General features: G+C 44.1%; 1 protein-coding gene across 9 annotated transcripts; it reads right to left on the bottom strand.

Moving 5' to 3' along the window:
* Positions 1-28,265: 28,265 nt before the first annotated feature.
* LOC147018754 (period circadian protein homolog 2-like) lies at positions 28,266-133,901 on the bottom strand. 9 transcript variants are annotated; one of them, XM_085898794.1, is made up of 29 exons: positions 133,432-133,901; positions 129,136-129,391; positions 126,214-126,380; positions 110,298-110,387; positions 100,971-102,250; positions 96,880-96,964; positions 90,622-90,912; positions 87,764-87,908; positions 86,186-86,284; positions 85,921-86,075; positions 84,604-84,725; positions 82,390-82,591; positions 79,832-79,880; positions 73,974-74,119; positions 73,695-73,773; positions 73,245-73,351; positions 71,080-71,233; positions 70,853-70,958; positions 69,735-69,875; positions 69,429-69,498; positions 69,170-69,311; positions 68,416-68,540; positions 39,004-39,255; positions 38,527-38,853; positions 35,961-36,886; positions 35,455-35,629; positions 35,129-35,294; positions 34,650-34,800; positions 28,266-34,214 (listed from the first exon to the last, which is right to left on the bottom strand). In XM_085898794.1, exons 7-29 carry the CDS (start codon positions 90,797-90,799, stop codon positions 33,888-33,890), a joined length of 4,344 nt encoding a protein of 1,447 aa, XP_085754920.1. In that variant the 5' UTR covers positions 90,800-90,912; positions 96,880-96,964; positions 100,971-102,250; positions 110,298-110,387; positions 126,214-126,380; positions 129,136-129,391; positions 133,432-133,901; the 3' UTR covers positions 28,266-33,887. The 9 variants fall into 9 exon arrangements, with proteins under 9 accessions (XP_085754920.1, XP_085754916.1, XP_085754922.1 ...); XM_085898790.1 differs by lacking the exon at positions 100,971-102,250; XM_085898796.1 differs by lacking the exon at positions 100,971-102,250 and having other exon boundaries at positions 96,880-96,960.
* Between the last annotated feature and the right edge of the window lie 9,530 nt (positions 133,902-143,431).

Below are 143,431 nucleotides of genomic sequence, written 5' to 3'. Positions count from 1 at the left end.
TTTCAATCATAACTCTGTGCCGCACATTACCAAATGTTTCAAAATGATGCAAAAACTGTTTTTGAGCCTGCAATGTGTGCAACGCACCGGGCCATATCATGAGATTTGCCTGATCGTGATATTGATGATGGAATATTGTGGGATCCTCAGTGCTATTATTCTTGTTGGACCGCCAATTTGCCGTCATTTTTTTTTCCTTTTAGTGGAATTACCTGCAACATGAACGTGGAGGGTGACACCCAACCACAACAAAGCGCAATCAGACCTGCCAGGACAGATCACCAGCGTGGGTGATATTGTTGTGGGCTGAGGTTTAGCGGCGATAAACGACCACGAGATGGAGCAGTAGAGTCGTCGGTAGAGGATAAATGGGGCTTCTGAGGAATCCATGCAAATGAATGGGGAAAAGGGTGAAAACTCTCTGAATCAACCCCAGAAAAACCCAAAACAGGAGACTGATTCCTCCCCCTCCCATACAAATGAACAGGGGAAACTCTCTGACTCGAGGCCCATCGGGTCAAAACAGGAGAATGATTTTCTCCCTCTCCCATACAAGCTCATGTGAAATTGAGACTGATTTCCCCCCTCACAAACTAATGCTAAATTGAGACTGATTCCCTTCCCTCCCATACAAACTAATGTTAAACTGAGACTTACTGATTAAAGCACTTCATTCCACTCAGAGTGATCCAATTAGTGTAGTAGATAGTATAAAAATCGTGCAAATTATGATACAAGCATCAAATTTGTCATTTCTGTTCTGCAGGGCTTTCTGATGAAATCTGCCCGATTGGCCATTTGAAAATCCAAATTTTGAAAAATTTGAAGAAAAAAAAGAAACGTCAAAAAAGTTTGAAGTCACAGCTGGCTGAATTTCTTGAAGCAAGTGAACATCCCAGACAGAGAACCAAGGGGAGATGCAGTCATCATTGATGGCTCGGCATTTATCAATGCCCTACCTTAAGAAGACATCATCCCAAAGGTGGAATCCTATGGTGCCAGTTACGAGAGGGTGGACGTAGTGTTTGATGTGCACCAGAAGTCAAGTCTGAAGTCTGAGGGAAGGTTGAAAAGGGGGCAAGGAATCAGCAGAAGAGTGACAGGAACCAGTAAGACCCCAAGTAGCTGGAGAAGCTTTCTTCGAGATGACAGCAACAAGAATGAGCTGTTTCACTTCCTTGCGGAAAAGATGTGTGAAGCACAGATGACAAGCACAGTCATTGTCACAAAAGGAGAAGATGCCATTAGCAACACAAGGAAGTCACTGGATGCTGTGTCTCCATGATGTCATGAAGAAGCTGACACTCGAATATTTGTACACGCCAGGGATGCAACGACGGATGGAAGCAAGTCCATTATTATTAAGGCTAATGACACGGACGTACGAGTCATAGCAATATCTGTACTGCCATCCTTACAGGAACTCGGTCTCGAGAACATGTGGATTGCCTTTGGCCAAGGAGCCAAGGCACGATGGATTCCAGTCCATGAGGTAGTTTCTGCAATATGGCCTGAGAAAGCTGGAGGGATCCCATACTTCCATGCGTTCACCGGATGTGACGTCGTGTCTGCCTTCCGCGGTAAAGGGAAGAAAACTGCATGGCAGACTTGGAACGTCTTTGATGATGTTTCTGAAACATTCACCAATCTCAGCGAGCATCCAACATTGATTCGTGACCTTGACTTTTTTGAAGTTTTTTTTTTTCAAATTTTTCAAAATTTGGATTTTCAAATGGCCAATCAGGCAGATTTGATTAGAATCCCCTGGAGAACAAATGTGCCAAATTTGATGCTTGGATCATCATTTGCACGATTCCTCTCAAAAATTGCTGTAATCTGCCCCACTAAATTGAGTGGATTCATCCTTTGGTTTTGTAAAATGGGGTAGAACAGTCGTGCAGCTGAAAATTTTCCAGAATTACTGAGCTGTGAAAAAACAGGAGGCTGTCCCCATTGTGTTCAAGCCCGGGTTATTTTCCAAGATTATGTAATCGCTTCCTCGAAGCAGCTTTAAAAGTCAGCTCTCAATCGAAAATCTTGTCTGATGGCTTTTTCATTTTTCTCATCTTGTCCCAATGGTAAATGACTGAAACATGAACTATCTTTCATCTGACGAAGCAGAGAACCCATCACAATATTGGTAAGTTTGTGTGTGTGAACTGTTAAGTTTGGTTTCCTCTGAGAATGACAGTGAACCAACTGATTATTAAATAAATCACAGTATGACTAATAATTATTGTTTATCTTTTCCTAACAGGTTCTCCCCAATAACATCGTTCATTACAAATGTAGAGAACGAATTATCTGATTTACATAACGAATGGATACAAATGAACGACTTTCTTGAAGAGATTCAAAATTTCAGGAATGATCTGATCGGTATCGTTGCCGACTGGAAACAAGTTCTCTCATGCCCATTGATACCGAATTCAAGGTGAGAAACACACGTGTGTGTGTGTGTGTGTGTGTGTGTGTGTGTGTGTGTGTGTGTGTGTGTGTGTGTGTGTGTGTGTGTGTGTGTGTGTGTGTGTGTGTTTGTCTCTTTTTCTCTCTGTCTGTCTCTCTATCTGCTTGTCTCTCTCTGCTTGTCTCTGTCTGACTCTCTGTTTGTCTCTCTATCTGTATCTGTCTGTCTATGTCTCTATCCATTTGTCTCTGTCTGTCTCTCTCTATCTGTCTCTCTATCTCTATCTGTTTGTCTATAGGTCTCTCTGTCCATTTGTCTCTGTCAATCGGTCTATCTGACTCTCTCTCTCTGCTTGTCTCTGTCTGCCTCTCTGTCCCTCTGTTTTGATATCTCCCTTGAGTTTTGGCTCATTATTATAGTGCAGCGTTATCGCGCTGTTATATTATTATTATTATTATTATTATTATTATTATTATTATTATTTCAGTTTAAACACCTGTCTGGTTGAACCCAACACACAAGTTTTAATCGTCTAGAGGAATCTGGCATGAAACTCAAGACATCTGAAGTCGACTGCTTGGAAATATCATCTATTTTTACAACTGAATGTTCAATATTTTTAATGTTGATAAATTATATTTGCTTTGTTTTTAATAATTTACTTCTTAATTACAAGAAAAGTGAAGTGCTCACTGGATGAAAAGTGAAGTGTTCTGAAGTGAAGGCCCGCTGGGGTGGTTACTTTGAGCGGTTGTACCAGGCTGATCCCCCAGCTGTCGAGTTGGACATCAAGGGTGTTACAATCCCTGTTGCTGACTCTCGAATCAACTGTGGTTCACCTTCGCTTGTGGAAACACAGGCTGCGGTGAACCAGTTGAAACAGGGCAAAGCTCCAGGGATCTGTGGCATCCATGCTGAACTTCTCAAGGCTGGTGGAAATGCTGCACTCGTCTCGTGGCATGCAGTTTTGTGCTCTGCCTGGAACACAGGCATCATCCCAACTGACTGGAAGAGGGGCCTTGTTGTCCCTCTCTGGAAAGGGAAGGGTGATCGCCAAGACTGCAACAACTACCGAGGGGTGACGCTGCTCTCAGTGCCTGACAAGGTCTTTGCTCGGATAATTCTTGATAGGGTTCGCCACCATCTGCTTGAGCACCAGCGTCCAGAGCAGTCAGGCTTTACACCAAAGAGGTCAACGATTGACCGTATACTTGCCTTTCGTGTCCTCACCGAACGCAGACGAGAGTTTCGGCAGGGGCTACTTGCAGCCTATGTTGATCTCTGTAAAGCGTTCGATTCAGTGAATCGGGATGTCCCCTGGAGGATTCTTGGTCTTCGTGGGGTGCCACCAAAACTGATCGATCTGATGTCTGAACTCTACTCTGGTACTGAGAGTGCTGTGAAGTGTGGTGGTACTATCTCTGACTTATTTCCAGTTGTTACTGGAGTTCGTCAGGGGTGTGTACTGGCCCCCACACTTTTTTCAGCACTTGTATGGACTGGATTTTAGGGAGGATGTCGGAGAGATCAAGCTGCGGTGCATCGTTTGGGAATGTCAAGATCTTGGACCTTGATTTTGCAGATGATGCAGTCATCTTTGCGGAGACTTTAGACATCCTTTTGGGGGCCCTCGAGGTGCTGAAAGAGGAGTCGGAGTCGCTGGGATTACGGGTTTATTGGGTCAAAACTAAGATCCAGGCTTTCGGTGACATCTTGGATGCTGCTGTCCTGTCTGTGTCTGTTTGTGGTGAGGATGTTGAGGTCGTGGAGAGATTCACTTACCTTGGCAGTGATATTCATGTCTCTGCTGGCTGTGAGTCAGAGGTCAATAGACGTTTGGGTCGGGCCTGCGGAGTCATGGATTCACTGGATCATGGGGTGTGGTGCTGCCGGTACCTGTGCGGGAGGATGAAAGTCCGAGTCTTCAGGTCCTTGGTACTTCCAGTCTTGCTCTATGGTTGCGAGACTTGGACTCTGACCAAGGATCTGAGACGGAGACTTAATTCCTTTGGTACCAGGTCTCTTGGGAGAATCCTTGGCAATCGCTGGTCGGATTTTGTGTCCAACGAGCAGTTGCTGAGAGAGACTCGGATGAGATTTGTTACCTGCATAGTCCGTGAGCGTCAGTTGCGGCTGTATGGACATGTGGCTCGTTTTCCTGATGCTGATCCTGCTCACCAGATTCTCTCAGCGAGGGAGTCTCATGAGTGGAGGAGGCCAGTGGGCCGACCACATGCCTCGTGGTTGCAGCAGGTTGACCATCATCTCAAGGAGATGGGGATGGGCCTGGCATCTGCCTGGGGGATGGCCAGACGGAGGCCCCTGGAGTACCGGCGGAAAGTGGACGCAGCGACGCGCTGTTCTGGCACATGCTCCCATACCTGACCTGACAAGAAAAGAATAGAGATGTAAAGGAGGGGTGGGGGTAGGTGCGCTCCCCCAACGACCCATCACTCCCCTCATCCCACCCCCTCCCCTCCCCGTGGGTGTGTGTGGGGAAGGGTGGGGGTGGGATGAGGGGGTGGTGGGTCAAAGGTGGGGAGCACACGGGGGGGATGAGGGGAGTGGGCTGGCTTGTGTGGGCGGGGTGTGTGTGTGTGGGGCGTGCGCGGGCGGGGCGTGCGCGGGCGGGTCGTGCGCGGGCGGGTCGTGCGCGGGCGGGTCGTGCGCGGGAGGGGCTTGCGTGGGCGGGGCTTGCGCGGGCGGGGCTTGCGCGGATGGGTGGAACAAATTTTTGAAATTAAATAAACATGTTGTGTTTGAAACTAATTCACTCATCACTAATTATGTGAATACGAGCACATGCCAAACGTGTGGACCCGTAGGTGCGTGCCGGAACGTGCAAAAAAGATTTTTTTTTTTTAATTGTGATGTCAATAGTGATGTCATAGCACCGTGTCCTGTCATTGGTTGATAAATAAATGGCCGTAACTTGGGATCCGCTTGTCCGATTATTATCAAACCTTGAAAAGGCACATCCTCGGGTCCCCAGGGATATACCTGGCAAGTTTCAATGAGATCGGACCGGGTGTTGTCGAGAAATGGCGGTCGCAGACACACACACACACAAAGATTGCTGGAATTATAGATAGACGACTACGTGCCCATAAAAAATAAATATTCAAACAACAACCACACAGGCCGTTTCTTCGCTCTCACGTGCCCGTACGTGCGTGGCTCGTAAGTTTGCATATTATTCGCAGTTATGATTATTCGCAATTTAGTTTTAATGCCCAAATATTCAATTAGCGCCAATGTATTTTACCTTTTCGCAATGTCTTGACAAGGAAAACCGAGAAGAGAAGAGAAGAGAAGAGAAGAGAAGAGAAGAGAAGCGAAGATAAGATTTTTTTACTTCCTGGTTCGGAGCACACCAGCACTCTGATGTTCCCGAAATTTATGCACCGTCTCATATGAAAACGACCATAACTTGGGGCATTGTGTTTATCTATAAATGCACATAAGAAATCGAGAAATTATGAGAATACACGGTCATCACTCTCCGGACGCCCAAACGTTGTAACCCGTAATGGGGAACGCGGCTGAGCTTCCCTTCCCCATCGGCCACGCCCACGCAACAACGTGTCTTGTCATTGGTTTGGTAAATAAATGGCCATAATTGGGAAGCACTTGTCCGATTAATATCAAACCTTGAAAAGGCACATCCTCATGTCCCTCGCAATATATCTGGCAAGTTTCAATTAGATCGGACCAGCGGTTGTAGAGAAACAGACACACACAGACACACACAGACACACACAGACACACACAGACACACTGCTGGAATTATAGATAGATGATTAATGTGGTTTTTGTGGGGGGAGCTTGTGTGGGGTGGAACTTGTGTGGGTGGGGCTTCTGTGAGTGGGGTTTCTCTGAGTGGGGTTTGTGTGGGCGGAGTCAAAAAGGGGTGGAGTTTAAAAAATTAAATTTATTTTCGTCTTTTGTAATTCCTTTGAATAAAATGAACCTAAAATCTCTTCCCCTTCTAAATCATATACCTTATAAGTCAAAGGAACTGTATCTATCACATCAATGATTTTAAAGAGCTCATTTGTCCACCGCTTTGTCTCACCTTTTTCAAAATGAGATTTCCACCAAGATATTCTTACTATATCACCAACTTTGAAGCTTTCTGATATAAATCTCTTTTACATTTTCAAATTTTCTCTGTTTCTGATGGTTTGGTATTCGTTGAGGTGTGAATCGTATAATTATAGTTATCTACATTATATCCTGAATGAAAGATGACATTGTTAAGAACCGAGTTGAGTGAATTTTTTAACGTCTCTCTTTGAAAGTGCGATTGAAGCACTAAATAACAACCGCTTTTCCTTCATTCAAGGTACTGTATAATGTAATGCTGTTATTTTATAGAAAAAATTCATAAATGACTTGTTGTAGAACTCTCTACCCTCATCAGTCCATATTTTTGGGGGTTTTCTCTTACTTTTATTAAATATCTGTTGAAAGGCTATCATGAGAGTATTACCTGTTTTGTTTTTTAAAGGGACAACCCACTCATATCTACTCCTCAAATCAATAACGGTTAAAGCATACTTCTACTCCTTATAATAATGAGTTCAATCAAATCAGCGGACCAGATATAATCAACTTCCTTGGAATAAACCTTCCTTCTATGAAACTTTGTGAATATACGTTGATGTAATTCATCAGCGAATTGTTCTTCAGTCTTGATGACATCATGAGAGCCAATAAGTTTTTTTTGAATTTCCAAGCCCAAGTTCCAATTTAGTACTGATGATCTTCTTCACGATGAACCTATCAACTTTTTCTCTCAAGGTTGGATTTTTGTATTGGAGACAAATTATACAATATTTCTCTTTCGGCTTCATGCTTTACTTCCAAAGTTGTGGAAGACCCAGAATCAATGTCGTGCCTCATGCACACTTCATCAACCCTATTGATGGGTTTACTCCATGGTTTAGGATTGTCTGCCTCATCTATCTTTTATCCAAGTTTGTTCCTGTACCACAGAAAGAATACCATGGGAGATGTAATTCCCCTGGTATTCCAGTAGTTGTAAATTTACTTCCTGATAAAATCTTTTGTATATCTCCTCCACGTTTGTGTTTTGGGAATTGACTCGTTTTTTGAGCCATACACCGAACATGCACCTTTTTGAATAACCCTATTATTTTTACTTTTAAAATATGAGATATTTTTAGTATTAGTTTTCTTTTTACATTTGAGACAGTAACTCATTTCTTTATGAGAAAAATTCCTCCAGAGTGTGAAAAATTTTTACTTTCCAACATGCACATTTGAATCTTAATTTTTAAAACATAAAGAATTCTCAGAAATGTCTTTACAATCTCCTCCATTTATTTAAGAAAAAAAATGAGAAACTTTAAAGTCAATCACACCAACATCATCAATAATATAATCTTTATCTCCACTTTATCGTTTATATCTTCTCCCTGAAAACGATGTTAAGAGCTTTGAGAAAAATATTTCTAATAGACTTGTCAATTCTTTGTTTTCCTCCTCGGTGCGCTGAGATTTATTTACTTTCTGTAATACCCCCAATCTTTTTTTAATCGAACTGGTTTCCAAATATTTTATTTTCTTATTCTCTCTTTCCTCCCTCTCCTTCTCCTCCCTCTCTCTTCTCCCTTTCCTCCTTCTCTCTCTTTTCCTTTTAATCCTCCTCTCTCTTCTCCTTTTCCTCCTTTGTCGCAGTTTCTTCAACTCCTTCCTCGTCCCTTACTATCCATGAATCACTTACACCCCATAGAATATCATACATAGATTCATCAAGATTTCTTGTTATTCCTGGATCCAAAATAATTTTCTTTACAACAGGAAACCAATAAAATTTCTTCTGATTTTCTAAAAGAGCCTTGCGTTTTCTTAACTTCATAATTTTTTTCTACATTTAACATTTTAACTAAATCCAAAGTTGTTGGTTCATTAACATCAGTATAAAACCAATCTTTTGTTGAAAATACCTCATTCTTATGTTGTAGAACATATTTATTAAAATACCAAATACCCTTTTCTTGAAGGTATGCTTGGACACAGAAATGATAATTTTCTTGAATCCTTCTTGTCGTCATTTATGTATTAGAAATATATGACAGATTAATATTATGACACGAAACACCCCCCCCCCATCTTCCCATGGTTAAATCATTTTGCATTTCCTCACTTATTATATATAATCCTGTTCTTTGTGTTTTCATGCTATAAAAAGGGCAAAATCATTATTAAATTTACCCTTATTAAATTATTTTATTTGTTGTTTACTAATCGTGCTTCCACAAAACTCATTCTCAGCACCAAGTGGATAATATTCTTCCTTACAAGACTGATTTAATTTTTCCAGGTATTCTCGGTTAATTTTGAATGACCAATTATACCCTAAATCATTCATATCATACCCCCATTGTTCTATTCTCATACAAACGATAAGAGCATCTTTATAAAAATTTATATGAATTGGAACTGTGAATTCTGTATGACCTGGAGACAAAATCAACACTTCTGTATCTTTGGAATACAGCTCATTTATGTATGAGACATATTGTGATAAATCACTTTATCTCACCAAGTCATTCGCGTCAGTCGGGCTTGGATAATTTATTCATTTATAAGCATTTTTCATATTAATATTTTTTGTTGTGGTATATTTCTGTCATTCAGCCTGTGCCTTTGTGTAATAATTTGATAAATCAATATCCAGTTATTGGGATACACCAAAGATAGAACCATCTTTTCCAACATAAGTCATTTATATTAGATTAAAAATAGTCATTAAAAAAAAAATTGTTGAGTTGAAATAACACATTGACATAATTGACCACAACACTTGGAATTTAATTATTGAACTTGAAATGTTTGATAAACACCATTCTGTAAGAATTTTATAACTTCAACAGGTGGTGGAAGACCAAAACTATCAAAATAATATCTGTCGACTATTAAAAATACAAACCCAATGAGAACCGTTCCCATTATTATCTTCTAAGTTCATAATAATATTCTTTGTGCGTTTAGACACGTTTGTTAATTCATCGCTCATACAAATAACTGTAATTGTAATCTGTAATTCTGTTTCTTCCAAAAGCAAACAGTGCATCAACTTCTTCACTCTCTTCTCTTTCAATGTATCGGGAAGTGTCCACTCGATTAGACTTTGTAGTTTCCTTTTGAGCACTCAGGTCAAATGCATAGATTGTATCCAAACTTTTAAATGCTGTCATATCCAAAATAGGTTCATTATTTCCATTGCTTTCACACACCTTTTGGTAAGACTTGTATGCTTCAGCATCATCATTTTTTTCCCAATTAATTTCCAATCTTTCTCGTGGATAAAATGTTCCATCTCGAGAAACACGAAGTTATTTCACCTCAGCATTATCACTCAATGCATTATTCTTATCAGTCGCAGTATCACTATCTGGTTTCTAAAAAATGATCCACAGATATCGTGGCTTCCCTTCGAGAACACCCAAATTCCACGTGTAAGTGGTTTGGTTCAGTTTAACGTGTTGACATCTTCTTTTGAGGTATGCTACATTGAGTAGTTCCTTTGAGTTAAGTCTTCAATTCAACAATGCTTCTGTTTTAAGATTAGGAGTATATTCACAAATTTACCAACTCATTTTATTAATTACAAATTTATTCTGATCACCAAAAGCATTACCAACACCAAAAAGTAATCTATTTTCATTATCATTCCTTTGCAGTCAAAATCTAATTTTAAGACCATACAGAACTTTATCATGATCACAAAATCCAAATATCCCTTAAAGAGGAACTGCCACAGTACAACAATAACCTGCTTTTGTATCATGATTATACATTCTTTTCCTTTGACTATATCCAGGGTCTGTGTTTGTTCCCGTTGACATATCAGGAATGAAACCTTCGACAGCCCCCTTTTCCATTCTATCACCGAATTAATATCGTGTAAATTTCATAATTTCAGATGCAGCAGAGACATAATCAACCGCTTCAACTTCTTGTGTTCCAATGAACAAACGAACACTATCAAACATTTTCCAGAAGAAATCATTTATGAATGTCGCGTTTGTGTTATTCCCAGTCTTCGTGAATGTAAATTTACACAACAAGAAACTTTCGGATGGATTCAAATAAGTTTGTTGATTATTTATTTCAAAACTTTTTGTTCCATTTGCATTCCAGTCTGTTCCAGTTATTGCATTTACCTTGAAATAATCTTTTTTGTGGAGTTTGAGATAACAATGGTATCATCCAAATCATAGATACTATCAATTGCTTCCATACTTGTATTTATTTAGGAAAAAAGATGTTAAAACTTTTGAAACCCTGACCCAAGTATTTGAATAATTTTCTGTCGTTCTTGGGGAGACAACTGAGTTTTGTCTTTCTGAATTTCATTTATTGCTTGTAATTTATGAGATTCCTTTTGGCCATCTTTTATACTCTTTATAGCACCCGATACATTTCCCACAGCAGAAGCAGTTGAACCAATTTGGTCTTTATGTTTCAGAATCGTTGAACCTTTACCCATTAGAGTATCAATTATCCCATCTCCTCTAAATTGATGTCTGACACCCCTTTGTCTCTTCGGTTTAGAGTATCTTCGACCAAGATACATACCTTCACCCTTATTGTTTGGGGAAAGGAACATCCCATCCCCTGTAATTATTTTATATTTTCCCAACTCGTGTTTCCTCGCAATAACTATCGTATTTATTTATTGGAAAACTTCACGTTGGTGAATTCTGATGGATATAATTTCTCCATTAAAAGAAATCACGTGATTATCTTGGTCGGTTATCCTAAAATTTACTCTGTATATGGTTTTTCCTGACACAGGTCGATAAACCAGATTTTTGGGTTCCATATTAAATTTATAACCAATTGGGGTTGAGTATGCGCTGAATGAAAATATTGTATTTGTTCTTATTCCATCAGTTTGAGCACCATCAATCAAATCACAGTGAATTCATCCCGAATTTATTCCTGAGGATATTTGAATGACATTATCACTGTAAAACGTCCCATTCGTTTCAATCTTTTTTGAGGAGAAACCCAATAACTCTCTAAATGAATTATATCAATTGTGAAATCAACCTTGTAGTAATTTTTAAGTTTAGTCGTTGATTTTCAAGTATGTTTTTGAATATCTCTAACAATATTTTTTGGTTCATCACCCTGTTATTTCATAAGAAGAACAATTTCAGAAGATATCAGAGAAATCGCATATGCTCCGGGTGAAACTGTTATCGTTTTGTATCCACTTCCTGGATTATAACTAAACTTGTCATTTTTCTCGGTTATATTAAATAAGGTATTATAAGTTTTCATGGACAATAAAGACGCCTCATCTTGTTTTGTTGCTTCAAGTTGTAGTGGGTATGGGAATGAAGATGTGAGGTCGCTTGTTGTGAAATTAAAACTAAGGATTATGCTTCTCATCTTATTTTATATGAGATAAAATGTCTTTGTATTGGCATTTATTAATTATTTTCATTTTCATCAACTGGTCTAAAATGCCTGATGCTTCATTAAAACAATTGTTATTTCCAGCCTTCTTTGTACCTTACAACAATAAGTCTATTAACTAATTGTGATGGGTCATTTGGAAGAAAACTAACACCTGAATCAAGTATACTTAAAGCCTGAATAATGTGTTTCTCCTTCTCATTCTTCCTACTTTTACCAGAAAGACTAACCCTATAATTAAGAGAATCCAGCAGATCAATATATACTTGATCATCATTATTTTTCATGTCCAATGGTTGATCAAAATACTTTGATTCATTCCTCACAGTTGAATCTTGTCTTCCATCTTTTATGAGAAGAAACATTAATCTGGGGGTTAATTTAATCGGGGGTTGAGCAGAACTCAAGAACTTTAATTCATCATTCATATCAATACCTTTTCTTGAATAAGGTGAAATATTGCTGGTTGTTCTGTTGGAATGAGTCCTGCTTTGGTTTTTGAATCTGTTGAATATTCAGTGTTTTGAAGAGCATTCACAACATAATCAGGGGGTTGATTAATCTCTTCCAGTTGTTGAAATAATCCTTCATCATCATATTCTAATTCTCCGATATGCTCTAATTCTTCCTCCATCATTTGACTAAAATCTTTTAACATTTGAAGTTTTTTAGGAGTATATTCTCATGTGGGAACTGTGGAAACATCTGCAATTTTTTCTTGGGAAGTTTTTAAAATTGGTTTAAAATATTTCTCTTGTTTTCTTACAAATGCTTCTTCACCTGTTAGTTTCTGTCTGAGTTTCTTCTTTATGTCTTCCTGTTGTTTTCAACTTTTGAAACCAACTCTTGATGCTCCTTCAATCTTCTTGCTCTTTCTTTCGCATCCTTTTATATATTGGAAAATATCATTTCATGAATTGTAAAGATCAACAGGGAAATTTTCCTTTTCTTCATCATTAAAGTAGATGTGTTCAAATAAATCCTTTTCTTTAAATATTTCATCAAATTCTTTTTTAACATTAATACGAGTTGTAATTTCTTCTTCACTAATACTTGTATCTCTGCTTTTCATATGTTTGCATTGAGTTTCTTCATCAACCTCAAAACCGAATGATAAAATCTGAACCCCACTCAGATGTTTAATAATTTGTCTCATTCCTTCTGGATAAGTTTCCAGTATCCCCAGACCACCAAAATTTCCTTTCTTTAACTCACTCTTACAATGTGAATATTTTGTTGTCCCAAGAGAAACCTCCTCAAATATTTGACCTTCGTTCCTCAATCGCATATGTTCCTCTACTGAAACATAGTAATAATCTTTACCTTCCACTTCTCCAGGTCTTATTGCTCTCGTTGTTGTTGATGCAATGCGTATCACGGGGTGTTTTTTCAGTAAATTTACAATATTCTCATTTGTACTACACAAAAACTGTGATTTATGAACGTTTTTTCCAGTAGCAGATTGACCCACAAGATTTATAATAATAGTTGTTATTTATATTTGTAATTGTTTATAACAAAAAAAAAAGATATATATATATATATCCCTTAATATCTCATCTTGTTTCATGACAATATATTTATATTTTTCAGTCATGGGTTTCATATAATCCCCAAATTCCTTTTTACTGAATAATGTAGAACAATTGTCTCTCCAAAAGTTGTTTACATCTATTGAATTTAACTTGAATAAAATAAAAGTATTAGCATTGTTAACCTCCGCCATCTTCGAAGACGGATGGAGGTTACTGTTTTCACCCCTTTCTGTTTGTTTGTTTGTTTGTTTGTGAACAGTATTACTGAAAAACTCCTCGACGGATTTCGACGAAACTTGGTGGGGGGGGGGGGTTAGGTATGGTCCAAGGATCATGCCATTAAATTTTGGACTTTGGTTTTTCCTGACACAGGTCGATAAACCAGATTTTTGGGTTCCATATTGAATTTATAACCTCTATTCCCCCCCCCCCAAAAAAAAAATTGTTTGAGAAAATTTCTTTTTTGCATTTTTACATGTTTTAAGTGATTTCCAACCCCCACCCCCAAAAAAGGGAAATTTTTTTTTTGCATTTCGACATGTTTGAAGTGATTTCCAACCCCCCCCCAAAAAAAATTGTTTGAGAAAAAAAAAATTTTGCAACTTTTTTTTCAACAAAATTTCGATTTTTTTTTTTTTTTTTTTTTTTGCATTTTTCATATTTGAAATGATTTCCAATCCCCCCCCCCCCAAAAAAAAAAGGTTTGAGAAAAGAACGATAACTCTGTCAGCACTGTTGACATCATATTTAATGAATAAGGTATAAGGTTCACATGAGTGACCCAGCAGTATTGGCGGCGGAGGTTTTGCACTCTCCCGAATGCTCCCCCTCTAGTTTCTGATGGAATGACGAGGGAGTTTAAAGTATGATTGACGAAGATAAATACAATTACAAGAAGAATGTCTCCTCTTGTGTAGTTGCTGTCCATTACCGTTTGGTTTCTCTCATTAACACAATCATCAAAGATAACGAGGTTCTTTTTTTATTTATCCAAATCTTGGCGAAAGGTATATAATCCGTATTATCACTAAGAAAACAAGTTATCGGTTTTGATTTCTTTTTAATCTCTGTGGATCACCAAATAGTTGTATTATATCTTCAATGTTGTAATCATTTAGTTTGTTTTGAAGTTTAAATAAACCGATTATATCTTCTTTTTGAAGACCAGCATAAAAACCTTGTGAGAGTAATTGATACTCAGGTAGAAAACTCGACTTTGTGAAAATTATTAAATTATCATAATCTAAAAAGTTGGGTGTGAGGAGCATCTTTAAAAGTAAGCAGGTTTTTCCACATCCGCTTGAACCAACTATGAGACATTTTATGAATTTGGAAGATTTTTATGGTTGTTAAATTTTATCTTATTTTACCAAATGGGTAAAAAAAAAACATTCATTTATATATTTGGAAAACAGGTTATTTAATTTATTATTGGCTTTTTAGAAACTCTATATTTTATCCGAAGTGCAGGTTTAATTTCAAGATAATCCATTATTTTATTAATACAATATCTTGTGTTGATATTTCCCTGAAAATGACAATCGTGAATAATATATAACAACAATCCTTTGAACATTTCTCTTATACGTTCAGTTTCTTCCATTGTAAGGAAAGGTGTGTTTTCACCCTCATACTTTACATTCATTTCTCTAATCAATCTTGTTGAGTAATTCATTTTTGGTGTCATTTCTGAATGAATTATTTTCCTTTTTATATTTTTTATTATCATTAATTAGAAGATAATCTCAGAATATACATTGTTTATAGGCTTTTGATTCTGTGTTTAAACCCCATCTTTCACATGCAGGACAATTCTCAAATTTGTCATTCGGAGAATCAAGGAATTCAAGCGGCTCAAAATCTTGCATATTTATAAAGTAAAACTTTACTTAAACTAAAATTCCTCTTCGGTACTTTCACAATCATCTATAAAACTACATTCATAGCTATCGTTTGAACACAAACTCTCAGTATCATAACTGTCGTTTGAACACAAACTCTCGGTATCATAACTGTCATCACTCTCATAATCTTCAAAATCTTCAGCTGAATAATGACTCGTATTTAATTAGTAGAAAAAACATTACCATCGATATCGATATACTTTTTTCATTAACCGATTCAACTGCTCCATTTTTTTATATTACAGGTAATTTTAAAAAGATCTTTAACTACTATTGAACGAAATATCATTTCACCTGATTAAAAACATCCTTTATTTCATCAGGATTTACAGCTTTAGGGTTGTTGAAAAAAAATACAAATTTCTCCTTACATATTACAGATGGCCTGATCTTTTCTTTCTAAAGCTTCATCCATAAGATATTTCTTTTTTGATACTGTTTCTTGTTTCATTGCTTTTTCTAGTTTTGAATATATTACCAGATGGAGAGGAGAAACTTTTGTTTGAGATACTTTAATTGATGTTCTTCCAGGTATATTAAAGCCCTTCCACTGAAGGAAATTGAAGAACTCATATTATTCACCATAATTGTTTTTATTCAATTGTTGTTACATTTATCTTTGTTCAATTTACATCCTTGACATATTTCTCAGAATCTTTTACAAATGAAGTGATTGATTGAAACTTGTCTTTTGTGTCTTGATACATTGTATTTATTAAGTGAAAAAAGTTGGAGGATAAAATGGTTTTAAGCACAGATTCACCTATCAATTAAACAAAATTATCATCAAGAACGTTTTATGATATAAATATGGTGAATACAACGAACTCTGATGTTTGTAATCACGAATATAAATGTTTTAAAAAAACACCTTCAAACCAACAAACACACATTAAACTTTTCAGACACATATCTCCACTTGACCAAGAACAATGAAGAAAGAGAAGCTAAATTCTCCATTGAAAACACTGATGGGGCATTTACAGGGCATATAAAAATAAGGTTGTTTCGTTTTCAAGACCCTGGACCATCGTCAATCATGGAACCTGTTGATATGGTTAAACAAACGATTGAAACTATAATTAAAAACACATTAAGTGAAATGAAAACTTTTAAGTTTTTAATATGGGAGTAAAATTGAATATGGTAAGACAAGACGATGAAACTACTCCCTATATGAGGACAAACCTCACTTTATCTCATCATTTCAGATTTTGTAAGATGTGATGTTTACGATGAACTCCAGAGACAAGAACAGGATGTTGATAACACTGTCGTAGGTGGTGGATTAACTATTAGAAAAAATAATCTTTTTCGATATACACATCTTAAAATCAGATCCTCTTCAAGCTTCTTCTTATATCGATTTACCAAAAGAGATAAAACTTAAGAAAGCGGTTGTTAATATTCAAAACAAAGATAATAAATGTTTTATATGGTCTGTTCTTGCTCACTTACATCCTCCACAATGGAATCCTGAAATGGTTGAACATTATAAGAAATACGAAAATACATTGAATGTTAAAGATTTCATGTTTCCAATGTCATTGAGAGATATTCCTAAATTTGAGAAAATGAATAATCTATCTGTAAATGTATATGGTTTGGCGGATACAAACAAAGTTCAGATATTAAAAATTTCAAACAACAACAGAAATGATGAAACGCACATTGACCGTCCCCACTTTACTTCAAAGGAAAAATCACATTATGCTTTCATCAAAAATTTCTCAAGATGAACCAAATCACAACTCTAAAAGAGAAAATGTAAAACGTATCCTTGTAAGAGATGTCTCAACTCCTTTCACACAAAAGAATGATTAAATCAACATTCAAAATATTGTTGTAATCATAAATCAACCCGAATCAATTTCCCAAAAGCAGGTTCTTTCATATCATTCAAAGATTTTAACAAATCTATAAAACATCCGTTTGTGATGTATGCTCATTTTAAAGGTATCCTTGAAAAGATAAATACTGTTTCTCAAATTCAAATAAATCGTACACAAATAAATACCAAAAACATACTCCTTGTGGTTTCTGTTATTATATCAAATTATCTGTTTGTGATGAATACAACAAGTTTTTTTTTTTTTATTTATTTTTTTTTTTTATTTTTTTTTTTTTTTTTTGTATACCTTGGTCGAGGCTCGTATGAGAGCTAACACACAACTCACAGCAAGGAGGCATGAGACAAGAGGGGCGGGAGTGGAAGGGACAAAACATTGGGGAACAGACACAGGTGAACTGTGGAAGGGAGAGGGATGGGGATGGGACGGGGAACATGGCGAGGGGAAGATGGACATTAAAGGGACTTTCAGGAAGGAAAGCAGGAGAATTGAAGGAAGTGGGCTTGGGTGGATTATCGGGGGTAGAAAAGATCGAGGATTTGGATGGGGAAGATAAGAGGTGGTGGTGAACAGCTGTTTTGAAAGCCTGGAGGGAAGAATGGGAAAGAATAGAGTGAGGAAGTTTATTCCAAAGGCGGGAAAAAAGAGGAATGAAAGAGTGAAGATGAGCAGTGATTCGTGATTTTGGTAGTTTTACCAGAAGGGGGTTGTTGGCGGACCTTGAGCGCCCTGTGGAAATGTGGTTGGGACAAATCACAGAGAGAGCAGGGGGGCAAGGCTGGAGAGGAGTCGGTAGAAGACAGAAAGACCACCGACCAACCTGCGGTGATTGAGTGAGAGGCCCAAAGACTCAGCTTCATTGCGGGAGATGCCAATGATCTTAAAAGCCCTGGTTTCGACAGCGTGAAGTCGAGAAAGGTGGGAGGCAGGAGCACCAGCCCAGAGGGGAGAGCAGTACTCCATCAGGCTACGGACAAAAGCTTTGTAAGTGGTCAGGAGCTCAAGAGGGCCGAGGAAGGACTTTGCACGACGAAGGATTCCCAGTCGGCGACTGGCTTTTGAGGCAAGGTTGGAAATGTGACTTTCCCAGGAAAGGTCATGGCAGATAGTGAGACCCAGAAGCTTGAAAGAAAAGACTTCTTCCAGAGGATTGTTGAGAAAGTGGATGGGGGTTTTGTAAACGGTCCTTTCGAAGAGACATAGTGAGAGTGTGAGATTTGTCTGGATTGAAAGACATGTTCCACGTGTTGGACCAGTTTGTGATTTTATCCAGATCTGCAGTGAGCGAAGAAGCTGCTGCTTGCCGGTCTGAGGGATGACAGATGGTACGGCAGAGGGTGGAGTCATCGGCAAAGAGAAATAGAGGATTTTCCAGAGAGTCCGAGAGATCATTGATGAAAACCAGAAAAAGAACAGGGCCCAGAACGCTACCTTGAGGAACTCCAGCCTGCACAGGAAGAGGGGATGAAAGAACTCCATTTAGGGCCACACGTTGACTGCGACAGGAGAGGAAGTCTGCAAGCCATGAGTGGAGATGGCCTTGAATACCATGGGAAGAGAGTTTGGTGAGTAGGGCAGGGTGCCAGACTGTGTCAAAAAAGTTACAACTTTATCGAGGAGAAGATGCCTTAGAGGAGTTTGTAAGACGATTGGAAAAAGACTGTATTGGACTAAGAGAAATAATGGTTAAAACCTATAAACCAATGTCATTAACAAAGGGAGAGAAAAAGGAATTCAGAAAGAACAGTATCTCATATTTGTGAGGAGGAAATTAAGGGACACGTCAAGGTTCGGGATCACTGTCACCTTACTGGTAAATATAGAAGTCCAGCTCGTTCCCGTTGTAATTTTAATTGCAAGCCTCCAAATTTTATTCCTGTCTTTCTTCACAACAACACTCAATATGACACACATCTATTTATAAATGAACTTTCAAAGACATCTGGAGATATTTCTCCCATTTCTAACATAGATAAAAAATACATCTCATTCACAAAAACAATTCATACATCCCCCATAACCCAAATCAGATTTCTTGACACATACAAGTTTATGTCAAGTCCATTATCTTATTTAGTATCAAATATAAAAAAACTTCCTGAATCTTAAATCACATTCCTCAAATCAAGAAGAGAGTGATCCCTTCTCACAAAAGGGAATATATCCGTATGACGATATGGATTCATTTGAGAAGTTGAAAGAAACACAACTTCCTTCAAGGGAAAGTTTCTATGGAAAGTTAAATAAAACTCATATTTCCGATAGAGATTAAACACAAGCTAAAAAGGTTTGGGAGAATTTTTATAAAAATAATCTTGGAGAATATCATGATTTGTATCTTAAAACTAATGTATTGTTATTGGTTGATGTGTTTGAAACTTTTTGAACAGTCTGTCATAATAAAACTTCTTATGGATTTCACTTCTTATGGAAAGACCCCTTTCACTATTACACAGCCCCGGGCTTGTCTTGGAGTTCTTTGTTAAAAATGACAAAACAAAATTTGAAATTAATCAGTGATATAGATATGCTTTTAATGATAGAGAAAGCTGAAAGAGGAGGAATATCTCAAGTATGTTCCAAGAGATATGCTAAAGCAAATAACAAATATCTTCTTGATTATAATAACAATAATGACAACTCTTACCTGATGTATTATGATGCTAACAATTTGTATGGGTGGGCTCTGTCTCAATCTTTACCTTGTGGAAAACTTAAATGGGTTAAAGAAAAACATTATGAAAACGTTTTACTTGACATTGTTATCTCCTCTCAAAAAGAGTTGGATGAAGCTGAAGTTGGATATTATTTTGAGGTTGATTTAAAATATCCAGAAGTTCATAACAAACATTAAGACCTTCCTTCTGTCCCTGATAAAGAAAGTCCAAGAAAAGAATGGTTCAGTGATTACCAACAACCATTCAATAAAAAAGATAAATCTCCAGAAAAACTACTTCCAAAATTAAATGATAAAGAAAGTTATGTTTTACATCAAAGGAACTTGAGACAATATTTATCTGCTGGGTTGAGAGTGAGAAAAATTCATCGAATTTTGAAATTTAAACAGTCATTGGTTAAAGAAATATATTGATTTTAATACAAAAAGGAGAACAGAAGCAAAAACAGATTTTGAGAAGGACTTTGATAAATTAATGAATAATGCTGTATTTGGAAAGACTATGGAAAATGTTAGGAATCGACAAAACATAAGACTCTTACCTGATGTATTATGATGCTAACAATTTGTATGGGTGGGCTCTGTCTCAATCTTTACCTTGTGGAAAACTTAAATGGGTTAAAGAAAAACATTATGAAAACGTTTTACTTGACATTGTTATCTCCTCTCAAAAAGAATTGGATGAGGCTGAAGTTGGATATTATTTTAAGGTTGATTTAAAATACCCTGAAGAACTTCATAATAAATATAAAGACCTACCATATGCCTCTGATAAAGAAAGTCCAAGAAAAGAATGGTTAAGTGATTACCAACAGTCATTTAATATAAAGGGAAAATCTTCAGAAAAACTACTTACAACATTAAATGATAAAGAAAGTTATGTTTTACATCAAAGGAACTTGAGACAATATTTATCTGCTGGGTTGAGAGCGAGGAAAATTCATAGGATTTTGAAATTTAAACAAAGTCCATGGTTAAAGGACTATATTGATTTTAATACAAAAAGTAGTAAAAACGCAGAAACACATCTTGAGAAGGACTTTTATAAATTAATGACTAATGCTGTATTTGGAAAGACTATGGAAAATGTTAGGAATCGAGAAAATATAAGACTTGCTACATCTTGGAAACAGGCTTCAAAGTTCATTAATAGACCAAGCTTTGAATGAGCGGAGGTGTTTTCAGAGACCTTTTGTGCTCTTCATTTGAAAAAAAAAAGAGAGTATTGAAATTTATATCGGAACATCAATTCTTGACTTATCAAAGTCGTTAATGTATGACTATTACTATAATAATTTAAAATTAAAGTATCAGGATCATGTGTCATTGTTATAGATGGATACAGATAGTTTTATATTAGAAATTAAGACAAGTGATGTATATGTGGATATGATTGATAATTTTGATATATATGATGCAAGTAATTGTAAGTCTGATAGTATGTTGTTTTCGTGAAAGAATAAAAAGGTTATTGGTAAGTTTAAGGATTTGGTAAGTTTAAGGATGAGTTGGGTGGAAAAGTCATGAGTGAATTTGGGGGTTTGAGATCAGTCTTATGCTTTTACATATATTGAAAATAATAACATTGAAAGGTGTGATAAGAAGATAAAGGGAATAAAGAAAAATATAATCAAGGAAACAATAAACTTTCAACATTATTACATCTGTTTATCCTAAAAGAAGGAAGAGTACAGAAAAATGAATACAATAAGAAGTTATAAATATCAATTATGTACAGAAGAGATAAATAAGGAAGCATTCGGAGCTTTTGATGATAAAAGATATATTTTAGAAAATGGAATCAAGAGGATCCCTTCTGGTTATAAGTATAAGTGTTGATTTGTGTCTTTTTACTGATTTATAAATGATCGAACCAAGCAATAACCAAACCAAAGAGTGGAAATGCAATCAACTTTGGTATTTAAATGGGAAACATAACGAATGTGAGAAATATCAAATTAGTCTTATTGAAGAAATAACCGGGGTAAAAGTAAATAAAACAAATAACCGGATAAATTTAATTGCAAATAAGTTGGAGGATGTCAACAAAAAATTAATATCCTTGAAGGGACTGAAAACTTTGATGGTTATCAATTGAACAATGGAAAAGCAATTTACAACAATCTCAAAATGATATGTGGATCATGAGGAGGTCAAACAAGAGCATTGAGAGAAGTTTATCATTTTATTTCTGCTTAACAAAGACACAAAAAACAAGAAATAAGTTCTAAAACAATATTTGTGAATATACTCGATGGTGATGAATGTAATCGGAAAATTAATTTATTTCCTCGAATGGAACATGAACAAATATTCATTGGATCAATCTTTGAGTGGAATGAAAATATAAAAGGAAATCAGGAAGTCTCAATTTTACAAGTGATCAATGGGGTAGACATCATTCTTCTCTTTTGACCTGATGGGCCAAGAATCAGAGGGGGGAGGGGGAATCATTCTCGATTTAACATGAGTTTGTATGGAGGGAAATCAGTCTCAATTTAACATGAGCTTGTATAGGGGAAATCAGTCTCGATTTAACATGAGCTTGTATGGGAAAGGGAGAAAATCATTCTCCTGTTTTGACCCGATGGGCCTCGAGTCAGAAAGTTTCCCCTATTCATTTGTATGGGAGGGGGAGGAATCTGTCTCCTGCTTTGGGTTTTTCTGGGGTTGATTCAGAGAGTTCCCCCTTTTCCCCATTCATTTGCATGGATGCCTCAGAAGCCCCATTTATCCTCTACTGTCGTCTCCCACCGAACACCCGGAATTTAGGTCGTGACTCTCGCACAACTCCAAAGGTCATGGGTCCCTTCGAGGACCGTGGTCGCCAACATTTCGATGGCGTCAGGTAGGGTCCACTTGTCCAATTCCAATTTACCTAAGTACTCACGCCGTCTAACTACCGCGAAAACCACACTCTCGGCCGACTTTGTCCGAACCGAGTCGCTATCACGGACTTGGATCCGGCGTAACCGAGCGGAAGTTACCAAAGCCGTGTCGGTCCCAATGACAACTCACCGGCCCGGACAGCCTTAGTATTTCTCAATACGCACCTTGCGAGGCCAATGAGAGAAAGTACAGAAAAACGAGCTTGTACATGTAACGGGTTTTATTTTACATTCATCGGGAGGGAGACACAGAGCAGAGTTATCCGAATAAATAAATGTAATGCACAATGAACAACACATAACAATTTCTACTTATATAGACTGACGCCACACACACCCAAAGAAATGGTGGCCGTGGCCTGTATTTGCACTTGCCCGCCTCGTGCGTTCTGCTCGAGCTTGTCCGGTGGTAGGACTCAAACCCACCGCCGACAACGCAGCACCAAGCACCCAGGACGAAGAACGGCGCCACGGACGCCAGCCAGCACGGGCATGGACCAGATGAGAACGCCAGCAGGCAAGACGAGGCTTCCTCTCTTTCTCCTTTACGACGGGGCGAACCTTCCTGCTTTCGACGAGGCAAACCTTGCTCAATTTTGACGAGGCGAACCTTGCTCGCTTTCGAGGAGGTGAACCTTTCTCGCTTTCGACGAGGCGAACCTTGCTCGCTTTTGACGAGGCGAACCTTGCTCGCTTTTGACGAGGTGAACCTTGCTCGCTTTTGTTGAGGCAAACCTTGCTCGCTTTCTCTCCACCGCTCGCCACTTCCTCTTCTCCTCCCCTTCCCCCGTGGGTCGAGGGCCCCGCTCTGAGGGACTCGCCTCCGGATTGGAGGAGGGGTTGTCGGGTGACTCGTCACCACCCTTCATTGGTCGGGCCGAACACTCCATCTGGCTGGGCGGGACCGCCCCTGAGGTGGTCAGCCCCCCTGATTGGCTGGGGTGAGCGTGCCATGCTCGCCCTTCGCTCATTGCCTGGAGGAAACGCTCTATGCCCCTCCTTGGAGCGGAGCCTCGATCCGAAGCAACGGAGGCTCCGCCCACGCCCTCGGCCAAAAACACGTGGGCAATGGCAACCGGGTTGAGTGTGGGATAGTGTCACTGTTGTTGTTGTTGTAGATGTAATAAAAACCTCACTAAAAAATAACTCTGAGCACACACGAAATTCGCATTCGCTATAGGGGATGGATTCTAACTATAAACACATACTTATCGAAATAACTGAACGACAGGGACTCTGGCTGTTTATGTGCAAAAGGCTTCCAGATTCGTAACACTACTCCCTCCCCTTTTTACAGACTCGTCCCAAATCGTGACATTTTTGTGTGCCATTCATGTGTAAGTTTTTTCCCCCAAGTACGTTTTACCAATGGATCCCTGAATGCGACATTTGTATGCATGCCTCAAAAATAAATAACCGAGTGCGCTGCGTAACTAAACTATCAGACTCACTCGCACAACTTCAATAACATTGCCGGCGCTAAGACAAACACACAGGTGGGTTGCAAAACTTATTTACATTTTCTAATATTTACACTAACCATGGCCCAGGACCTGTGGAAAGAAAAAGTCAATCGTTTGTGGCTTGAAGGAAGTCTCTGGCTCAGTGGAATGGATGGATGCAGAAAAAAACAACAATGCACGGGCTGCACAATACAGTCCCTGTGGTGTGGCTGCCTGCAGGGCAGTCCTTGCAAACACACTGGAAGATGGTCCTGGCGCACATGGTGAGATGGTGACACACGGGCTATTGCTACAAGGGCAAGCAGGCATGGGGTCAAGATAAAGGCAGGCAACAAGGCATGCCAAGCGCAGACCAGGAGATGCGGCACAAACAGGCCGGCATATGAAGCTGGCTGGCCTCTGGTCTGGCCCGTGAGGTTGTGGAGGGAGTGAGGCAGTGCCGGCTGCTCCGAAAACTGGCTCGGACCTACCCTAATGTCCCCCCCCCAACCTATCACCTTTGCCTCTTTGTCCTTACCCACTGCCTTAGTTTGCAACAAGAAAACAACTAAATTTCGCCTCTTTTTATTATTTTTATTTTATTATTATTTTTAAAATATATTTTTCTTTATAATCGCTGGTTCCTCACCCTCCAACTGTCCTTGTCCGGCTAACCTATCCTGTCCGTCAACTCACAACCCCTAAGATCCTTTTTTTGGAGGGAAATAAGGGAGAGAGAGTTGTGTCCTGCCTCAAGGCCCAGCAAAGCCTCAGAACAGCCTCCTCATAATTCAGCAATCTTTCCAAAGTGAGTCCAGCGGCCTATGGAGAGCGAAGGGGTGGATGGTGCGAAGGGGTACATTTCTTATCTATCCGAGCATTTATTAAACGTTAAACTATCTCCGGGACTCTTCAACACGCCTGTCACTTTAAACTATCAGTTCTAACAACCATGATTCCCGTTACCTGTGTTGGTGTCCATTGTCAATTTGGGCCCTGCCCACAAATTTTCTCTCGTGCCCTTGCACAATTTCGTAGCTGGGCAGCGTGGCTCAACTGGCAGGGACTTCCGTCTGCCAAACTCAAACTTCCGTACCCCTGGGCCCTGAGGCTGTCTCCGAGCCTTCCTGCTCCCAATGAAGGCGGGGGGGGGGGGATGCTCTTCCTGGCATTGCCCCTCTTCTATGCCCACATGGCATTTTGGTGCTCCGGGTCCCTTTTTGAGGGTCGATCGTGCCCACTGCACTATCCCGGTCCCTTGGACCCTTGGCCTACTCATGCCGACTACTTCGGTGCCCGGGGTACCCTCCACTCAATACTCACCATTCCACAGCCACGCTCCCAGCCGGTCAATGGACTCCTGCACCCCTCCAAAAGGTATTGTTCCTTCATACACCACCAACAACAGAACGACCTCCTTTTGTTAAATTTGACTGACCCACTAACTAACATTATACTGACCCCAGAATCACTTGGGTGGGATTCACTCCTCCCCCAATCATTCATTCGCACCATGCATTCCATATTCGCTCCATTCACACACTCGGGCCCGCTGTCCCACATTCACTCATTGTACACGTTCCTTTTGTCATTTCTCACATCACATTCTAACAACTACGTCCTCCTAACTCGCTCGTGCCCCTCGTCATCCCTTGCACTAGTGCACGTACCATTTAACTCTATCACTAAGCTACGTCCCCGTGGCACATTTCATATCTCCCAAAATCCATTTCTAAATCTCAACTAACATTCCCTCTAACTCATTCCATGGGCCCCATGAGGACTGTTCCTGCCACAGGAGGCCGGTCTATCGATTGCTAAACCATTTCCTCTTGCTCGTGCTCCTATGCCCAAGCGAGGATGCTTGCCACATCCTGGCCGGGGCCGTGTACTCTGGGCAAGGCCTTGTTTGTTTTCTTCTTGCACCGCCAGGGCGGTGGTCTGCGACTCGCTCGTTCGTCCCTTCCGTCGGATGATACCTGGGGCCTTGTCACCGCCCTGCGCATTGATACAAGCACTCGCCTTCGAGGGGTCTGCCATGCGAGCCACCACACGCCGCTCGCACGTAAGTCACACCGCGAGGTCCCCAGTGACGTCACCCACGCACCGAACCTGCGCGGTTTCCCGTGCAGGGCCGCACGAGCGCATCGTCCAGGGAACCCGCTCCACGCATTCCGCGAACAGAACACGTGGCGCAGCACGTGGAACTTCACACACGCGCCCGCATGCGGACCTGTCCGTTCCAAATTCACACAACACTCGCCATCAACATTTTAACCGTCTGCAAGATCTTCTTGACCCAAACGCGGAGAGTTTCCTCACCGGATTCCCTCCAAGCAGACGCACGCGCAAGGGCCTTTCACAAAATGCTGAACAGGCCTCGCACGCCATGTCCTGCGAAGCCGGCGCGGTTGCCAAAATAACTTTATACGGCACAGAAGGCTTGCCACACCCGTCTCCCGTCTGGATCGGTCAGCCATCCATTTCCATGCATGCACTCACGCACGCCATGTTACTCTCACCACTCGCACACCTTGACACGCACTCTGGGACAATCACATTGGGGATTCGTGTTACTACAAGGGGTCCTGAGGTCTCTACCCCCCCCCCCCAAAAAAAAAATCCGCACGGACACCTTGGCATCATACACTCGCTCGACCTCACATAGCCCGACCGGACTCACCTGGTTGCAATCCACTTCGAGGGAGCATACCGTCTCCCTCTGTTCCTGAGGGAGGCTATCCTGATGCTCACATCGGGTCACGAAACATTCCCCATTTTCCCTTCCTAATCCGACGTGTGTGTTCCTTCATTTCCCATATTCCGTTCACCTCTATCTGTTCTCTCTCCTGTGTCTCTTCTGTTTCTTTTAATTCCTGGGTTTCTGTCTCTGTTAATTTCTCCATTGCCCCCTTGTATTTATTAGTTTTATTCTCATCAATTATCGTGGGGTCGCTCGTCATCCCGACCTCACCCCTCTCCATCACGGCCCGACAAACCTCCACACTCCCCCTCGACTCACTCGTTTCCCCATGTGCAGGCGCCATTATGCCTCTTATGCCCACCTGCAGGTTCAACCCCATGTTCTCCCTCTCCCCTCTCCGGGTCTGCATATCACCCCTCACTGTTTGCGTATCTCCCCTCATCTCATCCATTTTGTACGCATTCCTCTCATTCGGCTTTCCATTCCTGCCAGCATTGTCATCAACTGGCCCATGTCAAGTGGACTCGGCGCAGCCGATGTGCGGAACCGGCCATGATCGGGGGTGGGGGGTGGGAAATTTGACGGAGGGGGGGGTGGGGAGCGTGTCATATGCCACCCCTGCCACTCCCAATACCCCTTCTGGGTTCGGCTGCGGGGAAAGTTCTTGCATGGGGGTTTCGTCCTGGGCCATCGGTTCCTCCAAATCCACCTGCTTCAGCTCATTTTGGCCCGCCATGGTGTGTATTTGAGAAAAATTTTGACGCTCGTAATTTGGAGGGAAGGGGGTTCTGCTACGTACATCCCTGATCCGAATCCCGTTAATTTCTCTACGGAGGCGGAGGGGCCGAATCGCACTCCTGATCACCAATTTGTTGTAATTGGTGTCCTGCAAATTTTCGATGGAGGTGGAGAGGTTCGTACCCCACTCCTGACAATTAATTAGTTGTGGGCCAGGGTTCGGTGGCGATAAACGACCACAAGGTCGTTTATAAACGAGGATAAACACAAGGATAAACGACCACAAGGTGGAGCAGTGGAGTCGTCTCCCACCGAACACCCGGAATTTAGGTTGTGAATCTCGGATAAGTCCGAGAGTTCACGGGTACCTTGGCAGACCGTGGTCGCCAATATTTCGACGGCGTGAGGTCGGGTCCACGTGTCTAATTCCAATTTACCTAAGTACCCACGCCATCTAACTCCCGGGGAAACCACACCCTCGGCCGACTTTGTCCGAATCGAGTCGCTATCACCAACTCGGATCTGGCGTAATCACAGCTTACCGCGCAAGTTATCAAAGCCGCGCCGGACCAAATGACAACTGACCGGCCCGAACGGCCTTACTATTTCTCAATGTGCACCTTACTCGGCCAATGAGAGAAAGCACAGAAAAACGAGCTGGTACATTTAACAGGGGTTTTATTTTACATTAATCGGGAGGGAGACACAGAGCAGAGTTGTCCGAATAAAGAAATGTAATGTACAATGAACAACACTGAACAATTTCTACTGAAACAGACTGGCACCACACACACACACACACACACACACACACACACACACACACACACACACACACACACACACACACACACACACACACACACACACACACACACACACACACACACACACACACACACACACACACAGTGGCCACAGCCTGTATTTGCACCTGTCAGCCTCGTGCGGTCTGCTCGAGCCTGTCCGGTGGCGGGAGTCGAACCCACCAGACCAAGAACCGTGCCACGGACACCAGCCAGCATGGGCACAGACCAGATTAGAATATCAGCAGGCAAGATGAGGCTTCCTCTCTTTCTCCTTTTCGACGAGGCGAACCTTGCTGGCTTTCGACGAGGTGAACCTTGCTTGCTTTTGACGAGGCGAACCTTGCTTGCTTTCGACGAGGCGAACCTTGCTTGCTTGTTCTCCACCGCTCACCACTTCCTCTTATCCTCCCCCTCCCCCACGGGTCGAGGGACTCCCCTCCGGATTGGACGAGGGGTTGTCAGGCGACTCGTCACTGTCCTTCATTGGCCAGGCCGAACACTCCATCTGGCTGGGCACCTGAGGTGGTCAGGCCCCCTGATTGGCTGGGGCGAGCGTGTGATCCTCGCCCTTCGCTCATTGGCTCGAGGAAACGCTCTATGCCGCTCCTTGGAGCGTAGCCTCGATCCGAAGCAACAGAGGCTCCGCCCACACCCTCAGCCAAAAACACATGGGCAATGGCGACCGGGTTGAATGTGGGACAATGTCGCTGTTGTTGTTGTTGTTGTTGTTGTAGATGTAATAAAAACCTAACTAACAAATAACTCGTAGCGCACACACGAAATTCCCATTCTACATAGGGGATGGATTCCAACTATAAACACATTCTTATCAAAATAATGAACTGCAGGGACTCTAGCTGTTTTTGTGCAAAAGGCTTCCAGATTCGTAACAATGTCAAGATAGAAGAAGAAAGTGAGGCTGTCCAAGCAGCGACTCGAGAGCAAGTGCAGCGGCACCGTGCACACCTCAGGTTCGGCTTGCATAGGTATGGGAGTATGCACTGGAGCAGCGTGTTGCAGCGTTCACTTTTTGTCGGTACTCCATGGGCCTCCATCTGGCCATCTCCCAGGAAGATGACTGGCTCATCCCCATCGCCTTGAGATCATTGAGATCTCCTGATCAACCTGCTTACAACCATGAGGCACATGGTCATCCAGTTGGTCTTCTTCACTCATGAGGCTCCCTCGTTGAGAGAATATGATGAGCAGGATCAGCATCAGGATAGATCTGCATGTCCATATAGACGCAGCTGATGCTCATGGACTACACGGGCAACAAATCTCATTCGAATCTCTCTCAGCAACTGCTCATTGGACACACATTCTGAACAGCAAGAGCCAACCATTCTCTGAAGAGACCTGGTTCCAACTGTGAAAGGAGTTAAGTCTTCATCTCAGAACCTTGGCCAGAGTCCAGGTCTCACATCCATAGAGCAAGACTGGAAGCACCAAGAACTTGAAGACTTGGACCTTCATCTTCCTGCATCAGTACTGACAGCACCACACCCCATGACTCCCCAGATGTCCATTGACCTCTGGCTCACAGCCAAGGAAAGTGAATCTCAACGTGACCTCAATATCCTCAACAGAAACAGGTACAAACAAGATGGCAGCATCCAAGATGTCATTGAAAGATTGGATCTTCGTTTTGAACCAGGAAACCCAGTCCTCATAGCTCAGATTCCTCATTCAGTGCATCGAGGTCCCCTACAAGGATATCCAGCATCTCCGCAAGGACAACTGCATCATCTGCGACATCAAGGTCAGAGATTGACATTTCCAAGGGAAGCACAACAGCATGATTTCTCCAACATCTTCCCCAAAATCCAGTCCAAGTAAGCGTTGATGAGTGCAGCAGCCAATAAACAAATGATAAACTACAGTAGCAACTGGAAATAAGGTGGAAGTGGAACCACCACACCTCACAGCACTCTCTGTACCAGAGTGTAGTTCAGAAATCAGATCGACCAACTTTGGTGGCACCCCACGAAGACCAAGAATCCTCCAGAGGGCATTTCGGTTCATTGAATTGAATGCTTTGAGGAGATCAAATTGGGCTGCAAGCAGCCCTCGCTGAAACTCTCTTCTGCATTTGGTGAGGACACGGAGAGCAAGGATATGGTCAACCGTTGACCTCTCTGATGTAAATCCCGACTGCTCCGGTCGCTGGTGCTCAAGCAGATGGTGGCAAGTCCTATCACAAATTATCCTGGCAAATACCTAGCACAGCGCTGAGAGAAGCTCACCCCTCAATCATTGGCTTCCTGGCAATCACTCTTCCCTTTCCAGAGAGGGACAAACAAGGCCTCTCTTCCAATCAGTTGGAATTATACCTCTGCTCCAAACAGAGCACAGAACCGCATGCAATGATACGAGAACAGTATTTCCACCAGCCTTGAGAAGTTCAGCATGGATGCCAAAGATCCCAGGAGCTTTACCCCTTTCAACTGGTTCACTGTTGCCCGTGTTTCCACAAATGAAGGCAGTTCACAGTTGATTAAAGGGTCAGCAATGGGGTAGTTATATCCCTGACATTCAACTCAACAGCTGGTGGATCAGCCTGCTACTGCTGCTCAAAGTAACCGGCACAATGAACCTTCACTTCAGATTCCTCTGTCAAGAGCCCACCACCCACTGCTCTAACTGCCGCACACTGAGGGACAAGCTGAGAGGAGCGCAAGGCATGAATTCCTTATGCAGGATGAAAATCACTCTTCCACAGGTGATGCTCTCCTCCTTCACAGATTTCTTACACATCGGCCTCCTTGTCTGCAGTCAGCGCACATGCAGTTTTATGCCTCAGTTCTCTGAACAACTCAGCTCTGCCATCAAGCCTGGCCCTGCAACTCTCATCAATGGTATCCAGTGTCCCTTGGGAGAACTCCTCAGCTCTCATATTAGAGATTGCCAACATCCAGCCAAGGCTGGGATGGTACCATCCTGCTGGATTTATGCTGCAAGAAACCTGTGGTCGGTATTGAGGAACTGGGTACTACGTAAGACCCTGCATTTCTGAATTATCTTCCAGTGACCATCAGTGAGTGCATGGTCAATCTCCTTTGCTGCACCACCAGTGTTGGAATACCTTGTCTAGCAATGAGGTTGTGGGCACTGAAACCATGAACCAGCCACCCTAAATCCACAAATTCTTGCAAAGTGAAGGAAGTTCTTGCTATTCAGGTTGACAGTTCCAGACCCATGGGGTCCAACACATGTCTCATGGCCATCCCTATCTGTGCAAGTCTTGTTTGTTTGTCTGTGCAAGATTGAAATCTCCCAAGACTAGAAGAGTATCTCTTGTGGGATACTGATCAATCATAGACTTCAGCACAGCAAAGAATGCCTCCTTCACAGAGAGATCACTTGCCTCAGATGGAGCATATACAGAGACCAGGGAAATGACATCCAAGGAGTGATGAATCCTGTCTCATATGTGCGTTGACCAGTGTTACCTCAATCATCATGGGAATCAGCTTGTTGGACACATCTGCAGAAACTCCTTGGGTATGGTAACAATAAGAGTGACCAGATCACTCGTATGTGTGCCTACTATCTGGTTTCCAAACCTCAGAATGTCAGGTTCGGCCAGATCAGATCTGTGACTTGTCACAGGTACCATGTAAACCTGTACTAACCTGTTTTATGTTTGGGTTGTCGGTGACCAAACAGTCTCCCCCACTGAGTTTCCTGGTGAGGAGGGTGTATGGACATGGAAACCCAGCAGGACTAAAAACAAAAACTGTCAAAGGGCGGAGGAGCTCCTTGTGAGCCAACGGCCGTCCATATCTGGTGCCCAACTGCGTCTGTGGATGTCCTTCTGCAGTGTGTAGCTTTACCTAAGAGGTTGGTTGGAGGATTTGCACTCCGGCCACCATAAAAACACTTCACTCCACAAAACACACTAAAAACGTGCCTCAGGGAGACACGACAAGAGGCAAGAAGAACCGAAGACGGACAACGGCATCAGCAGCACCGAGCAGAAATGAGCCGAGAGCAGAAAACAGAGAGAATGAACAGCACTGCCGAGGGGAAATGAGCCAAGAAGAGCTTCAGACATTCAAGCAGAACAGAGGGGACACCAATGTCTGAGATGGATGAATTATTCTTGGTGATGTATTTACTTGACGGCCAACTGTGACAGGTGGGGAGGTTGTTTGAAGGCTTGGAGTGGGGAGATGTTTGATGCTTTTGGGTTGAGAGGGGGTAGATGAGGACTTGGTTTTGGGGGATGGATGTTTAGGCCTTGGTGTTTGTGAGAAAGGTTTGGGGGAGTTGAGGGCTTGAAAGCACATTTTGCATTCCGTGGATTTCCACGGGTCTTGCTAGTTTGGTAGATTGTACTAACAAACATGGTATTAACGGGGTTTCCCCCTTCATTGGATTTGTAAAACATTCAAGCATTGCTAAAAATATTCCATCTCAACCAGCTGTTGTTTAAATATCATCAAAGGATTTCAGCATTGTTGATTTTTGTGCCCACGAATGTTGTCAGAAAACTTGAGAATTTTAGTCACTATTGCAAAACAAATGCATTTCAGATATGCAAAATTTGGAATTTTGTGTTCTGCTATGTTTCAATGCAAGGAATTAGATATCAAAAAAATTATAAAGGTGCAAGAAACTCAAACTCTTTCACTTTACCTCTACCTTACTTCCACTTACGAAAATCAAAATGCTTCTACCTTAAACGCCTCTTTCTTCCACCAACGACAATAGAAGGGCATTTCACTTTCTGCTGCAACATTATATATACATACAATTGATGCCAGAAACTTAAATTTCCTTTAACTTTCTTATTCCAAGTCAAGAGCCATTAATTGATGAAATTTAAACATTTTTAAATTGCGTTGGGCTCAGTGATAGCAGAATCTGGAGAACCCTTCTGCCAGCACTGGTTGTTGGTGGACATTGAAGACCTTTTTTTTTTTTGCGGAGTAGGCAAATCATCAAAAGTCGAAAATCAAGCTGAGCAAACGCATCTCAGAAATATGGCAGAATTGCTTCCTTCGGCCGACCTCTCAGGGTGGGAATGATTATGGCCGTGATGAATTGTTTCTGGCTGCTGAAAGGGTTTACCTTAAATTTCTGTCCTTTGCATCACCAAGAGCAATAATGTAATGTTTATATTAAAGTAGGAAACACTAACAATTGTACTGTGTTAAAGATATATAAAATGTATTCAACCAAATGAATGTACTCAGTAACGATAAAAAGGTTTTAAAAAAACAAAACATTCACAGTTGCCATAAAAATCTACATTTTGTCAAGGACAATAACAAAGCATCAACATGAAACCTCATTTATCTGCTCTATTTACAGGCTTAACAATTGCATTTTCATGCATGTTTTTCTTAAGGTGCAGAAATGCAGAAGGTGATTGATGTCCTGAACTTATGGAGGTGCAGGGCGCAAATGGTTTTGCTGTCCTCTCTCTCCTTATGAATGGTGCATCTCTGTGGTCAAATCAAAAGAAGTTACGTCTTCACACCGCTGCTTGGCCATGAAGGACTTTGGGCACCGATATACCTCGAGAGGTATGCAGTCGTGGAGTTTCCTCCAATCGTTGTTGTATTTCCCTGCCACGCACCACCGCTTTCTGAGAATCTCATGACAGGCATCGTGGGAAGAGCTCCAAATGATGTGGAGGAAGGAACAATCTGAATTTTAGAACCACCAGCAGCCCCCGTTAATGATACTGACTCATCTCTCAGCTCAAGCAGGCTGCCTTCCATCTCGTGCTGCTCGACATCATAGGGCGCTGGATCTCTGCCAAGCTGACTGCTTCCGCAACCCCCACAAACCTGTGAATGTGGTAAAAAAAACCGATGGTCAGGGTCAGGGGTACCAAAACTCGAACAGGATAGGAATTAGACAAGTTTCAAAACCTTTTCCTCTATGTTTTAGCAATCTTCTTCTTCTTTAACGGCCACCATTATCCCATCCTTCTTCTTGGGTCAGCCGGGAGAAGCTTGGCCCGGGTCTTCACAAATTGGTTGGCCAGGTTTGACATTCAACTAGTTAGAGGAATTTGGCCATGGTGCCGGCGATAGCTCATCTACTCTTCGCAAAGGACACGATGGGATCTTAAGTCCATCCAAGAGATGGCACACGCATTGAAGAATTTGCTTTGGGGCGAACATGCATACCTCTAGGCCATCCTGTCAGCCCCGATGTTTTAGCAATAAGGGGCTATATAAATACAGCATTGTTTGACAGCATATAGTGATGAAGCACACCTGGATATTGATGGCTTTTGGAAGACCACCCTTGTTTATCCATGGGTGGACTTCCATCAGCTGATGCTCCTGCTCATCAGATAGATGAGGCTGATGTTTCTGCATGGCCTTAAGTTTCTTGCGGTCTTCCTTCAGCACAGCGTCAATGTCCCTGAAATGAGCCAGAAACAAATGACACATACTCTATTAGACTTTGCGGAAATGCAGGCAGAGGGTAAATTTTCCGGGATATCAATTTTTTTTTTAATTTAAACCACGCATGGGATGAAAGCAATTTAACAGGTCATGGCATCCATGAGTCTACAAACAAATTACAAAACACTAAGCAAGAATAAACATGCACAGAATTTGTGCAAATATCACAGTTTGTGTTGATGCAGATTCAAAAACGTTTTCTTCTCAAATAATAATTGACAACTCTTTTTTCCTTGCAGTACTTAAGTGGTTATGAGGTGTATACATTTGAAAGCAGTTATTACCTGCTGGGCAGTTGATATTTCAACATGATGCTCTCATCTGTATTGGCCATAAGCAGCCACATTGGGTCCTGCAGCCTGCATTGTTTCAGCTTTTGTTCTCTGCACATCTGGAAAGTTTCTGACGAGTCATTACTGGCAAAGTACTGGCTTGTGTTGCTTGTACTTCCTGCAAGAGATTACAAAAGTTTGTTGTAGTGGATGTTTCTTTTGCTCTTAAATTAGTAAACACATGAAAGACCACTACTCTAAGAAGAGATTTTTGTGGAAGAAGTCCAGACAAAACAGAAAACAAAACAAAAGCGATGAGGATAAACATAGTTATTTACCCGTTCCGCTGCCAGACAAGTTGTAGCCATTAGAACCAAGCGAGCCGCACCCGGAGGACCTCGAGACGGATGTTCTTGAAGTAGCTGAATCGGTACCTGAGCATGAATCTTTTTGAAGCAGAAGATCAAGGAAGTCACTGCATGTTGAAACGACATCTTCACATGGTGCCTCATCCTGTCATGCCCCAAAAGGAAACCTCTCATGTTGGTACAATCAAACTATACTTGAAATTACTAATCCAACCAGGTTTCAACAAATTATTGTTGCCAGTTCCGATTTGTCTTTGCAAGATGGTATCTTTTCATACCTGCAATATTGCACCAATAATTCACAGGATAAAAAAAGTACAGTATTTGTTATTGCTGCAACAGAAAGCCAAACTCTGCAAACCACCTCAAGCAAAGTACAGTACAGTATTACAATTCCTTCAACAAACACCTCAGTAACCTAATAAAGCCTTCAAAAATATAGGGCCCAAAACTGTGAAGTAAAATGGTATCCTCACCCTCTGTTGTTTGCCAGACGGACCAGGCCATGGTCCAGCATTTTGTCGCTCTGGTGCTCGAGGAATCTCTTCCAGGTTGAGAAGGTTGAGTTGAAGTGGTGAACTGCAGCACGATTGATCAAACAAAGGCTGGTCACCTGGAGGGGGTGACATGATCATGGAGGGAGGAATTGAAGCTGGAGATCCTCCAAGGCCAACATCCGTAATCAAGGTTTCGTCACAGGTGGTAGATGGGACAGCAGCTTGGCTTGGAGGGATGCCAGAAAGTAAGGGTGTAGCATGAACAGGAATGGAACTTGCACCATAAAATACCATTGGTTGTGCTGAGTAGATTCCAGTGGCTTGGTGGGACCCAGGAACTGCTGCATAAGCATTTGTCCCAGTGGGCAACATAAAACTTGTTGGCACAACCATTGGGAGATGTGGAGAAAAATGTGGTTGGGACATTTGCTGGGTTCTAAGAGGAAAATGTGGTTGGGGTATTTGCTGTGGTCTAAGAGAAAAATGCAGTTGGGACATTTGCTGGGTTCTAACCCCCTTGCTATGGTTCATGCTGGGGTAACAGGCTGTCTGGAAATTTGGCAGAAAAGGCATGGGATAGGTAAGCTGGTATGGTGCAGGTTCCAAGGGTTGCATGAAGGTTCTGGGATGAGGGGTAGTCAGTGTGGTTATAGCAGCCATGCTAGGTCCATTGGTTGTGCAAGAGGTTGACCATGACTGTGTCGAACCCGAGCAGTTGCTAAGCTGAGGGCTAGGTTGAACCCATTGTGCTGATACTTTTTCTGCTGTCGGCAGAGGTGGAGGTGGTTTGCTTTCAGGTAAGGTGTGCTGCTTTGCCCGTTTTGACTTCAACTTTCCAGATTTGGTGCCACTGGCTCTCTGCCCACCTGCTTGCAAGCAGTGATGTGAAATACCTCGCATTGGACCTGGAAATGTAAATGAAAAACTTTTAGTCTGCAGGTTTATTTAAACTTCTAATTTGGGAGTAGCATTCATGGTTTATAATACCCAGATAATTCAACAGCCTCCAGGTACCCTTAAAATTCCCAAATATTAAAAAAATACAAGCAAGTTGCAATTACAGTAATATAATGTCAGCAAAACCAAGAGTACAGATTGGGTGCAACACAACTATCCATCCATAGTCCTCATCTGTAATGAATTCAACTGCCATCCTGGTATTTGGCTGGGAAATAGCTCTACAACAAGAAGTCATGGCTTGTCACAAAACTCATTGACCCTCCTCCTTATGCAGCACACAGCTGCAGGTTGCATCAAAGGCTGAGGGCGTAGCTGTGCTGCTACGCACAGTCTGGAACACTGACGGGTTCCTCCTGTGAAGCCCATTTTTATATACCAATTCCCCTAAGTGCTGCCATTACGCCATTATACAGTAGCTGTAAGTTAGAAACACGTTCAGTAAGTTCTGTGGTCATATGGAAGACGTCAATCAAATACATCAATGTGCGTTGGAGATACGTTACACATAGGTTCAAATCACGTTACTCATAGGTTAGAAATAACTTTTGGGTAAGCTCAACATTACCTCGACGTGTTTCGACTTATGAGTAACTTACAAGTAACGTGTGTCAATGATCGCGTAACGTGCCTACAACTTATGGCCAGCGTATGCGGAATGTGTGAGTCATATGCTGGCATACGTCGAAAAATTTTGAGAATGTTAAAATTTGTCGACGAGCTCGGCGTACTACGACGTATGCAAGCGTGCTTCAGCATGCTATTAACGTATACAGAACCTACCCATAACGTATTCGATGTGTTCCAGCGTTTTAGACAAATTTTTCATACATCTGCATACGCTCGCTAAATCGTCAAGGTGTGACAGCCCTTTTACTAGAGTGCTGCTGTCCTCCATAGGCTTTTGTCCTTATTTACACCTCTCTCAAATTCACAGCTCTCAGCATCTCCCAGGAATAAACAGAGGGACAGAATCTGTTTCTCCCTCATTGGAGACAGGCTCGTGATCTCTGTTTTCTGTTGCCTTAGTTCTGCGGTCTTGCTCTCAAGCTTTCTTCCGTCCATCATCAACCCCTTCAGGATGTATACGCTCTTCCAGTGACCTTTTCCTTGTTAACATCACACTATCTCGGGTCATCACTCACCTCCATTCCTTTCTTCCTCTTATCCCATATGTGGAATGGCCCGAGTCAGTTCAATCTCACACACAGTCTTCCATCCCAACCTATGATCTGCTCTACCACAATTAACCCTCTCCAGACCCACTCTTCTTCCCTGCAGAGGTTACCATCTCTCTCTCTTCTTTTCTTCTTGTTCATTGTATCCAGCTGTTTGTCTCTGGTTCTTCCCTCACCAGCTTGCCAGAAGCATACAGTCTGTATGCTTCCCTTCTCTTCTACATCACCTTGCTCTTTTACAAGCCTAAATTTTGTACAATTAACCATACCAAGAAACATTATGCAGAATAAACACAGGTATTTTAACACAACAGAAAACGTTTTTTGGTCGATTTTAGTGCAATAGACGAGGTGAGGGAGGGAGACAGAAGTGTTGGTTAAAAAGAAACACAGGCTTTGCGTTTTCTTACCTTTCACTCCAGAGTGTCCTCGGTGCTGACTGGATAGGCAAAAGCGGTGTGGAGAGCCAAATGCCCAGATGTGGCTCATGTCTTGGGACAAGAAGCGTTTGATGTAAGACTGCTCCTCTTTCAGTGTGTGTACTGACAGTGCCTCTTTGGTGAGTCCCACCCTCTTATATTTATCCTTTTTCTTATCCTTCTCTTTAGTTTCAGCCTGCAGGGTAGCAGTTACGAATGGTGCTCTGAAGGGTGCACAAGGGGGTGGGGGTGGGGGTGGTGTGCCATAATTTTTCCCCTCTGCTTCCCTGGTTGGTATTTCTTCCAGTATCATAATTTCTGCACATGGGTCAAGAGGGAATACAGTTGCATTGAAATTTGCACTGTGCTGTATATGTTGTATCGTTTTATTTTTCCAGCCATTCATCATCAAAATTCACAGTCCATAATTTCCTACTTGCAATAACCTCAATTATGTTGTAAACGCACCTGCATCTTGTGCTTGCATTTTCTTGCCACCATCACCAACGTGCACGATGGTACTACTGTAACTACATTGGCTCGTCATTGATACGACACTTTCTGCTTTGGTTATTGGTAGCGTCAGTGTGCTGATTGCGTGAGGTGCCTCAACCACAGATCCCAGTGCACCACAAAGTGGTCTGCCTGCTGTCAGGTCCAATAAGCCAGATCTGGGAACTGCAGCTGCAACACTGCTTGTAGACTCCAGCGCAGAGATGTCTGTGGATAACATGGCAGACAGGCTCAGTGGCACAACATTGAAGTAGTCATCTTGACAAATTAAAACTTCGATAAATTAAGATTTAAAAGATGATTGCTAGCCTCTATTTGGCATTTACGATGTCTCTCTGTTACTCTTCAATCATGTGTAAAGGATTGTCTCAATATCCAAACTGCTTTTACTACCTGTAACTGGAGGGCTGTGATCTGAGATCGCTGATGGTTCCCAGTATAGCCAATTGGTAGCACTTGAAATTCTGCCTCATCATGAAAACATCTTTCATATTTGTTTGTTTTCGATTGAAAACAAACATATTTAACAATTAAATAATTGGGAAACGAAATGATGGAAAACTAAATACAAAAATTTTGGGGGGTGGGGGGGATTAAATATCATAATTGAAAATTGAAAAAAATAAAAATTGAAAAAAAAAATTGACAAATAATTGAAAACAAATTAGAAAAATCAAAATTTACATTAAATAATAATAATAAAAAAATTGAAAATAGCTCAATAATTGAAAATTAAAGATATTAAATAACTGAAAACAAATTAATTGATTTGGGGACGGGGGGGGGGGGGGATAAGGCGTTTTTTTAATTAAAAAATTTAATAACTTCACAAAAACAAACAAACAAACAAACAAAAATTCTTCAAAAAGCGGGACACCATGGATTAAACAATTAATGCCTCCCTCTGGGAATCATAACAACAAACACATTCTGGAAATAATTGTTGCCCTCAGGCACTTTTTTTTCTACACGTCAAGTCTTCAACAATCAATGAGAGTGGTGTTAAATTTGAAGTGTACTTCACTGAAATATAAATGAAGACAACACTGAAGTCACTTCGAATGGAGAATGGATATCTATAATTCCAGCAGTGTGTGTGTGTGTGTGTGTGTGTGTGTGTGTGTGTGTGTGTGTGTGTGTGTGTGTGTGTGTGTGTGTGTGGGTGTGTGTGTGTGTGTGTGATGGTGTGTGTGTGTGATTGTGTGTGTGATGGTGTGTATTTGTGTGATGGTGTGTGTGTGATTGTGTGTGTGTGGTGATCGTGTGTGTGTGATCGTGTGTGTGTGTGTGTGTGTGTGATCGTGTGTGTGTGTGTGTGTGTGTGTGTGTGTGTGTGTGTGTGTGTGTGTGTGCGTGGGTGTGTGTGCGTGTGTGTGTGTGTGTGTGTGTGTGCGCGCGCGCGAGAGACCGCTGTTTCTCGACAACCACTGGTCCGATCTAATTGAAACTTGCCAGGTATATTGCTGGGGATCTGCGTATGTGCCTTTTCAAGGTTTGATATTAATCGGACAAGTGGTTCCCAAGTTATGGCCATTTATTTATCAACCAATGATAGGACACGTTGCTGTGTCGGCGTGGCCGATGGGGAAAGGGCGCCATTTAGTTAACAATGACAGAACAAGTTGCTTGGCGTTTTGCACCCACAGTATCTATCTATAATTCCAGCAATCTCTGTTTGTTTGCCTTTCAAAAGGTTTGAAATTAATCGGACAAGCGGTTCCGAAGTTATGGCCAAGTTAGAGTGTGTTCCCCATTACGGGTTACAACGAACGGACTTCCGGATAGTGATGACTCACTGTATTCTAATAATTTCTCGATTTCTTATGCGCATTTATAGATAAACACAATGCCCCAATCCAGTCGTCATTTACAAGAGCAAAAGAACGGCCTGTGTAGTTGCTTGAAAGTTTGTTTTTTTTTTCTGAGAGAAGGAACGGCCTGTGTGTTTTGTTTCTGGCACACGGTTTGAAAGTTTATTACTATTATTATTATTTTTATTTTTTTTGCATGTATGGGCACGCGAGAGAGAAGGAACGGCCTGTGTGGTTGTTGTTTCTGGCAAGCGGTTTGAAAGTTTTTTTTTTTGTACGTACGGGCACATGAGAGCGAAGGAACGGCCTGTGTGTTTGTTGTTTCTGGCATGCGGTTTGAAAGTTTTTCTTTATTTATTTATTTATTTTTGCACGTATGGCCACACGTACGGGCATGCACTAGTACTAATAAATGTTTGTGTGTGCGTCAGTGTGTCACCTCCATAACTCTATAACCATGAAACATAGCAGCCTGAAACTTTGCATGCACAGTAAGGGAACTCCAAGGAAGTACATGATTGAACTTTGGGTGTTTGGGTTAATTATAACACCCTTTTTGAAGACAATTAACGACCTAATTTAATAATATCCTTCATCAAGCAGATCCTCATCCACTTCACTTGCATCTTAAGGCGTATCCGAGTTACCTTGCTCGGGTCTTAATTCACTATTTTGTTCTGCATGCTCAACAATTCCTCGAGTTGGAACAGGCTGCAACAATTTTCTAATGATAAAGTTGTTCCCTCCCCCTGCCCCCCCCCCCCCACAGGGCAGCTCACCAGATGACAGGATTGGGGCAAAGCCTTCGAGACCCCCAATCTTTGATGATAGGAGGAAAACCAAGGGATAACCTTCCAGGGTCAGATTGCGGTCATGTGTGTCGGGGTGGTGCTGAGGTGTCGTCCACCAGAGGGTGGTCTCCTTGGGCTAACCTGAGGTGATCCCTTCAGGTGGGTGCCTGGAATGTCCGATCCCAAAGAGTGGATGATCACCTGTCTCTATCATCTGAGCTCAAGCGTTTGGACATCGGTATTGTAGCACTCTCTAAGGTTCGGAGACCAAAGAGTGGCGAGATCATGGCGGGTGTTTACATGTACTATTGATCTGGTTGCTTTGATGGTTACCATTCCCAAGGAGTTGCTGTTGCTGTGTTCAATAAGTTGACTCCAACGATAATTAAAGTAACACCAGTCAACGAGCTGATTATGAGACTAAGGATTCATCACTCCTTGGGTGTCATTTCCCTGGTCTCTGCATATGCTCCGACTAAGGCAAGTGATCTCACCGTGAAGGACACATTCGATGCTACATAGGAGTCTGTGGTTGATCAGTGCCCCAGGTGAGAAACACTTCTCGATGTCAACGCATCAACTGGAACTGATAGGGAAGGTTATGAGACGTGAGTTGACCCCCATGGATCTGGAACTGTGAACCAGAATAACACTAAGTTCCATTACTTTGCAAGAAGTCATGGACTTGGAGTGGCTGGTAAATGGTTTCAGTACCCACAGGTTCATCGCTTGACTTGGGATTCCAACGCTGGTGGTGTGGCAAAGGAGATTGACCATTTGCTCGTTGATGGTCACTGGAGTATGATCCAGAACTGCAGTGTCAACCATAGTGCTCAGTTCCTCAATACCGACCACAGGCTTGTTGTAGCAACTCTGAAATAGCAACTTAAATCCAGGAGAATGGTACCATATCAGTCTAGGCTAGGCTAGATGTTGGCAAGCTCAAGGATGAGAAGGAAGCTGAAGAGTTTGCCAACAGGCTGAGTGGGGATTTGGGGGTCTGGGTACTTTGGGGAATCCTGAAGAGTTGTGGAGTGCTTTCAAGACCACCGTGCTTGATGTTGCCGGTAGATGTCTTGGAACTCATTGTTGGGTGAAGAAGAATTTTGTGTTGCAAGGGACACTGGATAATATTGACCAGAGTCGCAAGGCCAGGCTGAATGGCAGAGCTGAGGCATAAACTGTACGTGCATTAATGGTAGACAAGGAGGCCACGGGGTGCAAGGAATCTGTGAGTGGGTAGTGCATCACCTGTGGTCAAGTGATTCTCATCCTGCTTACAGGGGAATTTGTGCATTGTGTTCCTCCAAGCCTGTACCTCGGTGTACTGCAGCTCAAGCGGAGGATGGTGGGCTCTTCACAGAGGAGTCCAAAGTGAAGGCCCGCTGGGGCAGTTACTTTGAGTGGCTGTACCAGGCTGATCCACCAGCTGTCGAGTTGGATGTCAGGGGTGTTACTATCCCTATCGCTGACACTCCAATCAACTGTGATCCACCTTTGTTTGTGGAAACACAGGCTGCGGTGAACCGGTTGAAATAGAGTAAAGCTCCTGGGATTTGTGGCATCCATGCTAAACTTCTTAAGGCTGGTGGAAATGCTGTACTCGCATCATTGCATGCAGTTCTGTGCTCTGCCTGGAACACAGGCATCATCACAACTGACTGGAAGAGGGGCCTTGTCGTCTCTCTCTGGAAAGGGAAGGGTGATTGTGAGGATGGCAACAACAACTGAGGGGTGACGCTGATTTCAGTGCCAGGTAAGGTCTTTGCTCGGATAATTCTTAATCTGGTTCACTACCATCTGCTCGAGCACCAGCACCCAGAGCAGTCAGGCTTTACACCAAAGAGATCAACGATTAACCGAATCCTTGCTCTTCAGGTCCTTACGTTTATGCGCTTGATCGCTTCTCGGCCTGATGAGTCGGCCCTGAACCGGTTGGGAATCTCCCGGTCCTACCGGAAACTGATGCGTCGGCTTTGTTGCATTGATGCTATTAGTGGATCCCGGGATATTTACATTGAGCATATGTCGGGCCATCATCAGTATGTGGAGGTCTGGGGTTGGTACTTCCCCATTTCCCTTCCTCCCTCCCCCCTTACCCCCTTTTTTTGTATGGTGCGGATGGTTTCCATGTTTGTCTAAGTGAATGGATCTTGCCAAATGGACGAGAAGTGCAAATTTCTATTTTTGGACTGGTCCCCCTTCTTTTTATGGCCTGGTGCCCTTAACTGGTCATTGGGGGTTGTGTTCTTTTTATTTTGACATTCCCCCAGGGGCCTCTTTCTATTCTTTTTCTGATTCTAACGGTGGGGAGGAATTTTATCCTCTGTTCTTATCAGTTTAATTGTTGTTTCTGTGGTTTTTGTTGTTGTTGTCTTGGGTGAATGGAGTGCAATTTTTTTTTCTTCCACTATATTTTCACGGTACGGTGTGGTGGACGTCTTATCCTTGGAACTGGTTTTTGAATTATTGTGAATTTTTTCTTTTGATTCTAACATTTTGAACACAGATTCCCAATGGAAGAGGACGGACCGAGCCGGGTCGGCGAGGTGGAGGTGCTGCTCGAGATGTGGAGACATTCCCCTGCGAGTGCTGTGGTAAAAACCTTGCGATGCTCGCGGGGTGGCGTCGACACATCGCCCGTATGCACCGGGCGGTCGCCAAGGAGGCCAACGCCCCCGTCGGCCCCCAGACCCAGGTATTTTTGTACCCGCTTCCCGACCGTTGGCCTTGTTCACTGTGCCGCGAGACTTTTTTTAATTTTCAGACCCGACAACGACACCTAAAGCGGTTTCATGCCGGGACTGCTTTTATTTCAGTTTTTAGATGCTCTCGGTGCGACCTGGAATACGATACAGCAAGGAAGGCGGCGAATCATTTCCAAATCCATCGGAAAGAGGACAGAGTTCGCCCCTCCGTTGCCGGTATCGCTGGGCCTTCGGGTTTCGATTGCCGAGACGACAGCTGGCTGAGGCAAGCACCGATTCTAGAGGGGTGCCCCAAGTTATTACAAAGTACGCACCGGGTCCGGCCGTCCCGGCCGAGAGCTATGGCTCTGACGACGGGGCGGCCGGCCCACGTGTTGTAAATATGAGTGGAATCGGTGTTTGTAAGCGGCGGTCGTTCCGGAGGTCCTGGTCACCATTTTTGGGTTACCCCTCTGGAGGGACGGCTGATCTGAATCTGGAGTCGAGCCGGGTCTCAAAGACCCCTGTGGGTGTCCCCCTCTTGGAACAACAAGTAGTTGCCTGCAGTGAGTCTCCGGTGCTGCCCATCACCGAGGGTTCCCCTGTCGGGGTCATCCCCCGATGTGATGAGGAGACATCCCGGGTTCTTGACCGCTTGGTATCGGCTATTCTCGAGGCTCCAGAGGGGCCTACTTTCGAAGAGACTTGTGACAGTTTTTTGCAGGTGGCAGGTACTGTGGCTGGGGGTGGGTTGAGCGGTAGTGTGGAGGGGGTGGGGCACCGCGATGGAGCGGGGGGGGGCTTGAACCCGCGGGTGCGGCTGAATTTGCTGCTCCGCCCGCTTCGGTTGCCGACCGGTCTTGAGCTCCCCCGCCCCGACGCGACGCTCCCCCGGCTCCACGGCCTGTCTCCCCTCCCCCAGGTGTTGATGCTGGCCCTAGCTTCCCTGAGTATTGGGTTGGTCAGCTGAGGAACACGGTGTTGTGGGAGGAGTTTGAAAAGGTCTGTGATGCATTCGCCAGTGCCCTGGTTGACCGCTGCCGACCACGGCGTGGTGGACGCAATGCAGACGCCCCCATGCACCCAAGTCGTCCTCGACCTGATCGTCCGGATATGGTGGGTGCTCCTAGGCCGGGGTATGACCCCAGGAGGCCAGTTACCTTCAGAAGCTGTGCAGGCACAGCAGAAAGCGTGCCTTTAGGGTGGTCCTCGGGAAAACTGAAGATAGATATTCTGGTGGGAGAGAATCTGTGGAGGCTTTTTTCTCCCGGGTGTTCTCCGCCAAGAATGTCGACCCAGTTGTCATTTCCCGGGAGTTCTCCAAACACGTGTCATCTACTGACGAGGCTCGTGCAGAGGGGCAGCGTTAAGTGCGCCCATTGGTCAGAGAGAGATCTCTGCCCGACTTGGGCGCATGAGTAACTCTGCCCCGGGACCAGACCGTGTTGAGTACCAGCACCTGAAGCGGACGGATGGGTCCGTGTTGCGTGATATTGGAAATTTTTAACCGATGTCTGCGCTCGCTCCGAATCCCAGCTTCATGGAAGCAGGCTACCACGGTCCTGATCCACAAGAAATGGGACACCAGAGACCCAGAGAATTTTCGGCCGATTGCCCTCCAGAGTTGCCTCTACAAACTGTTTATGGCGGTTCTGGCTGATCGGCTTCAGAGCTGGGCGCTCCGGCATTCAATGCTGAGTGAGGCCCAGAAGTGCTCTCGGCCCAGTGAAGGCTGCTTCGAACACTCCTTTTTGTTAAATACGATAATGAAGGACACCAGGCATAATCAGAAGAATATTTTTGTCGCCTGGCTGGATCTTCGTAATGCGTTTGGGAGGGTTCCACATGGAGTGCCGTACCGTTTTTGCCGCACTGGACACGATGGGCGCGTCTGCGGATCTGATCGACCTGCTTCGGGATGTCTATACTGGTGCCTCCACTACCTTAAATATGGATGATGGCCCGACTCGCGATGTCCCTATATTGTCAGGGGTGAAGCAGGGATGCCCCATATCGCCGATCCTGTTCAACCTCACGATTGAATTGATTGTGCGCGCGGTGCAGGCTTCTGCTGCGGCCAGAGGTCACGGTGTCAAAATTCATCGGCAGCCAGTGTCTATATTGGCATATGCTGATGACATGGTTGTCCTGAGTAGGACCAGGGTCGGTCCTTCGACCCTTCTTGAAGTGGTCTCTGTTAATGCTGATGTGTTGCAGCTGGAGTTTAAGCCTGCAAAGTGCGCCTCTCTGTCACTTTTCTGTCGGGAGGGGGTCAGGGTCGGTGATGTGTCATTCTCGATTCAGGGTCGAATCATGCCAGCTTTGAGTAGCGAGGAGCATTATCGCTACTTCGGGACCCCCATCGGTGTGTACAGAGATGATGAGGACGTCTGCTCATTGGTTACCAATATGATGGCGGACGTCCTCAAAATTAAACAATCATTGTTAGCACCATGGCAGAAGTTGGATACAATTCAGACCTTTGTCCAGCCCTGCCTCTCTTTCGCGTTGCGCGCGGGAAAAACGACCAAAAAACATGTAAATAGGCTGGTATCTGCGGTGGTCAGTGTGGCGAAGGAGATCTGCCAGCTTCCGGTCCGCGCGTCTAATAATTACATTTTCGTGGGCCGGGATGTTGGCGGATTAGGGCTTCAACACCCGGGGTCGGAGGCAGATATCCAAACTGCCGTTCAGACGGTGCGGATGCTGTCCTCCAGTGACCTTTCTTTACGCGGCATTGCCACGCAGCAGCTCTTGTCGGTCGTCCACCAGACGATCCACCGTGTTGCCGTTGAGTCGGACGTGGATAAGTTCCTGTCTGGCTCGATGGAAGGGCCATTGGCGAACTCTGGGTACAGCGGCCAAATTTCCACGCTCTGGTCTCGGGTGAGGTCCGCGACGCGGCGGTTGAATGTGTCTGTCCGTCGTGCCCTTTTAGGGTAGCCCTTTGTGACCCTGGGCCATTCCCATGAGTGTACCTCTAAAGACTTGTGTTCTGCACTTTGGGACTGGACCAGGGAGAAGTTTGCACAGCAGTTGCTCGGCCTCCCGGACCAGGGATAGGTTTGCCAATAGTTCCTCATGGATTCACAGTGGTTCGTTTATGCGCTTCTGTGATTAGAGGTTTGTGCATCGGGCAAGGCTGAACTGTGTCCCGACTAACGCTGTGACCCATCGGTGGAATCCCGCTGCCCCCCAAGGGTGTCGGCGGTGTTGCTATCCCTGGGAGACTCTGGCACACATTGGTGACCATTGTCCCCCGGGTATGGTACCCATTCGCCGCCGACACATCATCCAGAGTCGGCTGGTCAAGGCCATTCGTCATGGGGACGTATATGTTGACCAGCATGTCCCAGGTAATCCCTCCCCACATGACAGACCAGATATCACTGTGGTGGAGGGAAATAAAATCACAATTGTTGACATTGCTATCCCCTTTGACAATGGCCCTGATGCCCTTGCCACTTGCACAGTTGCAAAGTGGGAAAAATATGAAGGATTGCGTAAAGCATTGGTGGCAAAGGGCAAGGATATCCAGGCACTTGGGTTCATAGTGGGCACTGGGATCGTGGGTCCCTGGTAATGAGTCGGCCCTGAACCGGTTCGGAATCTCCCGGTCCTACCAGAAGCTGATGCGTCGGCTTTGTTGCATTGATGCTATTAGTGGATCCCGGGATATTTACATTGAGCATATGTCGAGCCATCGTCAGTATGTGGAGGTCTGCGGATGGTACTTCCCCATTTCCCTTCCTCCCTCCCACCCCCCCCTTCCCCCCTTTTTTTTACTTATGAAATCTAAAGATTTCGTAAGTATATTGATGCCTTCCGTTTGTTTGTTTGTTTGTTTGTTTGTTTGTAGGCACGATAACTCGAGAACGGAAGAAGCTACCAATGTCAAATTACACCACGTGATTCAGGAGGGTGATGGCTCGTGCTGATTAGATTTTGGTCAAAATCGGTCAAAGGTCAAGGTCACAGTGGGGTCAAACATAATTCCGTAAATTCATGTGGAGAAATGGAGTATTTTTGCTTCGCTCGACGTTCCGAGTTCGTTTTAACTTCGATTTTAATTTTGTCTTCGGTTTTTGCGATCGCTTAGGACGCTTAAAACTCGGTTGTCGAAATCCTGGAACAGTGATGAATAACTGATATATATAATAAATAATGTCTTTTATCAGATTCTTCTGAAAAGTAATACACCGATTATCTGGCATATCCTGCTGGTACTGAATCACTTTTTTAAAAATAAAAACAAAAAAATGGAATTTTTATAAGAAATCTAGTTTTTGTCTGGGACTCATTATCTGCAAACCACAGTGTAAAATCGTAGACCACAATGAATTCAGAATTCAAGCTCCCCTTGGGCTTCTGACTGATTCATGCTTTTATTAGACAAGGTCAGAGGTCAAGTTGACGATTTCGTAAGTACCAGTCTATGACTGCTTGTTTTTTTTTTTGTATGGTGTGGATGGTTTCCATGTTTGCGTAAGTGAATGGATCTTGCCAAATGGACGAGAAGTGCAAATTTCTATTTTTGGACTGGTCCCCCTTCTTTTTATGGCCTGGTTCCCTGAAGTGGCCCTTGGGGGTTGTGTTCTTTTTATTTTGACATTCCCCCAGGGGCTTCTTTCTATTCTTTTTCTGATTCTAACGGTGTGGAGGAATTTTATCCTCTGTTCTTATCAGTTTAATTGTTGTTTCTGTGGTTTTTGTTGTTGTTGTCTTGGGTGAATGGTGTGCAATTTTTTTTCTTCCACCATTGTTTCACGGTACGGTGTGGTGGATGTCCTATCCTTGGAACTGGTTTTTGAATTATTGTGAATTTTTTCTTTTGATTCTTTTTTTTTTTTTTTTTTTTTTTTTTTTTTTTGTATACCTTGGTCGAGGCTCGTATGAGAGCTAACACACAACTCACAGCAAGGAGGCATGAGACAAGAGGGGCGGGAGTGGAAGGGACAAAACATTGGGGAACAGAGACAGGTGAACTGTTGAAGGGAGAGGGATGGGGATGGGACGGGGAACATGGCGAGGGGAAGATGGACATTAAAGGGACTTTCAGGAAGGAAAGCAGGAGAATTGAAGGAAGTGGGCTTGGGTGGATTATCGGGGGTAGAAAAGATCGAGGATTTGGATGGGGGAAGATAAGAGGTGGTGGTGAACAGCTGTTTTGAAAGCCTGGAGGGAAGAATGGGAAAGAATAGAGTGAGGAAGTTTATTCCAAAGGCGGGAAAAAAGAGGAATGAAAGAGTGAAGATGAGCAGTGATTCGTGATTTTGGTAGTTTTACCAGAAGGGGGTTGTTGGCGGACCTTGAGCGCCCTGTGGAAATGTGGTTGGGACAAATCACAGAGAGAGCAGGGGGGGCAAGGCTGGAGAGGAGTCGGTAGAAGACAGAAAGACCACCGACCAACCTGCGGTGATTGAGTGAGAGGCCCAAAGACTCAGCTTCATTGCGGGAGATGCCAATGATCTTAAAAGCCCTGGTTTCGACAGCGTGAAGTCGAGAAAGGTGGGAGGCAGGAGCACCAGCCCAGAGGGGAGAGCAGTACTCCATCAGGCTACGGACAAAATTCTAACATTTTGAACAAAGATTCCCAATGGAAGAGGACGGACCAAGGCCGGGTCGGCGAGGTGGAGGTGCTGCTCGAGATGTGGAGACGTTCCCCTGCAAATACTGCGGTAAAAACCTTGCGATGCTCGTGGGGTGGCGTCGACACATCGCCCGTATAAACCAGGTGGTCGCCGCGGAGGCCAACGCCCCCGTCGGCCCCCAGACCCAGGTATGTTTGTACCCGCTTCCCGACCGGTGGCCTTGTTCACTGTGCGGCGAGACTTTTTTTAATTTTTAGACCCAACAATGAGATCGAATGCAGTTTCATGCCGGGACTGCTTTTATTTCAGTTTTTAGATGCTCTCGGTGCGACCTGGAATACGATACTGCAAAGAAGGCGGCGAACCATTTACAAATCCATCGCAAAGAGGACAGAGTTCGCCCCTCCGTTGCCGGTATCGCTGGGGCTTCGGGTTATCGATTGCCGAGACAGCTGGCTGAGGCTAGCGCCGATTCGAGACGGGTGCCCCAAGTTCTTACAACGGATGTACCGGGTCCGGCCGTCCCGCCCGAGAGCTATGGCTCTGAGGATGGGGCGGCCGGCCCAAGTATTGTAAATGTGAGTGGAATTGGTGTTGGTAAGCGGCGGTCGTTCCGGAGGTCCTGGTCACCATTTTTGGGTTGCACTCTGGAGGGCAGGCTGATCTGATACTGGAGTCTAGCCGGGTCTCAGAGTCCCCAGTGGGTGTCCCCCTCTTGGAACAACAAATAGTTGCCTGCAATGATTCTCCGGTGCTGCCAGTCACCGAGGGTTCCCCTGTCGGGGTCATCCCCCGATGTGATGAGGAGACATCCCGGGTTCTTGATCGCTTGGTATCGGCTATTCTCGAGGCCCCCGAGGGGCCTGCTTTTGAAGAGGCTTGTGACAGTTTTTTTGCAGGTGGCAGGTACTGTGGATGGGGGTGGGTTGAGCGGTAGTGTAGAGGGGGTGGGGCGCCGCGATGGAATGGGGGGGCTTGAACCCGTGGGTGCGGCCGAAGTTGCGGCTCCGCCCACTTCGGTTGCCGACAGGTCTTGAGCTCCCCCGCCCCGACGCGACGCTCCTCCGGCTCCACGGCCTGTCTCCTCTCCCCCATGTGTTGATGCTGGCCCGAGCTTCCCTGAGTATTGGGTTGGTCAGCTGAGGAATGCGGTGTTGTGGGAGGAGTTTGAAAAGGTCTGCGATGCATTCGCCAGTGCTCTAGTCGACCGCTGCCGACCACGGCGTGGTGGACGCAATGCAGACGCCCCCACGCACCCAAGTCGTCCTTGACCCGATCGTCCGGATATTGCGGGTGCTCCCAGGCCGGGGTATGACCGCTAGGAGGCCAGTCACCTTCAGAAGCTGTACAGACACAGCAGAAAGCGTGCCTTTAGGGTGGTCCTCGGGAAAGCTGAGGATAGATATTCTGGTGGGAGAGAATCCGTGGAGGCTTTTTTTCTCCCGGGTGTTCTCCGCCAAGAATGTCGACCCAGTTGTCATTTCCCGGGAGTTCTCCAAACATGTGTCATCTACTGACGAGGCTCGTGCGGAGGGCGGCGTTAAGTGTGCCCGTTGGTCAGAGAGAGATTTCTGCCCGACTTGGGCGCATGAGTAACTCTGCCCCGGGAACGGACCGTGTTGAGTACCAGCACCTGAAGCGGATGGATGGGGCGTGTCGCATGACATTGGAAATTTTTAACCGATGTCTGCGTTTGCTCCTTATCCCAGCTTCATGGAAGCAGGCCACCATGGTCCTGATATACAAGAAAGGGGACACCGGAGACCCAGAGAATTTTCGGCCGATTGCCCTCCAGAGTTGCCTCTACAAACTGTTTATGGCGGTTCTGGCTGATCGGCTTTGTAGCTGGGCGCTCCAGCATTCAATGCTGAGTGAGGCCCAGAAGTGCTCTCAGCCCAGTGAAGGCTGCTTCGAGCACTCCTTTTTGTTAAACGCCATAATGAAGGACGCCAGGCGCAACCAGAAGAATATTTTTGTCGCCTGGCTGGACCTTCGTAATGCGTTTGGGAGTGTTCCACATTGAGCTATTTTTGCTGCACTGGACACGATGGGCGTGTCTGCGGAGCTGATCGACCTGCTTCGGGATGTCTATACTGGTGCCTCCACTACCTTAAATACGGATGATGGCCCGACTCGCGAGGTCCCTATATTGTCAGGGGTGAAGCAGGGATGCCCCATATCGCCGATCCTGTTCAACCTCACGATTGAATTGATTGTGCGCGCGGTGCAGGCTTCTGCTGCGGCCGGAGGTCACGGTGTCAAAATTCATGGGCAGCCGGTGTCTATATTGGCATATGCTGATGACCTGGTTGTCCTGAGTAGGACCAGGGAGGGTCTTTTGACCCTTCTTGAAGCGGCCTCTGTTAATGCTGATGTGTTACAGCTGGAGTTTAAGCCTGCAAAGTGCGCCTCTCTGTCAGTTGTCTGTCGGGAGGGGGTCAGGGTCGGTGATGTGTCATTCTCGATTCAGGGTCGAATCGTGCCAGCTTTGAGTAGCGAAGAGCATTATCGCTACCTCGGGACCCCCATCGGTGTGTACAGAGATGATGAGGACATCTGATCATTGGTTACCAACATGATGGTGGACGTCCTCAAAATTAAACAATCATTGTTAGCACCATGGCAGAAGTTGGATACAATTCAGACCTTTGTCCAGCCCTGCCTCTCTTTCGCGTTGCGCGTGGGAAAAACGACCAAAAAACAAGTAAATAGGCTGGTATCTGTGGTGGTCAGTGCAGCGAAGGAGATCTGCCAGCTTCCAGGTCTGCGCTTCTAATAATTACATTTTCGTGGGCCGGGATGTTGGCGGATTAGGGCTCCAACACCCGGGGTCAGAGGCAGACATAGTCGTTCAGACGGTGTGGATGCTGTCCTCCAGTGACCTTTCTTTACCCGGCATTGCCATGCAGCAGCTCCTGTTGGTCATCCACCGGACGATCCACCATGTTCCCGTTGAGTCGGACGTGGATAAGTTCCTGTCTGGCTCGATGGAAGGGCCATTGGCGAACTCTGGGTGCAGCAGCCAAATTTCCACGCTCTGGTCTCGGGTGAGGTCCGCGACGCGGCGGTTGAATGTGACTGTCCGTCGTGCCCTTTTAGGGGAGCCCGTTGTGACCCTGGGCCATTCCCGTGAGTGTAGCTCAAAAGAAGTGTGTTCTGCACTTCGGGAATGGACCAGGGAGAGGTTTGCACAGCGGTTGCTCGGCCTCCCGGACCAGGGAAAGGTGGCCGCTGCACTGATAACGGATAGGTTTGCCAATGGTTCCTCATGGATTCGCAGTGGTTCGTTTATGCGCTTCTGTGATTGGAGGTTTGTGCATCGGGCAAGGCTGAACTGTGTCCCGACGAATGCTGTGACCCATCGGTGGAATCCCGCTGCCCCCCAGGGGTGTCTGCGGTGTTGCTATCCCCGGGAGACTCTGGCACACATTGTTGACCATTGTCCCCCGGGTATGGCACCCATTCGCCGCTGACACAACATGATCCAGAGTCGCCTGGTCAAGGCCATTCGTCATGGGGACATATATGTTGACCAGCATGTCCCAGGTGATCCCTCCCAACATGAAAGACCAGATATCACTGTGGTGGAGGGAAATAAAATCACAATTGTTGACGTTGCTGTCCCCTTTGACAATGGTCCTGATGCCCTTGCCACTTGAGCAGTTGCAAAGAGGGAAAAAGTATGAAGGATTGCGTAAAGCATTGGTGGCGAAGGGCAAGGATGTCCAGGTGCTTGGGTTCATAGTGGGGGCACTGGGATCGTGGTTCCCTGGAAATGAGTTGGCCCTGAACCAGTTGGGAAGCTGATGCGTCGGCTTTGTTGCATTGATGCTATTAGTGGATCCAGGGATATTTACATTGAGCATATGTCGGGCCATCGTCAGTCTGTGGAGGTCTGAGGTTGGTACTTCCCCATTTCCCCTCCTCCCTCCCCCCCCCCCTTTTTTTTGTATGGTGTGGATGGTTTCCATGTTTGTCGAAGTGAATGGATCTTGCCAAACGGACGAGAAGTGCAAATTTCTATTTTTGGACTGGTCCCCCTTCTTTTTATGGCCTGGTGCCCTTAACTGACCCTTGGGGGTTGTGTTCTTTTTATTTTGACATTCCCCCAGGGGCCTCTTTCTATTCTTTTTCTGATTCTAACGGTGTGGAGGATTTTTTATCCTCAGTGTCTATTCTCTTTTAACTTTTTAATTTTGGTCTTTTTAAATTTTTTAATAAATTTGTTCATTTCAGTTTAATTGTTGTTTCTGTGGTTTTTGTTGTTGTTGTTGTCTTGGGTGAATGTTGTGCAATTTTTTTTTTCAATGGTGTGGATGGTTTCGATGTGTGTCTAAGTGAATGGATCTTGCCAAACGGACGAGAAGTGAAAATTTCTATTTTTGGACTGGTCCCCCTTCTTTTTATGGCCTGGTGCCCTTAACTGGTCCTTGGGGGTTGTGTTCTTTTTATTTTGACATTCCCCTTCATTGTTCGCACCATGCTCTGTGGCTCTGTGGCTGTTCTCGAAGAACAGAGAGCTATAGCTATTATATAGTGAACAGAGAGCTCCTCTCTCATCAGAGGAGAGTTTCAGCAGGGGCTGCTTGCAGCCTATGTTGATCTCTGCAAAGCATTTGATGCAGTGAATCGGGATGTCCTCTGGAGGATTCTTGATCTTCGCTGGGTGCCACCAAAACTGATCGATCTGATGTCTGAACTACACTGTGGTACTGAGATTGCTGTGAGATGTGGTGATACCACCTCTGATTTATTTCCAGTTGTTGCTGGAGTTCATCAGGGGTGTGAACTGGCCCACACTCCTCTCCTTTCTTCCTCCCTCCCCCCTCTTTCCCTCTCCCTCCCCCCTAACCTCTCTCCACCCTAACCTCTCTCCCTCTCCCTCTTCCCCCCTACCCCTCTCTCCACCCTCTCTCCCTCTCTCTCCCCCTCCTGCTACCTCTCTCTACCTCCCTCCCCCTCCTCCCCATACCTCTCTCTCCCTCTCCCTCCTCTCTCTCCCTCTATCCCTCCCCCTCCCTCTCCATGTCTCTGTGTCTCTGTGTCTCTGTGTCTCTGTGTCTCTGTGTCTCTGTGTCTCTGTGTCTCTGTGTCTCTGTGTCTCTGTGTCTCTGTGTCTCTGTGTCTCTGTGTCTCTGTGTCTCTGTTTCTCTGTTTCTCTGTCTGTCTGAGTGTCTCTGTGTCTCTGTCTGAGTGTCTCTGTGTCTCTGTCTGAGTGTCTCAGTGTCTCTGTGTCTCTGTCTGAGTGTCTGTCTGTCTCTGTCTGAGTGTCTCTCTGTCTCTGTCTGAGTGTCTCTCTGTCTCTGTCTCTGTCTCTGTCTCTGTCTCTGTCTCTGTCTCTCTCTCCCCCCTCCCTCCCCCCTTCCACTTTGCACACTTCCACTGTTCCTCGCTTGGCACGTGCGTGCAGTCGCGAAGACCTATTGCTCAGTTCCTGGCGGTACGCGCGGAGCCTGTGTTGCTTTCTCCTTTCCCTCTTCTCATCGTCTAAATGTTTTAGTTTTCGTTTTCTCTTGACCCCCTTTCTCCTTGTTTTCTCTTTTCCATTGAGCGAGAGAGAGAAAGAGAGCGCGCACGGTAGGTGGAGTTCGGGTTTCTCAGAACCCCTCCCGGTTTTGAGACCTGGTTTCCATCCGACGTGTTTTGTTAGTTTTTGCCATCACTTTGGCTCCTTTAAACGATTCTTGGACCGCGTCCATATTATTATCATTAGTATTATTATTATTTTCCTCCATTCGCCAGCGTCGCTTGTGTATTGGTTTTTATTATTATTTTTTTGATTTTTATTTTTTAAATACCCCGAGGCATTGAGTGTTATTGCGCCTAAATCATGGCGACCGTTGAGCTGTTAGAGTCTTTAAGTCGGAAAAATGGGTTTTCGTGTACGCCACCACCCGAAATCTCAGTTGAAAAAGTTGTTTTGTGTGTCGGAAAATTAATCGGCATGCATAGTGTAATAGCTGCATCGAGAATGAATCAGCGTGTTGTTATCTTCGTCGCTAAAGAGGAAATGGTGGCGCAGCTTGTGGAGTCAGGACTGACTGTGGAGCCGGATATATTCCTCTTCATATCACCCCTCAATGTTCCATCGATGAAGGTACTCCTGTCAAATATTCCTCCCTTCATAAAAAACGAGCAGGTGAAGGCTGCTTTAGAACAGTATGGCACTGTGGTTTCAAAAATAACTTTCATTCCTGTTCGTTTTAAGGACCACAGTACAAAACATATTCTTTCCTTTCGACGTCAACTATTTATTATTCCGAAGCCAAACATTCGTGAGCTCGACGTGATGTTAAAAACTGAACATGAAAAGTTTACTTACCGCATCTTTGCCACATCTCAGACTTTAGTGTGTTACAAATGTGGACAGTATGGTCACATGAAAAATGAATGCCCAAGGGGCATTGAAAAAGAATCAAGTAAAGTTGAAAATGTAAATGAACCTGAGGTCACTGGGGTGTCTACTGAGGCAGGGGAAAACTCTGAAAATCAAACAAATGGAAAAAATGAGTCTGGTTGGGTGACACGAGGAAAACGAAGGCACCAAAGTGCAGTTTTAGTCGAACCTTCTTCATACGCGGAAGCGGTCGCTGTGAAGAGGGTTTCACTCAATCGGAAAGAGAGTAACCAAAATCCTTCAGATGTTTATGCCTGCCCTCTCACATGCGATGGCGAGGAGACTATGGAGCTTCAAAACACACCATCAGTAGATGTCCCAGGCGGAGACGAAACTTGTTCTGGACATACAGTAGGTAGTCATACACTGAAGCAGGATGTTCATGCGGAGATTGTGTCTAACACCCAAGAACCAACTGTTGAAACCATAGTCATGCCTAATACCTCAGAACCAGCAGTTCAGACTAGAGTAGAGCCTAATAACTCAGAGCCATCTGTCCAAACTATAGTTGTGCCTAACACCACAGAACAATCTCACCAAACTGTAATTGCACCGAGTACCATAGAACTGCCTGTCACATCTACAGCCACACACATTACCTCAGTGACTTTGAAGCAGACACCTGAAAAGTTAGAAGGAAATCTGCTTCCTGAGGATTCCTTTTTCATGAAACCATTTCCAATGTCTGCTATATCTGTAAAGAAAAAGGAAGCTGAATTTGAACACGAGTCGTGTGATTCCGATGATACTTGTTCAATATCAGATTCTTCTGAGTTGGATGGTGCAGCTGGAGATTCACAAGACCACAAGGGCTTAAATGCCCCTGCTCCTGCAAAGGTGATCAAGTTCCTCCACAACACCTTTTGGAAAAAAATTAAACTAACCGATTTCTTTACGGAACTCGATAAATTTATGCTTACCGCATCCCTTATTACTAAAAATCTGGCAGCCTATGGTGCCAATGAATCCCACGTACATAGATTGAGGAAATATGTAACTCTGGCAAGGAAAGAACTTCAGTAACCAGTACCCACCTATAAAATACTAAAATGGTTCTATCTCTTGCTTGTTTAAACATAAATGGGGGCCGCGCCCCTATGCGTAAAACGCATGTTCGACTGTTACTTGATCAAAAGCATATTGATGGAGCTCTTCTTCAGGATGTGCGTTGTGGACCGACTTGTTCTGCAGAGTGGCAAACCACAATAAGGGGTTCTTGGTTTTTCAGTTCCTTTGATTGCTGCAGTGCAGGAGTTGCTTTCTGGTTTCGATCAAGTTTTTCATCAGACCAAATTGTTTTTCACGAATTCATGCAAGGTCATTTGGCTTTTGTGGTTTTTTCTTGTGGAGGCTATAAAATCACACTATTAAATGCTGATGTCCCAAGTAATCCTGCAAAAAGAAACGAATATTTTTCCATTCTTGATGATTGTTTATCCCAGATTGATTTTAGTGGTCTCGTGTGCCTCGCTGGTGATTTTAATTGTACCTTGGAGCCAGCTCTTGACCGTAATGGCTCAGAACCTCACCCTGAGAGTGCAAAAGGGTTTGCGACCATTTTAGCAAAGTATAATTTGGTTGATGGTTGGAGATTGCAGCACCTCAAAGTTAAACAATATTCGTGGTGTCAAGCTTCCAATAACAGGGTATCGTTCGCTCGCTTAGATAGATTTTATGTTAATAATGATTTTCGGAAATTTATATTGTCTACGGCAATTTCTCCCTCTGGCTTTTCGGATCACCACCTAGTTTCTTTAAAATTAACTTTTCCCTATCTTCAACGTAGGAGTGCCTATTGGGCTCTAAATGTTAGTCTTTTGGAAGACATTGTTTTTTGCAATGCTTTTAGGATCTTTTGGACTTCTCTTTACGGAAGGAAAAATACTTTTCATAGCAAGCTACAATGGTGGGATATTGTAAAAATCCACATCAAAATCTTTTGTCAGCAGTATAAACTTCATCACTCTCAGGATAGTCTTTCAAGGATAACGATTCTAGAAAACGAGGTTTTAGAATTGCAAATAAATCCTCTTGAGTTGAACAGAAATCAAGGATTACGTAAAGAATTTATAACTAAAAAAGAACTTCTTCACAGTCTTGTCAACGAAAGGGCTAAAGGGGCTTTAGTGCAGCTTAAGATTAAAAATTTGAGTCTTTTTGACACTTCAAAGTTTTTCTTCTCTTTGGAGAGGAAAACTAAAGCTCAACATCAACTATTATCTGTACAATCACCTGAAGGAGAGATAGTAAGTGAACCTAAGATGATTAAAAGAATTGTAGTCGATTATTTTTCTTCTTTATTCTGTGCAAAAAAGATTGATTTGAATGTTGCAAAAGCCTTTATTGAACCTTTACCCAAGTTGTCCGAGTCACAGCGAGCCTCTTTGGAGAGTTCCATCATGCTGGAGGAGTTGGGTCTTGCTCTTTCCAGTATGGCGTCCAGGAAAGCTCCTGGTCTGGATGGAATCCCCTGTGAATTCTACAAAACCTTTTGGGACATTATCAGACCCGAACTTTTGGAAGTACTCAAGGAAATTTTTCAAGTTGGGGAGCTCCCCCTAAGTTTCCGGCGAGCCGTTGTTTCCTTGTTACCAAAGAAGGGAGACACCCAGTTACTCAGAAACTGGCGTCCTGTCTCCTTACTGAACACCGACTACAAGATTTTTTCAAAGGTCCTTGCCTCTCGCTTAAAATTGGTAGTCCAATCTTTGGTGCATCCTGATCAAACCTGTTGTGTGCCTGGCTGATCAATATATGACAATCTTGGCGCTGTTCGTGACATTGCTGATGTGTGTGATCTTCTGCATAAAAGTACTGGCTTAATCTTTGTTGATCAAGAGCATGCCTTTGATAGTATAGATCATAGTTATCTATCCTAAAGGGTTTTCGTTTTGGTCGTATTTTTGTATCATATATTTAGTTGTTGTATCACAATATTTATAGTTTATTCAAAATAAATAATGAGTTGATTCCTCCCTTTACTGTTACCAGAGGAATAAGGCAAGGGTGTCCCTTATCTGGACTCCTTTATGTTCTTTCCATTGAACCCCTTTTAGTTAAATTGCGTGAGAAACTTGTGGGATTCTCTGTCACTCCGGACATACCCGCTATAAAAGTTGTTGCTTATGCAGATGATATCTGCACTACAATTCAATGTCAAGAAGATGTATCTGAACTACTTAAAACTATGAATAATTTTACCCTTGCTTGCTCAGCCAGAGTAAACTGGACAAAGAGTTATGCCTCCTTTTTTGGATTAGCAATGCATCCACCCTCCAGTCGGCTCACTCTGAATCTGATTCAAGCATACTACACACTGGGGAAGCTGTTTTAAATAAATTTAAAACTAAATGCTCAGTCCTAAATAGTTTCTTTAACAGAGGGGTATAGGTTTGGATGAGAGGGGAGGGGTGAGGGAGTGAGAGAGAGAGAGGGAGAGAGGGGAGGGAGGGAGAGAGGGGAGGGAGGGAGAGAGGGGAGGGAGGGGGAGAGGGGGAGAGGGGGGAGGAAGAGAGGGGAGGGGGAGGAAGAGAGGGGAGGGAGGGAGGGGGAGAGAGGGGAGGGGGAGAGAGGGGAGGGGGAGAGGGGGGAGAGGGGGAGAGGGGGGAGGAAGAGAGGGGGAGGGAGGGGGAGGGAGGGGGGAGAGAGGGGAGGGGGAGAGAGGGGGAGAGAGGGGGAGGGGAGGGGAGGTGAGTGAGGGGAGAGGGAGGGGGAGGTGAGTGAGGAGGAGAGAGGGAGGGGAGGGAGGTATGGGGAGGAGTGGGAGGGGAAGGGGGAGGGAGAGAGAATGGAGAGGGGGGAGAAAGGGGGAGGGAGGGAGGTGGGGAGAGGGAATGAGGGGGATGGAATGGGGCACTCGATCGAGAGCACGTGTCTGCCAAGCTGATTAGATACATATACAGTTTGCTCTTGTTACTGATTACCATATCCATCCATCCGTTCCTGTCCGCACTCTCACTCCCAAAGTTTTTTGATTACGTTTTGTATCCTATCCTACGTTTGTTCACAAACACTAAATATGTCGTGCATAATGTCCATTTGCAAAATCCATGAAACAAATTTGACCTCAAAAACAATTGGTGGTTGAATTCAGTGACCTTGGATGCAAATCCTGTTCAAATTTGCAGTCAATTGCATTAAAATTGACAATTTTAGAATTTTGACAAAGTTGTTGACCTTTTGACCTCAAAAACAATAGGCTTCTTTCTTATGACGAACTTTACCATGTGGTGAATTTTTGTGAAGATCGGTTTGAAATTGTGACCTGTAGGCAAATGACATACAAACAGACAGACAAACAAACGTTTGTGCGTTATTCCATCAAAGACCAACCAATATACTTGAAAAATCTTCGATTCTTGCAAGTAACAAACAGTCAGACAGGGGTGAAAACATAACTTCCATCCACCTTTGGTGGCAGAGATAATTATTTTTCACCATCACAATGCAGATGTCCTTTACAGTCAATCAATTCCATACCCACTGTGCAGCCAATCTATACTATAAAAGGAACCGTGTGTCCATTCATCCGAGTTTCAGACCCCTCTATACCTTTCGACATCTTGACACCAAAAAGATCCCTCAACACTTAGACTGTTTAGAACCTTAAGACCCTGAAGACCCCCGAAAACTCCTAAGACCTCCAAGACTCCAATACCATTTAGACTTGAAGATCCCAAAGATCTCTAAAACCCTCCAAAACCATTAATACCCCTGAGACTCTAAGACCATTTGAGACCCTTAATACCCTTTAAGACCCCTAAGACCCACATTACAGTGGCAAAGAGAAAAGGGTGTCCATGACGAATTTCACGCCATCACAATCAAATGGGATATTTTTTGAGATTATAGTTTTTGTAACACCTCAGGAATTTTTCAAGATATCACACTGAAACTTGCACCGCTTATTTGTATTTGTGTGAAGTGTATGTGCATACAACCTGGTCAAAATTAGTCAAAGGTCAAGGTCAATACCATCCAAAACATCTACCAGGCCACAATTAGAAAACGTATGAACCAAATTTGTTCGGCACAACATTCCATCATGTAAAACACTTGATGGGTCAATGTTTCCAAATCACCAGATTGCTGTTCCCATTGCAATTACGGTTTATTTGGATTTTGCAAGTATCGTGCTATGCACGACATATATTTATAAATCACCAATGATAGTTCTTCTTCTGAGAAAACCACCATTGTTTACAAGGTAAACATGTACCACACTTCATGGTGCAAATAATCACTTTATGTTGAATTCCCAAAGCAAACCAATAAACACGCCAAAAAAATTTGCTTATTTGAGGTGAGACATCTATGAATGCCTCGGACACGGGTACCCTGCTAGTTGTCTGTAAATTTCAACACGCTCGAAATTTTCATATCAGAAATTTAATAGTTACTCACATATACCCGTGCTCCGCATAGAGTTGAATGGGTGGCAAAAGGTGGATGAGGCATAATAGTTAATGTTATGGGAAGCTGGGGAAGGTGTCATTAGGGATGTGATGCACTATGGTTACCTGTCCTTAGTTTTCTAAAGGACCTCCCTGGAGATGACATTTTGGGTGAGTGTCTTGTTGCTGAATAGTCCTCGTGAGGAATTATTGTCCACTTTGATCGATATTGTTACAAATTTGGGAATTCAATTGCACACAACATTCAGGTTCCTTTAGTCAGTTATGTTGATAAGTGCTTGTTCCCTAGATAGTTCACCTTCCATTGTTTAATGGGCAGAAATCGATTAAGTGCGCTGCGAGATTCAATTTAATCATTAGGGAGCGATCATAACACAATGGAGACGCCCCTCCCCCTCTTCTGCGAAGAGGAAGAAGAGCCCTCCCGTCCCGTGATTCATGACGTCGACAACTCCCTCCCACCCGTGGTTGAGCGGGGGATGGAGCACGAGGGCATGAGTCACGCCGGGGGAGGGGGCCGATAAGAATAAAGAAGAGATCCTCTGCTTTGTTTGGGCTGGTTGTTCAGTAGGCCTTCGGATTCTGCTTGGCTTGGGTTAGGGTTGAGGCTTTTTGAAGGCCTTTTGCTTCAGCTTGGCTTTTAGCAGGCCGTTGGGTTCTGCTTGGCGAGGGTTGAGACTTTTGGTTCAGTGAGCTTCGGTTCTACTTGGCGAGGTGGAGGCTTTTTGAAGAGCTTTTTGCTTCGGCTTGGCTTTTCAGCAGACCTTCGGGTTCTGCTTGGCTCGGTTCACTTTTTGGGCTCGAGCTTGGTTCGTCGAAGAGAGTCGGCTTTGTTCATCGGAAGAGAGTTGAGCTGGTTGCTCGGCTCAGAGTTCTTGGTTCGTGTTGTGAGAGGCTTTGTTCATCAGAAGAGAGTTGAGCTGGTTGCTCGGCTGGCTCTTCTTGGTTTGTGGAGCTCTTTGTTCTCCGTTTGGTTCTCGGCTTGGTGCGACTCATCAGCCTCATCTTGGAGGTGGTTCTTCAAGATAGCGACGCATCGACGGGAAGGATCGGCACCTCGTCTCACCAGCACGTGTTTGGAAGCACAAGAGGATTCGCTGGAGCTCGGGAAGGATCGCAGCTCACGGCGATTGGATCCAGCTCGCTCTCGCTGGAGCCCAGGTCTGAACAGCTTGAAGATCACACAAGGTGGAGAGGTTCGAAATAGGTTCTGGGTTTCAGCTCATCTGTTCCTCCGAGCTGGAGTCCTTTATTAAAGGCATCAGCCACCATTTATTGGGTGTGTGTGTGTGCGCACCTGTGTCCTTGGGCCCGTCTAATAAGTAGGAAACTGTTAAGTGCTTTGTGTGCTGTAAATGTTTGCATTGCATTTCGTATAGTCGGTATAGTTCTGCTCTTACATGCTTTCCTCGTTCCCCATTATTATTAATAAATACCCCGATTGTTAAATGTTTTCAGCTCGTCGCGTCGATTCTTTCATTGACTGAGCATTTCGTGTTGGGAGTTAGAAAGCCGTTGGTTTGCCGTAAAACGGAGACATTCGGACCGATGGTTCTCGGCGATTAAGCCGCTCGGAATCGCGCACAGGACAGGCTCGCTTAAGCAGCTTGTTCCGTACGAGTTCCGTCGAGGGTGAAATACCCCGGTAGTTGGATCACGTGGGTATTTAGGTAAATTGAAGATTGGTAATCGACCCTACCCCACATGGTCTGCCCATTGGCATATTTCGGTTCTTGCACAAGGACCCGTCGGCCTTGGAGTTATCCGGGTGGTGATCTATATTCCGGGCGATCGGTCGGGCCGACTCGACTTGCGGCTCCGTCAGAGCGATCGGCTCACGGCCGACCCCCCGGCACCGTAACAATATATAGGAGTAACCTCTTGCATTAAAAATGCAACATATAGTTGGTCGTGGGAGAACACAGGAGCTGGGAGGTATATTCCGAGTTTGTCAAATGTTTGGCCCTGGGATTTGTTTATGGTCATCGAGTATGCGAGTCTGACTGGAAATTGGAGGTGGTTCCTCATCCTCTGCAGTGTGACTGGAAGGTTGGCGTCTGATGGGGCAAGTTTAACATGATATGGGCCAAGCCCTAGACTAAACAGGAGCTGTTGGGGGTGACCGAGAATCAGAATGCAAATTTCAATGAACGGCACTTTTTGGCGCACATCCGATGATCGAACACCGCAGGACGCTTTAATTTCAAGATCACACACGCAAGAGACAACACAGGTAACAATGGCAGTTGAGAAACGTCAAATTATGCACAGTGGTTAAATGAAATAATATATTTTTAAAATAAATCTTTACTTTAAATACAATGTTTCTTGTTACATTTTTTGTGTCAAATTCACCTTCTGAGGTATTCAGCATGTGCAGAAGAGGGTTTTACATTGCAGACGCTTTTTGGAGGAGTGGCATTACGCCCCTCGGCGGTGACGGTCTGTCAACGACAGACGTAATGACGTCAGCGAATGACCGATGATGTCATGACGGAATTATGCCTCTCAGCGGTGACGTCATACATCGCCATGCAAACGAACGTAAAAATTAGAAAAATCGCACAAAATTCCCAAACCTGTCCATCTGGCGCAATCTCACATTGCCCATGCTGTTCATTAAACCACAGAGCACCCGCATGACGAAAGTGGCGACAATCCGTCTGGCAGTTTTGGAAGAGATACGTCAAATTACACGCAGACGTGAACAGAAACATATAATATATAGATTTGCCATTCTAGTTCCTTTAATTATATTTGCCGCTATACTGATTTTCAGCATATGCAATAAAGCCGGAAAAAGATCATTATGGGTATTAGTTATCATTGCTAGTTATAAAAAGTCCTTCAATAGTTATTCATCTATGTAATATAAGTAAAAGTCAAAGCCAAATTTGAACCACACTCATGGCTTAAGGCCCGGTCACACCTTGACGTTTTAGCCAGCGATGGCAACGTATTAAAATGTATCCAAAACGCTGGCTGACGTTGAACTTTTGATGTTTTTTTTTAAGATTCGGACGTATTCATAACGAGTTGGTCGTATGCATAACATATTAGTAATGGACACAGAACGTTTCGTTGTGTTATAGATAACTTGTACCAACGAATGCTGAACCTGTTGTCGGCCTACACAACCTATGCCCAACGATAGTCTAACTTCGGCATAGCGCGTTGCACGCATCGCCGACGATGTCGTGACGTAGCCTATTAAAAGGCTGACGCACAACGATTCGAATCATAACTGCCGTAGAAATGGAAGTGACAACATCGCGGTCACACCTTGGCGATCTTGCCAGCGTATGCCGACCTAAGAAAAATGTGTCTAAAACGTTGGGGGCACGTCAAATACGGTATGAGTAAGTTTGGTATACGTGAGTAGAACGCTAAAGTACGCTATCATACGTCGTAGTAAGTAGAGTACGTCAATAAATGTTAAACATGTTCAAAATTTTACGACGTACTCGGCGTATGACACACGTTCCGCATGCGATGGGGATAAGTTTTACACACAATATGTGGACGCTAACACACGTCCACAAAGGCTACTTATAAGTCGAAACACGTCGCGGTAATGTCTTTTTTACGCGAAACTTATTTCTAACTTACGTTTGACGTGCTTTGAACCAATTCTTTACGTAGTCCCAACACACATCGACGTATGTAGACGTATTCCAATGACGTCTTCCGGTCGACAAAAAAAAAAATGAATGTGTTTCTAGCTTACAACTGCCATATAAAGACGTGTTCCCAGCGGTTTTGGGAATTGGTATATAAAAATGCTGCTCATAAAAGGGGAACCCAACAGTGTTTTCGAGTTCCTTTTTGAGTCGATGTCCATGTCAGCAGTATCAGTATCAGTATTACTATTAGTAGTAGTTTGTTCATGTTGGCAGTAGTAGGTGGGTGTGAGGGGGAGGGTGTGGGTTATGATGGATCGTCCTTGCGTCCGCGTGTCCACGGGTAGGTTCATAGGCTGCCACTCAACGATTTAAATGGCTGCATCTCCACTATTGAAAGTAGACACTTGCGCTCAACAATTGGATTTTTTTTTTTTTTACACGGTACCACTCAGCTAGTTTCATTGTTTACAATGAACGATTTAAATTGCTGTCACTCGCCTTTGTTTTTTGACGCTGGGTTTGGAAATTTTAATCGTTTCTATTGAACGTGCTAAATCGCTCAAACCCCACTATTGAAAGTAGACGCTTGCGCTCAACAATTGGATTTTTTTTACTCAACGACTTTTAAACGGTACCACTCAGCTAGTTTCATTGTTTACAATGAACGATTTAAATTGCTGTCACTCGCCTTTGTTTTTATTTTTTATTTTTATTTTTTGACGCTTGGGTTTGGATATTTGAAGCGTTTCTTCTGAACGTGTTAAAACGCTCAAACTCGACTATTTTAAATAGACGCTGCCGATGGACAATTGGAATCATAGCCAAGCTAGACATCGAAGTGTGAACATCCTCGTCATGCCGAAGAAAAGTTTGAAGAATGCTGCAAATTAGTGTCCTGGCCATGGCCGTGGACGCTGACGCAAGGACGATCCATTATACCGACGTCTTTCAGCCTATGAGTAACTTAAAAGTAACGTCTGTCGATGTGTGGCAACGATCGCGTAACGTGCCAACAACACGTTAATCATAGGTTAGAAATAAGTTTCAGGTACGCTAAACATTACCTCGGCGTGTCTCAACTTATGATTAACTTACAAGTAGCATGTGTTGACGTCTGTCAACGATCGCAGACCGTGCATACAACTTGTGGCCAGCGTAGCGGAACGTGTGAGTCATACGCCGGCATACGTCGTGAAATTTCAAGCATGAAAAAATTTGAGGACAACCGAAAAGTACAACGACGTATGGCAGTGTTTTTCAGCGTGCTCTCAATGTTATCAAAACTTACCCATAACGTATTCAACGTGTGCCAGCATTTTAGAAAAAAAATTCAAAAATCGGCATACGTTGGCTAAAACGTCAAGGTGTGACCGGGCCTTTAGATTGACAACATCCTTTCAATTGGGCATACCAGTATTGTTTCAGGTGTTCACTTTGCTGTAAAGTCCAATTCTCAGATTTCTAATTACCTCCACCACCAAAGGTGAAGGAGGTTATGTTTTCACCTCTTTCTGTTTGTTTGTTACTTAGGAAATCTAAAGATTTAGTAAGTATATTGATGACTTCCTGCCGTGTGTGTGTGTGTGTGTGTGTGTGTGTGTGTGTGTGTGTGTGTGTGTGTGTGTGTGTGTGTGTGTGTGTGTGTGTTTGTAGGCACGATAACTTGAGAACGGAAGAAGCTACCAATGTCAAATTACACCACGTGATTCAGAAGGGTGATGGCTAGCGCCGATTAGATTTTGGTCAAAGGTCAAGGTCACAATGAGGTCGAACATCCAAAACATAACTCGAGAAAAGTTACCACAGGTATTGTTGACGGAGCGTGAGTTTGGAAGATCGATGCAAGTTCGGCAGAATTTGTGTGTCAATTCGTCGAGTTACAGCTGTTTTAAAAATTTCAGTGTTATAAAATAATATTAAATAATTCCGTAAATTCCTGTGGAGAAATGGAGTATTTTTGCTTCGGTCGCCGTTACGAGTTCGTTTAAACTTCGATTTTAATTTTGTCTTCGGTTTTTGCGATCGTTTAGGACACTTAACACTCGGTTGTTGAAATTCTGGTAAAAATCGGATGTTTTGGAGACGTTTTAAGATTGTATAAAAATATTTCACCCGCCACAACACAGCTTGTAACATGGTGCAGCGCGCTCAAGCAGACGCGTCGTTGAGTCACGTAAAGGTATTGCGTGTGCGCGTTGACGTCATCGCGCTCGCCCCGGCGTCCTTTCGAGTTGGTGGGGGGGGGGGCGTCGAGTGTCACCTTTACGTTACGTTAATCTGCGGTAACTCGAGAATGGAAGAAGTTGATGGTTTGGTACAGAATCGTCGTAGAAACTTCTGGTTTACGTCGCTACCTTCTCGAGAGACAGCTTTTATTAGACAAGGTCAGAGGTCAAGTTGACGATTTCGTAAGTACCAGTCTATGACTGCTTGTTTGTCTGTCTGTCTGTGGACAGGTTGGATGTGTGACAAGGACGAACTGATTAGATTTTGGTGATGATCCCGATCCGGATACCAGAATTCTTAAAGTGATTCTTCACCATTGAGAGATATAAATCAGTATTTCAATCCGAAAGCCAATCGAACAGTTGCAGTAACAATACAATATCAGATTCCATTTCTCCTGCTATGACCTTTCTTTGGTTTCATTATTTTTCCTCTCGACAGACTTTTTAAAATTTCAAAATGAATATATCATTATCCTGTTCATCATCATTAATTTCTTTCTCTCAGCCTCCTCTATTTCCACATTCTCTATCCTCCTTTGTTTAATAATCTCAATATTCTTGGTCACAACAGGTGAGTTTATGGCCTTGTAGTTTTTTATGCCTCTATTTACCCACAATTCCTCCTCTAGCGCTGAGATTTATCCATACATTCTTGTCCTGTTCTTCCTTTCAATCTACTTAATGGTCATTTAACCCTTTGACCAATGCTATGCTGCTCTTCCATGAGCCCTGCTACCTGCATTAAAAAAAAAATAATCTGACTCCACCTCACCACATTCCTATCATCCCCCCTCTTCAACATTTTCCCCATAATTTTAGACTCACCCATGCTTTCATCGGTGGCTTGGGTTGGACCATTCAGCTTGTCATCATCAGAGTTTGATGAGGCAGTGCAAGATGAGTTACACTTTCTTTTCCCACCTTTTGGAATGCTGCAGCTCTCCAGGTACCTGGACACAACATAGAATATACACAGGCCACTCAAGAATGCTTACAGGTGAATTCCACGAACAGGTTTGGACTTCTTAACATACTAACTATTGAGAAGTAAACTGGGCTGTCCAACATGATACAAGCACTGAGAAAAAGGGTTTCAAATTTCTTACTCCTATTTAGAATCCCATTCTACTCCCAGTGATCAAAGATCAGTATCAGCCTCAAACATTTTGCTGAAAACTGCCACCAATTCCAAAGGTAGGTCAGGTCAGTTCAGGCAGGGGGCATGCGCCGAGCAGCATGTCAAATTGGACCAACTTTGAAAGATGATACTCAATTTGGCCCTAGATATGGAATATCTTGGTTTACTTTTGCTGTATTCTTTCTAAACATAGCAGAATTTTGAAACCATCCTTTACATGTTCCTTCTCTCCCCTCCTCTTCTCTCCCAATGGGCTATTTGTATGTAACAAATAGATGGCCCCTTGCATCACTGGTACTGTGGCAGGTTTTTTTTGGATGAAATTTCATTGAATCCAAACCAAGGCTCAAAGATGAGCTGACTACTAACAAGGCTATCATACAATAGACAAGACAGTTTAAAAAAATAAAAAGATAAGTATATTGAACAACAGAGACTCACCGTATAATAGAATGTAAACAGTTGATCTGTTGATAAGATGGAATGCCTACTGCATCCTTCTCACAGAGTTCCTCATGAACGTTGAACAGATGCTGATCATTTGGCATCTGTGCAGGAGGCTCCTTGAAGATATCAGAATGTTCTTATGTGGAGAAGGGAGACACGATGGTTAGCCACTGCATTCAGACAAATAAAAAAAATGGCCAGACAAATAAAATGGTGACACTTCTTGTAAAATTTCCAGTGTGGAGATACTGACCTGCAGTTGGCTGCTGCTGCTCTGCGGTGAGATGCCGTTTGCGTGAGCAATTGCGCCGTTTCCTGGATGCCTAGCAACATGGGCAAAAAATAAAATATGATCATAAACAAAACGTCTTCCACATGAATAACGTTTCATCACAACAAGGCAATTAGAAATTTCCCATGTCCAAGGTGTTTGCGTTTGCATTCAGGTGTTCTATTGTCGAGTGCTTGTTAAATCCTCACTAACTTCATTAAAAAAATAAAATGTCCAGCAAAAAACCCCAAAAAGATGAGGACAAAACTCATTAGCACTGGGCCTCACCAGTTCACCAGCATCACTGTCATCATGATAAGCTCCAGTGCCATCACTTGACGACGCCATGCTCCTCAGGTAGTCATGTGATCCATTCCCATTGTTGCTGCTCAGACTTCCATAGCTGTTCAAGCTGCTGCTGTGCACAGGCTGGGGGTACAAAAAAAAGGAAGATGGTGGGGGGTTAATAAGGGAAAATGCAATGGGTTGTTTTGCTAAGAAAAGTGAAAAGTACAAATAACGTTACTGATCAATGGGATGTATTGTACATGTTGCAAGCACAATTGCAAGTTCCTGTGTAATCCCACATACCCTTGTGTATGTACTAAAATGAATAAACGAAGCTACATTGAACAAAAGTGACACGGAGTAACATTATGGCAATCCCCTTTTTTCTGATTCCCAAACAGACAACTCCTGTTCTCTGTCACTTTGTTGACTTGCAAGTTTTGTCCTTTTCATAGAATTGGGAAGAGCCCTGGTGTGCATGGCTTGCAAAAGAATGTCTGACTCTACTGTAGTGGTATCAAATGGCAGTGTCATTTAGTTATTGAGATAAACACTGGTGATGTTTCACAACCATCACAACAAGAGCGAAAATTGCTTTGCAATACATGTGCCCTACCGATGTGATATTTTCTAAGTCCAAAACGGGTATAACTCTGTGAAAAATTGGTGAAACTCTCTGAAACTCGAACTTTTTTCTGTAACTTATCATAATAAAGCCATTTACCAAGTTTCAGTTGAATATGTTTAAGGGTATGGGGAAAAGAACTCTGAAAAACCACAGGTGGGACAGACAGAGAGATGGAGAGCAAACCTATCGTCCCCTCTGTGAAACCAGTAGGGGACTAATAAACACTTGATGAATAACGTCAAATCAACATCTTCATATAATTTAGCATTGCTCTCTTATCTACTATCGCTGGCTGAAGGGCCGTGACTGCTTCTACCCAAGTCATCTGTAATGACTCTGCAGAGCATGAGCAGTTGTTGAGCTATAGGTGTGGAGAAGTGAACTTATAACCTGCAACATGTTTCAACATTATCTCTTGGATATATTATGGTGAACCTGAAACAAGTGAGATGTTTATTACATGTTCTAAAGAATCCAAGAGATTTGGTACCTGCAACAGTAGCTTGTGAATCTTCTCCTGTATTCTCTGCATGCTGGTGTCTGGAGTTTGAATCTCTGTACTTGGGCTGCAGAAAACGTCCTCATTTAAAGGACTCCTGCAAACAGGTATGAACTGGAGTCAAGATCTGGCACATGCTCTGGCTCACATCAGTGTCTCTCCCCAATAACAATAACAACAACAAAAAAAATGAAATCATCAGAAATACTTGTACGTACGTTCGAACCTTGTGCCTTCCAATGATGAAGGACACCTTTCGGCTCCAGGGGTTTACAAAGCAGGACCAGCTCGTGTCCAATGTGATGTAGTCGCCATTGTGAGTAAGGAATCGAAATGGTGAATGGTCAAAGGACTGCATATTGAAGTTTAGGACTATAGAAAGTGTTGGGGTGAGAAAATAGAAAGAGATAGACGTGGTTGGGGTCAATGTATTTGTCAAATAAAAATATTTGAGGACAGGTGGGAAATGTTTTAATGATGAATATAATGCAAAGGGCATTCCATCCATACTGTACATAGTATAATTTTTTCCAACAGTATTATAATACATTTATATGCATAAAAATATAATAATTAAAAAAAAATTCAAAAATTCTTTAATTTTAGCTCTAACAAGTCTTCAATGTCATTATTAAATTACAGAAGTGTTCCAAAAATTTATTTCGACTATCTGTGCCTTCTTGCTGAAGGGTTGAATCAAAAGACTGCATGCTGTACTTCACAAACATATTGCATGTCTATCTGTGAATCTCAATGATGAAGTGAAATGAAACATAGATTCTTTTAAAAGTTGTTGTCGTGGTGGCTGTAGTTGGTGTTGTTTGTGTGCTGCTTCCGAGTACTTTTACATATTTTTCTATTGGCTCGAGAAGTATAACTCCAAAATAATTTTGTGCGTTTCTTCTGTGTCCGTCAAGGTTTATTCTAAAAGGTTCCTGCTGTCCTGGAATACGATAATCAAAATGTCACCGTTGGAACCATGGCATTAACCTCAAACTCCTTCTACTTCCTCCATCGTGGAAAGACGGGCTTTTAAAACAGGAGTTTTATGAGTGAACGGACACAAGTTTTTGTTCCAACTAAATAAATTATTAGCTTTCCAGCCAACAAAATCAATTATTAGCTTTTCAAAAAGCAAATCGAATATCAACTTTCCAGCCAAGTAAATAGATTTATTAGCTTTTCAGCCAGCAAAATCGATTATCAGCTTTCCAATGGTGCCATGTTTACTTTGCTACAACAGCAGGAACTCTTTTTTTTTGTGTACCATGTCAAGGTTTGTGTCAGAACAAATACACAGAAACATATAACAAGGCGGGAGACAAGAGGAGTGGGAGAGAGAAGCACAAAATAGTGGGGAACAGAGACAACAGGAGATCTGTGAAAGGGAGAGGGGTGGGGTAGGGTACATGGGGTAAACAAGATGGTACTACAGGGACTTTTAGGAAGGAAAACAGGGAATTTGAAGGAGGTGGGTTTGGGGTGGATTAACATGTGTAGAAAAGATCATGGTTTTGGATGGGGGAAGATACGAGATGCTCATGAACAGCTGTTTTGAAGACCTGCAGGGAGGAGTGGGATTGAAGAGTGTGGGAGTTTGTTGCAGAGGCAGGAAAAAAAAAGAGGAATGAAAGAGTGTAAGTGAGCAGTGATTCTCAATCTTGTCAGTTCACCAGAAGGTGGTTTTTGTTGGACCTTGAGCGCCCTGCGGAAATATAGGGGGGATAGATCATAGACAGAGCAAGGGGGGCGAGGCCGGAGAGGAGATGGGAGAAGAAATGACACGTTGCTGCGGCCATTTATTTACCAACCAATGACACGTTGCTGTGTAGGCCGGTGCGTGGCCAGCCGACGATGACGTCACGGGCCGTGCCGGTTACATGGAAGCGAATGCCATGGCAAGCAAAGACAGGGAGGTAAACTTGATTTTAATTAACTCTGTGTGTGGAAGTGTGGCTGTCGCGAGAACGCGAGAGCAAAGGAACAGCCCTCTGTGGTTGTCGTTTCTGGCTCGCGGTTTGAAAGTTTTTTTTTTTTTGCACGTACGGCCATGCTCCTACAGGCATGCACTAGTAATAATAAAACCAATGAAGGAATTAAAACAAGAGCAAGACACAAAAAATCAAAATAAATAAATAAATAAATAAATAAATAGATAACACGAGAAGGGAAGAAAGAAAATTTATGAAAAAGAGTAAATCACGTCTCTTCCTGGTATAATATTTCAGAGTACAAGTAGCAGGTATAAATCTAACAGGCTGGGCACTACTGGTATCATTACCAAACCAAAATCATGAATGTAAACAGCAAGACTTGGTCAAATTTAACTAACGTCTGGTTATGAGTTAAAAGTGAGTGTTTTGTAGGAGAGGTGTCTACTTACTTTTGCGGTGTACGGCAATCATGAGGTGACGATCTTTGGGATGTACGTGTGGTAAGAATGGTGTGCCGATGAGATCTTGGGGTAAGTAACCCAGAAGGGGAATGGCTCTGTAAGTCATTGGAGGAAAAGACAGTACAATAAGCATGCAATACCACATTTTGAGTCATCTGTGGTTTGTCGGACAAAAAGTAAAGGAGCACAAGCTTGTTGAAAAACTATGTCGTTTTCATAATACTCAGACAAAAATCTTGATCTTTCACAAAAAAAAATCCATGATTTCTCTTAAGATCTCATAGAAATGTATTGAAAATCATCAGATTCCAGATAACTTTTGAAGGTTTCCACGGTAGTGAACATCCAAACCATGACCCAAACGGACCTGGTTGCATGAGAGTAGTGACTGTTTATTGAAGCAGCTTGTAGGGTTTTTCACCCAATTCGAAAACTCACCTTTCGTCGACATCTAGAAATATGCAGTTTGGTGTATGTGTTGTTGTAAATGTTCTCTTCTCTGGAGGAATGCGTGGAGCTGGTGGTTAAACATTGTGGTAACAAAGAAGACACAATTAAAAGTCATCCCAAATATGTATTGGTTTTACAAGTCTGCACAACAATAGAGAAAAAAAAAAAAACAGACATGTGAGCCACGTAGGTATCGGAGAAAAAAAAATGAATGGATGTCAGATACTATTAAGCAGACTTCCATCGGAGTCAAGATGAAGACCATACCTTCATAGCCAGAGTGGATGTGCTCAGCCAGTAGGAGGCAGCAGGGTTGTCCACCCTCCTCACCAACCTCAGCATTCTGAACTTTGAGCAAATATGGAGTGAGTCGGAATGGTTGATATCCCATATTTTCCTTGCTGCTTCCACTCCTACAGTAAAAGCATACCGTGGATGATAGAATCAAGGTGGGAGCGTGTGATCAAACAAAAGTGAGTTTACGATTTCAAAAACACTGCACCATCTTAAAACTGGAAAGGTGGTCCACATGCCTTGTAAGGTCACTAAGTAGCCAATGCAAGTTGGATAAGACTTGCCAATGACAGCAAATAACATGGATTTGAAAGAAGCTATTCATGATGCCTTCTCCACTGCTACCCATGCCATGTTTAGAAGCATTTTGCTTCAGCTATGGTGACGGACAACCCTCTGCATTGAAAAGAATAGACAGTGGACATTTAGATACTTTTATTCTGCTGATGAAGGTCAGTTTGTATCGAGAATAAAAACAGTGAATATATATGGATATATACATACAAAATAATGCTCTCAGCTTTATCTCACTGCCGCCCATGCACAGCGATTTGCAGCAGGGTACGAGGAATTAAAGTGCTTCTATCAACACCAACTGACCTCAAAAACACCAATTATTTCTAAATGTCCCAATAAGACAATGGATTCATTTGAAGAAAGTATATGTACAATATATATTGACAATGGCCTGACAAAGTATTTGGGTTGTGGATGAAATAGCTTCCAAGACTCTATATGCTGCATCCTGTTTGTTACAAAAATCGGTGGAATAGTTTGTGGTGAATTAACGTGAATCGAGGGACATGACGCGGGATCACATGTTGTGCGTCTCGCGTATAAGGGGAGGTCTCTCTGCGGCACGAGTGATTGTCCCCGGGGCATTGCTATTGACATCGGCTGTCCACTTGATGCTCGTTAACTGAAGGTGCTCATTGACTGGTGAGAATGGAGATTATATCGAACTCCGTGCTTACGCGGATTTAGTCTGCAATGGTTAACTGCACATGTATACGTTTCTGCTTATGTACTCCTAGCTGAACCTGTATTTCCTGGTGTGCCCACAGAAGCGGCTCCAATCAAATGGAATAAAGCCTAAACTCTGAAGGTTCATCTCTCGCTCTCATTTCAATTTATTCCATTTGATTTTCTCGGCTCTCTCAACCAAAGATGGACAAGATCTACAAACCAGAGAGGTTCGACGCAGACCCGAACGCGACTGACGCAGAAATGAAATGGTCACATTGGTTCTGCTCCTTCTCACACTATCTGACCATCATCGCGGAGGGAGCTGACAAATTTGCCGCTCTCGTGAATCATGTCTCGCCCGGCGTGTACAGGCTCTTCTCGGGGTGCGACACTTACGAAGCAGCGATCGACGTGCTGCAGGCGCTCTACGTGAAGCCCAAGAACGAGGTATACATAAGACATCTTCTCAACACACGCAAGCAAGCAGCCGGGGAGACAATCGATCAGTTCCTGCAAGCTCTGAATCAGCTGGGAAAAGACTGCAGCTTCCGGGCGGTAAGCGCCGAGGAACACCGAAAGGAAGCGACCCGGGAGGCATTCATCCAAGGACTCAGATCAGCCCACATACGGCAACGCTTACTAGAGAAAGCGCAACCCACTCTTGACAAGGTAGTCGATCAGGCTCGAGCGATGGATACGGCTCAGCAGCAATCTGAGTCATTTGGGACACCGATGCTGCTCATGAACGCTGCTACGATGGGAACCCAAGGAACCCCACTGGCACAGACACAGCCAGACATGAGGGATGGAGAAACACCCGAGGAGCCGGATACCCAGACCTCGTCAAACTCCTCAGCAACTGCTCCGGTCGGTAAATGCTTCTTTTGTGGGTACAAAAGGCATCCTCGTCAAAAATGTCCCGCCAGAGATGCCACATGCATGAATTGCGACAAGAAAGGGCATTATGCCAGGGTATGTAAATCTACTCTAAGGAGGAATAAACCCACTTCTGCGGCTCTCTACTCGCAAAATAAATTGACTGCAGCCTCCCGGGGAATCTATCCAAGGCTATCATCAACGTGCGAATTAACGGGCATATGGCTGAGGCACTGATTGATACCGGTAGCTCTGAAAGTTTCGTCAACAGCTCGCTAGTGAAGGGCAGGAAATGGGTAATCCACCCGACTGACAATACGGTATGCATGGCCGCCACCTCACTACAATCCCGCGTACGAGGGTACTGCAATGTTGAATTGGACGTAAAAGGGTACACGCATCGGGATGTAAAGGTGCTGGTGCTTCGTGATTTGTGCGCAGACGTAATTCTGGGTCATAATGTCCTCAAGCAGCACACGAGCGTCGAAATACCCTTTGGAGGAAGCAAGCCTCGTCTAATTTTAAATGCGCTGACCACCGCGGAGGTGACGTCCCCCCAGCTGTTCGCTAACTTGTCGCCGGTCTGCAAACCGATAGCGATCAAATCGCGGCGATATACCACTGCTGACATGAATTTCATCACTTCGGAAACCAAGCGATTACTGGAGGAGGGAATTATAGAACCGAGCGATTCGCCATGGCGCGCACAGGTGTTAGTAACCAGCAGTCAGAACCATAAGAAACGGATGGTTGTCGATTATTCCCAAACGGTCAATCGCTTCACCCAACTCGACGCCTACCCCCTGCCGCGCATAGATGAGATGGTCGAACGCGTGGCCAATTATAAGGTATTCAGTACCATCGACTTGCGAAGCGCCTATCATCAAATTCCCATCCGAGAGGAAGACAAACCGTACACTGCATTCCAGGCAGGGCGGCGCCTCTACCAGTTCAGAAGGATACCATTCGGTGTCACGAATGGAGTAGCTTGCTTCCAACGGGTTATGGACGACATCATCTCAGATGAAAACCTCAAAGACACTTTTGTTTACGTGGATAATGTCACAGTGTGCGGTAGGGATCAGAGGGAACATGATAGGAATCTGGACAGATTCTTGAGCATTGCTGGAAAATATAATCTGACTCTCAACTACGAGAAATGCGTATTCTCGGCAAGGTCAATTGACCTTCTCGGCTACACAATAGCCGACGGCACAATTAAGCTTGATCCTGAGCGATTGCGCCCGCTCCGTGAGCTTCCACCACCTCAGGACTTGCAAACAATGCGCCGGGTGATCGGAATGTTCGCTTACTATGCAAGATGGATTTCGCAATACTCCGAGAAAATACATCCCCTAGTGCATTGCAAAAACTTTCCACCAGATGCCGCTGTCGTAAAAGCTTTCCACGATCTCAAGGATGATATCAGTAAGTCCGTGGTTTTATCGATCGACAGCTCGGTGCCCTTCGTGGTGGAGACCGACGCTTCAAATCACGCCATAGCTGCAACACTTAATCAGTCTGGGCGGCCGGTCGCTTTCTTCTCGAGAACTCTCTCTAGAAGCGAGCAGAGACACTCGGCAATAGAGAAGGAGGCGTACGCCATCGTCGAAGCGCTGCGTAAATGGAGACATTATTTACTGGGAAACCACTTCACGCTCGTTACGGACCAACGATCCGTGGCTTTCATGTTTGATGGGAAAAATAACGGGAAAATTAAGAATGAAAAAATTATGAGATGGCGGATAGACCTAGCCTGCTACAGGTACGACATTGTTTACCGGCCCGGGAAGGAAAACCCTGCTGCAGATACCTTCTCCCGGGTCTACAGTTCGGCAACAATCAGTCAGGCTTTGCAAGACCTCCATGTGTCTCTGTGCCACCCAGGGGTAACCAGGATGGCACATTTCGTACGCAGACAAAATCTTCCCTATTCTGTTGAAGATATTAAACAAATGAATGCTTCATGCCCTGTTTGTGCTGAACTAAAACCCAGATTCTATGGCGCGGCTTCTGGCAGACTGATCAAGGCTACTTCCCCCTTCGAGAGACTAAACATCGACTTCAAAGGGCCCCTACCGACCGAAACAGACAACAGATACATATTCACCGTTGTTGATGAATATTCAAGGTTCCCTTTCGCGTTTCCGTGCTCGGATATGACCTCGGGCACTGTCGTAAAATGTCTCTCTGACCTCTTCGCTATGTTTGGGAGACCTTCGTACATACATTCAGACAGAGGGCCGTGTTTCATGTCGGCCGGGCTAAAACAATTCCTATTAGAGCACGGCATAGCAACTAGTCGAACGACGGGTTACAACCCACAGGGAAACGGGCAGGTGGAACGGTATAATGGAGTAATTTGGAAAGCCGTAACTCTGGCGCTGAAATCGAGAGGACTGGGCCCCGAGCGATGGGAGGTTACTCTTCCTGACGCTCTGAATTCCATACGCTCTTTGCTCTGCACGTCCACAAATGCCACTCCTCACGAACGTATGTTTACTCACCAACGACGTTATGTTGACGGTCAAACGGTGCCCAACTGGCTGACCCACCCCGGTACAGTGTTCATGAAACGCCCGGTACGACAAAGCAAGTATGAACCGCTGGTGGAGGGGGTCGAACTCATTGACACTAATCCAGAGTATGCTCATGTCAGGCTCCCGGATGGCAGGGAGACCACTGTGTCGGTTCGCCATCTGGCTCCCTCGGGTACTCCTCCCGCCGGTACACCACCTCCTGGCACTCCTCCTTCTGACATTTCCCCAGGAACTCCGCCAGGCGACGGGTCTGCCGCGTTCCACCCGAGAGCGATGGAGGAGTCACCCACGGCACAAGTCGAGGCTCACCAAGAGGATCGGGAGTCTCCCTCAAGTGAAACTGCCGTTTACTCCCGGAGAGGTCGACGAATAAGGCCCCCTCGACGACTCAATCTGTAAAGGGGATTATCGGCATTCTCGCTGCTCATGCTCCTATATGCCCATTATATCATATATCGATGCTCATTTCCATGCTCCTACAACTCAAAATAATCACTGCTTGGCATGTATGCTTCTGTAGATCAATTAGTCCGCGTTGCTTGAAATGTATACTCCTATAGTGCTAAAGCAATCATGGTGTGTAAGATGGGCCCCTAGTTACATTTTAAAGGTGGGGAGAATGTGGTGAATTAACGTGAATCGAGGGACATGACGCGGGATCACATGTTGTGCGTCTCGCGTATAAGGGGAGGTCTCTCTGCGGCACGAGTGATTGTCCCCGGGGCATTGCTATTGACATCGGCTGTCCACTTGATGCTCGTTAACTGAAGGTGCTCATTGACTGGTGAGAATGGAGATTATATCGAACTCCGTGCTTACGCGGATTTAGTCTGCAATGGTTAACTGCACATGTATACGTTTCTGCTTATGTACTCCTAGCTGAACCTGTATTTCCTGGTGTGCCCACAGAAGCGGCTCCAATCAAATGGAATAAAGCCTAAACTCTGAAGGTTCATCTCTCGCTCTCATTTCATAGTTCGTGTTTAATTCTTAGTTGGCTGTGCCTTTTTTGCGATTTATCCTCCATGATAATTTTCTTGATTGATGTACATTCTGAAGAACAATCGGCCACTGTCAAAATATAGGATATAAAAATAGGACCACACATCCTGAAGCTCACCTGGATCAGGAGCAACAGTAATCAAACCCCCTGCAGTTCCCCTTAGACCCCGATTTTTAATGCCGTGAACAAACTGGAACATCACGAGTGATGAAGGTTGTGGTCAAGTTTCATCGAAATTGTGTGTGTCTAGTTTTGGGGAAGAACTTTTGTTAGGCATCATATATGAAGCTTGTGGCCTAGTTTCATCAAAATCGTGTATTTGTTTTAAGTGATAATGACTGAAGTGTTTACGGACTGACTGACGACCCACTCATCTACGGATACTGCTCGATCACAAAAGCTCACTGGACTAAAGTACAGGTGAGCTGAAAACGAAGATTTCTCACCTTAAGCGGCAGAAGAAAGACTTCTCTTGTGGATAGTCAAGTGTTGATGCTGCCATGAGGAACAAACCAGTTAGGCAGCAGCCTTTGCTGGTAGCCAAGTCATAAATTCATTTTTTCTCTCTCATTACCGTTATACTTAAGCTTCCTCATATACAGGTACACACTATCATCATCTTAGATAAATTTTGCTAATTATGTAGTCATAAAAACACAAAACAGAAAATACAGTATTGCTTTATCTATTATTGAAGAGCATATAGGACAGCAGCCACATGGCTTTTAAAGATATCTAGATTGAAAGTTTTTTTTTTTTTTTAAAATATCGCATGATATATTTTAAAGATATGGCTTTAGGTGGTATCTCAACTCAGGTATATATATATATATATATATATATATATATATATATATATATATATATATATATATATATATATATATATATATATATATATATATCAATGCAATGGAACTACGTCCCATACCGACATTGCTGCACAGCACCAAGAGCAATAACACCCCCCTGCCACGTGGAACATTATCTCTCAATAACACCCCCTGCCACATCGTCAGAAGCAACCCAAATAAGTAAAGAGCAATGATGGAGTCACCAGGAGAAACCTGGATAGGATTTGGGTTTCAGCTGCAACTCCTCTACCCTCGAAGGAACCCTACCGAAATTACACATAACATCTTGTAACTAGAGGGGGAACACTCGGTCGAGTGCAAAACCTCCGCCGCCAATACTGCTAGGTCACTCAAGTGAACCTGATATCCTATTCACTCAATTTAACGTCAACAGTGCTCACAGAGTTATAGTTTGCAACTTTCCCTTTTAACTTTTACATACTCAATTCATTCGTCATAACTAGATTCTTTGAGCAGAATTTGATTTTACGTGGGTATATCCACCTGAAGTTCCAAAATCAGCCACAATTATAATTTTGGCATGTTTTTTGTTGGAAATCACTTATAACATGTAGAAATGCAAAAAAAAAAAATCGAAATTTTGTTGAAAAAAAAGTTGCAAAATTTTCTAAGTTTTTTTTTTTTCTCAAACAATTTATTTTTGGGGGGTTGGAAATCACTTAAAACATGTATAAATGCAAAAAAAAAAAAATCTAATATTTTTTTCAAAATGGCCAAAACAGATCACACTACTGAACCATGATTGAATAAACTAAACTCGATCGATGCGCATGAAGAAATGCCAAAAAAAAATCGAAATTTTTTTGAAAAAAAAGTTGCAAAATTTTGTTTTTCTTTTCTCTAATAATTTTTTTGTGGGGGGGGGGAGGAAATCACTTAAAACATGTATAAATGCAAAAACAAAAATTCAAATATTTTTTCAAAATGGCCACCATAGCGGCCATATTTTACTTTGGACCAAGTCCAAAATCTAATGGCATGATCCTTGGACCATACCTAATCCCCCCACCAAGTTTAGTCGAAATTCGTCGAGGAGTTTTTCCATAATACTGTTCACAAACAAACAAACAGACAGACAGGGGTGAAAACAGTAACCTCCGTCCATCTTCGATGGCGGATGTTAACTCGCGCTGTGGGAAAAGCTCTTCTGGGAGTCACAGACTCCATGGTGCGCCATGGTGGTGACGTCACAGTGTTTGTATCAGGTTGGAGAACGGCGTCAATTATCATAATTGTGCCTGATGTTTTTGTCGTCCCTTCATTATCAATCTCTTCTCATAATCTAATGATCTTGTTGGCTGGAAAGATTCTATACAGGAGTTTTTTTTTTAATTCTGTAAAGTGCTGAATGGAGTTGAAGTGAACTCAATTTAAGTGTCAATTTGTTAATTTGTCGCTTTTCTATATCCGCAAATCCACAACATGAAGCGTGCAGCCGAGCAAGGCAATCAAATCCCTCAAAGTAAATGGCATATTAAACTATTATGAGCAGTTTTGCATTACTTAAGTATGTGTAGTTGTTGTAAGAAGTATTTGTTTCACAGGAGGAAAATATCAAGATATACCTCCGTCCACTTATTATCTCGAAGATTTACTCAGCAGCAGTCGAAGTGTTCATGAGCTGAACTGTCTAAATAACTACAAATCTCACTGTTCTATTGTGAACCAAGGTGCGAGCTCATGCTACAACTGAAAATGAACCACTTCCACTTCCAATATGTTGCAGCAACCCTTCCTTTTATTATTGTTCTCATAATCGTAGCAAATGTTCCTTTTTGCTAATCCCATACACTTCTGGGGTGTGACACTTGCACGTAAATACAAGCAAATGCTCACAAACAAGACATCCAGCTGGCTTGGCAGCCCCCTCTAAAGATGGGTGGACTCATTTTTGGAACATCACACTGAGAAGTACCGGGATGACCGTTTATCATGTCAGGAATTAAATTCACAGTAAATAGCTCATAGGTAAGTATACTACCTCTAGGCCATCCTATCAGTGATAATCTAAGCAAGAGTAAAAAAAAGTGTAATATCTGGATCAAATTCAAGTTTCACATCAGGTTTGAACATTACTTCAGAAGAATATACAACATAGCATGTATGATCATTACACGGTTGCAACTAACCAGCCTGATGACATGCCATCCAGGGTAGAAGTTTGTCAGGTGCCGTCGAGCTGTAGAACATGCTCACATCTTGTGGGGCAAGCAACTCCACAAACTTCCTTTGGTGGAGGAGCTCACGGCGCCAGCCAACCATGAACCATGGTTGTTCCAAAACACAGAGAATGCAACCCGAGATAAGTGAGATGGCAATGGCAAAAGTGTCCTGTACATGAGTGAAGAGAAGAGAGAAAAAGAGTTTTCACTATTTTCAGTCTAACTTGACCAAAGAAGAAAGAAATGGAAATATCTCTGAAGACAAAAGCACATTGATCAAGAAAAGTGAATATCCAGGATTCCACACTTAGCTGCACAATCAAAGATTATTTGGAAAAGAGTTTTGAATGGCATCCATATCAGCATGACATGGAAATTCAACACATTTGTGATAATATTTTGTGGATTAACAGCATCTGACCCAATTTGATAATCGGCTCAGACAGACTGAGCACATGGACAGTAAGTACCCCTGCTCCACACCACCACGTTTCTCGATAGCACACTTATATCACAAGCAATGCTCGTTTTCCAGACAACTAAAGTCCTTTACTCTCATTGTTAAAAGCCATGATTATATAATGAAAACTAGAGGGGGAGCACTCAGGAGAGTGCAAAACCTCTGCCGCCAATACTGCTGGGTCACTCAAGTGAACCTTATATCTTATTCATTAAATATGATGTCAAAAGTGCTGACAGTTATAGTTCTTTTCTCCAACATTTTTTTTTTGGGGGGGGGGGGGTTGGAAATCACTTAAAACATGTAGAAATGCAAAAAAAAGAAATCGAAATTTTGTTGAAAAAAAAAGTTGCAAAAAATGTTTTTTTTTCTCTAACAATTATTTTTGGGGGGGGGGTTGGAAATCACTTAAAACATGTAGAAATGCAAAAAAAACATTTTTTTCTCTAACTATTTTTTGGGGGAGGGGGTTGGAAATCACTTAAAACATGTAGAAATGCAAAAAAAAATTCTCTATTTTTTGGGGGGGGGTAACAATATTTGGGGGGGGGTTGGAAATCACTGAAAACATGTAAAAATGCAAAAAAAAAAAATTTTTTTCCTCTAACTAATTTTTGGGGGAGGGGTTGGAAATCACTTAAAACATGTAGAAATGCAAAAAAAAAAATTGGGGGGGGGGGGAATTTTTTTTTGGGGGGGGGAGGGGGGTTGGAAATCAAAACGTAGAAATGCAAAAAAAAATCCTCTAACAATTTTTTTTGGGGGGTTGGAAATCACTTAAAACATGTAGAAATGCAAAAAAAATTCTCTATTTTTGGGGGGAGGGGTAACTATTTTTTTGGGGGGGGGGGTTGGAAATCACTTAAAACATGTAGAAATGCAAAAAAAAAAAATTCGCTCAATTTTTTTTGGGGGGGGGGGGTTAATGTCCAAAATTTCATTTTGGCATGATCCTTGGACCATACCTAACCCCCCCCCCCCCACCAAGTTTCGTCGAAATCCGTTGAGGAGTTTTTCCGTAATACTGTTCACAAACAAACAAACAAACAGAAAGGGGTGAAAACAGTCACCTCCATCCATCTTCGAAGATGGCGGAGGTTAATAAATAAATAAAAGATGTAAATATATAATTAGGTATTCATATATTTTTGTTTTTTTCAATTCCCTCTCAGAGTTGAGATTGCCTTGATAGTAGAGTGGGTAAAGCCATATTGCATTGCTCTGGGGTTATCAAAGCAGACAAAATGTAGAATATTTATGCAAAGGATGCGTATTTAGAAAAGAAAGGGAGAAGAGGAGAAGAAACATGATAAGAGGCAGAGGAGGGAAATAAATGTGGAAGAAGAGGATCAAAAATGTAGGGGAACAATAATATGCCATTTTGGATGCCTATTGCAAGAGGATTACCAGTTTGAATAAAATACCCTCGGCATGTGTGTAAACAAAATGAAAATCAGGAAGTAATGCTATTAGTTTGTTTCATTACAAAATAAACTATCGATAGATATCTCATAGATATTCAATACAAAGTGGTAATGAAAGGTGATAGATCAGCGATACTTATTAGCAGGTGAGATGGATGATCACTTAAATTGGGACATTGGTGAGTAACGAGGGGGCTTCAGAGTTCCACATATTTTCCCCTTTGAGGAAAAGCTCTTCGTATAAAATAAACAAATTTATTGTAAATAAAACTGCTGATCCGTTTATCACCAACTTACCGCATTATTTCCTGTAAAGTCAGACATAATTGTCTCCACCTCGTCCAGGGTATACGTTGTGACGTCAAGCATTGCTGTCTGCCCATCATCCACAGTCCACATCTGGTAGTAATCGTCATTTGCTGAGGGAAGCAAAAAAACCCACAAGGGTCTATGTTAACATAATACTGTCAATCTTCAATGTCAGAGACATCATCTCAATGCTTGAATTGACGTATACTGGAGTATATGTATATACTTTTTTAAAATGTGGATGTACCATACTCTTTACAGAGCATCGCTGCTGCCAAAGCAGTTTCTTGGCAAGGGTTAGGTTTAGGTGGTTTGCCATTGCCTTCCCAGCGTCATTTGTTTGTGTTTGCCATCCTTTTAACTGCTGAGAGTCAAGCAAGGAAGCAGCACGTACCATTTTTAGAGTCTTTGGTATGATTCAGACTGGGTTTGAACCACTGACCTCCCAGATTAAGTGCAGGCAGACAGACAGACACACAAGCGATTGCAAAACCCCATCTCTCACTGTGTGGGCAGACGGGCTAATAACTTATCACCATCCCCCTTCATAGATCACCTTCACCAATTAAGCCACTTTATTGACAAATTAAACGGTGCGATAATGGCAAGATCAGTGCAATTGTAAGTCTCAAACAAAGTTGGGGCAACAAGACCATGCTCGTGTACTCAAATGTGGGTTGGAAACAAATCATTTTAAAGTCATCAGTCTGATGTTTGGCAGTGGCAGGATGGTCTAGAGGTATGCACACCTGCCTCTCAGCTGTCGAGCCTGGGTTCGATTCCCCACCCCAGTGTTTCACAGGCAGGGTGATTCATCAGTGTGCGTGCTGTCCCTCAGATGTACGTTAAACGGGTGTCCCGGCTTGGGCCAAGCTTCCCCCGACTGACCCCACAATGTGGGATAATCGGGGCTGTTAAAGAAGGAGGTGGTCTGATGTTTGGCAGAAAGTGATTTGGGCAGAAAATTTTGTAATTTGTTCAGGATGTTGGCGATAGCTTGCCAACTCTACGCAAAAGGCACCATGTGATCTTTAACGTCCACCAACTAATGATTCCTGCGACTGAACCATTTACCTTCACCGATTCATACTTTGTGGTTTATTTAATCTTTTCAAATATTATCGAAGAGTCAATTTTTTTTGGAACCTCGACCCAGTGGACTTTTATTCCATGTCATTCAATGTCAGAAAGCTTTGACCTTTTGATAGTGGACAGTTTCTCTCTGCCTAGCAAAAAAATAGGCACGACAAGTATTATATGGTTGTACAAGCTTTCGGTAGCAAATGATGAAAGAGATGCCCTCACCTCGGACCTGCTTGACGCAGCTGAGTGCATACTGCAGTGTGGCGAGGGTGCTCGATTTGCCCTTGACATGCCGTTCCGATGGAAGCCTAGTCTTCAGATCCTTCAAGGCTTTCAATAAAGCTTTCTGTGTCTTGGCCTTCATGGACTGTTCACTGCTGCAGGGTAGATATAGAATCGGTGGGTAACAGGTTATGGAGAAAACAATCAGCAATGTTTGGCTGTGCAATTTGCAATGGAATCAAATCCACATGGTCAGAGTGCTGACCTGCAACCTGATGTGGACGGTTGGTCCTGCTCTGAACTCGCACTTAGCAAACTGTATGCATTTGAGCTGCTTGGAGGAGAAAGGCTTTGTGAGTTGGAGCTGAAAACAAAGAAATACAAAGCTATAAGCAGTCTTTGTGATGAGCACACAGTCGACTTTTTAAACAGGATCTAAGATTCATAGAGGAAGTGGGGACACATACACATACACATAACAGGCAAATATAACACTCCTTTCCTGTAGTAATTATCTGCAGACTACTGTAGTTGGACTGGTTTCCAATTAGAGTATATGAGAGTACAACTCTCATATACGATACTTCTAAATATAGTATTTTTGCTTGGGATACACATACACCACAACAGATGTGTGAGATGAGACAAACGCAACCACTGAGCTAAATGGAAGTGTTGTCACTTCCCAGGCACTCTGGGTACCAACAACGCAATGGTGTCGCATTTCTCACCGTACTCAGCAGGGCATTTCCTACAGAATAATTTCGTCCTCCCCATGAATGCTAACCAATTGGGATTGTCCGTGCTCTATCCTTTAAAAGCTGAACCTGAATCAAGGAAGCAGCTCGTACCATTTTATAAAATCTTTGGTATGACTCGGCCAGGCTTTGAACCGCCGACCTCTCAGACTCAGAGTGGATGCTCTAACCATTACACCATTGAATCTGGTTAAAAAAAAAAGTCTAAATGCTTAAAACTCTGTAAAAAGTCATGCACATGTGACAGCCTGTGCATTAGTTTGGGTCTCCACTTAAGCATTTGAGAGTCCACTTCAGCAGTTGTGAGACCACAAAGTACGACCGTGGCCTAGAATATTGGAATCGAGATCCTAAGATTATTTTTGATGTCAGAGTTGTGATGTTTATTACCCATCTTACATGTAACATACACTTGATGTGGTGGCATATGTTGGATTGCATAATAAATGTTGTCATGACGTTTGACTAGATACATTTCAACAATTTGAATTCTGACACTTATTGAAGTCAGTGCCCATGGCAAATTTAATTGCTCGTAGATGCATGGCATTTCGATACTGTTGTACATTGTGGCAATTCCACAAAATCTTTGATTTATCCAAACAATAACTGATAAAACAAGGGGTCATTGGCATAGGAGATGATTTAAGCATCAATTTGCAGCTTCTTCCGTTTGACTTGTTCCAAAATCTAAGATATTTGGTCCACCAAGTCAATGCCATGTTCAAATTACAACCCTCCGACTTTGTTACTGCTGCAGGAAGAAAACAAAAACGTACAACAAACCTCGAGCAGCCAATTTTTCCAGGATCATGGCGCACTCTTTTCAAAAGTTATCATGGGATTTTTAAAGTCGACAACCTAAATGTAGACAGGACGTCCAGCTTCAGGACAATGTGAATCAGAATGTCGTGTCCCCTGCCTGAACTTCATCAGAACGTTAAATCTTTGTTATGTGTGACCTGATCGGGGTCAAACCTATAGAATAGACAACTAAGCTATCCTTGCTAGCTTACAGTACATGAACGATTTAGTCTTTATACAACGTTTTTTTGCAACTATATTTAGGTCTTTCAAATTCACACCTCTTGCTCTCTGATGTGAGGATCATCAGAGCGGAATCCTTCCCACCATGGCTTGAACTGCCACTTGAATGGCCACTTGATGCATTACCCCACGATGCTCCACCATTCAACTCATTCCCATTCGAATAATTTCCACTCGAATCACCTAGTAAAAACAAAAGTGGTGTTATTGCAAAAAAACTCTTAACTGGGTAAAGTGTATCTTGTGGTCCATTTAATTATGGGGAAATTTGGACTCTCTCTCCCTCTCCCAATGTCTCATACATCTCCATAATACGTTCCCTCCATTTTTTTTCTCATAAATCCCTCTCTTTTCCACACCTCCACTCCACCTTTCCAAACCTCCCTTTTCTCCCCTATCCATCCCCCCTTTTTCTCAATTGTATTTCTCCCAATCTATGCCCCCCACCCCTCCTTGAATTGGTATTTTTAAAAAATAGTTGCACACAAGATACATGGAATTGTAAACTATGTTTGCAATTGTCTTGACCATGATTCAATTGAATTATGATTCCGTTTAATGAAACATGAACTTGATAGAATCATAATTACCTCTGCCACTGAAGGTGGAAGAATGTCATGTTTTCACCCCTGTCTGTCTGTTTGTTTGTGTGCAGGATATCTCAAAAGTTGTGTACGGATTCGGATGAAATTTTGTGGACAGGTTGAGTGTGTAACAAGGACAAACTGATTAGATTTTGATGAAGATCCGGATATGGATCTGGTTCCAGCTACTATATTTTTTAAGTCATTCTTAACCATTCAAAGATAGGGCCAAAAACAATGTCGTACAGTTTCGCATGATATTTCAAAAATGTATTGGGCCCGGTATATTCTCATGGATAAGGCTTTGTGTGGCAGAGGTATGTGCTCCACCGAGTAACCTTCTAGTTAATTATGTGTTGGGTATCAAAAAAATATTTTTTTTAATTTAAAAAAAGCACAAAATCAGCTTGGTATCTTTTATGGAAAATAGCAGTTAACCTATGAATAAAAACACCCAATCACATCTCTCACCTGCAAATGGAGGGAATAACTAATCAGATCTCACCTAATCAATTACCCCAGGTGACTTGGATTTCAATAAATTAACCCCCATGCTCTTCCAACCAAAGAAAGCTGCAAAAAAGCAACCAGGAAAAACCACACAAGGTAAGCCCTTTGCTGTTTCAAACCTACAATCGGCATTGCATGTGCTTCATGCTTGGGAGCCTCAGTAGTGCACGAAAAAGTATGGGGGTTTATATATATATTACATACACTCAGTGTACAAAACACCAGAAACACCTGCTCCTTCCATGAAATAGACTGATCAGGTGAATGCAGGTGAAAACTATGATTCCTTATTGATTGCACCTGTTAAATCCAATTAGAGTGTAGATGAATGGGAGGAGACAGGTTAAAGAAGGATTTTTAAGCCTTGAGACATGGATTGTGCATGTGTGCCATTCAACGGGTGAATGAGCAAGACAATATTTATGGGCCTTTGAACGGGTTATGGTAGTAGGTGGCAGGGCGCATCGGTTTGAATGCATGAATAACTGCAATGCTGCTGGGTTTTTCATGCTCAACAGTTTCCGGTGTGTATCAAGAATGGTCCACCAACCAAAAGATATCCAACCAACGGCAGGCCAGTGGTCAAACGGCTCATTGATGAAAGACACCGACACAAATTGTGCAGAGCAACATTTGGGCTACATTTAGTCAACTGACAGTCCAGTACAACATTGGTGCCGAAACACCCACAAAATAATGTACAACTTGTCGTACCCTGACATGAATAGGGCATGGAAGCCGACGACTGTACAGTCTTCCACTTCTATCAGCAATAAACAAGAACGTGCAGTTGCAGTGGGCTTAGGAACACAAACACTGGACACTGGAGGATTGTAAAAACATTGCCTGGTCTGATGAATCCCAATTCCTGCTGTTTCACATTGATGGGAGAACTAGGGTATGGAGAAAACCACACGAGTACATGCATCAATCATGCCGTGTCAACACGCAGGCTGGTGGTGGTGTGATGGTGTAGGGTGCGTTTTCATGGCATACATTGGGCCCCTTGATAAAAGTGGAGCAACGATTGAATGCCACAGGATATCTGAACATCATTGCCAATCAGGTGCATCCCTTCATGGCAGCAGTCTATCCATCTGTGAATGGATTTCTTCAGCAGGATAATAATGCCCCATGCCACAAGGCTAGGATTGTCCAGGAATAATTCCACAAACATGACAGTGAATTCAGCTTCCTGCAGTGGCCTGCCCAGTCACCAGATCTCAATCCAATTCATCATCTATGTGATGAGATGGAACGAGCTATTCGGAGTAGAGATCCACTACCAGCCAACTTGACAACTGTGGCAAGCATTGAAGTCAACATGGGCCAACATCCCTGTGGAATGCTTTCGACACCTTCTGGAGTCCATGCCCTGATGAATTGAGGCTGTTCTGAGAGCAAAATGGGGTGCAACTCAATATTAGGAAGGTGTTCCTCATGTTTTGTACACCGAGTGTGTGTGTAGATAAATAAATATATATATATATATATATATATATATATATATAAATAAATATATATATATATATATACACACAATATATAAATTAATATATATCATATTTTAACTTCCTATTCACAGTTTGACCCATCTATATGATATTATTGGAATTGACTGCAATGGAAAACACAAGTGTCTGAATGGAAAGAGACGTTGCTGGATCAATAAGCTCACGTGGAATATTAAAATCACCACAAAGTGGTGCATTCACATGGGCTAATCAAACCAAATTCTCCAACTCGGAATCACAGTTGCATTAAATATCTTAAAGTGTTTGATTCACACCGACTGTGAGTACCTTGAGATGTGTTGCTCTTCATTTCCAGATCCTCGTGGTTATTGCTGGAACATTCATCATCGGGACCAGAATCAACACGAGCTGTGGAATCGCTCGGGTCTGTGCCAGCCTTCGTGGTGGTTGGTGGAAGTGCTGGTGGTGGAGGGCATTGTTTCTCACTTTGGGAATCAGCCTCCATGTTCTGTGGGTGGTGTTTAAGTAGTGAATTGAAAAGCTGGTTGGGACTTGGAGTTTTAGTGGTTCTGTTCCAATTGATCTGTTTCACTCTGTCGTGTCACTAATGGGGACAGTCTGTGGAAAGAATTGAAAAGCATTAATTTTGTTTGCATTTTCTGTTTTAAAATTTAATCTAAAATAATAAAGGATTGACATGTATGTCCTGATTTATTAGCATATGATTATTATTATTGTAGTTTTAAGGAGTAGCCAAAACAAAACATCTTCATGAGAAGGATATACTCATAGTATGGCAACATTATTGGCTACAATAGAGATACCACAGAATATTTTGTCTACATGATAAAAAAATAGGACATTCAGCTTAACGTTCCAGTAAAATACAAACAAGATGCCCTTATTTGCTTTGACAAAGGGCAGAATGCCCAAAATCTCAGATTTACATCCTTTGGCGATTCAGAAACTTTTCTCAACTCGGGATTGATAAAACCTATTGTTTGACTTGCTCGTTGACACAAACCAAAAAAAGCATTTACAAAATGTGGTATTCCCCTACAAACAGGACAACCAGCTTAAATGACTGTGTGCTCCGCATTGCAAAGCCTCTTGCAGACAAATCATCAAATTCAAAGCTAGCCACCTCTGTCTGTCTGTCTTGTTATGTATGCACGACTAAACTACTGGACGGAAAGAGTTTAAACTTGATGGTTGTACTCGGGGTGTACGCAGGAAGATTTTAGATGGTTAAAAAAAATAAACAAAAAATTCATAGCCTCGTTTGTTTCAGCTTCAGTGGCGACGCAAATTCTCTGTGTAAATGTGTATCATGCAGCGCTATTCCTGGTGAGAGTGGGCATTACAAGTTATAATTAAATAAAATATGTCTATTCTCTGTATGAACACCATAGACATCAAAAATTATCGTGACCATTCAAGGTGTTTGTTTGTTTGACGTCTATGCACTCCTGCACCGCTCAACTGAATTAGCTTAAAACTGCAGTTTGTGCTCAGGGGTGAAAGGGTAGAAAAGGTAGTGAAAGGTAGTGAAAGAAGGAATATAAGTGGGAGTGGATGAAGGGATTGAGGGAAGTGAGTGATTGGGATGAGTGAAAGTGTGTAAAGGTGTAAAGAAGGCAGTGAGTGAGAGCGGATGAAGACTTTGAGGGAAATGTGTAAAGGGGTAGAGGGGAAGAGGAGAAGGGTTGCTGTGTAAATAGATTAAAATGGAGGAGATTTGCAAACTCTCTCAGACTCTTGTCTCTCACCTTCTCACCGCAGACAGGTTGGTGGTCTTTCTGTCTTCAACCGTCTCCTCTCTGGCCTTACCCCCGGTGCTCTGTCTGTGATCTGTCCCCTCCCACCTATATTTCCGCAGAATGCTCAAGGTCCACCAAAACCCCCCTTCTGGTGAAACTACCAAAATCAAGAATCACTGCTCATCTTCATCCTTTCATTCGTCTTTTTTCCCCACCTCTGGAACAAACTCCCACATACAATTCAATCCCACTCTTCCCTCCAGGTCTTCAAAACAGCTGTTCACCACAATCTCATATCTTCCCCCATCGAAAATCTTGATATTTTCTACCCCGGTTAATCCACCCCAAACCCACCTCCTTCAGATTCGCCGTTTTCCTTCCTCAAAGTCCCTGTAATGTCCATCTTGTTTATCCCGTGTACCCCGCCCCATCCCTCTGCCTTCCACAGATATCCCATTGTTTCTGTTACCCACTATTTTGTGCTTCCCTCTCCTGCCACTCTTGTCTCCTGCCTTGTTATACGTTTCTGTGTATCAGCTCTTGCACGAGCTTCGACAAGGTATGAAAAGAAAAAGAAGAAGAAAAAAAAGAAGACATTAGCTACAATGGGCTTCTACAGTAGTTATTTTACAATCTGAAATAAATGGATATCTTCATCTCAGAGCTGAAGCAATATGCACACACAACGTGAGCTATCCCTCAGCTCAGGTTACTTCACATATGCCGGAACAACAGGCCAAGCTTCAAATCTCCAGCAGCTTGCATGAGCGGTAGAAAGCTTATCTACATAACCATTCATCTTCATGAGATACTGGTGGAAGTTACAGCTTTTGCACATCAAACCCAATCATCAATCATCAGTGTGGTATTAGCTTCACTGCAAGACTTTCGCATGGAGAGAAAGCTCTTTTTAAAACCCACTTCACATTGATCTCTTTTATATAGAACATATTCAACAAATGATTATAAAATAAGACTAGAAAACATCTCAAAATGCAAAGCCTGCTCCGCGTGCGCTTTGTACTTGAACGAAAAGAAATTAAAAATAAACTTTACAAAAACAGCAAAAAAAAAAAAAAATAATTACAAAGGGAAATTTATTCATTTGTTTTCTTCATGTTTTCATAAAGTTTTGTTAATAATTTGATGACAAAAGACCAAATGGTAAATAAAGAAACACAGAAGGGATTACAAAACCAAGCCATCTTGATCTGCATGGCAGACGGACCAATACGGTCTATTTGTACTTACTGTGACTTTGCCCTTTGACATTATTTTATGACCCATTTATTAACTCATCTCTTCATTCTCTAATAATCAAGAGGTTTGTTGAACATTTGATGACAGTTTCAAACGGTGAAAAAAAAAATTGAAATAAAATTATAACCTGGACGCACGCACGCACGACAGAAACGATTACAGCAAAACCCCGTTTCCTGCTGTGCGGCGGACGGGCTAACTACTATTACCGTATCGTCGTTCACACCAGATTTCATAAGGTGATTCACCAGACCATGAGACTACTGGTAGCTGGTACCTCATGCCCTCATAACACAAGATGGCGACTTGCATGGTACCGACACAATGCGACAGCTTCATCAAATACGGTACAGAGTTTAGCTGTGCTCCAACATTGCTGATGTATTTTATCAAAAATAAAAACCCTGTGAAGCAGTCTGTAGAGATCCTAGAAACCCTTCACATCAATAATTTAAATCAAAAAGCAGTGAAAGCATAAATAAACATCAGAAAAAGCAAAATCCAATGGGGAAAGACAGAAATAAATAAACATGAAAACGATAAAAAAAAGATTTAATCCCAGTCATCGACATCATCCGCAATTCGTTTGTCTACATACAGCAAAGAACAGCGTTGTCTGCAAGTCGAAAGGCAAAAAAAAAAACTTCTGCCAAATGACACAACGTCACGATGTCGGATGAATTCCCCGGCTGAACAACGGTAGGTGCACACTAGGATTTGGGATAGAGAGAAAGCTGTCGGAGAGACTAGAGAGGGATGCCTTCTGGATGTTGATCCAAATCAAACAGAGCAGTTCGCAGCTCTGCTCGAGAAGCACCACGGTGTCAAGTGAGCATGGATAAGAGGTGGGGAGGACGTGGAAGGGAGGGTGCTGAGTATCCACTGCCCTGTTTATACAACTCGTATGTTGTATAATGGGGTGGCCTAAATATCTCTCTCTCCTCCTTTCCCTCCCTCTCCCCTCTCCCCTCTCCCCTCTCGCTCCCTCTCCCCTCTCCTGTCCTCTTCCCTCTCCTCCTCCATCCCCCCTCCACCTCCCCTCTCCATCCCCTCCCTCCCCTCCCTCTCTCTCCCCTCCCTCTCTCCCTCCTCCCTCCCCTCCCTCTCTCCCTCCCCCCCCTCTCTCCATCCCACTCCCTCTCCCTCTCTCTCTCTCCCCTCTCCATCTCCTCTCTCCATCTCTCCTCCTCCTCTCCCTCTCTCCATCCCCCCTCCCTCTCCTCTCTCCATCCCCCTCCCCATCCCCTCTCTCCATCCCCCTCCCCATCCCTCTCTCCATCCCCTCCCTCTCTCCCTCTCTCCATCCCCTCCCTCTCTCCCTCTCCCTCTCTCTCTCTCCCCCTCCCTCTCTCCCCTCTCTCCATCCCCCTCCCTCTCCCTCTCTCCATCCCCCTCCCTCTCCCTCTCCCTCTCCTTTCCCCTCTCTCTCCCCTCCCTCTCCCTCTCCTCTCTCCCTCCCCTCTCTCCCTCTCTCTCTCCCTCTCCCTCCCCCTCCCTCTCTCTCTCCCTCTCTCTCTCTCTCCCTTCCCCTCTCCATCCCTCTCCCTCCTCTCCTCTCTCTCTCCCTCTCCTCTTCCCTCTCCCTTCCTCTCCCTTTCTCTCTCCCCCTCTCTCTCTCCCTTCCCCTTCCTCTCTCTCTCTCCCCTCCCTCTCCTTCCCTTTCTTCTCCTTCCCTCTCTCCCTTCCCTTTCCTTCCCTCTCCTCCCTTCCCTTCCTCCCTCTCCCTCTCTCTCTCTTTCCCTCTCTCTTCCTCTCTTCCCTCCCTTCCTCTCTCTCCCTCTCTCTCTCTTTCTCTCTCCCTTTCCTTCCTTTCCTTTCTCTCTCCCCTCTCCTCCCCTCTCTCTCTCCTCTTCCCTCTCCCTCCCTCTCCCTTCTCTCTCTCTCTCTCTCTCTTCCTCTCCCCTCTCTCCCCTCTCCCTTCCCCTCTTTCCCCTCTCTCCCTCTCCCTTCCCTTCCTCTCTTCCCCTCCCCTCTCTCTCTCCCTTTCCCCTCCCTTTCCCTCTCTCTCTCTCCCCCTCCCTTCTCTCTCCCCTTCCCTCCCTCCCCTCTCTCTTCCTCTCCCCTTCCCCTTCCCCTCCCTCTCCCTCTCTCCCCTTCCCTCCTCTCCTCCCCTCCCCTCTCTCCCTCTCTCCCTCCCTCCCCTCTCCCCTCCCCTTTCTCTCTCTCCCTCCCCCTCCCTCCTCTCCTCCCTCCCCTCCCTCTCTCTCTCCCTCCTCTCCCTCTCTCTCTCCCTCTCTCTCTCTCCCCCTCCCTCCCTTCTCCCCCTCCCTCTCTCTCCCTTCCCCTCCCTCTCTCTCTCTCCTCCCTTTCCCCTCCCTTTCTTCCCCTCTCCCTCCCTCTCTCCCTCCCTCTCTTTCCCTCCTCTCCCCTCTCTCCCCTCCCTCTCTCTCTCTCCCTCCCTCCCTCTCCCTCCCTCCCCCTCTCCTCTCTTTCTCTCCCTCCCCTCTCTCTCTCCCTCCCTCCCTCCCCTCTTCTCCCTCCCTCCCTCCCTTTCTCTCCCCTCCCTCCCTCTCCCTCTCTCTCCCCTTCCCTCTCTCCCTCCCTCCTCTTCCCTTCCTCCCTCCCCCTCCCTCTCCCTCTCTCTCCCTCCCCTCTCTCCCTCCTCCTCCCTCCCTCCCTCCCTCCCCTCCTCCCTCCCTCCCTCTCTCTCGCCCTCCCTCCCTCTCCCCTCCCTCCTCTCCTCTCTCCCTTCCCTCCCTCTCTTTCTTCCTCCCCTCTCTCCCTCCTCTCCCTCTCTCCCTCCCTTCCCTTCCCTTTCTCTCCCTCCCTCCCTCTCTCCTCTTCCCTCTCCTCTCCCTCTCTCCCTCCCCCTCTCTCCCTCCCTCCCCTCTCTCCCTTCCCTTCCCCTCTCTCCCTTTCCCTCTCCCTCCCTTTCTCTCCTCCCTTTCCTCTCTCCCTCTCTCTCCCTCCCCTCTCTCCCTCCCCTCTCTCCCTCCCTCCCCTCCCTCTCTCCCTCCCTCCCTCCTCTCCTCTCCCCTCCCCTCTCTCTCTCTCCTCTCTCCCTCCCTCTCCCTCCCTCCTCTCTCGCCCTCCCTCCCTCTCCCCTCCCTCTCTCCTCCCCTCTCCCTCCCTCTCTCCCTCCCTCTCTCTCCCTCCCCTCTCCCTCCTCTCCCTCCCTCCCCTCTCTCCCTCCCCTCCCTCCCCTCTCTCTCCTCCCTCCCTCCCTCTCCCTCCCTCCCCTCCCCTCTCTCCCTCCCTCCCTCCCTCTCTCCCTCTCTCTCCATCCCTCCCCTCTCTCCCTCTCTCCATCCCCCTCACTCTCTCCATCCCCTCCCTCTCTCCATCCCCTCTCTCTCTCCCTCTCTCCATCCCCCTCCCTCTCTCCCTCTCTCCATCCCCTCCCTCTCTCCCTCCCTCCATCCCCCTCCCTCTCTCCATCCCCTCCCTCTCTCCATCCCCCTCCCTCTCTCCATCCCCCTCCCTCTCTCCCTCCCTCCATCCCCCTCCCTCTCTCCCTCCCCCTCCCTCTCTCCATCCCCCTCCCTCTCTCCATCCCCCTCCCTCTCTCCATCCATCCGCAAAAACTTCATCCACAATCCACAATCTCAGAAATTCTCGTACTCACCCTTGTAGGGTGTAGCAGTGGTTCTGGTGTCTGCGCTTGCCGACTGTGCCGGACCCCGCACCGTTCCGCACATGTTTTTAGCTTACTGAGGGAAGGTGTAGGAGGAAGACAGGTGCAGGAAATGTGAAGCACGTCGATCATCGGCCCACACTCTCTTCACACTGTACAGTACATGTTTCCCCCCCCCCCCCGTGAACATTCGATATGCAACTTGAAAATACTATTGTTTTTAGTTTTGGGATTTGTTTTGTGCGAATGCAAATGATCATAATGAAAGGATTATGCACGACACATGTGCATGCACAGTTCGGTTTCGTTAAATTTTAATCTATCTTTTGGTCGTCTTAATCAAGAGAAAACAAAAATCGCCAACCGAGTTAATAACAATCCATTCATTTGCTCGAACCGTTCGGCGCACACGTGCAATCACTGAACACATCAATCCAACAATACCGCGAAACTCCGCCCCCTGCTCGTCCCACAACAGTGCCAACAAAGGGAGAGCGCGTGAAAGATTGCGCTCCCATTGGCTGAACGTCTCACGAGCATCGCCAGTCGGCAGCCAATCACGCGTCGGGACGAGTCGCTCTGCACGCGCCCGATACACGAGCGCGCGTCACGTCATCGAGTCTTCACCAGGTCAGGCGTTTACGTTTTGACTAGTTAGTGAAACAATAATTGTACTTCAGCCTTTTGAGGCTTCACGTACTCCTTTTGGATCACCTCAAGCGTTGCGATTTTTTTTTTTCATTTTAATTTAGCTAAATGTCAATTATTATTTATCTCAAATAAATTATTTTAGCAAACTAGCAAACTAGTTTTATTAGCAAACTAGCAGAAGCCCATGGCTAATATTTTTTTCTCTCCGAGGAGCATTTCCGTGTTTCAAGGTGGGACAAGCAGACAGACAGACAGCCTATTATATTATATATCCATAGATGGATTGGGAATCCATTTTGTGGAGAGAATCCACTCTCTGCTGATGATACCCAAGTCAAGAGAAATGTGTGCGTGGATTGATTTCCCATTCCGTGGATTGATTACGGGCATTAAAGCAATATAATTGCCAGAAAACAGATATTTCTAAAGCAAAAAAGGAGACAAGAACATAAAAACCACACTCGTGTCTGAAGGAAGTGGTTCAGTTTGGCATTTTTAATATAAAATTGGCAAAGCCGAGAATCTAACGAAACTCTTTCGAATGACTTTTTATAACCATTTAGAATGACCTTTTATAACCTTTTGGAATTACTCGTGGGCCCATTGGACCTAATTTTCATTGGTCTTCAAGACCTTGTAGTGGCATACCTGCCCGCTATACAGCTTGAACATTAGTTTGCCTTTCGCCAAGCCCAGATGTGCTTTGGCCAGGGCGTAGATGATACACGTTTGTTATTATTCTTCCCAAATAATACTACTGTTATTGTTGTTAATATTATTTGTGTTCATTAATATATGGCTTGTTACAATGTTATTCTTTTTGTTATTTATTTTGTAAATATAATGCAATGTTGTGGAATGACCAATGAAGCTGCCTTACACACCTTAACACAGCATGCATTTAAAACACCTAATCAACTCAGGACATCATGATGATCTTTTTGGTGTATCACATTCCACATCAGAACGCTCCAGTGGAACTTCACAAAAAACATCACAAAAAACATCACACACACACACACACACACACACACACACACACACACACACACACACACACACACACACACACACACACACACACACACACACACACACACACACACACACACACACCTCGTCCATTTATAGTAGAGTCTGAAGGGGTCTTTTGGGTCCTCGAGGACTTTTGGGTCTGTTGGGTTCTCAGGGTCCTCCAGATCTTTTTTGTCACACAAGGAAATCTAACACAGGTGGAAGCCATTCAACCCATCATGCCTGTGTGAACACCACACCAACCCATGTACACGAGATCCAAGGAAGAAAATACAAAAAAAATGTTTTTAATTCATCTGGGCCTTTTGTATCCTCAGATTTTTTGGGTTCTCGGGGTATTTTTGGTCATCTGGGTCTTTTGGGTCCTTGGGTATTTTTGGGTCCTCAGGACTTTTGTGTCTTCTGGATCTTTGGAGTATTTTTGAGTCCTTGAGGGTCTTTTCGCTCCTGTGGGTCTTTGGGCTGTTTAGGAACTTGGGATCTTAAAGAGTCTTCAAAGGTTGAAGGCTTTCCATCAACTAAAGGGTGAAAGGGTCCATTTTTCAAAGAAAGTGTTGGAACGGTTCTTCTTCTTCTCTTCTTTTGATGGACAGATGGACTGAAGGATGGAAATAGTTAAATATTGAAGCAGCTTCCCCACTTAAAAATTAAGCAAACTGGGATTTGAGTTCAGCCAACCATCCACTGTGGGATGTGGTGAAACAGATTAGGTGTATGCAGAGTGATTTTTTTTTTTTAAAGAATATATATTTATTTAATTTATTATTATTATTATTATTATTATTATTATTGGTTCACGAGTCAGTAAGTGACCACTATATTCATTATGGGTGTGTGTCTGTCTGTCTGTCTGTCCCGAGCATAGCTCCGTGGGTTTTGATCCGATCTTGATAAAATTAGGGTGCGAGGTTTGTATCATGATCTCCATTCATTTGCTTTCCAGAGAATGGGTGTGCTGCGCCCATTATGGGCGCAGCCACGCCCCAAAAACATGTGTTTTTAGGGGGTAGCCAGTTTCAAGTTACATCTTCTCCGAGGGGGTTTGGCGAATCTGGCAGGGGTTTCGGTATTTGGTTAGCCCAATGGCACCTGCATAGCCCCACGGAGCTCGATTTTTCATTTTCGTCCCAAGGTCAAGGTCACAAGGCCACGAACTTAGAAAATGTCCAAAAAATCAATAAATTGGGCATCGAGATCCTTGGGTTTTCGACTGTTTCGAATGAAAGTTGGTATGCAAGTTGTGCTCTTCGAGTACTACAACTTTCATCATTTACGTTTTTCCCGATTCCCGCCAGTTTTCCCGTGGCGTCCCCTCCAAGGTCAAAAAATAAAAAAAGCGAACCGTGTACATTGCTCGTGAACCATCGCCATCTCCAGACATGTTATTATTATTATTATTATTATTACTATTAAGAACCATAAATAATTTCAATACACTGAAAACTATATTTGTTACAAACTTAATATTTTGCATAAATGTCACCTAATGTTACAGAAAGATGCAACATAATCCTGAGTTATTAGGTATCACGTGATTTATCATGTGATCCGGCAACGACGTTAAAACGGTTTTCACTCGGTGGTGTTTGGTGTGCTGTAAATCGGCAAAGAATTATCGGCCCAATTTTCTTCTCAGAAATAGTAAACTCAGAATGTTACATCAACACAATCCATGAATTTCTTGGGCATCTTACAGAAGATGAAATCAACCAAGGATGGTTTCAGCAAGATGGTTCCACAAGTCACACTTCATGATACAGCATGAATGTACTTGGGCGACTCTTTGCTGACCGTATAGTGTCCAAATCATTATGGCCTCCTCAATCCCCAGATCGTACATCGCCGGATTTCTTTTTGTGGGGATATTTGAAGGATATAGTGTACGCTACAAATCCACGCACTCTTGGTGAATTAAAAGCAATAATCAGTGACACAATCAGCAATATTCCCCAAGAAATGCTGCACTCTGTGTCAGAGAGCATGCTGCGAAGAATGAGTTTTTGCCTGCAACATGGTGGGGGACACTTTCAGCATTTCATTAAAGGTAATAAATTGCGTGGATCATGGCACATATTTCTGTAACAGGCTACATTTACGCAAAATATTATGTTCCTAACTCGTATAGCTTTTAGTGTATGGGAATTATTTAGGGTTCTCAAATGGAAAACAAAAAAAAATCACCCTGTATTTGTAAAAAGTTAAATTGTGAATAAGGTAGACCAGTGTGTTGTGGTATAATGGTGCCATTCTTCTCTCCCACACCCCCAGGAACACCTTGATGAGGTTTGAAGAGGGGGGGGGGACAAAATATTTTGAAATATTCTTGTAAGTTTCGGAATTTGGAAATGTATACCGCCATGTCCAGAGTGTATACTGTCATATAGGTACGCCCCTACCTGGACAGATAGCCAAACTATCTCCCTTGGAGGCGGACAGCCGAGATTCTCAGAGGCGCATGCGGGAAGGAAATGGTGGCAGATGGAAACACATCAGAAGGGTGTTTATCTCGAACCGACGACAGATAGACAGATACAAGCAACTTAAATAAATGTGGGGTTTAATGAAAATAAATCAAAATATTTACAATGGTAATGATTCAAAACAGGATAATAATGAAATGGAACGTGAGGTAAAACTGAATTCTTATTTGAGGTGCCTCCACACAGACTGATAAAGACAAGGGGTCAGATAAAACAAGGAAAAATCCTTCCTATATTCTGGCACTTAGCTTCGGGTCCAGAAGTGATTTTTTATGAGCTTTGGGGTCGAACCGTGTCATCCTGCATGGGAAAATGCACCCAAAATGGCGCCCAGCAGCTCTCTGGGCAGGCAAATGTTCAGGCAGCAACACTCAATGCCAAGGTTCAGAAAAGGCTGTACAGCTTCTTTCATTGATCGCCCTCGCCAATGCCGCTGCTCTGCAAAATGGCACCGTCTTTTTCCCCGATGGCGCAAGACGAGGCTTTGAGGCTGGTCTCACATAATGCAGCTTAAGAGTTCATGGACAGCGTCTTGCTCCACCACGCGAGCCAATTCACCTCAGCACGAACACAAGAATTGTGCAGTCTTCTTCACCGCATCGAGGGGGAAGCCAGCCTTAATGCCCTTCTCTTCCAACCGCTTCTATGCCTCACTCGCTTCTATCCCATCCTCCTTCGTGTCCCGCTCTGAACCTTCGTCTCGACTGACATCTTGTTTCCCAACACGAGGCTCTCTGACTTCTTGTCGCCCAACGCGAGGCTCTCTGACTTCTTGTCGCCCAACGCGAGGCTCTCTGACTTCTTGTCGCCCAACGCGAGGCTCTCCGACTTCTTGTCGCACAACACGAGGCTCTCCGACTTCTTGTCGCACAACACGAGGCTCTCCGACTTCTTGTCGCACAACGCGAGGCTCTCCGACTTCTTGTCGCACAACGCGGGGCTTTCCAACTTCTTGTCACACAACGCGAGGCTCTCCGACTTTTTGTCGCCCATCGAGAGACTCTCCGACTTCTTGTCGCCCAACACGAGACTGACTGCATTCACTCTCTCCTCTTTTCTCTGACGTCATTCCCATTAATCATACACTCCGCGGGCGTGGTTTTGCCAGCTGTCACCCCTGGAGGCAGGGCTTTCTGCCTGCTTGGACGTGCAGATCAGTTGTTGTTTTAAGGGAGTGATCCATTTTTATCGTCGGTCTTGAAATGTAAAAACATAGGAGAAGGTCACAGGGGGCAATCACATACTAGGAGAAATTATCCTTAAACCCCACCTAATTTAACACAGCACGTGTGTGTGTATGTGTGTGTGTGTGTATGTGTGTGTGTGTGTGTGTGTGTGTGTGTGTGTGTGTGTGTGTGTGTGTGTGTGTGTGTGTGTGTGTGTGTGTGTGTGTGTGTGTGTGTGTGTGTGTGTGTGTGTGTGTGTGTCAGATCAAGTATTGAGCATGTGCCGGAGCAGCGCGTCGCTGTGTCCACTTTCCGCCGGTACTCCAGGGGCCTCCGTCTGGCCATCCCCCAGGCAGAAACCTGGCCCATCCCCATCTCCTTGAGATGCCGATCAACCTGCTGCAACCACGAGGCACATGGTCGGCCCCATTGGTCTCCACTACTCACACGGCTCCTCACCGAGAGAATCTGGTGAGCAGGATCAGCGTCAGGTCAGGTATGGGAGCATGTGCCAGAACAGCGCGTCGCTGCGTCCACTTTCCACCGTTACTCCAGTGGCCTCCGTCTGGCCATCCCCCAGGCAGATGCCAGGCCCATCACCATCTCTGAGATGATGGTCAACCTGCTGCAACCACGAGGCACGTGGTCAGCCCATTGGCCTCCTCCACTCATGAGACTCCCTCGCTGAGAGAATCTGGTGAGCAGGATCAGCATCAGGAAAACGAGCCACATGTTCATACAGCCGCAATTGACGCTCACGGACTATGCAGGTAACAAATCTCATCCGAGTCTCTCTCAGCAACCGCTCGTTGGACACAAAATCCTACCAGCCACAGCCAAGGATTCTCCGAAGAGACCTGGTACCAAAGGAATTAAGTCTCCGTCTCAGATCCTTGGTCAGAGTCCAGGTCTCGCATCCATAGAGCAAGACTGGAAGTACCAAGGACCTGAAGACTCGGACTTTCGTCCTCCAGCACAGGTACCGGCAGCGCCACACCCCATGATTCAGTGAATCCATGACTCCCCAGGCCCATCCCAGACGTCTATTGACCTCTGACTCACAGCCGGCAGAGACATGAATATCACTGCCAAGGTAAGTGAATCTCTCGACGACCTCAACATCCTCACCACAAACAGACACAGACAGGACAGCAGCATCCAAGATGTCACCGAAAGCCTGGATCTTAGTTTTGACCCAAGAAACCCGTAATCCCAGCGGCTCCTACTCCTCATTCAGCACCTCGAGGGCCCCCAAAAGGATATCTAAAGTCTCCACAAAGATGATTGCATCATCTGCAAAATCAAGGTCCGAGATCTTGACATTCCCAAACGATGCACCGCAGCTTGATCTCTCCGACATCCTCCCTAAAATCCAGTCCATACAAGTGCTGAAAAGTGTGGGGGCCAGTACACACCCCTGACGAACTCCAGTAACAACTGGAAATAAGTCAGAGGTGGTACCACCACACTTCACAGCACTCTCCGTACCAGAGTAGAGTTCAGACATCAGATCGATCAGTTTTGGTGGCACCCCACGAAGACCAAGAATCCTCCAGAGGACATCCCGATTCACTGAATCGAACGCTTTACAGAGATCAACATAGGCTGCATGCAGCCCCTGCCGAATCTCTCGTCTGCGTTCGGTGAGGACACGAAGGGCAAGGATACGGTCAATCGTTGACCTCTTTGGTGTAAAGCCTGACTGCTCTGGATGCTGGTGCTCAAGCAGATGGTGGCGAACCCTATCAAGAATTATCCGAGCAAAGACCTTGCCCGGCACTGAGAGCAGCGTCACCCCTCGGTAGTTGTTGCAGTCTTGGCGATCACCCTTCCCTTTCCAGAGAGGAACAACAAGGCCCCTCTTCCAATCAGTTGGGATGATGCGTGTGTTCCAGGCAGAGCACAAAACTGCATGCAACGACACGAGTGCAGCATTTCCACCAGCCTTGAGAAGTTCAGCATGGATGCCACAGATCCCTGGAGCTTTGCCCCGTTTCAACTGGTTCACCACAGCCCGTGTTTCCACAAGTGAAGGTGGACCACAGTTGATTCGAAGGTCAGCAACAGGGATTTGTAACACCCTTGACGTCCAACTCGACAGCTGGGGGATCAGCCTGGTACAACCGCTCAAAGTAACCGGCCCAGCGGGCCTTCACTTCAGACTCCTCTGTCCAGAGCCTCCCACTCTCTGCTTTAACTGCAGTACTCCGAGGGATGGGCTTGGATAAACACAATGCGTGAATTCCCCTGTAAGCAGGACGAGAATCACCTGTCCACAAGTGATGCTCTACCCCCTCACAGATTCCTCGCACATAGGCCTCCTTGTCCACCCTCAGTGCACGTACAGTTTTACGCCTCAGCTCCCTGAACAGCTCAGCTGTGCCATTCAGCCTGGCCCTGCGACTGGTCAATGGTATCCAGTGTCCCTTGAGAGACAAAATTCTTCTTTGCCCTGCGGTGAGTTCCAAGACATCCACCGGCAACATCAAGGACGGTGGTCTTGAAGGCGCTCCACAACTCTTCAGGACCCCCCAACGCACCCAGACCCCCCCCCAAGTGTCCACTCAGCCTGTTCGCAAACTCCTTAGCTACTCTCTCTCATCTCTGAGCTTGCCAACATCCAGCCTAGGCTGGGATGGTAACATTCTCCAGGATTTAAGGTGCAGCTTTAGAGTTGCTACAACAAGCCTGTGGGTCACTGTATCCACTTTCCGCCGGTACTCCAGGAGCCTCCGTCTGGCCATCCCTATCTCCTTGAGATGCCGATCAACCTGCTGCAACCACGAGGCACATGGTCGGCCCCATTGGCCTCCAGTACTCACAAGGCTCCTCACCGAGAGAATCTGGTGAGCAGGATCAGCGTCAGGAAAACGAGCCACATGTCCATACAGCCACAGCTGATGCTCACAGACTATGCAGGTAACAAATCTCATCCGAGTCTCTCTCAGCAACCGCTCGTTGGACACAAAATCCGACCAGCGATAGCCAAGGATTCTCCGAAGAGACCTGGTACCAAAGGAATTCAGTCTCTATCTTAGATCCATGGTCAGAGTCCAAGTCTCACATCCGTAGAGCAAAACTGGAAGCACAAAGGACCTGAAAACTCGGACTTTCGTTGTCCTGCCAAGATACCGACCGTGCCACACCCATGATCCAGTGAATCAATGACTCCCTATGCCTGATCCAGACGTCTGTTCACTGCTGGCTCACAGCAACCAGAGACATGAATATCACTGCCAAGATAAGTCAATCTCTCCGTGACCTCAACATCCTCACCACTAACAGATATAAACAAGATGGCAACATCCAAGATGTCATTGAAAGCCTGGATGTTGGTTTTGACCCAGGAAGCCCATAATCCCAGTGGCTCCGACTCCTCATTCAGCACCCCGAGGGCCCCCAAAAGGATATCCAGTCTCCTTAAAGATGACTGCATCATCTGCGAAATCAAGGTCAGAGATTTTGACATTCCCAAACGACGCACTGCTGTTTGATCTCTTCGACATCCTCCCCTGAATCCAGTCCATACAAGTGCTGAAAAGTGTTGGGGCCAGTACACACCCTTGACGATCTCCAGTAATAACTGGAAATAAGTCGGAGATGGTACCACCACATCTCACAGCACTCTCAGTACCAGAGTATAGTTCAGACATCAGATTGATCAGTTTTGGTTGGCACCCCACAAAGACCAAGAATCCTCCAGAGGGCATCCTCCTTTATACCCCTTCAGACTCACACCACACAAACATAAATTGTCTTCTTGCAATATATAGACTATACTTTTTTCAGCAAGTAATGCGCACATTCCAGCTACTGACCCAGAGGGTGGGTACTCTGTTAGTAGTAAATAAAGCACAGTGTCTTAGTTTTTTAGCTCAGCAATGCTGTGGATGAGCTTCATGGGTGTTGTTGGATGTGAACTTCTCTACAGACAACTGGTAGGTACTTTATAGGTTTACAATTTGTATCTTAGTCTATATTTTAAAATAATTTGTGTTTAATTGAACATGTGGAGTGCCTGTGCCATCCCGAAATAGGAAATCTACCGCCTTCCTGATAACGTGATTGCCTCAACACAGTATTCAAAAGGCACAAAATCACGAAACTCAAAGTGCATGTACGTATGACTCCTATATCCATTTATAGCCCCCATAAAGTGAAGAGGAAAATGACTGACAGTGGGCCTGCCATGTACTTTTGTACAAAGGACACTACTTCTTTTGTTAATAGCAAATAACCATGCTCGAATAATTAATTGTCCATGGGATGCCAAACATGATGTCTGTGGATGTCATCTCTGAATTTGACATTGAAGGTCATTTTCAAGGTCAAAAGGGTCAAATTAGGTAAAATGACATTTTATCAATTATGCATCGACAGACGCATAGTATATGATTTTTTGAAAAAAATAAAAAATGCATGGAATAGGATTGCAGGGTCGCCAAAGCCATTGTGCAAAGTTGAATTGCAAAAACCCAACAACAAATGCCTGAAAAAAAAATCACAAATTACATCATCATAAAGATTTGACTTTTTCTAAACACCATCAGGAAACAATTATTGAAAGTATGCGAAATTATAATATAATCAAAAACGAATTAATTTTAAAAACGTCCTCGCACATTATTCTTTCCAATGGTACAATCGGAGAGTAACAAAGATATTAATGTTTGAATCGACAAGAGTGATGACGATTTTTATTGATTTGTAAAGTGCTATCTATCGGTGAAAAATGGAAATTTGTGCACACTGCATCAATTTGCACATTAATGAACAGATTTTGTGCACAGAAAAATAAATTCTTAAGACGCCGAAGGATATATTTTCCATTTAGGCTTATCGATGACCACTATTGTTACCTCCACAGCTCCACCACCGAATATGGATGGAGGTCATGTTTTTGCCCCTATCTGTTGATATGTTTGTCTGTGAGCAGGATATCTCAAAACGTTATTGACGGATTCAGACAAAGCTTGGTGGAGAGGTTGGGTGTACGACGAGGACGAATTGATGAGATTTTGATGAAGATCTCAACACTATAATTTAAAAAGTGATTCTTCACTATTGAGAGGTAGGTGGGGACCAAAACGATATGATGTAGCACTATAGTCTCAAAATGTTGGAGTCAAATTCAGATGAAACTTGGTGGATGACTTGGGTTGGTGACAAGAACAAGCCGATTAGACTTTGGTGAAGATTCGGATGCAGATCTGGCCTATCAGTGGGATACAAAACGTAAATTGTTCCATTCTTCCTACTTTTTTTTTCTTCCTATTCTTCCATTCCAATTGTTCCTACCGAGTTCCATTCTAGTTGTTTATGGGTTACTGTTTGTTCATTAATAATAATCAATTTAAATAATTTATTTGTGCTTCATTTGGAAGAGCAATATGTCATGAAGTTTTGTGTTCTTTCCTTGAAAAGTTGATTCACATTATGTACATCATGTTAATGTTGCATATATGAGGTGTGTTCAAAAAGTATCCAACCTTAATTTTTTGTGCGTAAACAAATGAAGCTAGGGAGGAGTGGTTTGGTGCACGTATGTAGGCGATCCTTATCCGTATGCGTGAATATTTTCCCGCCTGCAGAAGCTGTCAGTCGCCGACAGACTGCCGATGAGTGAGGAAGTGTAAGTGAGCGCCGTCGGATTTTCGTTTTTGACAAAATGATGGAAAAACTTGAACAACGCTACTGCATCAAATTTTGTGTAAAGCTTGGCGATTCCCAAGTGGAAAGGATCCGCAAGATTCAACAGGCCTTCGGGAACGAAGCAATGGGCACCACACGGATAAAAGAGTGGTACAACCGCTTCAAAGATGGTCGCACATCAGTGGAAAGTGAAGCACGTTCTGGTGGGCCCTCAACATCCCGAAATGAGATCGTCATTGACCAAGTGAGGACCCTGCTGATGCAGGATCGTCGAATCATGATCAGAGAACTTGCAGACGAGGCGGGCATCAGCATTGGATCCGTTCATTCCATTGTGACTGAGGATTTGGGCTGAAGGAGAATCTCGCGAAGTTTGTGCCAAAGCTGCCAACGATCGAGCAGAAGCAACTCCATTTGGAGATCGCACAGGACATGCTGGAGACTGTGATCAGCGATCCCAACTTCTTCAACACAGTGATCACTGGCGATGAGACCACAGTGATCCGTCATTGTGTCAAAAACGAAAATCCGACGGCGCTCACTTACACTTCCTCACTCATCGGCGGTCTGTCGGCGACTGACAGCTTCTCCAGGCGGAAAAATATTCACGCTTACGGATTAGGATCGCCTACATACGTGCACCAAACCACGCCACCCTTGCTTCATTTGTTTACGCATGAAAAATTAAGGTTGGATACTTTTTGAACACACCTCATATAATCCATAATGATGATGAAAATGATAATTGTGAACAGTAATAGTTTGTAATAATGAATGCTTGTTTGATCACCAAAAAAGCATATTATCTCCTGAAGAAATACCTGTACGTTGTGATCACAATAAAGAAAGAAAGCGTCATCCTTACTTTAATTCAGATTGGTGTTTGTTTGTTTGTCATGCTACTCCTATGGTTCTTGGCTGGTTACATCCAGACTTGCTGCATAGAATCAGCATGGCCTCAATTAGTGTGTGGAGGGAGGGGAGGGGGGTTATATTTGCTGGTGGTCTTGGGGGTTGAGGTGGAGGGGGGATGCAAATTCTCTGTGTGAATGTGTAACATGCAACGTTGTTCCAGGTGGAAGAGGGTATTAAATGTACCCAGCCTTTGCAGTGCTGTATTCCTGTCCCCACGTTTTCCCGTGCAGTGAGGCGTTTTGAATTTTAAACAGGAGGTATGTTTTTGCTTCATGCACATAACCTGGGTTATTTTTTATGCCTGTGCCGATTGTCGCCGGAGGTGTTATGTTGTCAGGTTGGCCGTTTGTCTGTGTGTGATAGGTTTTCAGTAATGCCATAACTTAAGAATGGCTGAAGGGATTTGAATCAAGCATGGTACAAGTAGTCTGTATAATGATGCAAAGATTAACTGATTATATTTTGGAGGCAAGAGGTTGAGGTCAAAGGTCAGAGTTCATGTTAGGTAAAAATTGTTACCTCGCTAATTTGTGAACCGGTGATGGGATTTTGACTAAATTTGGTATTAGTAAACAGTATGATGCAAAGATGAATTTATTTGATGGCGGCATCAAGAGGTCAAAGGTCAGGGGTCAGAGTCCATGATAGGTTTTCGTTACCACGATAACTAAAGAACAGCTGAAAGGATCCAAGTCAAAGTTGGTATAAGTATGTATAACGATGCATACATAAACTGATTAGATTATGGGGTCAGGAGGTCGAAGGTCAGAGGTCATGTAAGGTAAAAATGTGATATTTGAGAACAGCTGATGGGATTTAAATCAAACTTGGTACAAGTATTATAATGTTGACGGAGTCGTATCTGTCGACGTCGAAGAGTGCCGTTCTCGTTATTTAAATTGCAGGAGTGATTGAGGCAGATGTCAGTTGCCTATACACCGCCTAAATAAAGGTATGTGTGAAAAACGTGTTGCATGCTTGAAACAACATCTCCGGTAAGGCGGGTACACTGCTAATATTACCAAATCATGTCCACAGGTCAAATAATCACAGTTATCCACAGGCCAGAAAACACTAAGTAGTTGCACTATTCTTATCACTGTTAATATCACTGACAATGCAGCATATCAATGTCTGCATTAAATGTTCCAAACCAATCAATTTGCAGCACATATCACTCCAACAATAGTGTTCTGGCTTGTCTTAATTTGAAATCATATATCTACTATCACAACTCCAAAAGTACATGAACACATAGTGTTTGAGTACATGTTGTATGAAAGTTTGTTTGCTCACCAGCTGGATTGCTCCAGTTAGTCGCATCACAACCCCATGCAGGGATACACTTCAGTCTTTTGTGAAACATTTGCAGCTTCCTTTGCTTACATTTACATCCACATGTCAAGGAATCCACACAAGCATCTGTAATTACGACTTGCAGAGATGTCAACTCTTTGCTCCAGGTGGATGTGTTGGTAGGGTGTATGATCTCCATCACTTGTTAGCTCACCTGGAATGTAGTTCCGGGAGCTTATGGGATGGCACGTCGTCCGTCTGTCCATCCGTCCGTCCACAAATACTTGCAACAACTTCTCTGAAACTACACATTCGGTTTTGATGAAACGTTACCACAACCTTCAACACCCAGTATGTACCAAAAAATGTTCATGGCATTAAAATAAATAAATAAATCAGCCGCTAACACGATCTATGGGGGTTGCCCCCCCACACCCCCCCCCCCAAAATATAGGTATTTGCTTTCTTCTCAGAAACTAGACATGCAATGTTCCGATGAAACCTGACCACAACCTTCAACACCCGTGATGTACCAAAGTTTGTTCATGGCATTTATAAAAATCTGGGTCTGAGGGGTCTATGGAGAGAGTTTACGGAGTTGGGGGGGGGGTGACACCCCCTAAAAAGGTATTTGCTTTCTTCCCAGAAACTACACACACAATTTTGATGAAACTTGACCACCACCTTTATCACCCATGATGTACTAAAGTTTGTTCAAGACATTGAAATTTAAACAAACAAAAAACAGGGTCTATGGGGGACTATGGGGGGAGGGGTTACCCCCCCCCCAAAGTATGTTTTTGCTGTCTTTCTTTGAAAGCACACACAATTTTGATGAAACTTGACCACAACCTTCATCACCTGTGATCTACCAAAGTTTGTTCACGACATCTTAAAAATAAATAAATAAATAAAGATTGGGGTTGAGAGGGTATACGAGGGGTGGGTGGGGGGGGGGCAAAATAGGTACTTCCAATAATATTGGTTCATTGGGACATTTTGCTGATTCCCTCCAACAATGACTTCCTCCTCAGTATAATTATTCTACCAGGTAAGCAACAGGGGTATTGCCCCTATTTTGAGCTCACCTGGAACATAGTTCCAGGGAGCTTATGGGGTGGTACTTCAACAGTCCGTCTGTCTGTCCATCCACAAATACTTGAAACTTCTTCTCTGAAACTACACATACGATTTCGATGATGCTTTACCACAACCTTCATCACCCTGTATGCACCAAAGTTAGTTTATGGCATGAAAAAAAAAAAAGAAAAAGAATCAGGCCCTCTTGGGGTTTACGGGGGAGTTTCCCCCCAAAATAGATATTTGCTTTCTTCTCAGAAACTACACATATAATTCCGATGAAACTTGACTCCAACCTTCATCACCCAGAATGTACCAGAGATTGTTCACAATATTAAAAAAGAATCGGGGCAAAAACATGGGTTTATTGGTAAATTTTACTGATTTCGTCCCAAGTTGATTTCCTCCTCACTATCATGCTACCAGGTGAGCACCCAGGGGTATTGCCCCTATTTTTGAATGATACAGTGCTGCAAATTGATTGATTTGGAACGTTTAATGCAGACATTTATGTACATACTGCATTATCAGTGATATGAACAGTGATAAGAATAGTGTAACTGCTTTGTGTTTCCTTGGCTGTGGATAAACTGGGATTATTATCTCAGCCACTGACGGTCCTCAAGCAGGGGCACCGGGGAGCAGGTGGGGTAACTACCCTGGGGCCTGGGGTGGGTAATTATTCCTTCAATTTTTTGTTTCACATAATTGTGACGATAAAACATAGGGGGCAAATGCTTTGTTGATCAGGTTAACTTTGGACGTATACCCCGACCTGAGCCTGATTTATTTACAGGAAATGCCATTACCTATCCTCCTTGGAAAGTGGCATTTGAAACTTTAATACAAGGGAAGAAAGTCCCACATTCAGAAAGAATCTATAATCTCCAGAAATGCACATGGGGTGCTGCGAAAGAGGTTGTTGAAGGTTACTTTCTGAACAGTACCACTGAGGCTTTTGAGGATGCAAAGAGGGTACTCGAACAACATTACGGGGACGGGTTTCTCGTGGCCAACACATTCAGAGAGAAACTAGACAATTGGCCTAAGATTGCATCACGAGATGGCTCAGCTCTGCGTAACTACGCTGATTTCTTGAGACAGTGTGAAGTGGCCATGAAGAAAACAGACAGTCTTAAAGTTCTAAATGACAGCCGAGAAAATAGGAAATTGCTCACAAACCTTCCTGAGTGGATCACTTTGCAATGGGCAAGAATTGTCTCAGACTGGAAGGAAGACGAGAAACAGTTTCCACCTTTCTCAGTGTTTATCAAGATTTTCGCCAAAGAAGCAGAAATGGCTTGTGATCTGGTGACTTCACTCCAGGTTGTGAAATGAATAAGTAAAGCCTGAAATCTGGAAAGGCGAACATTCAGGAATACCGGAAACCAAAGAAAGGTCAGTGTTGTTACCTCTCTCTCCACTAAAGTGACACGGAATCAGAGATAACGAGAAGGGCACTCAGTAGAGCGCATACCTTCACCACGTAATGCCTGATCCACGAGAACATATAGGGCCCAATACATTTTTTAATTATCATGTGACATATCGTTTTTGTCCCGATCTCTCAATGGTGAAGAATCACTTTATGAATTAAATAATGATCGTATCCAGATCCGGATTCGGATCTTCACCAAAATCGAATCAATTCACTGTGGTCACGCACCCAATGTGTCCACCAAGTTTCTTCCGAATACATCCACAACTTTTTGAGATATCATGCTATATATAGTTTTTGGTCCCATCTCTCAATGGTGAAAAATCATTTTAAAAATGATAGTAGTCAGATCCGGATCCAGATCTTTACCAAAATATAATCAGTTCGTCCTTGTCACACACCCAACCTGCTCACCAAATTTCATCCGGATCCGACGACAATTTTTTTGGGATATCCTGTACACAGACAGACAAACAGACAAACAAACAGACAGAAAGGGGGTCAAAACATAACCCCCTTTACCTTCAGTGGCGGAGGTAATCAAGCAGATACAGAGCACCACATTTGCTGCAGAAATTCAGTTTATTTTCGCACAGAGTTCGGCACTTACCAATCCCGGTACGAGGCAGGTGGCTATGATGCGAAAACGAGCACTTCAGCGAAACAGTACATTGCATCGTCTCGATCCTTTCCTTGATGATCACGGAGTGATCAGAGTTAGTGGGCATCTGAAGCTAGCCAATTGTGAGCCTGGTCTATAACAAGCACCCAGTGATCATTCTACGATACCATCACATTACGAGTTTGATATATAATTCGACATTTCCATGAACAGGCTGCTCATCAAGGTCAGGGGATAACCATAAATGAGATCCGAACCAGTGGATTCTGGATTGTTGGAATGAGTTCGGCACTCTCAAGTTACATTTCAAAATGTGCACTGTGTCGAAGACTGCGAGCTGCAGTCCAAGAACAAAAGATGGCTGACATGCCCACGGATAGACTGAACGCTGCCCCACCATTCGCATACTGTGCAGTGGATTTATTTGGGCCATGGTACATCAAAGTCAGACGTAAAGAACTGAAGAGGTATGGAGTCATGTTTCCATGTATGGCGTCCAGAGCAATTCGCATTGAAGTTGCCAACTCTTTGGAGACTGATGCTTTTATCAATGCTCTTCAGCGTTTTTTTGGCTATTCGAGTCCCAATATGCCAATTTCAATCAGACCGAGGCACTGACTTTCTGGGAGCCAACAATGAACTTGAAAGAGCATTGTCTGAAAAGAATAACGACAAAATCAACAAGATGCTTTTGACAAAGAACTGTGATTATTTCAAATTCAAAATGAACATTCCTTCAGCTAGTCACATGGGTGGTGTTTAGGAGTGGGAGATACGATCAACACGAAGCGTGCTCACTGCTCCGATGCATCAAGCCGATAACCAACTTGACGATGAGCAGCTGAGGACGCTGATGTGTGAAGCCATGGCTATCATGAGCAGTTGCCCCCTGACAGTTGATAACTTGAATGATCCCACATCGCTGGAACCCTCGTGACCGAACCAGTTGCAGACGCTGAAGTCCAAAGTGATAATGCCACCTCCAAGTATCTTCCAAGATGCTGACATGTACTCCCGTAAGCGATGGAGAAGAGCTCAATACCTGGCAAACCAGTTTTGGACAAGATGGAAGAAGGAATACCTTCAGAGCATAACTTCCAGACAGAAATGGACAGCTCCTCGCCGCTACTTACAGATTGGAGATGTGGTACTGGTGAAAGATGAAAACCTGACACGTAACTACTGGCAGTTAGGCCGAGTTATAGTATAGAGACCTATCTGGGTGAAGACCAGCATGTCTGCAAGGTTAGGCTGACCATCGGTAACAGATCGCTGAATGTGAAAGGTCTTCCTCTTCAGTCATCTGTCTCACTTGAACGATCGATACACATGCTTGTGATAATCTTTGAAAATGATCGTTGTAATTAAAGTATACTGTGCCTGTTAGAAATGAGAGATGCCAATATGTAGAGGTATGTAATATGTCAGTCAGGACATTTGTCAGTTCGGAAAGATTTACAATACCATTAATGTTCTGGGTGGAGCTTGGAGCGAAGGTTCTGGGAAACAGCTCAGAAGGGATGCAGATGCATTGTGGGAAGCAAAAAGCTGAGACACTCTGCAAAGCTTGGGCTCTCTGCGAAGCTTATATCAACTGCAAGTTTACATCACTCTGTGAAGCTCACATCATGTTGTAAAGCTTACACTGTATTGTGAAGTTCATATCGAGCCACCAGGCCATCGGTGTGACCAGGTCCATTCTACGTTTTATCCACATACAAGCACTACTTATTGAGGAGGTCAGTATATCTTTCTATGTAGCTAATTGTAAGGCTTCATGTATGAGGGGGCAGTCAATAAGTAACTTTAAAATGGTGATATAAATTCGAGAATGTAATGTGTGTAGTTGGAGATGACATGTTTTATCTATGGGTAAGAGTCATGTTTTGCCTGTTTTAGATCTGACAACATTGAGCGTATGATGTCATTGGAGCAGTTCCAAGATGGCGGCTCCCTTAGAAACATGCACCATGGAGGAGTAACGTTCTGTCATACGTCCCTTGGGAAGTAAGGGTGTGAATCCCAGTGAAATCCATCACAGAATGAAAATGCAATATGGTGATGCATGCTTATTGCTGCAGCAGGTGTACGACTGGGACAGGATGTTTAAAAATCTGCGTACGACATTTAAAATATCTGCGTACGACATCCAATGAACCTGCGGTCCTACGATTACGAAACCCTTAATGGCAGATAAGCAATTGCTGTGGCTTGCTTGCTGTAGTTTGTTGCCGTTATACACATTGTCTTCCAGATGGAGCAAATTTCTAGATTTTGTCTTCAATCCTGCAAGTGTGGAAAACCTCGCTTTGCACCTGGGTATGCAAAGCTTTGCACCTGGGACATGCAAGGTATGTTAAAGCAAGATATAGGAGTCACAGCTTTTACTGCAGTAATAAGACAGAGCATCTAACATTGCAGGGCTTCGCTGGGGTATTTGATCAGGAAACCCCTTTCACACACTTGAGGCACATTATTAAAGTTGATCTCTGGCAAATCACACACACACACACACACACACACACACACACACACACACACACACACACACACACACACACACACACACCAATAACCTCTCCCATACTCTGAAAATGCATGCGCATTGGAAAGCTAGAAGTTTGGGAGTGAAGGTTCCAAAACATTACCTCAATCTGTTATCATACTTCAGCTCAAGTGGCTGTTCTCCAACCTCCCCTAAGAGATTAGTGAGATGAGAGAAGTGACAAATGGACCACAAACCCAGGCAAGCAAGCTCATGCCTTGTTTGAAGATACTGGACTCTTCTTTCAGTCGTATGAAACGATGAGCAATGGTGGCTTTCAGATCATTGTGATCCGCAGTGCCATCACAATTGTGGATGAAATCTGAAAAGGTTGGAAACATATTGTAATTTCCTTTGATAATGGAGAGCACTTTCACACACATCCAGATGGATAAACATGCTATCCAAGTAAGCAAACCAAACATCGACAATCGGGGACAGTCACAAAGGTGGTTAATGAGATCAGACTTTGCGTCAAGAAGATTTTAACATCTTCACTCATCTCAAAATGGCAATTCTGCCTTTACTTAAGTACCTTTGGTATGTCGAGGTAGCTGCTCATGATCAGGTCCCATTTATAGCATATATCTGAAAATAAATGTACATTAAGTGGTCATGTTTTGATTAAAAAAAAATCTCCCCCACCTCCAAAAAACTCCCAAAATTGAGGATTACTGCTCACTGCCACTCATTCATTCCTCTTTTTTTTTCTTTTTTCTCCTTTCCTGTGGAATCAACTTCCACACTCTCTCCAATCTCTTTCTTCCATATAGGTCTGCAAGACAGCTGTTCACCATCATCTCAGATCATCCCCAATCTAAAACATGATTTTTTTTCAACCCTCAGTGACCCTCCCCACTCCCAAACTTTGCTTCTGTAGCCATCTTGTCCACCCCTTGAGTTCTCTCATCATTACTTGCATCACTAGTCTGTCTGTCTTAGTCTACTCTGGCCTGGTGTTGGCATTTCCTTTTTTAATTTTTTTTTTTAATGTTGAAGGCTCCAGTCCTCATCGAAGCCAGATCTTAAAGAAAGAGAAATAGAAGAGAGAGAGAATGTAAAGTGAGAAGTGAAAATGAGTGAGTAAGAAAAGTGTGTGATGTTCGTTTGCAAGAAAGAGAGATTAAAGCTAACCCGGTTGCTATAGTTTGAGTGAGGCAGAAAGTAAGACCAGCAATCCTGACACGGAGAGTGTAGGATAGTTCCAGGCACCACTTTAACGCTCCTCAAGGCGCTGTCACACCTTGACGATTTAGCCAGCAATGGCAACGTATAAAAATGTATGTAAAACATTGGCGTACGCTGAAATTTTGATGCTTTTTTAAAAAAGTTTTGGTCGTATTCATAACGTGTTGGTCGTATGCATAACATATTAGTAACGGGCACAGAACGTTTCGTTGTCTTATAGATAACTTATACCAACGAATGCTTAGCCTGTTGTCGGCATTCACAACCTATGTTCAACGATAGTTTAACTTAGGCATAGCGCGCTGCACGTATCGCCGACAAACTCGTGGTGTTCTCTGTTAAAAACCTGCCGCACGCCGATTTAAATCATAACCGCCTGAGGATTGGAAGCGTCAACATCGCAGTCACACCTTGGCAATTTAGCCAGCGTATGCCGACCTATGAAAAATGTGTCAAACGCTGGCACACGTCGAATACGTTATGGGTAAAGGCCCTGTCACACCTTGACGATTTAGCCAACGTATGCCTGACGTATCAAAATTTGGCTAAAACGCTGGCACACGTTGAATACGTTATGGGTAAGTTTGTATACGTTAAGAGCACGCTGGCATACATCGTAGTACACTGGCATACATCTTTGTACGCTGGCATACGTCTTTGTACGCTGGCATACGTCGTAGTGCGCCGAGGTGTTAGACCAATTTTCCATTCCTTGAATTTTTCGACGTATGCCAGCGTATGACTCACACGTTCCACATACGCTTGGCCATAAGTTGTAGGCACGTTACGCGATCGTTGACACACGTTACTTGTAAGTTACTCATCAGTCGAAACACGTCAAGGTAATAGTTAGCGTCAGTGTTCCAGACTCCCTGTTTTTATTTATATTTTTTTCTTCGGTATGAGGGTGATGCTGACACTTCGATTTCTAGTGTGGTTATAATGTAATATAATTAATAGGCTGCCGCTCAACGGTTTAAATCATAACCGCACTAGAAATTGAAGTGTCAACATCACCGTCATACCAAAGAAAAAAAAAACCAGGGAGTCTGGAACACTGAAGCTAACCATTACGTCGATGTGTTTCGACTTATGAGTAACGTACAAGTAACGTGTGTCAACGATCGCGTAACGTGCCTACAACTTATGCCAGCGTATGCGGAACGTGTCATACGCCGAGTACGTCGAGAAATTTTCAACATGCTGAAAATTTCTCGACGTACTCAGCGTATGACGACGTATGCCAGTGTACTACAATGTCTGCCAGCATACTACGACGTATGCCAGCGTGCTCTTAACGTATACAAAACTTACCTATAACGTATTCCCCGTGTGCCAGCTTGGTTCGGCAAATTTTTCATACGTCAGTATACACTGGCTAAAACGTCAAGGTGTGACAGCGGCTTCACACTTTGATGTCGAGTGCGGTTATGATTTGAATCATCGAGTCGCAGCCTATGAATAGCCTTCGTCACGTGATCGTCGGCGATACGCTGCCATGCGCTATGCATAAGTTACACTATTGTTGGGCATAAGGTTGTGAACGCCTTGACGTTGACAACACACTCAGCATTCGTTGGTATAAGTTATCTATATGTGATTGAAACGTTCTGTGTACGTTACTAATACGTTATGCATACGTCCAACACGTTATTATATGCCCAAAACTTAAAAAAAAACATCAATAGTTCAGCGTACGCCAGCATTTTACATACATTTTGATACCTTGCCATACGCTGGCTAAAACGTCAAGGTGTGACAGCCCCTTAAGTTGTGTATACGTTAAGATCACGCTGAAAAACGATGAAGTACACTGTCATATTTCATGGTACGTTGAGTACGTCGTGAAATTTCAAGCATGCTGAAAATTTTACAACGTACTCGCCGTATGGCTCACACGTTCCGCTACGCTAGGAATAAGTTGTAGGCACGATATGCGATCGTTGACACATGTCGACACAAGTTCCTTGTAAGTTACTCATAAGTCAAAACACGTCGAGGTAATGTTTAGCATTCCCAAAAATTGTTTTCTCCGTCAAGGCACATTTTCTTTTTTTCTCCTTGGCTCCGTGAAGGCACGTGATGAAATATCTGAAGTTGTTGTTGTTGTTTTTTTTTTATTATTGTCATTATTTTTTTAGTCTATCACAAATTTTAAAATATATTTGGACATTTGCTTTTAAGTTTCGAGGTCGACGTGACAATATCCTCAAACAGAAAATAATCACAGAGGAGGAACTAAGAATAAGACATGAGTAAACTGAAGAGGCAATCGGACGTGACGTAACGGCACGTGACGAAATATCGGAAGTTATTGGTTTTTTTTTTTGGTTTTTTTTTTGGTTTTTAAACGCTGCCAATACGCCATTATACAGTAGCTGTAAATTAGAAACACATTCAGTAAGTTCTGTGGTCGTCCGGAAGACGTCAATCAAATACGTCTACATACGTCAATATGCGTTGGAGGTACGTTACACAGAGGTTCAAAGCACGTTACTCATATGTTAGAAATAAGTTTTGGGTACACTAAGCATTACCTCGATGCATTTCGACTTATGAGTAACTTACAAGTAACGTGCCTCGACGTGTGTCAACGATTGCATAACATGCCTCGACATATGTGCAACGATCGTGTAACGTGCCTACAACACGTTACTCATAGGTTATAAATAAGTTTCGGGTACGCTAATCATTACCTTGATGTGTTTCGACTTGTGAGTAACTTACAAGTAACATGTGTGGACAATCGCATAACGTGCCTACAACTTATGGCCAGCGTAGCGGAACATGCGAGTCATACGCTGGCATACGTCGTAAAATTTCAAGCATGCTAAAATTTGAGGACAACCGCAAAGTACAACGATGAAAGCCAGCGTACTACGACGTATGGTAGTGTTTTTCAGCGTGCTCTTAACGTATATAAACTTACCCATAACGTATTCGACGTGTGCCAGCGTTTTAGCCCAATTTTGCATACGTCAGGCATACGTTGGCTAAATCGTCAAGGTGTGACAGGGCCTTAAGTCAGAACAGAAGTACCACCCTGAGCGGTTGCTGTCTACAACCGACGACCTCAAGAGCTGGTCTAACTGGATGAGTGTTTTTTCGGAGGCGCCATTTCCTTACCGGATGGCCGTTGGCTCCCTAAAGGAGCTCATCTGCCCTTTAGAAGGTACTAGACAACCTGTGAACCCGTTGGGTTCCTGTTGTGACAGCGGTTGATAAAAAAATTCAAAAAAAAAAGAAGAAAAAGACAGCTCAAGCGAACTATACCGCTGAAGTTGTTTGCATTGTTCAATTCTCCAAAGAGGACAACCAAATCTGGAATTGATTTTTTAATAGTTTTTTTCGTTGCCCGATTTGAACGAAACGATACTGCACACCACAGGAGAATCGTGAGTAAGTTGGCCCTAAAATTTTTGCGCCATCGTGCACAGTTTTGGCTGTATTTCGGGAACATACATACATACATAATACAAGATGAGAGTTTTAGTTATATATATATATATATAGATTGTTTTTAGTCCTGCAGGGTGTCATAGTCACCCTCCCCACTGGAAAGCCAGTGAGGGTAGTCAGTTTAGTCACCGACTACCCGATCATGCTGCAGGTAGCACCAGGTGACGTTACCGGCGGCAGTCAAGAAACCAGACTGACCTGACTATAATTCATGAAAGAGTTCTTACCTGCACGGCATGGTGCATAACTGACCTGATTGTGCTCCATATAATCTCTCTGTCATTCTCTTTCTTAAAAAAGTCTACCTTACTTCTCTTTATCGACCTCAGAAAAAAAAAAAAGGTCTTGTGAGAACATCTCAACAGCAATTTATTTTGTCCTTAGAAATTTCACGTTATAATAACCACACGTGCCAAACTCATTGTGAAGTCAATATTTCTTTGCCGGCACTGAGTGCGTGACAAAAATAAAATAAAAACGTGTACCTTTGCAACATAATGAGGATGTTGGCAAAAATAGGGGAGGAGGGAAAGGCATTACAGTAGAAAGGTGCTTTAAAAGGATTACCTAAGCTCAGGCAGGTCGTTTGAGGTTACTGCCATCGCCCCACTGCACAGACGTGCTCATACTCATAGGGTGAATTAGGGACGCCAGACATTCCAGCAAAGGCATGCTCTGGGTCAAAAAGTATTTTACTTGTGAGCTTCGCAGCAGTGGAACACGTTCACCCAAAAGTGTGTTTTATTTCTTCACTTTAGACGTTTCGTGGGAGGGAACATATTTGCTAGCACACCTTGTAGCATTTGTTCATCAAACGCACGCTGCTGTATTATGAAAGGAGCATTGCATTGCTCATACGTACTAACGAATTGACCAAGCAGGCGGAGCATCAACCCTTGAGGTCGTAACTGGTAACTAGCCTTTGTGATGTCCTCAAATGACCCTAACAATGTCCCAACTCCTCGTTCATTCAGTTCAGCATACAGCTGCAAATGACAAATAAATGAAAGTTGAAACGTCATCAATTATCATCACTGCTGAACAAGTACAAAACACATCATTGATCAGAGGAAATTTCCTCCGATTCAATTGATGGGTTTTTATGGGGGGGGGGGGCTGAATATTTCAAAAGTTGTATTGAGTATGCACAGGCAGGATGGCTTAGACTCCTCGAGGTACGCACACTTACCTCAAGCTGTCTCGCCTGGATTCGAATACCAACCCAGCTATAAACTAGCTGTCAACCCTGTGTTTCACAGGCAGGGTAATTCATCAATGTGGGTGCCATCCTTTGGATGGATGTTAAATGGACGTCTTGTCTGCTAGCATTTGTTGGTCGACATTAACAATCCCACGGTGTCCTTTTACGAAGAGTAGACGAGTTATCGCCGACACCCTGAACAAATTCCAAATTTCTGCCCCGACTTCCACTGTCGGAGTGGCGACCCATCATGGATTATAACCCCAGCCAGAGAAACTGCTTCGGCAACACCGACGCTCTGTATACAGCATAGTTCATGATCTGATATGGAGTACAGTTGTAAAAGTGAAAACTTTTCACAGGTAAAACTTCCTCTTGCGAGTCAACAAAAATATGCAGACCTATTGCTGTTTACAGTCTAAGGTTCGTGAAAGAGTTTTTACGTGTAGGACAAGAATATGACGAGACAGAGAACCACAGTGCAGTTTCTGGGATTAGATGTAAACATGTAACAATCTTCTTTTTTTATTTTTTTATTTTACTCAGATGCTTTAAGAATGATGTGGCCTGAAGGAATGCTATATGACGAACTAGCAAGCCACTTCGATCCAATTCCTTCGCAAAAATCCTTTTATGAAGGTTTAACTATGCAGAAATAGTTTAACTTTTAACTTAAAATCCAAATATAAATAATAATTAAAATATTCTTTTAAATTTGAACCCATATTTTCTCGCAGTATTTCCAAAATGGGGCTATCTGAAGCCCCCATACCGGGGAAAGTTTAACACTTCCAAAAGTTTGCAAAGCATTAATAATGCTAAATGCAAGAGCTCATAAATAGATGAACTAAGTACGTGGATTTCACCTCGTGACCAAGCGATCAATGCATCATCTCCTGCCATCCCCCATCCCGACCCACAAATCTTCTCTACCCCCATCAGCCATACCTATCCCAACCCTCTTATTTACAGGTAACCATGTTCCCTCCAATACCTCTCTCTCCTTTCTTCCTGGTTGCTCATTTCCTTGCTTCTTGTATCAAGCTGTTGCCCCCACTATCATTTTGTTACCTTTTTATCCTCTGTTACCATATTCCCGCTTACACACAGGAACAGAAAACTGAAGTCACCCAACATTCCATCATCGCAAAGATATATATATATATATATATATATATATATATATATATATATATATATATATATATATATATATATATATATATATATATATATATATATATATATATATATATATACACACACACACACACACACACACACACACACACACACACACACACACACACACACACACACACACACACACACACACACACACACACACACACACACACACAATTAGAGCACCTCATAATGCAATTAGGATCACCTGAAATGACCCTCCTTTGGCTTGCTGCCCTCATTAGTGATTGCGACAGGTTTCATGCACCTCATGACCATGAAAACAAACCAACCAAACCATCACACACCACTCTTTCACACACACTTTCCCTCTGACATTGTTACACATTTCCTGCATACACATCATCATTGTTACCCCAGAAATAAACAAAACTGTAATCGATGAAAGTTGAAATGTTGAGAAAGTTCTCCAAGGTGAACGATCAGTGTATTTCCTATAATATAAACACATGCCCATGTATAAGTTGCAATGGGGAAATAGAACGGTACTCGGTGGAGAGCAGACCTCTGTCAGGCGAACAGTTTGCGTTTTGTATCCCACTGATTGGTTAAATATCTGTATGAGCGAGGGTTCATTTCCACAGGATTGGAAGATGGTTAATTGTGCTGATATGGCAAGGGAAGGGTGATGTTCATGATCTGGGGAAGTACAGGGGCATTATACTCCTCAATAATGTCATGAAGGTGCTGGAGGGGATTCTGGATGGGAGGAGAAGGAAGAGTGTGGAGATGGAGATCGGAGAAGAGCAGCAGGGGTTTAGAAAGGGTAGGGGGATGACGGATGGGATGTTCATCCTGAGACAGCTGGTGGAAAAGAAGTTGGAGGTGCAAGGAGAGATGGCATTGGCATTTGTGGACCTGGATAAGGCCTATAAGACACTGTTCCGAGAGAGATGGTGATGGCAACACTGAGATGGATGAGAGTGCTGGAAGCAGAAGTCAGGTTGGTGGAAGGGATGCACAAGGGAACAAATGGAAGAGTTTTGGTTGGTTCTGGGATGTCTGAAGAGTTCAATGTGAACATCAGTTTTAAGGTGCTGTCACACCTTGACGATTTAGCCAGCAATGGCAACGGATAAAAATGTATGTAAAACGTTAGCGTACGCTGAAATTTTGATGTTTTTAAAAAAGTTTTGGTCATATTCATAACGTGTTGGTCGTATGAATAACATATTAGTAACGGGCACAGAACGTTTCGTTGTCTTATAGATAACTTATACCAACGAATGCTTAGCCTGTTGTCGGCGTTCACAACCTATGCCAAACGATAGTTTAACTTGGGCATAGCGCGCTGCACGTATCGCCGACGAACTCGTGGCGTAGCCTGTTAAAAAGCTGCCGCACGCCGATTTAAATCATAACCGCCTGAGAATTGGAAGTGTCAACATCGCAGTCACACCTTGACGATTTAGCCAGCGTATGTCGACCGATGAAAAATGTGTCTAAAACACTGGCACACGTCGAATACGGTATGGGTAAGTTGTGTATACGTTAAGAGCACACTGGCATACATCGTAGTACACTGTCATATTTCGTGGTACGTTTAGTACGTCGTGAAATTTCAAGCATGCGGAAAATTTTACGACGTACTCGCCGTATGGCTCACACGTTCCGCTACACTGGGAATAACTTGTAGGCACGTTACGCGATCGTTGACACGCATCGACACAAGTTCCTTGTAAGTTACTCATAAGTCGAAACACGTCAAGGTCATGTTTAGCATTCCCGAAACTTATTTTCTCCGTCAAGGCACATTTTCTTTTTTTCTCCTTGGCTCCGTGAAGGCACATGACGAAATATCTGAAGTTGTTGTTGTTGTTGTTTTATTATTATTATGATTATTTTTTTAGTCTATCACGAATTTTAAAATATATTCGAACATTTGCTTTTAAGTTTCGTCGTCGACGTGACAATATCCTCAAACAGAAAAAAATCACAGAGGAGGAACTAAGAATAAGACATGAGTAAACTGAAGAGGCAATCGGACGTGACGTAACGGCATGTGTCGAAATATCGGAAGTTATTGGTTTTTTTTTTTAACGCTGCCAATACGCCATTATACGGTAGCTGTAAATTAGAAACACATTCAGTAAGTTCTGTGGTCATCTGGAAGACGTCAATCAAATACGTCTACATACGTCAATATGCGTTGGAGGTACGTTACACATAGGTTCAAAGCACGTTACTCATAGGTTAGAAATAAGTTTTGGGTACGCTAAGCATTACCTCGACATGTTTCGACTTATGAGTAACTTACAAGTAACGTGCCTCGACGTGTGTCAACGATTGCATAACGTGCCTCGACGTGTGTGCAACGATCGTGTAACGTGCCTACAACACGTTACTCATAGGTTATAAATAAGTTTCGGGTATGCTAATCATTACCTCGACGTGTTTCGACTTGTGAGTAACTTACAAGTAACATGTGTCGACGTGTGTCAACAATCTCATAACGTGCCGACAACGTATGGCCAGAGTAGCGGAATGTGCGAGTCATATGCTGGCATACATCGTAAAATTTCAAGCATGCTAAAATTTGAGGACAACTGCAAAGTACAACGATGAAAGCCAGCGTACTACGACGTGTGGCAGTGTTTTTCAGCGTGCTCTTAACTAATATAAACTTACCCATAACGTATTCGACGTGTGCCGGCGTTTTAGCCCAATTTTGCATACGTCAGGCATACGTTGGCTAAATCGTCAAGGTATGACAGGGCCTTAAGGAAGGGAAGCACTCACAGCCCATTCATGTTTATCGTGGTGATGGAGCTAGTAAGCAGGAAGGTGAGCTTGAGAGGTTGTATGGGGAGGATGTTGTATGCGGACGATCTGGCTGTTGTGGTGGACAATGTGTGTGAGATGCAGGAGGTACTGGGGGAGTGGAAGGCGGCATTTGGGAAGCATGGGCTGAAGATGAGCATGGAGAAGACTGAGGTGATGTGGATTGGGCAACAGAGAAAAGATATGAATATCAGGTTGGAGGAGAAAGAGATCAGCCAGGGAAATAGATTTGAGTATTGGGGAGGAACAGTGGCCGTCGTCATAGAAACTGCTTTGGCAGCACCGACACTTTGGATACAGCATACTACTGTGAGAGATTGAGAAGCATACTTCAAATAATCGTTTTAACATAATTTTTAGCATTTAGACCAAAGAGTGGCAATTTCAAAAGCGTTGGCCATAATTGTTCTGTTCCTGAATGAATGTAATGGTAAGTCCGAAGCAGAGGTGCGGAGGTAAGTCTGGGTATGGTAAGTCTGAGGCAGAGGTGCGGAGGAGGATCCAGGAGGATGCAAATGCATGGAGGAGGGTGGAGGGAGTAACGGCAGACAGAAAGATATCAAGAAAATTGAAAGGGAACGTTCTGATGTTGTGTGCAATGCCGGCCTACCTTTACTGCCTGGAGACGTGGCACTGACAGAGAGGCAACAGAGCCTGCAGGTTTGCAAGAACAACTGGGTCAGGAGGATTGTGGGAGTGAAGAGGATGGCTGGAAGGATGGATGAACTGAAGGAGGAGATTGGTGTGCAGATGAGCTTGGTGAAGATGGGCTGGACACTGGGATGGCGGAAGAGAGGAATGGCAAAGAGAGCAGATAGATTGAGGGAGCAAGGTAGGAGGAAAAGATATAGGCTGCAGTTGAGATTGGAGGATGGTATGAGGAGGGATATCAGTAAGATAGGGGTGGTTGGAGAGTGGAGGGAGTTGGCTGAGGACAGAGGGAGGTGGAGGAGTATTGTGGTCAAGGCAAGGCAGAAGCTTGGTGCCATTGGACCTCACCCCTTATAAAGGGAAGAAGAGGATAACAACAGGCTGGATCTAAATCCAGACCTGAACCAAAATCGATTTGGCTTGTTCTTGTCACCCAACCGTCTCATCCACCAAGTTTTGTCATAAACCGTCCACAAATTTTTGAAATATCATGCTATAATATATTGTTTTTTCAATTGAAGTCACTTGCAAAAAAAAAAAACCATTCCAGTATTCAGATCAGATCTTCACCAAAATCAAATCATTTCATTCTTGTCACACCCAACCTGTTCACAAATTTTCGTCCGAATCAGTGTACAACTTTTTGAGCTATCCCACTCACAAACAGGGGTGAAAACGTAACCTCTGTCCCAATTAGGTGGCGGAGGTAACAATTACAAACTATTGAGGAATAGAAGAGGAGGCATTATATTTAGAGTAACACCTAAAAGTAATGTACAGGGTGACACCAAAAAAGTGGTCTCTGGGAAAAGTTTAATAACCTCCAGAGTTTTCATTCAATCTCTCTCATTTTCCAGGAGGTCTGAACTGAGTTATGGGAGAGTACCTGGCAAGTTTCTTGAATCTGTGACGTTCACATGCTGTGTCGTGGACACCTGAAGAAAAGTCATTTTCTGTCGAAACCTATTTGCAGAGAAATTTGTTCTTACAAGACAAGACACCCGTTCTGCACACATTTTGCAACAAGGAAAGCACTTGGCAAGTCTCAAGTTCAAAGGTTTGTGAAAAAAATTTAGACAGCAAGACAGTCTTGAATATTAATTCACCAAATAGAGGTGGTCACTCTGGCCGACCAAAATCAGGAATGTCAGCCGACAATATTGCTGCCGTTGCTGAATCAGTCGCCCACAGTCTCAATAAATCTCTTCGGCACCGCTATTAAGAGCGCAACATCAGCAAAGATAGCTTGAGGAGAATTCTGCTGACAGTGCATACAAATCATCAATAACTTTGCTCGACATGTGGCCCTCTGCATTGAGCGAAGTGGTGCCTATTTCGAGCATATCATCAAACATCGATGTCGTCAATAATTTCATTGTAAAATTGTCAAATTTATTTGTTGACATCTGACATTTTCAGTGATATCTTGACTCTGAATGAGTAATATAATCTGCAAATTTTGTTAAGTTTGATTGGGTAATATTAATGTTATTAAACTTTTCCCAGAGCCCACTTTTTTGGGTCACCCTGTATTTACATTTTATACATAGTATATAACAGTGAAGCCTGAAGTCTCTGGTTGCTTTTATACAGGTATACAGGTTGCTTTTAACGATCTTAGCCAAAGTCTTTAGTATTTCTTTAACACGTGTTCCACTTGTTCTTGTATATTTTAACAAATTAAAATGTTATTGACCTGGCAACTTATTGCCCAGTAAAGGAGCTCAACTTTCAATCATTCCAAGTGGGTCTAAATTTTTTATTCATACTCTAACCAACCATTCTTGAAGACGTAAATGTTAACTCGTCTTCGGGTTGTCCTCAAACGACCTGAACAATGTCCCGCCTCCTCACTGCTTGTAGTGCAAATTGACCAATAAATCGTTGGTGGGTGGAGTTGCTCCCTGATAGTTCATTTGCAATATTTGTGAACCTTCGCCAATTCGAGTGGGAGAAAATTTCAATTGGTTCCTATTTACACCATATTAAAGGTTTTAAAATATATAATGTACATAGTGCAGAGACAAACATCTGTTGTGTAAACATGGATGTTTGACAGACTGAGGTTATCAGCAATGTGGTTAAAAAGATACCAAGAGTTCTACAAATCGAGGATACGAGAGGTTTTTCTTGAACGGTGAGTAAACATCATCTTGAAACTTTTTTCTTTTGTGAAAAGGGTTGTCTTATGGTCCCTTTGAGTAAAGTCCACTATATAATTTACAGATTTCTTTTACAAGTGGTTATTACTTTCTAAAGGGTTGTCTTTCCACTACAGGCTGCAAAGAGTATCTTAAATTAATCCCAAATCATCATCTCCCTCACACAACACTCTCCTGACATCTGATGAGGCTCTCATCAGATTTCAATCAGACCCCTTGGGAAATTAGGAGATCTGAACACAAGGCACACGTTGATGACGATTGTGAGAACATGCCAATCATAAGTAAAAGTCACAATGGAAGTTCACGCAACAAATTACTGCCAGGAGTTGCAACACTACCAGATCTGTAGGAAAGAAAACCTTTTCATTTAATGCATCATGGCTCATTTGAAAACGTGTACCTCAAAACTTAACTACATTGCTAGAGACCAAGGAAAACATTGTTTGAAAAATAAATTTAAGATGATAAACTTTGAAGTAGTAAACAGCTGGATGAGAGGGAGAGAGAGAGAGAGAGAGAGAGAGAGAGAGAGAGAGAGAGAGAGAGAGAGAGAGAGAGAGAGAGAGAGAGAGAGATGGAGGAGGGTGTGAGAGAGAGATGGAGAGAGAGGGGGAGAGAGAGAGAGAGAGAGAGAGAGAGAGAGAGAGAGAGAGAGAGAGAGAGAGAGAGAGAGAGAGAGAGAGAATGAGAGAGAGAATGAGAGAGAGAATACTTACATGAAAGAGAAGGTCGTGTCAAAGTTGATGAAGAAAAAGGTTTTCAGCTCTCATGAGAGAAGTAGACGATAATGTGCATAATCACCGAAGCTGCACTGTCTGGATAGTGAGTAATTGTGCTGGTGACATGTTTATATGGATACTGTAGCCACTGCTGGGCTTGTCGTACCTTGCACTGCTATTCCATTGGCTCCTAAACTTTACCAGCCCCACCCAGATCGCTAAGTTTCCAACCAAATGGCCAATCCACAAACATCTGAAAGAAAGCCAAAAGTTAAAAAAAAGTACAATCTTGTGTGCAAATTCTCGCTAGACTCTACACGACTGAGTTTGACAAAAACGAGTTTGCTTGTGAAGAAGCACAACACCAGCTTTTAAACAAGCAATTCGATTATAGAATTAATATAATTTATAAATCAATCGTTCATTAGACAATAGGTAGACCTGCACTGCCAGAAGACATGGGTTTAAAATGAACCTTTTCATTGGGACAGGCATAAAACTTTTAAAATAAGGCAATCGCTTCCCCTTTAATTAAATCTTAGGGGAATTCTAATCCCTAGTAGCAACCCATTTTAATAACATCTCTCTTAATAACAAAAGCTGTGTTAGTGTTGGGTACGTGACACCAGGAAAACGTGCACCCAGCCACCCACATAACTGGCTCACGACCAGATGCTTAAGTAAAGGCGGAACCTCTTCTTTGTCGGGAAACTGAGAGATTACCGAGCCACATTCGGGTCGTTTCAGGTTATGGCAATTACGTGGTGTTATGGATGTTTCAACATCGCTTGGAACGCAAATTCAGGTGCTGGGATCTTGCATTACACTCATAACTTTGAGACAACTTCCAATTTTTTCTGTTTTTGCTTTTATTCATGTGTTGGTATATATCCTCCCAATAATCTTTCTCTATACAGATTTCTGAGTCAAACTTTCAATGTCCAACTCCTCATAAGTCTAACATACAAAATTAAAAGTGTAGAAGGACACTCTTCAATGTTGCGACGTCGTCAGATATTCCTCCGCCCCCATTATTTCATCATTATACATACTTGTACCAAGTTTGATTTAAATCCCTGAACCAAGATTCAAAATATTAAATAATTCTGGCTGCAAAACATTGTGTCCGATCAGGTTGAAATTTAAAACGTATATTCCCCATGACTACGGGATCATAACAGTGACGTTTCACCTCGATTGATGAAGCAGTTCAAGAGAAATAGTTTAATTATTTGTGAACACCCTGGTATCACCAAGGGCTGGGGAAAATGTGGGTGAAGTTCCTCCTCGATCTGTCAAGCCATTCTGGAAAAGAGGATTTTTAACAGTTTATTCTTCAGATCCCCACCACCAGAGACCCCCCCTCCCCCACCACCCTTGATTTGACATTGAGTAGGATATGTCAGACAGGGGAGGGGGAGGTGACCCCCAGCAGCATGGGATGCTGCAATTTGAGTCAGGCAGGGAGCCTGAAGAGGGAGCCAAACTGCCCAGCCCTGGTGCTGTGCAGAGGTACAGAGAGAAAGTTTGAGGGTGAGCATCACACTTGGTGGAGTAGTAACACGTGGGGGCAGTGGGTAAATTGGTTACTTAGAACCACAATATAGGAAGGGATAATGATTGTATGCCTCCACAATAGAGGAAGGGCGAATGCCTCCGATACTCCGAATTGCCCCTACCCCCTGGAATTCCGAGTTTGAGCTTTTATCGGTGGCCTACCGGGTGCCATCATCGGAGCTGCCTGCCATGGTCCAGAACTCGCCACCTGGCGGTTTACCATGCCCCAAACCATTTCCTCCAGGTCTGCCCTCCTTTTGGGGCAGCTCCTCCCATGAACCTGCCGTTGTGCGTCGGGCCCACCTGTCTCACCGCTACCGGGCGGCACTCTCCCCCCTCCCCCCCCACCCCCGAGTCAGGGGCCTTGCCGTATCATAGTGTGCTGTAGCATCAACCGCCTGACTCATGGTGGGTGGGCACCACATGGCCAGTTGAGCCCCACAGTCAAAGTCCGACAGAGCCTGGACAAAATAGTCCAGTGCCAGTCTTTCCTGCGCAGATGCTGCCATGTCCACATATGCGATCCTGACTGCGCGGCGAATGTCGTGAGCCAAATCCCCAATGGACTCCTGGTGTTTCCTTTTTCGGTTTGCGAGCTGAGTTTTAACAAGCTCGCTCTGCTGTTCTATGCCGAATCGGTTGTTTAGAGCCGAACGGAGGCCTGCCAGCATAATGGCCCCAGGGGGAAGGGTGGTCAGAACCTCAGCCGCCACACCGCACAGTGTTGCTACGAGGTGCATCCACCCTTCAACTTTGGTTAACATTGTAACTAAATCGGTGGGAGTTCAGACTGAGACAAAAGATACAGAATGCCAAACTGAGAGAGCAATCATCGATGTGGACATGAATATTACAAAAATGGGGTTCATTGGTTTTATCACCAAATTAATAAACTGTACAGCTCAAACAGGAAACAGATCAGAGAAAATCAATATTATTTCAGCTGCACCCATCAGACATTTGGGCTGGGTGGGGTTTTCTTCCAAGATGATAAATGAAATATTCAGTCAATCAGGCCAAAATCACAGAGGGGCAGAATCCAAACAGTCCCAGGATTCCCCTACTGATTAAAGAAAATTATCCAATGAAATGCATAAAGTTTAGCTGCTCATGGGCCAGAGTTTATTAAATTCATCAGCGATCTTACACCCAAACTGAATGTAATCTATCCGTTATTCAAGAAACCTGGTTAAAATGTCTCAACCGATTTACGATCGCTGGATACACCCTTCTATGTATTCCCTGGTCAGGCATACTGGATACACTTTGCCAACTGAGTTACATCTCACTTCGACTCTATAAATTGATCTTAAAATTCACAAAGGAAACAGGGCGAACAGTATAAAGTCCTGAGCATTATTTATTTATTTATTTATTATTATTATTATTATTATTATTATTATTATTATTATCATATTTTTGTATTTGGCTGTAGCCAATGAGTTTCGGTGCGTAGCTTTTATAGAGCCTCGTGGCTCTGATAACGCCAGTAAACACAAAAAAAGGATAAGAATTCCTCATTCATGGAGTACTTATGGTTCAACAAACTGGCGACATGGATGGGATTGAGCTTGTGAATCTACCAACATCCTTTCTGCAAAACCCAGGTGAGCCTTCAATGCCCTTTACGGCCTGGACTCGTGTCTTTGAAAACTACGTGCTGGTGATACAGGAGAATGCACTTGCTGATGCTCGAAAGTGTGCACTTTTGATGCATTGCTTAGGCACAGCGGGTCAGAGACTCTTCTGTACACTAACGGTAGTTGATAATAGCTATAAGACCATGCTTTACAGCCTTGAGGAACTTTTTTGGCCCAAGAGTTAATGTCGTGGCAGAACGATATAAATTTTGTCAACGTGGTCAGAAAAATGGCGAGTCAACGGAACAATATATTGCTTCATTAAGGGAGATGGTCATCACATGCGAGATTGGAGAGCTGGCAGGCAAAATGATCTGGGACCAGCTCGTCGAGAAAACAAACTCACCTCGTATTAGAGAACGCTTACTGCTAGAAATGGAACTGATGTTACAGAACACTATAACCATGGCGAGACAGATTGAGTCGGCAATGGCAGAGGCTCAGATCATTGGCCAAGGCAGTGCTCGCGTCATACAGGCCATATACCAGGGGTGGATCCAGAAATTTTTTAGGGGAGCTCACTTGAGGTTAAGATGTTCTCATATTGTGAAATATACCACCAAGACTTATTCAAGTCAATGTAATTGTCGAGGAAAAACCGGTTAATCTATCCAGAGCTAGCAGTGTCCGACCATAAATTTACTTTCTCCACAGGAAAATTTGGGAATATTGAGCTACTTGACGAAAAGGCCTCAAGCCTATCACTAACTGATTCTAAAGAAAAGATGAACATTTTGAAAACTTTGCGACGGATCTTCACAACAACAATGTGAATACACAAAATGTTTCCAATAGAAATCAATGAAAATACCGAACGGACAAGCACAAAATGTGGTGAAATGACCCTGAGCACTAAACCTAAACTCGCCATTGTGGATCATCAGATCATTAATTATAATAATGGACGCAGCGAAACAGAACAGAACCAGCAGGGAAAAGTATCGCGGCTCGGATTAATTGCCGAGTGAAAGCAAAAGTCGTGCGATTGCTGATTGTCCAGTGATATCACGCACGATGATCATGTGACATAATTGTAAGGGCAGAGGGAAGGAAAGGCGGGGGGGAGGAGGGGTTCACGTGCACCTGGTGAACTCACCCTGGATCCGCCATTGTACACCTTGTTCAGACACAGGATTCGCAGAGCAGCAAGAGACCCTTTCGACTCGCTGTGAGAGGGACTTCAGATGAGTGACCTCAACCGGCTCAAAGTAAAACGTGTTATCGATGTAGATCTGTAAAAACCACAGCCAACTACTGTGGAAGCCCAGCAAAGGACGCCGAGTGCAACAGCTGCAAAAAGAGAGGACACTTTGCTGAAGTATGCGGGGCTCCAAACAGGTTCACAAAGTGACTGTCCCTGACGTGAATGTGTTGAGCGTAGAAAATAGGGCTCGAGATACTAATAAGATCATGTGGAGCCTGGTGTTGGCTTAGTGGTTAGGGTGGTGGCTTGGGATCCCAGGGTCCTGAGTTCAAGCCCCGTTGGCTGCTGAATTAACACCAGGGGGTTGACTCAGCCTGTCATCCTTCTGAGGTCGGCGAAATGAGTACCAGTGTACTGGTCCCGGTGTATGCCCCGGTTAGAATAGGTGTACCATATCCCTGTGTGTCGTAAGAGGCGACCAGGGTTGGCGTCAGGAAGGGCATCCGGCCATAAAATATTGCCTCAAGAAAAAAAGCCAACCCCTGCACAGCAGGGAAAAATGGCTGTAAAAACGGTTATACTAATAAGATCATGTGCACTGTACAAGTTACTGCTGCCGGGGGAGAGCCGATGGACATTGATTTACTGTTAGATACAGGCTCGGCAGTGTCAATACTTCCTGAATCCGTCAACCTGCAATGTTTCAATAATGTGTCACTGACTGAGCCAAAACTACACCTGGTTAGCTCCCTGAGAAATCCGATACTTGTGCGTGGTTGCGTGCATACCGATGTGACTTTCGAGAATTACTGTGCGCCCGCTGAATTTTACATAGTGCGGAGCGGCACTGCCATTTTGGGCAGAGACCTGGTTGCTGTACTTGATATGCAACTACTGAATGGTCACATCACTTCTACCACACAAAGCACTGCAAATCAAATCCCGGTCACAAATGTTACAGGTGATAGCATGGAGGGCACCCTGGGTTGTGCAAAGGGACTTCTTCATCTCGGTAAAATGGGACCCAATGTGACTCAAGCCAAGCAAAAGCTGCGCCGTTGACCTTTGTCTGTGAGAGATGCTGTTTCACAGGAACTGAAAAAGCTCGTTAAACTGGATGTAATTGAGCCAATCGAAACACCAGAGTGGGTTTTACCAATTGTCATGATGATGAAGAAAAACGGAGAGATTCGTCTGTGCGTGGCGTTAAGAGAACCAAACCAACGGGTATCCTCTTCCGCATATGGAGGAAATGTTTACGGAGCTGCGAGGCGGCACACTTTTCTCCACATTGGATCTGCAAAGTGCATACTACCAGGTTGTACTACATGAGAGCAGTAGGGACCTTACTGCCTTCATTACACATGAGGGACAGTTTCGCTACAAACGAATCCCTGAAGGGCTTGCTTCAGAACTAAGCCGTTTTCAGAGGATGATGTCTGCCATTTAAAAAAAACAACCCAGAGCTCGGTGTTACCTTGGTGGTAACAAGGTAGCTCGGTGGCAAGAGTATGGCCCCATGTGAGCACGTGTATGGGGCCCGACGTGCTGCGCGCCGTGAGAGGTGCTCGTGGGATGCGCAGAGCGAGTCTCGGGGATGACACGGCCGGGCCCGTCTGCGTGGCAAGCCTCGCGGAGCGGGCCGTGTGCGAGTGACGTCCGCGGGGATCACGCAGCACGAACGCCAGGTGAGTAACGCACGGTGGCTCACGTGGTGGATGGCCTGAAAGCGAGCATGTAATGCGATTAACGGGGCGACATTACGGCCTCATGTATCGGCCAAATGAAAGGGACGAATGTACTGTAAACCGCCGCCCTGGAGACGCAAGGCTCGTCGAGCCTTGCCACGAGTACCCGATGCCAGCCATGATGTAGCGAACATCCTCACCGAGGACAAAGGAGCATTAGTTAGGGGAAGGGTTTAGCGTTAGATAGACTGGCCTCTTGGGGGCATGAGCAGTCCTCCATGGGGCCCAGTAAACATGAGTTAGGGGGAATTTTGGTTCGGATTTAGAAATGGATTGGAGACATGGAGCGTGGAGTGGGAATATAGATTAGCTACATAGAGTTAAATGGAATGTGCATTAGAATAAGGGATGCTGGGGAGCACGAGCTAGTTAGGGGAATGTAGCTAGTGGAGCATCAGTGTGATGTGAAAAATAAAAAAATAAAACCGAGAAAGGAACATGATGAGTGAATGTGGGTCAGCGGGCCCGAGTGTGAATGGAGTGAAAGTGGAATGCATGGTGTGAACAAATGATTGGGGGAAGGAGTGAGTCCCACCCAAGGGAACCTGGGGTTAGTGTAATAAGTTAGTGGGTTAGTTAAATTAACCTAAAGGATGTCGGTTTGTTGTTGGTGTTGAGCAAAGGCACGAAACCTTTTGTAGGGTGCAGGGGACTATTGACTGGCTGGGAGCGTGGCTGGTGAAATGTGCACACTGAGTAGAGGGCACCCCGGGCACCGAAGTTGTCGGCCAGAGTAGGCCATGGGTCCAAGCGACCGAGTTAGTGTAATGAGCACGGGTAGCCCACGGGAATGGGAACCGGAGCACCAAAATGCCACGTGGGCATCGACGGGGAAAATGCCAGGTAGGGCACTCCCCACGTTCATACGGAGTAAGTAGGCTCGGAGACAGCCTCAGCGACCCGGGGGTGCCAAAGATTGAGTTTGGCAGGTGGGTAGCCCTGCCAGTTGAGCCACGCTGCCCAGCCACGAAATTGTGCAAGAGCACGAGAGAAAATTTGTGGGCCAGGCCCAAATTAATACCAAACATCAACACAGGCGACGGGAATCGTGGTTGCTCGAACCGATAGTTTAAAGAAACAGGTGTGTTGAAAAGCCCCGGGGATAGATTAACGTTTAAAAAATGCTAGGATAGATAGGAAACGTGTACCCCTTCGCACCAGCCATCCCTTCGCTGTTCGTAGGCTGCTGGACTCATCTTGGAAGTCTTTGAAACCTGTGGGAGCTATTCTGAGGCTGCATTGGGCCTCAAGACAGATTCACTTGTCTCTTCCTCAATCCTTTCCAAAAGGATCTTAGGGATTGGGAATAGACAGTCAGGACAGGTTAGCCGAACAAAGACAATAAGGGGGTTAGGGACACGTAATTGTTTAAAATAAGAAGAAAAAAAAGTCTAAATTTAGTTGTTTGTTTTGTTGCAAGCTAATGAGGGTGGGTATGGACAAGGACAGGCATAGGCAATATGCTGGGGAAAGACTGTAGGGTAGGACCGAGCCCATCTTCGGACCGGCCAATGCCACCACACTCCCTCCACAAGCTCACGAGACCACACCGAGGCTGGCCAGCTTCATGTGCCGACCTGTTGCATCCCACCTTACCTGGTCTGCATTTGCCATACCTGCCCATGCCTTTATTTGCATTACCATGTCACCACCTTTACCATGTGCTCCAGGACCATCTCTGTGAAAGTGTTTGCAAGGATTGCCCTGCAGGCAGCCGCATTACCGGGGACTGCATTGGGCAGCCCGGATATCTCCTTGTTGTGTAAAGGCCAGTTCAAATGGACCAGGGACTGCATTGGGCAGCCCGGATATCTCCTTGTTGTGTAAAGGCCAGTTCAAATGGACCAGGGACTGCATTGGGCAGCCCGGATATCTCCTTGTTGTGTAAAGGCCAGTTCAAATGGACCAGGGACTGCATTGGGCAGCCCGGATATCTCCTTGTTGTATAAAGGCCAGTTCAAATGAACTGTGAAACGACGTGTGGCCTGCCGTGTTAGGGTGAGTTGCCTCCAGCAGCCAGGAAAAATAAAAAAGACCAACAAACGAAGGACCATTGAGGGCCCTGAAGTCGCCTGATCATCGGTTGCCTGCTGTTGCACTCATCCACGAATATTGACTTTATTGTGTTCTTTCCTCAAGTCACAGGTCCTGGGCCATGGGTAGTGTATATATTAGAAATGTGTATAGCTCTGACCCACCTGTTGTTTGTTTAGTTCCAGAAATATAGTTAAGTTGTCCGAATGAGTCTGTTAGTTTAGTTACGCAACGCACTAGGTTATTTATTTTTTGGACATGTATTGAAAATGTTGCACTCAGCGATCCGTCGGTAAAATGTACGAGAGGAACCTACACCTGCATGCCACAAGAATGTTAACGACTTGGGTCGAGTCTAGCAAAGGGAGGGGGGGTAGTGTTACGGTTCTCGGAACCGTATGCATACAACATACAGTTGTCCCGAGTCAGTTATTTCATTAATATACGTGTAGTTAGGTCCCTACCTTTTGTCTAGTGGGAAGACAAGGGAGTGTGTTGCGATGGGCTATAGTTAGGATTAATAAATCATTTTCCCTTTTATTTTATCCCCTCTATTCCACTTTCCACTCTTCCACTGAGGTGAATTGCCTCGCACCCTCGTCTCGCTTACCACAGCGTACCACCGTCTATCCAGCGACTTGTTTTCAGAGGCAAAATCCCAACGTTCGCATCAGCTTCCACCTTTCCAAACCCAGACACAAGCGGCGTGGGCAGGCCAGACCGGCGTCTGGCCGAAACCCTGCCCAGAAAGGCGGATCACATGAAGACCCAGTCCAATCGGGCGGGATGCTCGGATCGGATGATGACGTCGGTTTTGCCTAAGTCCTCCCCGAGCTCTAGGCTGTATAAAGCACAGACCTCAGAGTTGGAAGCCGTCATTGTCGTTGGAATTGTGAAGAAGTAGGGGAGGTTGAAGAGAATTGCGAGTTGTAGTGAAAGTGTTCTGGCTGCTTGGCTCTGCCGACGTCTCGCCTCGACGGCCCGCCTACTGTACTGGTCCTCGCCCACACGACCTCCACCAAGCCTCTAATCTGGTCCTGCCTACTACTCATCTCTCGTCTCTTTGAACTCCGCCAGACACGATTACCACACGTGCGGCTGTAGACCGAACTGCACAGCTTTTGTCGGCTGCCGCACCATGGAGCATCCCTTCCCTCAAAACGCTCAGGTACCAAAAACTGTGACCTCAACTCCCTCCCTTCCTGGCTGCAAAAGGTCCCCTTTTCTTTTCACTGGGTATATTTTGTCTGAGTGTGTTGGCACCTGTCCGTTGGATAAGCCTGTATAAGATCTTCATTGTTGTAATTGTTGCTTTTATTAATCTCGCGTCAAGTCTGCACTGTGTCCACTTTTGTAAGTTGCTTGTAAATTTCCGCACCACACCTCTCTCATCTTCCCCTGCGTAACACACCCAAGAAACCTTTTTCCTGTGCCACATGCCTTTCCTCGCTTTATTGTAAATAAATAATTGTAGAAATGTTCCAAGCTCGTCTTTGTCTTTTCCTCCATTGGTCCAGCATGGTTCAGATCTGAGTTTAGCCGGGTCTTTATTCCCGATAATCCGTTCCTTCTAGCCGGTACGTCCTGGGCAGTGCCGCTCGACTGCATCCAATCCGGAAAGGTAGTCGGTAGTTGGTCGAGTGATCCGGTTCGGGCAAGGCGTACCAAGGGCGTGGTTCCCCGGTAGTCGAAACCACGTGGTTAATTAGGTAACTTGTTTCTCCACAGGAGGACCCTACGCCACGCGGTTGAGGTATTAGCGTCCACGGTCGGTTAAACGACCCGCCCCATCACGGAATTATCTGTGAGCGACGGCCTACAATTCCGGGGAGTCTGGTGGGAATTGACTTAGTTTCCCCCACCTAGTGGTCATTCTCTCACCCGACCCTGCCGGCCCGCAACAATATATTTGATAATCCTCGTTTTACACTGAAGGGAAAACTGAAATGGAAGGCATAACTATTGTCAATACTGGATAATACTTCTGCAAGTGGCTTGGGCCGACATGACTTGGCTTAATCCTGAATGAGCCCTTGGGTGGTGGAGGGCCCAAGGCACGTGTTCGGTGGTGGAGACTCCGGGGCAGTGAATTTTTCATGCCATTTTTCCATAAGTCTCACTTGGCTGCATCTGGATGAGTTTGAGGGTTGTGGAGTAGCGGCTGAAAGCCGAATCCTATCCAAGCTCCTCCTGATGACTCCATTTTTCCTCTTTACTTCTTCGAATTCCCTCTTTGTCTTCCATTTCAATATATTGTCGTGCAGTGGGCCCATTGGTCTATTGGACCAAATTTTCATTTATCTTCAGGCTTCTGTCCCTTACTTGCCTACGTACTGCTTGAGCATTAGCTTTCCATTCACCAAACCCAGATGTGTTTGGGCCAGGGCAGGGGGAGGGATTCGTTATTATTATTATTATTATTATTATTATAACGTTCGTTATTATTATTGCCAAATGATACTATTGTACGATTATTATTGTTAATATTATTAGAATTAGTTAATACATGCTTTGTTACAATGTTATTGTTTTTGTTATTTATTATGTAATTACAATACCTCTTGTGGAAACTGAATTATTAATTAAATTTATAAAAATACCCCCGAGCGGGAGTGCCGGTCATCTCTGCCAGAGGTCGACAGAAGCAAGATCAAATTACAACTCGGCACAACTCATATTTTTGCCTAACTCAAAAAAGTTCAAAAAGTAACTCTGTGCCAGACTGGAATAGGCGCAGTTCATAAAGTACGTACGCTCTACTTCCGGGTTTCAAAACCACCCACCCCCCCCCCCCCCTCTGTATGCAGGCTCGTGACCACCCACCCCCATATGCGTCTCGTATCACATCACAATACTTGAAGATTACAACGAACTGTAGATTTATCTCAAATGCATCAGTAATTATTAACTACGGTCATACAGTAATATGGAACAATTATTGACGTCCACGGATTCAACATCACGTCGAAAATGTTCCTGTGAATGAGGATTTCCCCCCTCCACCCCCCCCCCCCCGCGATGACGACAGGCTCACCTTCATCTTCTGAAACGCTTTCATGTAGTCCGACACCACTTTCATAAAGTATGTATGCAGCCGTCGTACCACCCACCCACCCCTGTACCAGCCCTTTATGAACGGCTTATACGGGGCAAAAATACGCAAAAATTTGCGCAGGACCCGGAGCATCTTCAGAGATTGGCGACAGCCTCCGGATGACCACTTCAAATTAACACCGGACATGTAAGAATCAGAGCGAAGTTTGAAGGGCTATAAAATCGGAACGAGAGCAAATTTCAAAAAAATGGCTTGTGTTGTTCTCGATAATAGTCCATAGTATCTGAATCACTAATAACATTTGATATCTCTTGATAAATGAGGGAGGAGATACGATTATAAATCGACGATTTTCACAACTTTGACAGCCTTGTGACCTTGACCTCGACCTTGAAAGTTATATCGTTGTGCATGTCTCATCGACCGCTATCCATTCCACTATTGGTTATTTGTCTCCACTCGGTTTGATTGTGGACGGACGGACGGACGGACGGACGGAGGTGGACAGACTTCGAGACTGGCTTTATTAGGTCATCCCCACTGAGATGATAGAGATGACTGAATAATGTAAAAATGCAAAATTAACTTAGTTTAGTGCTTTTAAGAAATAATTTCTTCTTCTTCTTCTTCTTCTTCTTCTTTCGGCTGCTCCCGTTAGGGGTCACCACAGCGGATCATTCATTATGATCCGCATAATGATTTGGCATAGGTTTTACGCCAGATGCCCTTCCTGACGCAACCCTGGTCGCCTCTTACGACACAGGGATCTGGTACACCTATTCTATCCGGGGCATACACCGGGCCCAGTACACTGGTACTCACTTCCCTGGCCTCGGAAGAATGACAGGCTGAGTCAACCTCCTGGTGTGTATTAATTCAAGCGGCCAACGGGGCTTGAACTCAGGACCTTTTGGATCCCAAGCCGCTACCCTAATCACTACGCCAACACCAGGCTTGCTTTTAAGAAATAATTTAATAAATGTATATGCTGAGAAAGCTATTAATTTAACATTATTTATGTTATAATAATGTTATAATACGTGTTTATTATGTTGTAATAATGTAAAAATGCAAAATTAACTTAGTTTAGTGCTTTAAAGAAATAATTTAATAAATGTTGAGAAAACTAGTAAAGAGCAGAATACACACATTTCTCTGATTTAGTCGAAAACAACCTTGTTAAAAACTTTATCTATCCGGTGACCATCTTCGTCAGCAGGGCAAAACATGAATCTCGCCTATCTCCCCCTCCCCACACACCTTCCCAAGGCTGTAAACAAAACTCCAAAACAAACCAAAACCTCTCTAAGTAGCAAATTTGAGGTCCACAAAGTTTCATCTGATATCGTGGTAAAACTATACATATTGTTACGGCTGTGGAAATTCGCAATACACCATAAAGGGTCCTTAGGATCAGTTATGACGAAAAGTATATGTGTAGTTAGATTTCCCCACCGTTGTTTAGAGGGAATTTCCGTGTTCACAGGGCTGCGATCCTTTGAGTAAGCCGTTTTTCTTTTCTCTATCATTATTTTGGACCAATCATCCCCCAACAACCAAATCGCCACCCCCATCATTCCCAAACAACTACAACTCAAACACCACCACCTTCGCCTCTTTCCCTCCACAACTCCACCCCGCAAACATCGCTTCACCGCCATTCTCAAACGACGCCCGCCAGCAACTAAATCGCCACCACCAACACCCTTCCCAAACCACCGCAGCAAACTCTCACCACCTTCGCCTTTCTACCAAACGTCATGCCATGGGTTGTGAATGGGTTCCTTGCACCTCGAAAAACGGATCAGGAATGATTCACGCCCACTTTTCACCCATCCAATGGCTGAACATCAGGTGGTGTAGCCCCGCCTCCGAACCCGCTGTGATCCACAAATTTGCATGTGCGCTCCTCCCCCGGCCTATATAAGCGCGAGCACAACGCAGCTCGCGGGAGTGTGTCGGTTGCGGCAGTCAAGTCGGGTCTGGAGTGTCGGCAGTCAAGTCGGGTCGGGAGAGTGGCAGTCAAGTCGGGTCGGGAGAGTGGCAGTCAAGTGTCGCGGAAGTGTGTCAGAGTCGGCAGTCAAGTCGAGTGCAGGGTCGTGGCAGTCAAGTCGGGTCTGGAGAGTGGCAGTCTGGAGGGGTCGGAGAACCGGACGGATCTCGAAGCGGCAGACGGCAGCAGTGTGTCGGCGGTCAAGTGGTAGTCTGAAGAGTCGGCAGTGTCGGCAGTCAATTCAAGTGCAGTGTGTCGGTCACTGCGGTCAAGTCGAGTGCAGTGTGTCGGTCGCGGCAGTAAAGTTGGGTCTGGAGAGTGGCAGTCAAGTCGGGTCTGGAGAGTGGCAGTCAAGTCGGGTCTGGAGAGTGGCAGTCAAGTCGGGTCTGGAGAGTGGCAGTCTGGAGTCGGTGGAGTGGCAGTCTGGAGGGGTCGGAGAACCGGACAGAGCTCGAAGAGGCAGACAGCGGCAGTGTCGGTGGGGCAGAGTCGGGAGATGGAGCTCAAAGCAGACGGGAAAGGCAGACGGGGGCCGAACGCCAGAGAGAGCTCACCAGCCACGACAGGGGCACGAAGCCAGGCTCAGTTGCACTGACATCGCGGCTTGCCCGCCACGAGGGCTCTGGTAAGACCCTTCGGTCTCGTGGACCTGGCCGCTCATCCAGGTTCCACGTACATTTGGTTCACGAACCTGTCTGCCACCCTTGCCTTTGAGGGTGGCTTTTTCCTTTGCTTTTGTGTAAATGCATGTGGTGGCGCCGTCATAAGTAGAATTGTCTAAGTGTGCATGTGGAATAAAGACTTTATTCGGTTGTCGCTCTTCATTTGCTTGCTTTCACTGTGTACGTGCATGATTTACTGTATGGCTGTAAATACGTGCCTTGTCTCAGTGTGAAATAAATGTGCTTGTTGAACTGTTCCCCGTTTCGTTGCGTCCTTTCCCTTGTTTGAAAGTTGCATCTTGCATCACGGAAGGAATTGGTGGAGGGGTGTAAGCACCCGGTAAATAATCACGTCCGTCGGAGCTGGCGATAACACCGCTCGGTTATCACTGAAGCACAGAACGGACCGCTTAAGCGGTTCGTGTCCTAGGCCGGCCAGCGGCAAGGTACGATTGCCCGA

Source organism: Eptatretus burgeri, chromosome 10, assembly GCF_056783735.1.
Source record: "Eptatretus burgeri isolate ZD-2024b chromosome 10, Ebu_testis_v1, whole genome shotgun sequence".
Taxonomy (NCBI): domain Eukaryota; kingdom Metazoa; phylum Chordata; class Myxini; order Myxiniformes; family Myxinidae; genus Eptatretus; species Eptatretus burgeri.
Note: the sequence above shows the minus strand (reverse complement) of the source record. Positions and strands in the feature narration are given on the sequence as shown.

Excerpts from the sequence above, each read along its gene's own strand:
- LOC147018754 (XM_085898794.1), bottom strand. The coding sequence starts at position 90,799 with ATGGAGGCTGATTCCCAAAGTGAGAAACAATGCCCTCCACCACCAGCA. Across the intron at positions 69,499-69,734 it reads ACAGTGATGCTGGTGAACTG|GCATCCAGGAAACGGCGCAA; the intron begins GTGAGGCCCAGT and ends CCATGTTGCTAG. Across the intron at positions 38,854-39,003 it reads AATGCAAGCACAAGATGCAG|AAATTATGATACTGGAAGAA; the intron begins GTGCGTTTACAA and ends ACCCATGTGCAG.